The sequence below is a fragment of the Trachinotus anak genome, unplaced genomic scaffold, assembly GCF_046630095.1.
Source record: "Trachinotus anak isolate AG129_WGS33_773 ecotype Australia unplaced genomic scaffold, CSIRO_AGI_Tana_v1 ptg000005l, whole genome shotgun sequence".
In the NCBI taxonomy this organism is placed as follows: domain Eukaryota; kingdom Metazoa; phylum Chordata; class Actinopteri; order Carangiformes; family Carangidae; genus Trachinotus; species Trachinotus anak.
Genome location: NW_027273856.1, coordinates 4207289 through 4346114, shown reverse-complemented (window position 1 = coordinate 4346114; position 138826 = coordinate 4207289). Strand labels below are relative to the sequence as shown.

Below are 138826 nucleotides of genomic sequence, written 5' to 3'. Positions count from 1 at the left end.
GTTTGTAGTAATCGTATTTGACATGCCAGTCTGTTAGTAGTTGATTAGTTCTACCTGTGGATTACCTGGATGCTTGCTAGAAACCGACCATCACTGGGTAGTAATAGGAAATCAACGCAGAGGCTAGCAGCTGCCAACACATACACATTGCTAACTCTTATTACCAAACCAGTAGTGATCATGTTCCTTGAACCACTCCCCGCTGCTGCTAATCCATGGAAACCAGCAGCCATATTCCCTTCAAAGAGGAACTAATGCTAATCTAATGGCTGTTAAGCTGTAATGAGTTTGCTTGCTTCTTTCCAATCGGGTTTAAAGTAGGCCTGTTTAAACTATCGGGACTGCTGTGGTCCCCTTATCATTACATGCTCATCATTACTCCTGCTAATCTGTTCTGCTCAATGCACACACAGATGAATATTAATGCCATGGAGGATGATCGCCGTGTGTGTGTGTGTGTGTGTGCCGCATGAACACACACAGACAGATGCAGATAGGCGCCAAAAGTTGGAACGGCACACGCACAGGCCCACAAAGACGGAACGCGCACACTCTTACGTGCTCTCTGTGTGTTGCCAAGTGAGACGACTGAGCCTCCTCTTTAACTCCGTGGAGGAAGGAAGAGCTTGATACGTCGCACACACAGGAACACACACGCCGCCGCCTTCCCAGATACTTTATCACAGCAGCAGAAGGATGGAAAGAGAAAAGAATCAGTTTTAAGTGAAATCAATAGAGAGATAATCCCTTAAATTAGATTTTGAAAAGCTTCGCCGCTGATGCGCAACTTAAAACCCAAGGATTGGCCCACTTGACTTACCAACGAAACAATCCTCGAGTAAGACGCAGTTACCATGGGAATGAGCGAAGGTCAAGGATAAGAGGAGAGTAAGGGAGAAGTGGGGAGAGAGGGAGACAACGCTCTACATCAAAGAAATATACCCAGGAATCTGCATACTGAATCAGGGTAAAACTGCTGTGATTACAATGTCACTGTGATTAATGTAGTGTAGCACCTTAACACCCCGAGGAGGAGAGAGCCGCACAGGGTGCAGGGGTGGCTCGCACCTGACAGACCTGAAATGTCATGTCATGATTGGAGAGGAGATGAAGGGTTAAAAGGTCAAGCTGTTTGATTGGATGCAAAGGCCTTTCTGTGTGTGGCCAGACCTGCAGGCGGACAGATAGCTCCAGCAGAGAGTAATTAAACCTCAGCAGAGGAGGAATTATCAGTAGAAAATCCATGATTTTACACTTCTGATGCTGGCAGCTCTTTCTCCATGCTTTCTCCAGATTGCTCTCGTTGCCCTCCTCTCTCTGCTAACTCAGTCTCTCTCCTCTTTCACCACCTGACTCACTCATCTTTTGTCTTTCTTTTTTTCTCTCCTGCTTTTTCTCTCCCTACCTCCCCGAATCTTTCACGTTCTCAGAGTGAGAAAAATGTTCAAGTTAATAACAGGCCTGATGACAAGCGCAGCTGCGATCGGCAAATGCGGAGCTGATGGAGAGAGTGAGAGAAAAGAGGGGCAGAGGAAGTGATGGGAAAACGGTTAGAAAATAGCTTCGTTGCACAGTGGGCTGGGTGGCGGGTGTTGTGCTTTATGTGTGTGGCTGGAGGATATAACAATGTTAATTTCAGATGATTAACTGAATGAATATTCCTGAGTGGATAGCTCCACTGCAGCCCTCGTTGTTGGGGAAAAGAAAAAGTTCTGTAATGCCTCTGCTTGTCACAAACAACTCCCCTGACGTCTCTCCGCCACACACATACACACACACCATTCTGCAAAAACGCAACGGAGGCCGCAGGAAACAAAGTGTTCAGTTAAAAAGCTTTGCCTCTAAATTTGAGTTTTTCTCTCTTCGTATAAAGATTTAAAGAGTAAGATGAACACAATATTCTGGCACCAGTGCTGACATCACGTTGAACATTAGCTAAACAGCTACAGATACCGCCATAAAGACAGAAAATTGTCCACATTTGTAAGTCTTAGAAATAACTAAGATTTTTAAACATATATATAACATATATTATCATTGTTTCATAATTTAAGAAAAATAACTTATTGACATTTGTAACCCTCAGAAATAGCTTTACAGATCATTTTCTTAAAAACCAAAAGTGAATTACACATTTTTGAATTTATATTAGCATTGTTCCACAATTTAAACCCAACATTAGAAATAGATCTCCTTTTAATCCCTTTTTGGGATTTATCCCAAAATATCAATACTACCAATACTACATCTTTTTGAAGATCAATTCTAGCATCAATCTGATGAATACCAGTTTCAGTTTATATCTTCTATGTTGGACTCATTTCAGAGGAGAACTGTCTGTGCAAATAATGTTCAATGTTGTTGTGAACACAGATAAGTGCACCCACTCTTTGTTTCTCCGCTGCTGTTGTCATGTTGTGCATCTAAAACATGAACCAACGCAGAGAAAACACACACCTAATAGCGGTAATGGAGCACCTCAGTGGCTTGCCTTAACCATTAATGCTCAGTCCTTACTGTGGCAGCTCGTGTTCAAATCCAGCTCTCCTGTCTGTCTCTCACTGTCCCTGTTGCAAAAAAAGGCAAAAATGCCCAAAAGATAACTTAAAAAAAAACGAATGTAGTGATGCCTCCATGAAAGGAATTAAACCCAGGTCTCACAGGAAACAGGTATAAATTTTGCCCTTCTTTAAATGATTGCTAACCTTTCGTTGAGTGGTCATTAAAGTGTTTTAAGATTTAGTCTATTACATCATCTTGCATCATAAATCAGGACACTGCTCTACCTTACAGCACATAAGCCACTTTTAATAATAAAAAGTATCCGTATTGATATTGATATCAGCGATTCTGGCCCAGAATGACTTGGTATCAGATCAAAAGGAAATTTTGCGGTATGGCCCTCCCCTAGATGCTAATGTATCTGCGTCTATTGTGACGTTAGCAGCTCTGTCCTGCTTTTTATTGGACTTGGGGAACTTTTGACACCAGCAGAACTTCAGCCAAACACATCAGTTAGCCCTTAGACTAAAAGCCTTTTCTCTCATAGAAGGAAAAATACATAAATCTCACTTTCGTTGCAGGTCTTCTACATGGATCATGAACCACACAGTGAACAATCAGTTGCTTAAAGAAAAGCATGAAGGCGTCACATTGCAAAGATTTACTAAATTTACACAACAGTACTATTTTATGTGGTGGTACACAACCCATCTTCAACCTGCACATTTAGATCAATTATCACTCTAATTAAAAGTAAACTGAAAATAATAACACCTAAAACTTATTGATATATCTGTGATTATAGGTTTATCCAGGTAATGTAACAGATTACACTCTGGGGGTACCTTTCCAGATATCACTTCAGTTTACACACACATACACTCGTACACAAGAACAATACAACAATACAGCACAACAAGATACTATACACAGACACATTCCACACACACACAGTCACCCAGAGCCCGTAAACAAAGCCAGGCAGACTTCACATAAACCACACAGAGAAATTCCAGTCTCACCCAGCAAAACAAACCCTGCATACTGGTTTGCGGGTGTGTCGTGATTTAAGTTTATTTCCAAAACACCCTTCAGTTGTTTCATCTGCCAGTTTACCAGGAACCTCATTTATATAAAAAAATCTACTTAGATTTCAAGCTCATTGTGAAACTGAAGGAATGCCCTTACTTCCTGACAAAGATGCTGTGTTGATGGAGACAGGGTGGTCTTGTGGTTAGAAAGGGCCACAGCTGAAGGATTGTGGGTTCTTTATCCGTAAACATCTTCCCTGCGGAAGTGTCTCTGAGCAAGACAACGGAGCCCAGACTCAGTGACAGTTTATGTGAGGAGGAAAAAAACACAACACAACCAAGTTAGAAAGTATAGAAGTATCTACGTCACTTTTAAGACTGGTTTCTTTCACGGTGTTACATGACTATTGCACAAACCTGTGAAAAGTACTGCAGCTCCTAGTTGGTCTAAGAGTTTCACACACTGCTGCTGTTGTAGTCTAAAGGGAGGAAATTCATGTGAAGGGACAAAAAGCCCAAGGCACTGCCAGTCAAGTAATGATGAAACAATCACTGCATATTGAGCACAGTTAAAGATTTAATGTACAAAAATAAACATTTGTATTACTAACTGTACCTCACTGAACTGGAAAATGTTTTATTAAAAAGAAAATTCCTTTGAAGCCAAAACATTTCTAAAACCTTATTCCGTCAGGTAAATACACTGTCAGATAAACGCAGTAGAACATTTCCCTTTTACAGAATGGAAATGTGAAAGGAAAATACCTCAAAACTATAAGTGAGAGTTGTGTTTATTGAAAATGTGTTCAGTGACTTTACATTTGTGAGTGTTTACAAGGTTGCTTACATTTCTCAAACACAGCATTTCCACATATTTCTATATCTCTTCCTCTGATTTTTAATGAAATGGCATAAAAGCCTTTGTGCAAGTTGACCATTCAGAGTGACTCGTCCTTGCAGACCTACATCGGTGACAGCCAGAGACCAGAAAGGGTTTTCCATCTTAGATTCTCAAAGCAGATCAGAAAAGGCTCCAGTTTGGGTTTTAGGGTGAACGGGTGCCAGAAATGCTGGATTTGTCTTAACAGCTAAAGCAAGCAATTTGCTCTTGCAGTTGGTGATGAAGGGGGCTTTTTGGATGAGTAGTGCTCATCTTCTAGGGCTTGTTTGTGCCACATCTTGATTTGCATACATTTCTTAGTCTGAGATGAAAAATCTTTGCTTATAGTTCAAGGAACTGAAGCGCAAAAAATATGCAGATAGCCCTCGCAAAGGCAGTCTTGGTGAGTCTGGACGTGACTTTCTAGCAAATGGGTTCATTGCTCTGATGCAGAAGCTGAATCCTGACCTCCCTGCAGAGGAGGAAGAAAAGAAAAACAGAATTACCTGCTGTATTTGATGTCTTTAATTTTTAGTATCTCTGGAATTTGATAGGAATGTGCTGTAAATGTACTGTAAAGCCAAACTAATTAACTATGAAAGACTTTGACTCTGTTTTGTAAAAGAAAAAATAAATGCACACCATGCAAGATACAAAACAGTTTACATCATACCAAATGGTGCACATCACACCTATTCCAAGTCTTTAATGCATCATCATTGCCGCGAGGAAGTGTGTGCATAACAAGATGAGAGGTTGCATGAAGAGCCGGGAAGTTTTTCATGTTAAGTTCAAAGTTTAGGACTAACCACAGGGAGGCAGATTTCTACCTGCACACATTTCCACGATCAAATTGTGTCATGAGACCTTTCTCTAAATGATGCCCGGGCAGAGTTCAAAGCAATTCCTGTTCAAAGGAAATCTGATTTAATTTTCACTCAGTCAAGTCTAAATGTGATCATGCCAAAGTCATCCAGGTTAGCGCCACACCCTTTGAGATGCTCAAGAAGGCGAGCTTTCGGATCCCTAAAGACACTTTTCAATCCATCAAGAAGGATTTCACACCACTTGTGCTGAGGCAGCCTCCCATTAGCTTTTGCAGGTAGTAGCAGTCAGTGAGAGTCAAATTTTTATTCATAAAGTCTCTCTCTCTCTCTCTCTTCACAGCTCTCCGACTCATTCCCTGATTTTTGGACAGCTACTGTGATCCAGAGCAGGTGTTTTAAAAGATATTAAGTCAAATATATTCTACCTACACTAACATCCCACTGTGTTTCTGATATTAAAGTTATCAGTCATCGTATCAGAGTGGCAGTTCGTAAAAGGTTAATGTGTCATTTTCAAACAACCACAGAGCTGCTATCTGCCCCTGTAGTAATATTACAACGGATTTTAGCAAGTGGGACGCAACATGCATCACAATATTACTGAGAGATTACTTTCCTTTTCCTTTATGCTATTATTTATCACTGTTATAATGAGTCTTTTATTTTGGTGAATTAAAGTGTGTGAAGGAGGAATGTCACACATGGCAGATGGATCCGACTCATAATTGGGAGGAGAGCACTAGTAAGGATGCTGAGTTGAACCACATGAAGGGGATCCTGAGGGGGTGAGTCATTTGATTCGTTGTTCCGGGATGTGTGACAATGTGGGGACCGTGCCATCCACCAGTCTTGTAGAAGGACGCTACGTGACTGTGGGTGATAGACTCCAGGCCTGCAGCTACAGGTGAAACTGAGCCCACTCCAGACATACAAACAGGAACATCCTCATGTCAGATTTGTCTCTCAGGTTATGGGAACATACAGTGGGAGGCAGACCGTGTTTTAAAACAACTGCAGATGTTTCATATTTCACTGCATAATAATAACTGTCAGGGAAATTTGGTCACTTGGCCTCATAAGAGCAGCCATGGTTGGGGTTATGTTTGTTGGAAACCAGCACAAATACCATTATATTATTATGTTTATTATCAGTAGTCATTATCTTAAATCTGGCAGCTTTAACTTAAAATAAACTAGTATTTAGTGTTTAATCTCCAAAACGGTGTCAAGATTGAAAAGGCTCTGAAACTGATATAGACCATAGAATCTAAAGCGCTTTATTTTTCTTAGTACTAAGATTTGTTTTCAGAACATTACAAATGAAACTGAAGCAGCTAAATCAAGTTTATTATAATTAACTTTAACTTTTGCATCTGTGCTTTTCCTACCTGGACACGTCAGAATGTCCATGTCCATCTATTTACTGTTATTCTTAATCTATACACTGAAATCATTATGAATGAAATTCTGGAATGGCTCCGCTCTTGTGTTTAGAAAATTAAGTCACATAAAACATAATTATTTTAGGCTCTGAAGCTTGTTGTAGTCAGATAGAAATCTCCATCATTTAAGAGGTGGATGACAAGAGTGACCACCTTTCTGAAAGTGAATAAAAAGGCCTTATCAGCCCCACTGTCAGCCCCTGCAGTGGAGGATTTTGTCCATTAGCCAACAGCAGATCCAGCATGTTGGTCGTCATAAATACAAAGAAGACACAGCCAAGGATCCTTTTCTGGTAAATAGCTGTAACCAACCGTTTGTGTTTACATCTGCTGCAGCCAAAGAGAGTAAACAGAGTGTGAGAAAGAGGTACAACAACTGCTATTCCAAATGCTGTAAACAAGCCAAAAAACGAGCCAGCCTCCCTCAAACCTCCCACCAGCCCCCCCAAAATGCCCCCCAACCCTGATGCTCTAACTCTTTCTGCCCACTGCAGAAAGGGAGGAAACTGAATGAGTCACCCTCCTCCCTCTCCATCTCTCCCCCTTTCTCCCTCCCCCATCTCTTTATTGAGGCAGCTGCACCCTTTGACCTTTACGCTTGTGGAATGTGTGTGTGCGCCTGTTTGTGTGTGTGTGTGTGTGTGTGTGTGTGTGGACCAGTGGTGGTGAGGGCCTATGGTAAAAGGGGAGAAGGGGAGTAGAGTAGCGAAAGCAGGCAGGGAGGACGGGGGGAGGGGGGTTGGTGAATTTGGGAGATGGAGGCAGAGGGGAGGAGGGGGAGAGGTCACTTTTTCTCCCTACTACAAAAGCTGTCAGGGGGAACAATAAGCATGGAGAATGGTGTGTGTCCAGGGAGGCACTGAGCCGTGTTAGTGTGCGAACCGGGCAGAGAGAGGGCATAAGAAAGAGGGAGAACGAAAGGAAGGAAGAAAGAGAGAGACTCAAATGGTGGTGAATGGGGCTAGATGAGAGGAGTACGGAGGAGAAAGGAAGATGATGAGTTAGAGAAAAACATACAGACGTAAGAATGAGGGGGTGGGGATGAGGGAGAGAGTGATGGGGGAGACAGAGGAGTGCAGAGGGGTATTTGTTTTGTCTAACAGCACCCTCACATACTGAACTTCCGTTGCCAAAGGAAACAGAACACAAGGCCCAGTATATGGACGTGTGTGTGTGTGTGTGTGTGTGGCCAGCATACCAAAGGGGCCCTGCTCCTCACTGTACCAGTGACATCAGTATGGTTAGGGCTTTACACCAAGTCGTCATTACATTTATCTGTACATGCATGCGTGTGTGTGTGTGCGTGTGTGTGTGCGTGCCCTGCGTTCAAACTACACACATTTCAAACTACACACCGTGCAGCTGGCTGCAGACAAAGGTGGTCGCCGTGCTTTGTTTCAAAGATGCGGGTGTGAGGGTGCGTGAGTGTTTGAACAGTTGCAGGAGCGGAAGAGAGCGGGGGTGTTGGTAGTTGAGTGGAGACTTTGAATGTGTGTGTGTGTGTGTGTGTGTGTGTAGAGAGAGGGGGTTCAATGATAGGGTGTTTTGCTTTGAAAGCAAACTGGGGGTGCGACAAGCCCCCACCACTACCACACACAGTTAAAGTATTGATTTTCTAGCTGGTGTGTGAGGTGTGGTAAGTGGTTGGTAATAGCAGGAGAAGAGTGTTGTGAAGTGGTGCAGGTTAAGAAGTTTGGCTGCTGGGTAGACTTTTTATCTCTGGGAAGGGGGCAGCGTTGATGGGATGAGATGGACGAGGGTCAAAAAACACTCCAGTGTCTCTAAATGGGGAGAAGAGATGTGAAAAGCCACTAAAACCACTGAAATAAAGCATTTCCAACAGCAGCTTATTGCACACATACACATGCGCACACATGCACACAAAGTACATGCATGTATGACTGATGCTGGAAATTTCACTCATGTCCTGTAAATACACACATGTACACACAGACACACACACACAGGCAAATGCATACATTCATTCATACAGCACATTATGCACCAACATGCACACAAACTGTAAAGTACACTTATATATGCAGACACCCCTCCACAAAGCACTTGTGCATACTTAAACACTAAACACACATGCAAGTACACTGGAATGTTGGTGAACACACGGACACACACTTAAATATGAATGCACACAAACATTTAAGAATGTACACACACCCTACACAGATGAAGTGAGGGAATATTATGCTGCAGCATTATCAAATACATTATGCAAAAACATGAACACACTACACAGACACTTAAAGACAAAGTACTTACATGATTACATACACACACCTGCTAATGCTGCACATAACACATGCATTTGTGCACATGCTAAACACATGGTGGGGAAGTGAGCACATGTTCATACATGTTACCAGACAAATTATGGACACAAAGTTCCTTGAGCTAATGACATATAAGGCACATACTGACACACATTTTACACATCCAGAATGTCAAGTGACACATATACTTTAAGAAAAGTTCACTCTTCATATTCAGAATAAATGAATAAAGGCAGGAATGCCAAAAATTATAGCTAAAAAAAAACAAAGCATTGATGCATTTAGAGATCTGGATACCCAGTTCCAAGGAGGTGGCCTATTCATTTCATTAAAAGTTGCACACTTGGGGCACAAACCAGTTCATCAGACTTCTGCAATTTTGGGCTCATAGCACATTACAGTCGTTCAGAGCCTGCTGATTGACACACAAAAGAATGGCACGTTGGCAATCTTTGTAAGAGCTTTAATTTGTATTAGATGTAACAGTTGCAACTTTATCTCCCATTGCCAGGTAACCAGTTTAAATACAGTATGTGTTCATGTTACAAACTAATCTGGTATGACTGTGCTCTGTCATGTGTCATGTTGCTGGTGCAATGCAACTTTTTATTTTTTTGTTAGTTTGGTTTTTGAACTGGAGCTCTGTGCATTGGTAGCTACTGCGGTGGCCCTGAGGGCTCAACACACTGCAGCTTCAGAAAATTCAGAAAACATCGTCTTCGATTTGACAACACGTGTGCTACAGATGATGAACCTGGCTGGGACACACTTGTTCAATGATCTGTGACTTTTGAAGTTAAAAGCAATGAACAGCAAGCGCACATGGATGTAATTTAGCCTAATACACGTATTATAATACATCTATGCAAGTGCGTCCCAGTCGGGTTCATCACTTTTTTGTGTCCACTGGAAACACTTCCATTGTGTTGTGAGTATTTGCACCACATGTGTTGTCAAATTGATGAAGATATTTTCTGAATTTGTTTTGTTGCAGTGTGTTGAGCCCTCAGAGCCACCGTAAGCTCCCCCCATGGCTGAGTCAACAAAGTGGCCTCATCCAAATAAATAAAGGGGCTGCATTTTTTCATGCAGGGTTAATGGTGGTTTGAACACTCCTAATAGCAGTACCTGGGTTGTCACATTGAGACCTTCTGATTGATTTTACTGTTATGCAAAATACACAGAAGTTGGATGTGACAAAAACCTGGCGAAATGAAGCTGTTACATTAAACTATCCAGTTGTGTCTGTTAAACTTTAGACACATGTTTTCAAAAATCTCCAGCATCACTACAATGAGAATCACTGTGGAGGAACAGCAGTGTTTCAGGAGCTGGAGATGCCAGCTGAGTGTGTGTGTGTGTGTGTGTGTGTGTGTGTGTGTGTGTGTGTGGTCAGAGCTGCTGCCAGTGGAAGCTAAATGCTGTCTATAGTGTCTCAGCACACAGAGGAGGAACAACATCCCTAAGACCTGTGAAATCCTCTGCTGCTCCTGCCCTTGTTTGCCGACATGCTCAATCTATGTTTTTGTTTTTGCCTCTGATGAAACAGGTGGTCTCTGTATAGATCCGACAGCCCCCCCACCCACCCTTCTACACACACACACACACACACACACACACACACACACACACACACACACACACACGTTCCTACTCCCTTTAGGTTCTTCTCCATAATAGCTAAAGGATGCTTTTCCTCCCTGATGCTTTCATGGCATCCCCGTCTCCCCCATTCTTTCCTCTCCTCTCTTCTCTTTCGCCTGTCGCACCCTTCCTCCCTCCTCCTCACCCCTCACAATTACACACAACAGCTGCCAGTGTCCTTTGGAGGAAAAATGGTGCGTGTCCAAAACAACTGAGTTCTCCCTCTCCGTTTTCCTCCTTGTGTTCCCTCACCTCCTCTCCTCTATCGACCAGTTACTCCCTACCCCCTGCCACCACCACCACCACCACCCCATTCCCCCCTGCTCTCCCCCCCTTCCTGTACAGTTGAAGCATGTACCACATTACATTCAGGCAGGCAGGCAGGCAGAGAACAGTGGTGATGGGAGATTTCCTGTCTGCCAGGCGTGCACATGTGAAGGTCCCCGGTTGCCTTTATCATCTTGCCTGACAGATACACTGATAGCACTATGGTGCACAAAAGCATGGACTCTCATTCTTTCTTTCTCACACACACACACACACACACATATGACTGGGGCTTTCATATAACGCTGATTTGTGAGAAGATTCTTCGACTTTCTGACCTGGTCAAAGTGATTTTTTTGATTTCAAAGAAATTTTTTTTTTTTTTTTTTAGCCACAAAAGATTGTATGTGCTGCTGATTTCATGTGTCTGTCTGGGTTACAACAGAATCACACACACTCACATTACAGCAGCTTTTCAGATATGGCAGAATGGCATTGTTGTTATTGTCACTTAAAGCAAAAGAGAGGCGGACGCACACTCAAACGCACACAACAAGAGCGATGGCACTGGTAGTAACAAACTTCCAAGGCCTCCTGCAAGGCTTGAGGTGCAACTGACGGTGTGAAGGATAAATGAGTGTGTGTATGTGTGTGTACGTTTGTTGTAGTCACCTAGGTGTTTAAAGGGTTTGTTAAGGGTCTTGTTTTATTTTGTCCTCTGTGGCGGTGTGATAGAGGGAATTTCATTATGCAAATCTATGTCTCTCTGCTGATGAGCATGCCCTCAGGCTTCTGTCTTACACACAATGGCACTCACACACTCACACACACACACACACACACACACACACAAGCACTCTGTCTCTGTCACGCACACACACTCACGCATATAAATACTCTCATCCATGCAGTCTGTGTCTCTTTCACCGGCACACACTCTCAGACACACGCACACACTCTCAGACACACACACATGCTCAGACACTCATGAAAACATGCGTGCCACACAGACACAGTCACGCATATCATGTCTGAAACTGGAGGCACAGCAGGGGAGTGTGTGTGTGTGTGTGTGTGCATGTTTGTGTGCATGATCTTGTGTGTGCAGTGAGGCTAAAAGGGGCTGCTTAAGGTTACAAACCATTTCCCCTAATTCTCTTGTACATGGCTGCACCACAGACACACACACACACGCACACACACACAGTTACAGATATGCCACAGATACAGTGACACACACAAATATATGAAGCGACACACTCAGAAAAATATAAAAACCAAACACACATTAAAAAACAGAAAGTAGCATGAAAATCTATGAATTTACACACACACATATAAACATGCACCTTAGCACACACACACACACACATGAATAATAACACACAAATACATGTGTGTATGCAAAAGGTCAAATTACACACACACAAAAGGAGAGCCCTACCCCATGTGGATGTGACCCAATGACCCTGCTGTCACACACAGTGCCCATCTGCTACAGAGAGGCACAGAGGGAGGGGGGCGAGGGTGGGGTGAAGGGTGTCTTGAGGGAGGGGGGAGGTTGGATTTTTTTGCACCATGGGGGTGGGGGCACCGGAGCAACTTAGAGCGGAACAGAGCAAAGAAAGAAACTGTCTTCACGGCAAATTTTGAGTTCACTTTTGCACAGATGTGCTGATTGGTGCCCAAATAAGTTTTAGTGGTTCTAGACCCCCCCAATCTCTCTCTCTCTCTCTTCTATTCTTCCTCTGTGCCCTCCTCCCACTCCTTACCATCACAACACACACACACACACACACACACACACACACACACACACACACACACACACACAACACATGCACCTCAGGAACAAAATGTATTCCTGTTAGCCTGAGGCTGATCTACCCACAGCCTCCTGTCCGCTGTCTCCTTTAAACTGGAGCCTCCTATGGTAAATAAAGCTGACTACTGTCCTGAATGTAGAACAGATGAGGAACAGAGGGGGAACAAAGACATCACAGTCTTGAGAGGGCTGATGGAGGAAGGAGGAACTTGCAGTAAACCTTACATGTAAAACCTATTAATCTACACTTTGGGTCATTCTTTTAACGTGTTACATCAGATAAACTCTGCAGATTTATCAAATTATTTCAAAGGCATTTGATCTTTTTTTTTCCACAATCTGAAAGTTATGCTTGTTTTCTTACTTTTACATGAATTAAGTTTTCCTTGATGTTGAAAATATGAATAGAAAATCAGTTCCAGTCCAAAGGAGATTTGGCTTCGTGGAAGTTTGATGGAAAGTTTTCGGTGAAGCTCCCGAACAGAAACAAAGACTGTGGATGAAGGGGTTGGGTCTGTTGTGCAAATATGGTTATAGTTAGGCAGATATATGATCTGCAGTTACACTGGACAGTTATTGTTTTTTATTACCCATCATATATTGGCATCCACTGCCAATATGACGGCAGTCCCTCTCTGACCACAGCTGTCTGAAAACAGCCAGTAAAATCTGCAGTTAAGTTTTATTTTCAGTGCTGGCTGTGTTTCATTATTTTATTGTTCAGTATATGTTTTTGTGAATTAATTTGTGATTTAAATTTTCATTTAAATGCCTGCTATAACCACTCAAAAATATTGGTCAGTGACATCTTTAGTGTTAAAATATCTGTGCTGGCCTTTGGAACTCGTATATGCAGAATCGGGTGTAGAGATGATGGAAAGTGGGATCAGGACAGATAGTGGAGGAGGAAGAAAGGCAGGAGGGGGTGAAAAGTGGGAAGAAGGCACCCAGGCCTCCTCCCCGGAAGTGAGAGGGAGGGGAGGCTGTGGAGCAGGAGAGCAGGGGGAGCGAAGGATATCCAGAGGGGACCAACTGTAGTGGTGTCAGACGGGTGGGGGGGTGCTGCCAGCACGCATCCTGCCAGCACACACCAGGAGCCAGACATACACACACACACACACAAACTTAGGGCCAGGCCTGAGGGTGTGTGTGTGCATGTGTGCTCCAACCCTGCCAACTGTACCCCCACCACCACCACCACCACCACCACCACCACCACCAGCCATCCACCCGCACCCCTCACAACCCCTGAAGACCCAATCTGGAGTCGGTCTACAGCGACGACTCTGGTGCCAGGCTCGCCCTGCTGCCGGCCCTGCTCGTGTTTATTTCACAGAGTTAGAGACGTGGGCTGACTGAGCTGTTGACACAAAGACTGATCACACATCACAGTGCGTAGAGGCTGAAATGCACTCTGAAGCTGTGAATTGTTGGAGAATATTTTTGTTCTTCTGAAACGCTGGAGCAAAATCAATCTGGATGTTGTGTAATTCTGGGAGCAGGAAGTTGGGAGGAGATTGTTTTCCATAGGCGACCATCAGCCATGGAGAACCTTTGTGCACATACCCGCAATGTGTTTACTTCAGAGGGTGAAGTGGCGGTGCAGCCGACATATGTACTATTCACGACTGATGTTGTTGATTTAAATTCTGCTTGTAACCTTTGTTCCTTGTCTTCCCCTCTCTTATTTTCCTGTTTGTATCAAATGCATGCCACCTAATGAGAAATGCCTCAAATCATTGTTAGAAATCCCATAATGCATCTTTAAACCTCCTCTCAGCTCAACCCCCCCCTGCCTCCAAGCGACACTCACCCTCTAACCCTCTTAATTCCCTAATCATGTTTATGCAAATTCCATTTGTATGGACTGTGTGTACATAATGGATGCTGCTATCACCTATGGGACAGACCAGCCTTATATAAATGCAGGTTTCTCTCTTACAGGCAAGGCTGATAAAGATTATATGTGGAGTGTGCAGATGGCAGAAATGTGTTTTTTTTTTTTATATATATATTTCAGAGAAGCTGGGCTGATTATGTAAAAGCTGCACTGTAACTCGGTCTAGATTCATACTCAGAGAGAGTTCAGCAAACAAAATCATACTTCAAGAGACGTGGGTGGACGTGTAACTGTGATCACTCTTCTCACTCACAACAGCCCTGCTTTGAAATACTTAAAAAATTCTCAAAAGGTGGTCTGGAAAAAGGATTGAGGCCTGGTGAGGGTAAATGAAGACCAGGCCACAATAAATAGAAAGTCAGAAAAATATGGCAAAATGTCAGAAAAAGGGTCAAAACTGTTGTTAAGATTACAGAGTATCATTCAAGGAGCACCCCACCAGTTTTATACATGAAGTCCTTCTCAGCCTGTGCAAGCCCCTGATGACATCAGTATGGGCATCCTGGCTTGCATTACAGTCTGAGGGAGCGTTTAAGATGCAGCAGTGGTCTAAAGAAAGAGTATATTGAAATGCATTATGGAAATCATATGATGCAGTGTTTTTTAGCTTGAGGAAGCAGTTATTTTTTTGATAATGTTTTTTTAAAATCTGTTTCTTGTGAGTCACCCAACTTTCTTTTTTTTTTGATTTGGTGAAGCAAGACAAAGAAAGTGACATAACATAAAATAACATAATATGATGGCATGCACTACTACACTGGGTTTTGGTCAGATTTTGGTTGCAGAGATTTATATTTGGCATTTATGTTTTTTGATTTATTGAGAGGTAGAGAGAAATATAGAAAAGAAAAATAGATGTTAGTTATTATTTTTGGTTTTTTTTTGGGTCTAGGCAGGGGGAGTCGGCAGTCCTGGGGAGGTGGAAGGTGTTTGGTTTGTTAGTTTGTTTTGTTACGGTCCAGTGATACAGGAGGGGAGATGGGACATGTTTTGGTTTGGTTTGGCTTTGAGTTGTTGTTGAACAGAAATACAGGACCCCTTCAGACCCTTGGGAGGTGGCTGTGAGTCACCCAGCATCATGAAAGTGCAATATTGAATTGCACAGATGCTCAGAATATGTATTTCCTACTGAAATGAAAACCTTAAAATGAATTTCCAAATACATGTTACACTGCTTGGAATGCTGCACTGCATTGCTTGCGCTTGTTAGTCCATGTAAAACAAATGGTTATGATTCAATTCAATTCATTTTGCTATGACTGATTTTTTTTTTTTTTTGTATGTTAAAATTACATGGAGACAAACTGCATGTTGTCAACTAAACCTAAATAAGCTCCGGCTTGTCTTTTATTAGCCTGCATATTCCCATCTGGTGATTAAATATACAGGGTTTATTATAATAATAATGTATTTGAGTAACATTGGATTATACAGGAGTTCATGATTATGTAGAAAATACTAACACAAAGCTTGAGATGTATACATTGAGATGACTTTGCAGCAAGACAAACAAAGCTGTAATCGCTTTGACTCTGAGGCTAACGTTGGAGCAGGCATCCTACAATTTACTAAACAAACTCCATCCCTTTTTGCCTGTAAACGATTTCCTATTATAAACACATGTTGGAGATGAATCACTCTTTAGTTCAACTCTCAGAGAGGACATTTTAGACAAGTTCCCCCTCCTGTTTTCCATTTGGCTGTTTAATTGTCTCAGCGCTGTCAACAGACTATCAAGGTAATTAGCCATGACTGCACAACAACACAATCAGACAGACAGGAATGAACTGCAGCCTCTGAACATGATACTTAGAGAGGGAATGGGTGGGAACAACTTAATGTGGGCGCACGTATGCACACACACGGGTATGCATGCACACATCCGGGCACACATGTACACCCACACACACACACACACACATACCCTCATGCACAGTCATTACCGTACCCTGAGTACATAGTTCCATGCCACACATTATATTTCCTCTGCCAACCATAACCCTCCACCCACCTCCTCCTTAATCCCTCTACCTCTTACAACTCTCTCTCCCTGCCTCTCTCTCTCTCACACACACACACAGTTACAAAACCAAAACCTCATTTCCTCTGTGCCTCAAGCTATAGGAGCAGTGTTAATTGCGAGAAGGTGGGGAGTGAGCAAGGGTGTGCTTTTGCGTGTGTGTGTGTGTATGTGTCAGTCAGCAGGAACATGAGCTTTATAGGTGTTGCAACTGTATATGAGAGCATTTCTATATGTGTGAGCGTGTGTGTGTGTGTGTGTGTGTGTGCGCTCATTTCTTTTAAGTGTGTAGGCAGTGTCTCCTGTGCCAGTCTGGGCACAGCTCCAGGGTTTCCTGCACCACCTGGGCATCTGTGAGTCCTACTGCCTGTCACCCGGTACAGTCCCAGCTGGAGTGTGTGTTTCTTTGTGTGTATACGTTTGTGTTTGTGCGTGTCAGTAGAGGAGGGGCCGCCGATGATAAGCCTTTAGTGCCAGCAGCAAACACCATTGTCTTATTCTTTTAGAGCCGTGGGGGCCCGTACACAAACACACACTCAGAGTGTGCATCTGCGATCCCACCTCTGCCTTCTCCTCCACACACTGTGTGGATTCTGGTCTTTGGAAAACATTTCCAATGAAAAAGACACAAGGAATTAAGAGGAGGGGGAAAAGAATTCGATTAAACAGCCCCCATTAAGTAGCCAATGAAGCTCTCTGTGCCTGCTTGCTTTGACTATACATACACCATTAGTTGTTCAGGCCATAGCAGACTTAAAAGTACCCTGACTCAAAGGTCATCTACCTCCATTGAGCAGAGCTAATATTAGATCGGCTCTATAGCACTATGTGAGTAAAAAAGAAAGGGCATTGGAGGGAGATTGTGAAGCAGAGATTATATTGACTCTGGGGAGCTCACTGTCTCTGGTCTCTTCAAACTAAACTGAATTTACAGCTATGATTCATTTTTGAGGTAAGAAAAAAACAACAGTAACTGTTGTTAGGAGCGATAAACACAGCAAAACTTAATTCGGCCGCCATCATATTTAACAGCAGAAGGTGATGGCACATTTTGTGGCTGATATACAGAATATTTTTATTATAGTTATTATACTCGAATTCATAACATACATCAATAGTAAAAGGCTTCAAGCAGTCATTAGTTGAAACTGTATGTTTTTGCCTCATGATGAGCCTTTTTATTTACCTACCTTACATTATTGGGAATAGGTAATAAAGTAAATAGCTGATCGGGATAATTGGTAGTAAAATCAGTGTTTCAAATAAGAGATAGGATAACAAAGTTAAGAGGCAATAAAGCTAATACATCAGAGAGTGGTAATATTGCTGTCAGCGGGCATGAGCATTAGTAACAGAAGCAGAATTAATGACAACAACAACAAAGAGGATAGAGGAGAGGTAAAGGTGTAATAAACAAGCGTCCTTGTTCCTCTCTGTTGGTGAAATTGCCCTCAAAATGATGCATTTGTTTTAGGTGATTATGGGAGAGCGTGCCAAAGCTGTGGTGGTGAAAACAATTTTAAGAGCATGCAGTTTGGGGTCAGCGGATCACTGTGTACAGAAACACTTAGGGGTGGAACAATACACCCAGCACCGGTACAATAATGCTTCTGGCCTCAGGCACCACACACACATAAACACACACAAACATACACTCCTATGTTGCCTGCCCACTGTTGCCCCAAGGTTGAAACTCTAAACCTAATCACTCAGTATTCAGTGGAAGCAGCAGTCCTGCACTCAACCTGATCTCTCCACACAGTTCTTTCTTGAGTGTGTGTGGGTGTTTTTCATGTGCATGTTTGCATGTAAGCAGATGCCCTGAACCATTGCATATACAACAGAGGAGCATGTGTATGCACTTAGAAACATATATATATGTACTGTTGAGCAAAGATATTAGTAATATGATGGAGACCAGCAAAGTAAACTGCTAGAGTGGGTTTAAATACTGTATGTGGTTAGGTGTGTGCCAGGCCAGAGTTAATACTTAATAATAATAACATCATCAAAATAAAGACACAAAAAAATATATTTTAAAATATTTTATTATGGTTTTTGCTGATTATGATGACTGAAAACAGTAAAACTCAAACTGTTGAAAGTGTTTTGAACCTTTATTACATCGTATATTATATAGAATACACCAGCGGTATAATGAGGATAATAAATAAAACAAAAAAATGTGCAAATACCACAGTTAAAAAACATATAACATATATAACATGTTTGACTGTGCTGCCATATTCAGACAGTTTGTGACAAAAGTGTGACATTTTCCCTTTACGTCAACCAGCTGAACAAAGAACATTCTTATTGTCTTCAAAACAGAAAAACAAACAGAAAAGGTCCTCAGTGTTGCGTTTGGCTGTTCCAACTCTCGGGAATGAAGTAGCTCTGGCCATGTTTTCACGGGTTCAGTCTGCCGTCCGTCACAATCCCGCTCTCTGCCAATCAGAGGGTGACGGTGGTCCAGGTGCGCCGGCTCGGACGCCAGCATCATGGCGGACACGGGGAAAGCACGGAATGAAGAAACGACTAAATCAAAAGCATTTCTGTGAAGAGGACTCGCGGGAAAAATACCAAACTTCACCTCAGGTGAGTTTTGACGTCGCTGCTGTAAATATGTGCACCTCCACCTCCTGCGAAAGGTCAGTAAATGATTTTATGAGGTTTATTGGACTCCTGCTGGGTTTCTGGGACGTATTAAGCTTCGTGTTCCGCGATGCTGGGGGCCACTTTAGACTTGTGATAGAAATGTTGTTGTGTTCTGAGGAGTTTGTCACTTTCCCCGGTGGACTCAATATTTTGTTACCTGAGCTTCCACTCTCAGCGCTCTCTCTCTCTCTCTCTCTCTCTCTCTCTCTGAAGACAGTCAGTGAGTCTACTGTTTGTAAGCTTTGACATTGTGTACAGTCTTTACTATTTAATCTTGTGCATTTTTGTGACAGTTAAATTCAGATTTTGAATGTCTTTCTCTACACGCAATCTCACATCCTACAGTGTTCATAGTGTCTGTCCACTTGCTATTTTTTTTTCTGTGGTAGCTATTCATTCATTGTGGCTTCAGAAGTTCAGAAGCATGGACTTTCTGTGATCCTGCTGGCATGGTTTTCTCTGATGGAGCAGTTGTAATGTAGCTTTTCATGGTGTAGGTAGGGCCTGAATAATGACTGGAGGCCAGGGGCCCCAACTATGCCAAAACCACCTCCCCCTCCATGTGTGGGTCTGTTCATTGTGTACAGTATGTTCACTTTAGCCTTGGGAGGACAGTTCAAAATTGCTTTTTGTGTGACACGCATTACCTATATGTTTTACAATGCATGCACACCGCTCATGCATCTATTCTCTGTCTATATGTGTGCACACACTCTTATATACCTGGCAGCATATCCATACATATATGTGTGTGTGTGTGTGTGTGTGTGTGTAATAGGTTTTGGGAGACAGCAGGGGTCCCACAAGGCTGATTAGTGGACCCTACCAAATGCCATTAGGATGTAATGAAAAAGCAGGTCTGCTACTAATGCATAATAAAGTGAATGGGCTGTTACATTACCACAGCGTCCAGACTACGCCTGTTGGCACATCAGCACGTCATTGGTTTCTTACATCAAATATCTGAGGAAAAGATGACGGAAACAGAGTAAGTGCTGTCACAGGGCCAACTGAATGTGTATGTATGAGAGAGAGAGAGAGAGGGAGTCGGACCTTTCCACGCCTGCAGTTGTGTGAGAGCTCTCATATGGGTGCATGTGCAATTGCATGTGTTAAATGTTCATTTTCTTTATGCATGTATGTGCATTCACAGGCCAATGTTTACATGTATGTGTCTGATATGAGTGCTCGTGTGTGTGCACATATGCAAATATCGTGCTAGTCTGTCATGCTAGTAGATGTGCTCTGTGTATCTATGTAGTAAGTCGCCTCTATTTGCCTACTTTTTTGTGTGTGTTTGTGTTTGTGTGTGTGTGTGTGTGTGTGTGTGTCCTTGGCTCTGTGACTCCATCTACATTTTCTAAGAGTAATATCAGTGGCAGGGCCAAAGGAAGTGCTTTCATTCAGTGGTTGATACAGTAATCACAGTGAGGGAGAAGTAATAACTGTCTGCTATGCTGCCATTTAACTACTGTGGCCTTGACTTCACTATTGACTGCATTTGAGATGTCGCGTTCAGCTTTGTTACGCTCTTCTGTGTTGTGTGTGTGTGTGTGTGTGTGTGTGTGTGTGTTATGGCTTTACGAGTAGTGCCACAGAGTGCACTGACTGGTTGCTTATTGTGCCAGCTGTTAAATGTAAGAAGTGCATAAAAAAGGGCCGTCTCTCTGAAACATTAAACGGCTGTCTATCTTCCTTTTCCTCGACAGGGACCACAGTGAAGGGCGAACGGGGATGCGTGTGTAATCCATTCCCTCTCTCTCTCTTTCTCTCTGTGTCTGTCAGCATCATCTCTCATTCATTCCCCCCAGAATGATTGAATATTTACTCTCATTTAATGTTACTGTCCAAAAGACATTGGGCAACAGGGACACACATATACAAAAAACACACATTTAGACACACACACACACACACACACACACACACACACACACACAGTCTAGTCTACCCATTTAATTAAGCACTCTATGAATAATTCAGTTTGAGCCTCTGGGCTGAAGATAATTATAACGATCAGGATAATAATGTTTATTTTGCTTTTTATTGTATTAAGACATCAATATCTCTGCAGTGCAGTGTGGACAGTTTGCAGCTTCACTTCTAATGCCTGAAGCACCACCTCTAATATCCAAGTGGCAGAGTGTCTGTCTTTGTGTGTGTGAAAACTTTGTGTGTGTCTGTTTGTCCCAGAGGGTGGGTGCTTGAGTATATGTGTGTGAGGGTAAAATTATAAAGTCATTAGAATTAGCGCTCCCCATGATGCCAGACAGAAACGGATGCAGCTGTTTTGTGTTTTTAATATTTTTATATCATGGATCAAACTATGGATTGATATCCATAATCCCAAAGGTTGCTGCTTTAGCTCCAGCACGGCGATTTTCCAACTGTGACCTTGAAAACTGTGACTGTTCTCACTCACAAGTAGAAATATCAGAACCCATAATCCTCAGTTTAGCAGATCAATAATATATAATGTGATTACAGTTGAGCTCACTGTGAGCAGCAGCTGTTCTGCACCCTATGTGGCTTCTATCAAGTTCTGATTAGTCAATGATTGTCTATTCTCTGCCGGGCATATGGAATCAGCAGTCTATTCGCTGTCACTGTATAGTCATTGATTAACCCCGTTAACAGATGTCGGAACAGTGATTGTGCTGTATTGTTGGTCTTCAGCCTGGCATATTGCAACACACTGGGTAGTCTTTTCCAAATGGCTGCAATTTGCTATTCTTCCTGAAGATTATTGTGAATCTTTTCTTCTTTATTCTGCAGCCGAGAGGTTTGGAGAAATGGTGTGACACAGAACTGAGTCATGAGCTAAATTTGATCCTGTGACGTATTTGTATGTGAGACGTAGTCTTTTCTTAGCTGGTGTTGTTTATTATTTCCTTTGTCACCACATTCACATATTGCTGTTTTTTTTAAAGTAATAACCATCTTCATCTTCATGTCTCACAGATTTGCTTTCAAAACCAGCGTTGTGTATCTATCCATCCCACCTTTCCATATTTCCATCCATCCATAACCGTCCCCTAAATACACAAAACACAGTTATTGTATTTGGCCTGAGATCCTTGAAGACTACCATTGATCCTCCAGGCTCCAGGGCTTCTGTCCAGACACCCAGCCTCTCTGAGAGGGGAGCTGGCACGGTGACGGCTTCTCCCTCTGGGCTTTAGCGGCAGGGAAAAGTCCATCTGCGGAGCTGGACCCGCTGGAGTTAACCCATCAGTCACTGAGGCTGATGGATGGCCCAGACATGCAGGGAGGTCATTTGGGATACATGTAGACACACATACACATACACACTCATGGAGGCAAACTGAACAACAGATTGACAGACTGTGTATGTGTGTGTGGGGGGGTTGTGTACATGTCCAAGAAACTTGAGAAACTTTCAAGTGCCTCTTGTGTCCCCTCAGCGTCCACCTCATTTGATTAGTGGCTTTAAGGGGCCCTGTGGATCAATAACTGACTTTGGTAGCCCCCTTCAGCTCTGAATACACGCACACACAAACTCACACACGCGCACAAAGCTCAGCAGCAGTTCATTTAGGCCAAGCTGTCAATCAACAGAATGTGGACAGGTCCAGTCTGGACCAACCTATCTAGGATGCTAGAGGGGGGTTTATGCTTGTGTGTGTGTGTGTGTGTGTGTGTGTGTGTGTGTGCGTGTGCGTGTGCGTGTGTGTGCGTGTCATGATATGCGGATGAGATATTATGTGTCTGTTTGGTCCATCTGTCATGTGCCTGTGTGTGTGTGTGTGGGTGAGTACCAATTAGTTCATGTTCCTTGTTATCCCCGCCAATAATAGCACGCCAAAATGAGCAGGTGGGTCGATGTCAATAATCCTGTAGTCAGACTGATATTTTTTTTTCCCCTTTAATCCTCATTTTTACCAGGTATGATAACTTAGGAAACATACTTATTTGACTTGTGGGTCACCTACTTGGAAAACAGTATACACACACACACACACACACACACACACACACACACACACACACACACACACACACACACAAGTCTGGATGATGTCATTACCCAATACAACCACAATCCCCTACTCCTGAATATTAGGTTAACTGCTGTGCTCAAGGGCACTTTGACATTAATTGTGTAGGGAGGTTAGAGTATTTTATCATCCGAATGTCCCATGTGGTCCAGTAATTGGAACGGTTGGAACAAAAGAACCATTAGGCGACCACCTGCAGCTTTATAAAGTGGGTGAAAGAAGGTAAATAATGAAAACAGTAGCTTTGTACATGTTGCATCCTTAAATAAACACAATAAAGGCTTGTGTTCAATCATCACGCAAGTGATATGTCCACTTTTAAAGATCCCATGTTGTGTTAAGTGAGATTTCTGTGTCTTTTTTTTATTATAAAGCAGGTCTAGGTTCTATATTAATACTGTGAAAGTATCAAAGCCTCAGTCCACAGAAAAATGCACACAGCCTGTATTCAGAAACTGAGCCTTAAAACTAGCTGGCAGGACTTCTGTCACTTTGTGATGTCACAACAAAGTAAGCAAGTAAAGTTTATTCATATAGCACCTTTCATAGATTAAAAAAAAAAAAAAAAAAAAAAATCATAAGGGAAGGGTAATTCATAGTTTGGGTGCCACAGCTTGAAGTCACTGCTCTCAGCCATGTTCCATCCAACCTTGCAGGATTTGGTTTCTCTGAGTGTTTACCTCAAATTTGCTGTATTTTTATTGGATCACTCAGAAAACAGTCAGCCAATCAGAAGAGAGGCTCTGTTGCTAAAGCTCCAGAGAGAAGCCTGAAAGAGAAGATGTAAAACTTCATTGTGATGGTTTTTGGCTCTTAAAACCACAATTGTATCTGATTATGGATGTCAAAACTTCACATTAAACACTGGAAAAGTATGAAAGATGGGACTTGTAAGGAAGTTTGAAAGTGCAAAGTAAAATGTTTGAACATCAGCAAATCATCAAGACATAGGTTACATTGTGTGACATCGGGTCAAATTTGCAAGATTGCTTCAAGGCACAAATCAGGAACCCTTTTACAATAATTTCAAATAATACAAAACTTAATCTTGCCTATCTCCAGCTCCACTCTGACTTAACTTGTCAGATCATATATTCCCTGTCAAAAGGTCCAGAGCCATCATTGCCCTCTATACGTTTTTATTTATTTATTTTTTTTACTTTTCATAACAAACTCTGGGTTGAGCATCATTGAGGCAGATGAATAGCAACATCCTGTGTGACAAGAAGTATCAGTGCTGTAGTGGTGCTGATTGAAAGGCTAGGTGCAGCTAAAATCACATGTCTCAATTAGATGAAACCTTTAGTTAATATTTATCACTCTACTAATCTAGGGTGTAAAATTTAAACACTGTTAGCCCCAGTGATGAAATATTCAAGTCTTGCACAAAAGATTCCTCTTTAGAGTCCAAGACGCTCAGTCCGAGTGGTCACTCCGGCGGCCTGCGTGGTCCGCTTGTCGGCGCTAACTGGAAACAGAATGTTTGACAAACAGCTTGTCCACCCACAGGCGTTTTTCACTGTGAACTGTGTAGATGCCACCACAGCTGACAACAGGGCTACACACTCGACTTCAAACAGACACGCACGCTTAAACACACACTTTCACCTTCCCTGGGGTGCCACCGAAACACAGCCCACCGCCCACGCCGCTGTCACTCACTTGTAGCTCCGCCCGTCTGCTCTACCTTCCCACACAGACACACACACACACACACAGACACACACATACATACATACATAAACACATTCATTGGCCGCCCACACGTGCCAGTTAACCTACTAATGAGGCGGCACGGGTCGTGTCGTGTTCTGCTGCCCCCGCGGGGGCCGGCCGACCTGTCTGCGTATTGGTTTTACTCCCGCCCACGCTGACTGCCTGATGGACTGATCGCCTAATTGACTGACTGAATTACCGACTGACCGTCTGGATGACTGACTGGCTAAATGTGTAGCATGCTGGGAAAGCGTGGGCGTGGGAACTTGAAGAGAAGCGCATCGGTGTGGACTGGAGCGCCAAAGCATGGACAGTGGCGACATGGCTGTAAAAGACTTGGCCAGTGCAAGGAAAAGAAAATATTCCTTTGATATTTCTACATTGACTCATGGGATGTTGTTATTACTGTTGAGTGGCGGCCTTTTGCTCCCTATATACCAACTGCAGTCCTTTATGGCAGTTTTCTATCTCCCTTTAAGGTTTCCTCAGGGTTTGCTGTCGGAGGAAATAGCCTTAAACAATCAGACTCATTAGAATATTTCTAAAATGAATTCTGTTCAATCTTAAAAACAATTTTTTTTATAGCTTCAGAAAACAAAAGGTCAGCTTTCAGGAGAATTTTGCACATTCTTTAATAGTTGTGAATGTTAGGACCTTCAAAAGCTGTGTGTTTTACTCTGCTTCCCTGGTTGTTATTCACCTAGAAAATGTTGGCAGAGCAATTTATTTTTTTTGCACGACTCTGCGCTAAGTGTGATAGTGAACACATTGTCAGCAGAATGTTATAGATCTGCACAGGAGAAACTTAATTCAATTTATTCTATTCATTTTCCTCACATTAAACATGCCACACACCTCCTGTTGCCACACTGTCAGGATAAAGGTTTGGAGCTTAGATGTGACAGTTAAACCTAAATGGAAGTTTGTTGTCTCTGAACTGATGGGCAGTTATTTTAGTACCGATTGATATTCAGCACCTGTCCTGCTTTCCTTTTTGAGTGAGTGTATGGTGTCATGTGTTTCTGTATGTGTGTGTGTGTGTGTGTGTGTGTGTGACTCATGCCAGTCCCTCTGTGATGATCATCTTTTGTGAGCGTTGCAGCAGCCCGAACACTTGACTGCACCACTGTTAATTTCTCTCTCAGTGCATAAATTAATAGTTCATAAATAAGCGAATAAATTAAAGAATGGATGGGAGGAGAGAGAGGGAGGAGAGGAATGGGGGCAGGAAAAACTTTCTCATCAGAAAAATTTAATTTCTCACTCCGACACCCACGAGAATGGGGGGAGGAAGGTAGGGAGGGAGGCTCGGGCGGCGCGTAATGGATGTGTGTGTGTGTGTGTGTGTGTGCGCGCGCAAAAGGGATTCATTTTCAGGCTTTCTATCACACCCCTCTGAGCACTGACATGTTGGCATGTTTTTTTTTTTTTTCTTTTCCCGAGATCCACATTCGACAAACATCTGTGCCTATTACTGAACACACACACACACTAGAGGCCTGACAGAGTAGCTTTCTTTTTTCATTATGAGGAGCCATGATGTTGATGCTGCAGAAGGGCACTGGTACAGCTTTAATGCCACGTAGTTTCGTTTACGGATGTGTTGAAAACAATAGGTGAACATGACCTTAAACTATAGACTGTAGATAAAAATGGACGTAAGACTCCAGGTCTGAAAATTGAAGCTGATGCTGAAGTGCTACTTCTCACTTCATTTATTACCTCATTAAAGGTTTTCCTAATGAGTTTATGGTCTTAGTCGCTAGTTTCAAGTCTTCTTCAATACAACATGATGTTCATTTTTTAAATTATGGTTCCATTTAGTGGAAAATAGACCATAAAGCAGGGTATGCATTAGGGCGGGGCTACTGTGTGATTGACAGACTGTACCACACACAGTGACCTGCCTGAAAATCAGGATAGAGTACAGAGCAGATCAGATCCACCCCTTACTCCTCCATGGCTCCACCCTCAAATATTGTTTCTTCTGTTTTAAAAAAAAACAAGATGGCGACGGCCAAATTACAAACTCGAGTCATCAAAACAGCAGTTCACAAACCAGTGGGTTATGTGACGGTGGGTTGCCACTTGCCTTAAACTCAAGTAGCCACTCCACTGTCTCAACCTTACAGACATTTGGTTAGTGAAGGGTGGAGATGAAGGTGGCACTAATGTCCTAGTGGAAACATTGGATTTGGTCCTTGCACGTAAAGCTCATTTCATTTCGTCATAAAAACAACAAATACACAAGAACAATGTCCAAAACATCATTTACGCTTATAGCAAATGCATACCTTGATGTAATGGCTCCACTCATAGCAGTTTCACTGTCAGATCACAAGGCTGTATTTTACAGGAAGTGCAGGAGCAAAAGAAATAAAATAAATAGTTATTCTGTCTTATGCCTTCAGATGTCTGTAATATCAGCAGTTGAATAACATGGCTGGAGGTTTGGGTGGTGGATGGATTTTTTCAGTTTATGAGGAGTGACCAGCCATAGCAGCCCTCTGCTTTGCCCTGATCAAAGCAATAACCTAATGAGCAGCTGATCATCTCCCATGATCACCTTCATCCGCTGCTGAACCCATGTGAGTGGTGCTAATGAACTCCTGAACTGAAGCTCAGAGCTCTCTTTTAGCAGCCAGTCTGATTAGGATGCAAAGTCTGACTACATAAAACTATTCTCTTGTTAAAATCTCCCTTGTGTCCTCCTGTTTCTTTTGTTGGTTTAGACCGTGGAGAGTTAAAACTAAAAGCTTCTCTGCTCCATCTAAAATGTCACGTCATTAAAATGTGATGAACTGAACTTTAACTGCGGTTAATAGTTGGCAAACATGACATTACATCCCAAGTTTATCCAATTTTATCATTAAAGTAACTGTAGCTCTGAATGTCTTGTCATTGCAATTTCTGCAGACCTCAGTGAGCTTGAGTGTGGTTGCCATTTTGAAGAGGGTTGGGGTTAGAATAGATTTTGTGCACAGCTCCAGACTGTGTGCTGTCCCAGCATCTTGTTTCAAGTGGAAGTATGTTAAATTACAGAAACAAAACACCACTGACAAGCTGTTTGTTTTCCACTTTTAGAGGAATATGTCCTAATTTTTGATTAGCTGCAAATCAAAAAATAATATGCCAGTCCACAATGTGCGATAATGTGTGCGGTTCAGTATTTGTAATATGCAAAAGCTGATTTCCCTTGCTAGTCATTAGTGTTTCCAATAAACCATGGATTGGCCCAGTGCTGATACTTGGCCAGCCATTTGGGCTTAAGGATGACTCCTTTGGGTTGGAACGTGGCCACGCTGGTGAACAGCTATGTTGGTTTGTTTGTTTTGATCCACTCCTCAGCACAGCATGCTGTTTGGAAGACTTTCCCCGGGATTACATATACCATGAAAAGTAGATTACTACACTTACTGGATTCTGACCAAAGACCGCTGAGAGACGGGGTCTGCTGAGGTCTGCTAAGTCTACTCTGATTCAATTATTTATTTTGGCGCCCTGCTTTTGGATGTAGGTCCTCGAGACTGAGTGCATTCCTGAGACGCCTCTTTGACATTTCATTGTCCTGAACCAAAGATGACCTTATGCTCAGTGGAAAAGAACATACTGAAATAAAACCTTGAATCAATTACAATGACAAAATAAAGAAGCTGGAGCACCCACTTAGCTAGAAAGCTGCAGAGGAAACGACGAAACTAAAAATTGTTTTTTATGAATGTTTTGCAGCCATGCTGAGTGATGACCTCTCTGTACCACACAGAGCTATCTTTGGGGGTTTTTTGGGGGTTTTTTTTGTGCAGTATTTCCAAACTTTTTCTCTGTGTGATTGTCCTGAATGTGCCCTTCGAAGAGAGCAGCCGACAACAGACACTGCAGAGATCCTCCATGTAAAAGTATTTTTAATTATTAATGCTGGCCCTCCACGTTGGCAGAACTCCAGGCTGCCCGTGGACAGCCACCACATTTCACTCACTCACTGCCATGAATTATTCTCCCAGAACATGCTCACACTCACACACACAAACACACGCCTGTATGCAAACACACACACACGCACACACACACTCATGCAAGAATGCACACGTGGAAGCACGAACCCCACAGTGGACATATGGAAGCGAGCACGCTCACCTACCTAATACAATATGTGCACACACACATGCTGACTGATGACACAATGCATCCGGCAACACACAGGCCATTTGCAGTATTTATCATGTAGCTTGTGCAAGAATGTACACACACAAGCCTACACACAGAGGCAAGTGTGCAACTCCCACACACTTTCCACGTTTCCACTGTATGTTATGTGACACATGGCACACATACACACACACTTCACCAGACACACACAATGGATCCCTGAGCACACACGGGCCATTTGCAGTATTTCTTCTATTCAGCGTGTTCCGTCCAGCTGTCAGCAGGCTGTCAGTGTGTTCAGTTGCCAGGCAAACAGCCCCGCCTCCTCCCAATAATAAAATATGCCTTTAAAATGTCACTTGCTCCCGAAAGAGCAAAAGCAGAGGCAACAAATCGATTCACATTAGTTGTTCAATTGACTTTGGCCTGAACTTAGCTCCCAGTCTCCCTTTGTCTCAGCCTGTGGTCTTTCTTTCTTTCTTTCTTTCTTTCTTGCATCCTCTTTGCTTTCTGTATTTTTTTTTTAACCCTTTGTGCCCCTCTAGCTGGTTCTTGTAATGCCCCCCCCCCTCCTTGTCACCTGCTTTTTCGTTTTTACTTTTACCCGTTTATAGGTTCACAGAGCTCTCCACCTCCTCTCCTCCTTCTCACTTCTTTCTCACCTCCCCTCTATTTTCTCCCCCAGTTAATCTAAGCGAATGAATGCAGTGGCGGCAGCAGCGGCTTCAGCACAACTCCTTTTCACTCTCCCCACCGACCACCGCCGTGGCAGCGCTCATTTCAATTTTCACCTCGTTTTAGACTTATCACATTGACATCATTAAGGCTCCCTCTCAGCAGCGCACTCATTCGTTATCCTCTCCATTTTACACCTTTCTATCTCTCTCTCCCTCTGTTTGTGTGTGTCTCCCTTTCTCTCACTCTCCTCTCTCTCTCTCCTTATCTGTCTCGCTCATTGCCAGAGGATTTAAAAGGCTCTCTATTTGAGAGCGGTGAGTGTCTGGGCTTGGTTTTTCATCCCAGTGACAGCAACCTGTTGGAGTCTCCTTATTCAGAATGAAAGAGTTGGACATTTTTGCCTTTTTAAAGGGGATAGCAGGGAGCAGCGTTGGGCTTGTAAATCTGAAAAAGTGACACATGGCTCATTCTGTTTGCTCATTTCAGAAGTGATAATATTTCTTTTCCTGGTACAACCTTGGAGCAATATTTTTTATTTCAATTTCAAGAGCAGAGGATTTCGACAGGTAATTGCGAAGAAAATGAATGAAGTGATAATTCAGCCTCAATCCATTATAATGAACCCAGTGTGAAAGAGGAAATTGTTGCAATATTGCACAACTATTCCACTGTGCTAATGACAGGAATACGACATCAATAAATGACTTCCTAGTGGTGAAACAACATTTACAAGAAACAGAAAGTAGCATCAATTCACTGACTTCAGCTTCTTAAATGTACAGATTTATTTCCCTCTTCATTATTTCATTGTAAATATAATATTTTTGGACTTTAGACAAAAGAAGCAATTTGCAAATTTTACCTTGAGCACACAATTTTCTGATATTTTATAGATGAAATTATTCACTCATTCATTATCCTTTTAGGATGAAGTCCGGGATACCCCCTGGAGAGGTCGCCAGTCTATCACAGGGCTAACATATAGAGGCAAACAACCTGCATGTCTATGGATTGTGGCGGGAAGCCGGATTAGCCGGAGAAAACCCACATAAGCACGGGCACAGCATGCAAACTACACACAGGCTCGACAGTTTGTTAGTGACAGTGCTAACCACTGCACCACCACCATTATTATTATTCTTATTCTTATTCTTATTCTTATTCTTATTATTATTCTTATTATTATTATTATTATTATTATTATTGTTATTAGACATTAGATTATTATTATTAAATATATTTGTTTGGGCATTTTACGCATTTATTTGATAGTACAGTGTAGAGAGAGAGCGGCCCTGGAATCAAACCAGTGCCTAACCTGCTTAGAGCATATGGGCGCTGGCCAGTGTGGTATGCACCCTAACCACTCTGCTATTGGGTCACGCATTATTATTTTTATGGTTATTATGATTATTATTATTAAAGATAGTCTTTGAGATGGGGACGGAAGGTCCTTGAAATGCTCACAAGAATGGAAATTTTTCATCCACGACTAATTCAAATCACCACAACTGGGCAAACTACATCTCCTGAGGAAGATCATGTGATGCGATCAAAAGCTCTCATGATGAAACCTCGTGGTGAGATTGTTTTGTCAACAGAATAATCCTCAGTTTCAGCACAGTCAAGGAGCCTGTACTGTCATGGCTGGAACTGAAGCTCCAGTAGAAACACAACTCCATCTCAAGTTTAGCAAAAAAATAAAAAATTCTGCTTTGAATGAAAGCGTGACCTGAAATTAAATATGTTAATTAATCCCTGTAATCAAGTGTAGTGTGTCATGTGACTGGCCTACAGCTCCTCCTGCAGCACTCCACTGTACTCTGTGTTTATGCATACAGGCTCGGAGGTATATGTTTGCCCGACTACTTGCACCAGCTTATCTTGCAGCCAGCAGCATCTTGTTATCTGTGACTTGGAAATAAACGCAGTCATCATGTGTGGTATACTTTATTCCCCTTATCTCAGTGCAATGTTTTCCCAACGCTGAATCAGTTTTGCCACAGTGTTGATACTTGATTAGGCGTGTCCCATTGTGCTGTCCACATTATAGGAGGTGCTGCCGGGTCTCTGAGCCCTGCTGCACTTTACCACATCTGAATGTTGTCTCCTGTTCGGCCCAGCTCCCTCTTTAGCTTATCTGAACAGCAGTGTTTTCACAGACGGTGTTTGACATGGAGGACCCTACCGCCGGCTGGGTGTAGCTGGCAGGTCAGGGGTCAAGTGAAGTGAAACTGGCAGAGGGAGAGGTCAGGAGAGAGAAAGGAAGAGAATACAGGGAAGGCAGATAGAGGTGGAGGAAGGTTAAGACCCCACTGAAAAGGAGCCCAGAGTTAATATCCCTCGTCATCCCCTGTGCTTTAACCCGAGGCTAAACTAATATGGCCTCTCCTAATGAACAACAGTGGCCCACATCTGCATTGTTAGTTAGGAATCTGTGCTGCCAGCTTGGATCAATTTGAGGGAAAATAAAATCTGAGTGCCAGGGCCATTTCTGGGTCTCCGGTGTCCTCCTTGCCACACCGCAGGTTTTTACAAGCTGGGAGTCACAATGTAAGACTGTGCCCCGAGGGTGGAAAGTGAAAACTTTCCCCACATACACACACACACACACACACACACACTTTACAGAGCTCACCTCCCATCTATAAACAGTGGCAGAGGGTAGGGTGCGGTCCTGCGGCCAGCGTTGGGGTGGTGTGCCGAGGGGGAAAAGGTACAGGTTAGAGGCTGGTGGCGACAGTGGCAGCGCCGCGGTGAGCCTTACGAGCTTGGCGTCATGCACCCAGCGTGTCGCACCTCCCTGCCATGAGAGCCAATAAAGACGTTTTAAAATCCAGCAGCCCTTCTCAACAGGAAACTGAGGTTAGCTGATGGAATTTTCTTTTTCTTTTTATAAACATCAAAACCAAAAGGTCCTCATTAGCATCCACTGTGCATATGCATATCCGAGTGTGTGCGCACGTGCACAGAAACACGTCCCTGTGACGTGTGTGCGTGTCCAGGGTGCATGTTCACACTTGCATACATACACGCTCAGACTTCTGTATTTTGATTGTGCATCTGTGCATGTGTGGGTGTGGGTGTGATAAAAGTCAAAATAAGGGTGCCACATGGGATCGTTTATCTGGCGACAGACCACTTCAGTCTAATTAGCGTGAAACACAGTAAAGAAATATAGGCAACTGTAATTAAAGCAGGGGATCAAGATGTGTGTTGCACATATGGCGGCATGTGTGTGTTTTGCTTGCAGTGTGTGCGTCTGCATGTCTGAATCCCCGTGGTATTTCAGGTAAAGCTATCACTCCTGTCAGAGTTAGTGTGCATATGTTCAGCAGCTTCGCTCACACCCCTGCGTCTTCTGCGTGGAACAAACTGAAAGATAAAAATTTCCTGTTGGTGAGTGAGCCTCACCCCTGGTTTTCAGATGGGTGAATCAGTGAGGCGCTTCAGGGTGCGTTCACATCAAACATGTTCGCAGCAGCTCACGTGAACCGTTTCATTCGTTTGTCCAGGTGAGAGCGACGCAGATCTACCTTTTTTAAAATGCAGCTCCTTCTGCACTCCTCCTAGATAACTGCAGCGTGTTGTGGTAGGAGTGAGAACATAATCTGAACAGGAAATTGCTCTGGAACACAGGGGTTTATGGGTATATGGAGACAGATTATAACGTCTTAAAGCCAAGTCACTGATGCTTGGAAAGCATAACAGAAAAAAAATAACCGAGGGCAGTTTGCAGTCTGGGCTGATGCTCAGATTCTATTTTTGTGTGTATTTTTTACTGGTTTGTACATCAGAGAAGGTTAATTATAAGAGCACAAACCCATTATGCTAAGATCAACTTTAAGAGACTAGAATTAGATTTGCTTTATGCCCCCCCCCAGGCCAAATATACAACTTAGTGGGGAGTTACCAAAAGTCTAATAAATAAGATATTTTGTCTGTGTTGTTTTAATTGTCTTTAAACTTTGGTTCACCTGTAATTCAGCTGTTTGTTCCAAAATAAAACTATAATCTTCAGCCAGATTTCAGCCGAATAAAACCATAATCAGATCATAGCTGACAGTCCAGTGCAGTGCAGCAGCTTTGAGCAGGATGCTCCTGAGGACACACCTTGATATATTGGTCTTGCAGTCTTACACCATCAGCTCTGACCCTGCTCTCCATTCTCCTCTTCTCCTGATGTGACATTTCTTCTTTACTTCATCTTTACCGTTCTTGTTGTGTTGCACATCGAGAATTTGGGAAAACAATTTGTCTCGGTGTAGAATGTGATAAATGAAAGCCATATGTCTTTGTGAGAAACAGATTGAGCCCTGTGTGTGTTGACAGTACATTTTGTCCCAGTGGGGCTTCCATCTAAGCCTTGACATTTTCAGACAATATTGCGGTGTTGAGCCACAGTTAGGATTTCATAAGTCAAGCTAACACCAGAGACGTATGGGTGTGTGTCTACTAACATTACAATGTCACAACACTTATTACTTTCTGCAGCGTGTGTGTATCTGAAAATGTGTTCCTTTGAATTCCTCTCTGTGTTGCTCTGTGTGTCCTTTGTTTCATAAGGCTGTCTGCTTTTTGTCTGGGATAAGATGACACATTATTTTTTCCATATTTATCTGTCTATCTTTCCCCATTTTTGCCTTTTATCCAGGTGTTTTTTTTCCCTTGTTTTGCCCGGGTATCCATGCCATTAGGGTGCACACTCTCTAAGGCCTTGATGCTATCTGCCACATGATATCTGAACTAATGCTGCACTTTTCTACCATCCCCATGAGCAATTGCTTGGTAAAAACAGACTTGCCTTTCCTTTCAGCTGCCAGAAGTCACAAGAAATGGCCTGATAGGAGGCTTCAGTTTTATGTTTCAATGTACTTATCTGCCTCTGCTGCCTCTTCTATACAACTCTGAAGAAAGAAAAGTCTGCAGTTCTGATGCATTATAGATGCACTGGAGATGTGCGAAAGGGGATTTCTACCACTGTGATTATGACTTTTACTTTTAATGGGCCTGTAGATATATGTGTTAGTGTGCCATGACAAATTAAAGCAAAAGGAAGGATGAGAGGAGAGACAGGATGATAATGCCTCCAGTGGTTTGATGAGTATGAAAATGATGTGAGTCATGTGCTGTGGCCTTCAAAGTCACCATATCTCAATCCAGTCGAAAACCTATGTTACATTTTGGACTGATGTGTTAGACACGCTCTCCATCACCATCATCAAAACACCAAGTGAAGGAAGAGAGGTCCAGTGAAGTCCAACACCTCAGTAACACACTTTATGCTGGGTTTTCCTTCAATTTGTCATCCATCTCAAGTCAAGTCATTGATTTATATAGCACCAAATCATAACAGAAGTTATCTCAAGACCAGGTGTAGACCGTACACTTTATAATATTATTTAATTTAATCATAATTTAATGATAATGATAACTGTAACAACAACGATAATTATTATTATTACTATAATATTATTATTACTACTGCTACTACTACTACTAATCAACATCATCATCATCATCATCTTTATTATTACCATCATACATTTTTAGATTATGCATCTATATATTCATCTGCCAACATTTAGGTATCAAAACACAGGAGAATTTTCTGGGGATGGGCGTGCAATTCTTTTTACAATTTTATTTTATTTTTTCCAGGGTAGGGTTTTAAAGTAAATAAATCAGGTTCAACAAGTTTGGTGATGTCCTGCCTGTGCAGAGAGCAGCTGCACACACCACTTGGTGGTCGGGTTGCCAGGTTGTGGGAACAGATTGGTTGAAATTGTACGTATATATATGTGAATTGTGTGTCTAGCCCGTGTTTCATACACAATCTGGCAACTTGGGTAACGTCAGACAGACATACATAACATATGTATGGCGATTATTTATTTAAAAAAAAAAGGGCCATGCAAATCAGTCTCCCAGAAGAAACGACAAAACGGGAGGTGCCAGGAGATCACCTTGAAATCTGGAAGAAACATGTGTTTCACTGAGTGTTGGCAGGTATGATATACTGTATGTTTTTCTACAGTACATACGAGAGTCTGACTGATTGTGGATGAGGCCAGCACTGATAAATGCATGAAAACAGAACTTTTTTGATAAGATGAAGAATTCTTCATTTCTGATTACGTGGTAAGATTTAGCTTTTTCTTGGGATACATGCAGGGTGGGGCATTTTACTATTGACAGATCTAAATACCTCAAACATGACATTTGACGTCCCTGTGCTGCAGTTTCTTGTTGGCTGACTAGTGTTTCACATCAGCCAGAAGCACATACCTCACCATTTATAGCCTAATCTAGTTTGCTCATCCCACAATGGGTCCTTCTACAAATACACACGGCTCAACAAGAAAACACACATAAAACAGCAACACCAAACACAAATAGCAACGCCAGAAAAAACCCTGTGAAAAGCTCCTCATAACCCTTTACTAGATGTTTTCAAAAATGGCTTTAACTCAAGTTGAAAACTGCTTCATTTATGAGGAATTCCACATGTTGAAAGAGAGAAAAACATCTGTTTTGAGCTTTTATGATAGCACACCTTTTAAGTGACTCTGCCAGAAACCCTGAGAGGTTTCAACATGTCACTGACTTATGAGCCTGGTTACGACGGCACTTATGGTCAAGATTAAGAATAAAACCTATATATACAGTGTAGTTCAAGCTCAGGTATGAATAATAAAATGAATGATGACTGAACTCTGTGTAGCTGTTTCAGGATCCTTGTATAGAACAGGTTTTATTCCAGTTGTGGCCGAGTGGGTTATTTGCACAGATCAGAGCTGTCGTTACTGTTATCAGCAACAACTGCTTTTCCTACAATAACAAGTCAAAATGTCTACTGTGAAAAAGGCCTATCTATGATCCTGAGAGGGTTTATGACTGTAGTAGCTGCTTTTATTGACTAAGTTGCTAGGCACACCTAGCTACTGTAAAGCTAATGTGATCTAATACAACAGTTCTGTAATACTTTTTTTTTTTACCTTGATTAAGTTAAATGTTCTGATTTCATCGTGTATGGTCATTATAGAGGCTGTAGTCTGGCGTTTCGAATACTGAGTCTGCCCTCACTGATATAAATGTAAATATTAAAGTTAAAAACAGCACTACAAACCACACTCACTGTGCACTGTCCACAGACGTTATGTGTTCGATATACTATGTAATCCTCAAATGTTACTGTATGTTGATCATACTGCTAATAAATAACATTAGATAGTAATAAACGGCACATAACGTTTGTGGAAAGGTGTCAGGGATGTGACAGTGTTTGTTCACTGTGGTGGAAACACAGCACAGAGGAAAAGGGAAGAGGCAATTCTGCACTTTATCCCCCTTTCAATACCTAACGCTCACTCGGGGAATTCTTTGAGCCACAGCCACAATCATCGCCACCCTCTGTCCTCTCTCTCTCTCTCTCTCTCTCTCTCTCTCTCTCTCTCTCTCTCTCCTCGCTTTGTCTCTCTGCCTGTCTCGACCCATCATGCTGCACTGCTTGCTTTCTCCCTCCTCTTACAGACTCCTGTGTGTGTCTGCGTGTGCTGCCGCATCTGCTATGTATCTGCACAGCATGTGACCCCTGTGTGAGTCTGTTCCACCGGTTTCATGCATATATATATATATATATATATATATATATATATATATATATATATATATATATATATATATATATTTTAGATGTCAGATTCCACGCTTGTCTTCATAGTTTGGGTTTGTTTGTGTGTACGTGTGTGTGTGTGTGTGTGTGTGTGTGTGTGTGCGCGCGTGTGTGCGCGCGTGTGTGCGCGCATGTGTGTCTACACTTCACGATGTGTCTCTCTCTCTATAAATCTCTTGCATGACTGGTGTTTAATGCATGATGAGTATGTATGTCTGAGTTTTCTGCTTGTCTCACTCGATTTTATCTTCAGAGTATGAGTTTGCATGTTTGTCAGAGTGTATGTGTGTGTGTGTGTTTGCCTGCTTGTGTATTAATATGCTAGAGAAACAGCTGGCACGGCTAATGGCTGTCCCTCCCCACATCCCTCCCAGATCCATCCTCTCTTCCACACCATGCACACTCAACTGAACACCGCTTCTTCTGCTCCTCTGTCCTCCTTGAGGCTTCAAACAGAAGCAGGTGTGTGTGTGTGTGTGTGTGTGTGTGTGTGTGTGTGTGTGTGTGTGTGTTGTAGGAGATGATGCTGAGGTATAAAGAAAAGGGGAACAAATGTTAAAAATGAGAGACGGTTGAAAATAGGTGAATGTGGGATTAGTGTTGAGGAATTATTTACAGTAATGATGAAAGAGCAGAGATTGCATTAGCCTACTATGGAACAGTAATGTAATCACCATGCAAATTTAAATTAAAGCTAACAGCATGGTCTTGAAGTCCAGAGAGAATGAAAGAGGAGTGGAGGAGTAGGAGGAAGAGAGAGGTTCAGCATAAGCGAGGTCAATTAGCAGAATTTAGCCTATTAATTAGTGCTATTAGCAACACCACGCTGGGGTGTTACTCAGCGAGTGTGTACGTGTGTGTCCGTTTGAGATTTGACATGAAAGTGACTTGTTAAGAGCCATAAACAAGAAGCTTTGAAATGCCAGAAGCGAACACACACACATCCACACACACACACACACACACACACACACACACACACACACAAATGCAGGTTATGGAGAAGTGGTTTGCATTAGCATTTTTGAGTGCATTCCTGCTTCTAGTTGCACAGACACACACACTTCCACACACACACACACTTCCACACATGCGCAGAGCAGTTGTAGTGTGTGCAGTGGTGCAGGCCATTTTACCCCGGAGTGTGTGTGTTTGTGTGTGTGTGCCAGGCTGTCGTGAAGTGGGCGCAGTTCGGCGTTCTGGCTTGCGTGCCTTCTCTTCATAAAAATGCCACTCAACTCCTCTGCTGAGGAATCAGGAGCAGCTGGCGGCATTTTCTCTCCTTTTCCTTTTCTTTTCTCTCCTTTTCAGGCCACTCCAGTTCCCTCTTCCCGAGTCTCTTCCTCTATTTTTAGTTTCCTGCATTCATTTCTGTGTTTCTCAGTTTATATCCTTCTCTCTTATTCTTTTTCTTTTTTGTGTTTTTGTTTCTTTTTTTTTGCCCAGTTGGAGAAACTCGCCATCTTCTCTAAGTAGCAAGGCCAGACACTTTTCTTTTGACCAACCCCAGAACACATGAATCATTTTTATTCATGATCGGACAGGCCTCTGAATGATGCTACTGGGGGCTCCAGGGGCCAACTGTGCGTCTTGAGTTGTGTGCAATGATCGATGGTGAGAAACGGGGTTGTGTGTTTTAAAAAAAAAAAAAAAAATTTATAACCAATGTTTTTTCAAGTTCAGATGAAAATAATTTGGGAGGGTGAGGTCATTATCATGCCGTTGCTCTGCCAACACATATACGAGCATATTTCTCCACAACCATGTGGACACTGGAGTTGAAGGAATGGGGGGAATGATGGGGAAGTAACAAAGGAAACCTCAGACCACCCTCCTCTCTCCCTCCACCGGCTGGGAAGCTGAGCAGCGCCCTCTGCTGGCAGGAATCGTCACATCAGCTCGCCACTTGTTGCCTCCCCTCCACTCAATTGGTTTAATTGTGTTCTTATTTATATATTTCACCATTGATTTCTCTGTTGAGGCTGACATGGCTCTAATCCACAGCGACTGGCTGTCATGGTGTGATGGATGGAACAAAGCCAGCAAGCAAACACAATGCAAGACAAGTGTGACATGCTTGTGTGTGTCTGTGCGAGTCATTGCGTGTGTGTCTGTTTGTTTAGACGCACGTCTGTGTTTGCGTGTGTGTGTTTGCACTCGCATCTCTATCAAAGTGTGTCTGAGTACAGATTTGCAACACTGTCTGACCATGTGTGTATGTGTGTATGTGTTTGTGTGTGTGTGTGTACACATGATGAGCATGTGGTAGCCGCTGAAGGAAAGAGGCAAGAGGCAGGACAATGTGTCATAATTATGCTCTGGGTGTCACCGTGAAAACAGCGTTAAAGCCAGATGAGGTGGTGTTTACCAATACGAACAGACAAATAGAACACCATATTGGTGTCAGCTTTCCCCCTCTCTCTTTCATTCTCACACACACAAACACACACACACACACATACAACTCTCCCTCCCCATCCCTTGTGGCTATGGTTCTCCTGCCTGTCACTTCCTGTGTGTATTTATGGGTGTGTGCCAGTACGGTAAATGTATGCTGTGTCTGCCCCATTTTTTCCCCTTGTTTCACATATGATAGGAGGGAGGGGGGGAATAAAAAGTCTGGATCTATTGCAGGATCCAGGCCCAGAAAGAAGGTCAGTGTATTAACTTCTCAAAGAGGGAAGAGAGCATAGAGCCAGAAATAACAGAAGGACTAAAGAGAAAGTTTGGGTGTGGGGACAAGCACGTACAGGCAGCCCTCTCTCTTTTTGTGTTCCCAGTTTTCCCAGCAGCACAGTCACCAGGAGGTGTGTGGGATGGATGATGGGTGTGCAAAGTGTGTGGCGACACCAGACTCCAAAGTTTGGTTAGGTCACAAACACACTTTGGTGAAGGTTAGGGAAAGATTGTGGTGTCGGTTAAATGTAAATAAACGTGTTGTGTCTGAAATCATTGACCACAACCTTTTCCTAACCTGTGCCAGGTGTTGTGAGCTCCTGAACATGACCAGAACAAAGTCTAATCATGTCGTTGTCGCTGTGAGTGGATGCTGTAATAAGATTACTGATATACTTACTTATATATTTAGAATCAAATTTTTGCAACTTGACAAATATGTAATTAACAACACAACCTTGTTACTCATAGTAAATGTATTTGTTGTTCTATATTAGTTGTGTAAAGATAGAGACAGGCTTAGTACAGGATACAAAAGATACACAGGATCTGTGTAAAGAATTTTTGGCTGGTTGGCTTTTCTTTGTGTGTTTGTGTGTGTGTGTGTGTGTGTGTGTGTTGCAAACTGTGGTCCTGGAGACGCCTACTGTAGCTGTAGCAGGAACTACCACAGAGACTCAGGTTTGAGTTGTTTGGCAGGTATTTATATGTGTCTGTCTGTGGACAGATGTTGTCACTGTGACTGTGACAGTCATGAAAATGAACAGGTGTGTGGCTAAGATCAAAATAAAGGCTGAGTTCAAAAATGGGTGTGGTGCAAGCCATGAATACTGAGTACTCCTGGATCCGAACATCAACATGTTGACAGACGTCGTGGCTGTAGTGATCCCATCACAAGATTGTCTCTAGTATTGTATCTGAATTCAGTATCGATTCCAAACTCTTTTGAATCCCATATCACATCCATTTAGGTTCATCTTTCAATGTTTGTAAGAAACTTAGATAGAAAATAACTAAAACTCAGAGTTTCATATGAGATCTGCAGTCAGCTGAGAAAGCAGGGGCAGCAGTCCTCTACCTGTAGCTACAAGCTGAACATTGCTGAGTAGCAAAGGATTATTATTCAATCAAATCCTTTATTTGAACAGGTAGTCCCACTAAGATCGGGACACACTGACAGAGACACACAAAGATGCAATTCAAATGGACACGGGTCATTGACATGACGTGCATATTTTTGTGTCCGAGTGTATTACTTTCCTTTAAAATAATTTTAATTAATTCATGACATGCATCATTTTATTCTATAAAACTGCTGTAGTTTGACCATGTTTTCAGTACATTATAATCATGTATATATTTTATATTTTGGCATCTCAAACCACCAAAATGTCAGGTGCTATGTTAATGAACAGCTATTACGATATACGATATTTTAATGATAATAAATTCAAAATAAATACTGTGGCATGATGTCATGTTTGAGACCTTTCAAATAAACTAAATTCACAAATATTAATAGTTTTAAAGGTGTCGAGATAATTCAAAAACTTTTGTCTGGGAATTTGTGTATTGTCAAATGTCAGGGTGGTGCAACCGTATACATGCATCTTTTATTCTGAAGTGAATAGTTCCAACATCAAAAAGGATATTCCATCAGCCAGAGGTCCCCAAGTGATCTTTATTGATGAGTGAAAAGGTTTGTAGAGCTCTTGATAAAAATAGCTACTTTCAACTCATAGTTGGGCTGGTACACTTTTCATGTCAGGCGGTACAACCAAGGTAAAACTAGGAAAATGTTATTTTATTATAGAACTCTTCATTTTATTAGAAAACTAGTTTATAAGTACTATACTTATAAAGTATAATATAAAATATAAATTTTTACAAAAATTTGGTTGCGCCACCTGACATTTTTCAGGTAGTGAAGTAAAAAAAAAAAACTTTTTTAAAAAACATTTTTAAAAGCTTTGTTTGACAATGACCCACACACAGATAATTCACAGACATTGTACGTTTTCACATAAAAAAAAAGCAAAGATATGAAATGATGATTAAAACTGAACTCCGAACACAGAGCGTCTGGATGTAGAACTATTAACCTGATCAGCTTCAAGTACTGATATATAAGTGAAGACTTTTAGTGAAGAGACATCACTGTTGGGCTTAAATTGCAAAAAACATGCACTCTACTTGTGATCTGACTATTGTTTTATTCTCTAACAAACAATCCTTAATAGCTAACATCTATTATATAACACACATCATATATATATATATATATATATATATATATATATATATATATATATATGGATGATTCTTCACCTCACAACTGAAGTCCAATGCCAACTTGTGCAAACACAGAGATGTGGCAAAGCAGACAGTCAGGTTGTGGATTGGTTTGTGTGACCTCCCTGCAGGAAACCAGAGTTTGTGTGCCGTCACAGACCTGTGATTAATCTTCACCTTCTTTATTATTACCTATATTCTTTATTACCTTCATCATGATCTTTCTCTAACCTCAACCATGAGCTAGTTACAATCTGTAGATAACAAAAAATCTATGACACCAGTGTTTGTTCTTTTAAATTGAGACAGAAAAGCCGGGCGTTGTACCCAAATGGTGCATTTTTCTTTGCAAACAAGAAAGTAGCAAGTAAAGATAAATATTCTCTTGTTAGCCTTTGAGCTTAGTGAAGACAACATGGAACCAGATCCAAAATGGAGCCAGTTATCTGAACTCAAACCTATAGAGAGGCGAATGAAGACACTGCAGAGAGTAAAGATGCATTAGTGGAGGGAAGAGAAGGGAAAGAGAGAGCAGACAAAAAGGAGATAGGAGTCTCCAGAGATAGATGGAGAGCTGAGACAGAGGATGAGAAGACAAACAGAGAGGAGATTCAATTTCAAACATTACAATTCAATCAACATTATTCCTCCCCAGGCAGCGCTAACTGCAGGAATGCATTAAAAACACATAAAAACATCACAAAGATTATATTACGCACCGCAAAGGTCGGGTTTGATTCAAGATACCGTGCTACACCTATTCTGTATCACGTCTACAGAGCAAAATGTATAAGTACATAAACGCTGAGACACGAGTGGACTGACGATGAAAGGAAAGACAAAAAGAGTGTGTGTGGTGACTGTGAATGAGAGTTGGCAAAATGGGAAGATTGACGAAAAGGGGAGAGAGGCGGTGAAAAAAAGACTGTACTTAGCAAAAGGAGACAAGAAAATGCTTGTTAAGAGGATGGAGCGATAAAAAAAGCTGATAAAAGGAGGGAACTATGCTTTAGCTGGAGCCTGTACGGGTGAGAAATTATCTAAAATGATATAAAAGAGCTTTATGCATACTCGCATAAAGGGAAGAACACGCTTAATGTGTGGTTCGCACTTTCCTTCTCTAAATCTCCCTGAAAACACATTTCTTTAAATGTCCTCCTCTTTTGTCATTTACTTTCAAGCTCCAAATATCATAAAAGGCGTGTGTGTGTTATAAATGGATGTTATCATGTGTCGGATTATGTGTGTGTGTGTGTGTGTGTGTGTGTGTGTGTGTGAGAGAGAGAGAGAGAGAGAGAGAGGGTGCATGTTTGAGTGGAGTGTGTGCAGTAAGTGATGTTTGCTATAAGCACTCAGCCGTCCATGACAGTGAAGTGGTGTAATGTGTTACAGTCCATCCAATATCCAATATCACCCTAATTCCACTATTGAGCTACATGGCTGCCAGCTAGTACCAAGTAAAACTTCACACACACACAGACACACACACACACACACGGCCACAGTGAAAGTGTAGTTTCAGTAGTTTTACATTATTGCGTTGAATCCCACATGTTTCTGCTTAACTAAAGCAAACAGGCACATTTTAATTTACTGGTGAAGACTCTCCTCACCTTTAACTTGTACGCTCGCTCCTAAAAACAGACGTTTTTCTAATAAACTGCAGGATGAAGGGCTCACAGGAGACCACTCTTCTCAGGGTTATCTATTCCCACGGGGGCATTTTTGGGCGTCATAGGATAGTAAAGACCCAGTCCACTCGCACTTACACAAACATACACAGACGCAGCACAATAAACCAAATTTATGATGGTTGAATTTATGCTGCAGTTCCATGCGCAGCCACACACAGCTCCATGCAGGGTCAGATCTCTCCTGTATTTCATCCCATTGCGTTCACTTCACAGTTTGTGGAGGAGTAGTGGCATAAAATTGAGCCATAAAGTGAATCTCTCTCTGATGTCATCATACATAGTCATAAACATGGTTGCTTGTAGCTGCACAGGCTGGATTCAGCATAGAAATGCTGGTTGGATATTAGAGAGGGAATTTGAAGGGCAGTTCACTCTGCGGTGATGTCATGGCGACTTCATGAGGTGATGCCACCAGTAGGAGCTAATTATCTCATCTTTCATATCCTAATGAATCAAAGTTCTGTGCCTGTCGAAGCCCACGAGAGGCTTGAGGCATGAGATTGCACAAGATCCTGAATCACTGCAGTGAGCTCACCTTCTCCTGTTTAATAACTGCATAGTTGTACAGTCAGATCAAACTGTTGCTTCAGTGCAAAGCACAGCAGTAAACCAATATTAGCTCTGAACACTTTGCACCGGTCCATCTTCTTCAAAGGTTTCCCTGCAGTGAATAGCTTGAAACAACAACTGTACAAATGAGAAACAATTTTTCTCCGATTATTTACAGGCAGGATACGCCATCTATCATTTTTTGTAGCACTCAGGTAAATATTTTTTGTGGGAATCATCAGCTGGATTGAATTTCATTTCCGAGGAAAGAAATATTGGCTCGTGTAATGTTTGAAAAGCACATTGTATTGTTTACAGACAAACAAACCAACATTAAAGTCGAGTTTTTCTAACACGATTTATACAGTGATGTAGTGGGTAATGGAAAAGTCTGGGCATCGGGAGACTAACAACAACCAATGGGAAAAAAAAATCAATTTCTTCCTCCTCCCCCTTAAAACAGCCTGTCTTCATATAACTTGCATCTGTTTGATGATATTCACTATGATGTAGATGATGAATTTATCTCATAAATATTCATGTCAGCCTCCAAACGCAGGTAAACTCCATTCTGCAAAAAAAAAAAGGAAGGTGTATACTGAGATTAGGTAGGTTTCATTTTGGTGCAAACAACATCAACATCAAATCTGAAATGGCTGCTACGGCACCACTGCCACAGAAAAGCACAAAAACATGCTGTCGGTCAGTGTTTTTACATTGAAAATGATGTAAAAGGAAAAACAAAAAAAAGGCAAAACAGGCTACAGCAAGACCTTTTCTTTCTGTGTGGTCTTTTCTCAGTGTGAATGGTGCCATTACTTGTAGTTTTAGACAGAGAGAAGCCCTGGGTGGCTCAAAAAACACATATTGTATGAGCGGTAAAAGGGCTGAGAGAGGGAGATAGATTTGCTCACATCTAGCTTTGGCCTTTAAGAGGCGGAAGCTGTCTCTGGTTTGTCATTTAGTGATGAGCACGTGAACAGAATAGGGTCGTGACTTGCACAGAATACTGAGAGAGGAGGATGGAAGAAGGGATGGAGAGGAGGCAGGATGGAGATAGAGGAGAGGTCGTTAGAGGGAGGGAAAGAATGGGAGGAGAGAGGGAGGAAGGACGGAGGGATGGAGAGGAGGATAAAAAGAAGGAAAAGGGCAGGACTGACTCATCTTGCGAGGGAGGATGAGGAGGACAAGAGGAAGAATGGGTGGTAAACAAAAGGACGGATGGTGTTGATAGGAGGATGTTGAATGGTGCTTCTGGTCATTATATTTCACCTCATGGAATCTGTTGGGGCAAGCTGGTGTGTGTGTGTGTGTTTGTTTGTTTGTTTGTGTGTGTGTGTTTGTTTGTGTGTGTATGTGTGTTTGTTCGTGTGTGTGTGTGTGTGTGTGTGATGGTGATAGTGTCTGTGAATTAACAGCTCAAAGATTGATCAATAGTATCGTCTAGAGACAGATGTGAGTTCACACACTTTTATTGAAACACCAACACACTGAATCTGTGTGCGACGCACACACATACACACTCACACACACACACATTTGATGAGCTCACACAATTTTGTGCTCGAATCCTTCCAGCCACATACTGTAGCCCTCGCTCAATCACACAGATCTCCCTCTCTCTGACACACACACACACACACACACACACACACACACAATCAAATGAAAGAACACAGCGAGTGTCCCACAGCTGGGCACTGATGAGAGAGAGAGAGGGAGGGCGTCCGACCTGCTGTGTGAACAGGCTGTATTTCCATACAAATCAATGGAGCGTCAGGCTAAGCTCAGGGACGCATCAGGGGACAAGCCTGGTCACACACGCGATGAAGCTGCACACACACACATCACATCGCAACATGCAGGGACAGGAAACCGCAATCACCCTTTACACTGCGTTGCACACACACACTCTCACACATGCAGCCAGCTGGCAGAAGATGGCACATCTAGAGAATGGGTGTGCAGACAAGGTTACTGTCATAATAACATCTGCTGCACTGATTACTCTGAAAACTTCAAATTTGTAAAAGAATCCATTTAGTTACAGCAAACTGGTGACTATTATGTTATTTTGATGAACAATATGAGCCAAACGTATGTGGACACCAGGATCTGAACACTGTGGTGATTTTCATGTTGGTTTTGTTAAGACTGTGTTGTTCCAATTAAAGCAACAGTTTGTCAGCTTTGGGAAATGTACTTGTTTTGTATATGTTTCTGAGGTTTTAGAAGAAGAAGACATACTACAGTCATATCTGTCCCATCAATATGAGGTAACAGTTCACAGCTGGGTAGCTTAGCATGGCAAGTTTGCAAACAGGAAGAAAGAGTGACCCTGGCTAATAAAATCCATCTTCCAGCACCATTAAATTTCTTTAATCTTCAACTTTAACCCTTACAAAAACGTGTTAATCGAAAAATCACGTTGTGACATAGGGTGTTATTTCCAGCACTATTTTTATTTAGCCAGCTGTCTTTATGCTAAACTAAGATAACTAGCTTCTGGGTGTACCTTCATGGTGACAGTGGTATTAATCTTCTCATTCAAGTGTCAGCAAGAAAGCTTGTTTGCCAAAATTTTCTACAGCGTGCAATTATATTTCTTTTAGTTTGCTTTTTTCCAATTTTGTTAACTTTGCCTGTTATCTCGGTTCTTTAGCCCAACATCACTACCTAACCTCATCAGTTCTCTCTCTGTACATTGGTACTTTAAACCTCCAAAAACTGTAATATGCTGTAAATATACAACTGGCTGTCTTAGCTTTTCCTTATGGGCCATGAAAATCCTGTCCATGTTTGCAATAACTATAGTTTATGGTTCAAGTATCGCTGTATCTGTCCTCATCTCTCTGCCTGGTACCCCCTTGCATTGAACAAGCACATCAGCTTGCTGAGAACCAATTCAGGCCTTTGATGAAAAATGAGATATGATTCACAATTTAATTAGTTTCCTCGTGTGTGGATATGTCGTCTTCTTTTTCTTCTTCTTCACCATCATCTTGGAATAGAGGTTAGTGTCACATCATCCTCAAACCACAAATAAAGTTCTTGGAGCAAAAACCAGATACTTTTATCTTTTTTTTTGCCTGAAGATTGTCAAATGTAAAATGAATTTCGTCCCAAATACACTCTAATGGAAATGGAAATGCCAAAAAATACTCATCAGTAAACCCATGATGTTCAAACCTTGCTGCACACCAATTTTATCTGCTATCATCTTTCTTTGTGATGGGGAAGAGGAATTAAATATCGCATTAGTGCAAGCTTATTAAAAGGATAAGAGCATCACTACAAGCCTGACAAAATCACCCAGTGATGAGGAGAGAAAAGGACAGAGGGAGTAGAGAGGATGAAAAAAGGTGAACGCTGTAAAAATGATGAAAGGCGGGGGGGGGGGGCAAAAAGAGAAAAGGATGAGGTACGAGAGCGAAGAAGGCTGAATTACCCCGGCTGCCAGGATGAACAAAGATGAGGAGGAGAGAGCCCAAGTGAGAGCCATTCATGGTCTACTCTTGGAAATAAAACTCAAGGATGGTGAAAGAAAGAGTGAGATGAAGAATTAGGAGGGGTGATCAAACAAGCGGGCAGAGAGGGAAATGAGAAAGACAGCAGAGACAATTTATTATTAAACTGGGCAGGCTGGACAGCCCAGGCTGGAGTCTAGATGGATGAAGGGAAAAGAAAAATAGAGTTGGGGGCAGACAGAGAAAGTGGGAGAGAGAGAGAGACATAGGAAATGAAAACAAACAAGCCATCATCCATCCCATCCCTCTATTGTTGCATTTCCCTTTAAAGGTCGCTGTGCTTTTCTTCTAGTAGTGTCGACAGGAAGGAGGGAAGGACAACGACAGAGCAGTGAAAGGAGGAAAAAAATGGTGAAGATTTATCTATCGTGGAGAAGAGGAGGAGGAGTGGCGGCGGCGGCAGCAGCGGCAGCAGTGCTTCAGAATTCTTGATCATCGCCACAGCGACCAGTCACCTGGCAACCGGGTACACAATGGGTGCGGTAGCCTTGGCAACAGCGTGGTCTCCGTCTGATACACGGGGAGTATGATGAGGCGGGCAGGCAGGGAGACAGGTAGACAGATGGAGTGATAGGGAGAGAAGTGTGAGATGGAGGGCAGGAGGGTGTGATGGAGCGATGGAGGGAGGAAAAGGAGGAGGAGGAGGAGCAGGTGTAAACAGAGAGCTGGTATATCACACCTCAACAGGTGCAGAGGATCGGCCAAACGTGTGTAAAGACATAATGAGAAATGTAATGAGCTACTGACCAGGAGAATAGCCCACCATATGTGACCCTACATGAAGGGAGGATATGTTTGTGTACCTTATGTGTGTGTGTGTGTCTGTATGTGTGTGTGTGTGTGTGGATGTGTTTAAATGAAAGGCAAGTGACGGCTCGCTGGTTTCCTAGCTTTCTCATGCACCCGCGTTGCTTTTTCACAGTAATTTCCTTCTCCATGTTATATATGTGCGTGCATCTGTTCCCCCCTTGACGTCTGCACCAGCCCCTAGTTTGATTCTCAGGTTTGACAGCGTCTGCAGATGAAAACCCTGAACTCTCCTGCACAAATGATCCAAGTGTGCTTTAGTAAGAACGCATATAATTTGATGAGTCATCTCGGCCCCGAAAAACACTGACTAATGCATCAGGCCCAACGTTGTTTTCCTCGATCAGAACTTTACAGTGATTCACATGTCCATCAGATGAAACTATATTGCATATTCATGTGAAACGCCCACACATGTGCGCACACACATGCCGTGATGCAACACCAATGCAAACCATGATGAATAAACATGTGGGACAAAAAGAACAAAACAGCATACCTGCACACACACACAAGTACCGCCATGCATCACACAGACTAAATTGATTAAAACCATAGTGGAGCAATACATCACCGACACACTCAAACTCTAAATTAGTGAGTTTTTAATTTGCCATTCTGCATGGACATGATTTAATAGTTAACATTTCAGATAAGGCTTATTGAGGCCTTGGGGCCCAACATTGCAGAAATTTTGTTATTTTGTGTGTGTGTGTGTGTGTGTGTGTGTGTGTGTGTGTGTGTGTGTGTGTGTGTGTGTGTGTGTGTGTGTGTGTTTGGAAGGGCAACTGAGATTGAGTTTGTGTTTGTATCAGTGTGTGTGTGTGTGTGTGTACTGTAGTACAGCCTATAAGCCCATTAGCCCCAGGTTAAGTGATTTACAGCTTCAGCTTTAAGCCCCTCCTGCAATCTCATCCCCAACGCCCCTGTCTATCTGCTCTCTCTATCTGCCTACCTTATCTGGGAGATTACACACACACACCTGTCAGTCTGCTTGTGCAGACACACTGCCAGACACAACTCCGCACAGATACAAGCCGGCGGTGTTCAGAGAACCAATATGAGACAAGAAATTTACTAATCACACACATGCACACACCTTTTGCATGCAGCGCGGCATTAGGAGGTGTTGTGCTCTTAGAGCCAAACACAAAGGAGGTGTTTCATCTGCTCTGTATGTTTGTTCTCATTGTGGATTCTCTTTGATACGGGTATCCTCATCAATGCATCTAATAGCTCTATACACTCTGTCTCTCTCAGTAATGGTGAGCGTGTGTAGGTTTGTGTTTCAAAAGTAGCCCATGTATGTGTTTTGAGAGTGAAAGAAAGAAAAGGAGTGTGTGTGTGTGTGTGTGTGTGTGTGTGCATGCGCATGATCAACCTAATAAACTTCACAGCTGCTCTGTCACACAGCCACTTTTACAGGAGCGGCGAGCAGCCTCTAACCTCCCAGACAAAAGGAAATGTAGAAAGCTGCTCTAAGGACAGATAAAAGCAAGAGAGGGAAGTGCTAAATGATTGCTGGAGCTCCTGCATCTCCCTACCTCCCCCCAACCTCACCCCCCGCACCTACCTCCCAAACCTCCTCCTCTTCTTCGTCTCTTCCTCCTCTCCCCCGTCTGTCGGCCCCCGTTTTTATTCTCTATTTCAAAGGGACAAAGAGAGAAAAAGGGAGAAACCAACAGCGGCAAAGCAGCAACTCCACTTACAAATGCGCAGGCATTATAATGAGGCGGCCGCGGCGTTGCCACGACAACACACAGGGAGGTGAGGGGGGATATGGCGACACTGAGGCAGAGACGGGAGAAAGGAGGAGGTAGAGTAGGTGGCAATAAAGAAAGAAAGAGAGATGAGGTTGTTATCTTGGATGTATTTACCTGTAGCTCTCGTGGCTGCTTGGCAGAAACGTCTCTTCGTCTCGCCACTGATCTGCCGTGTCAGTCAGCGAGTCGATGTGTTTATCATGCTGTAGTTTATCGTATGGCAAAGACGCCAAGATAGAGTGCAAGCTTTTTGCTTGGATGTTCGGCTCACACCTGAATTCAGGAGGTATAAACACCACCTGAGTTGTTTTATTTTTACTATATTTGCAGTGATATTTTTAGTTTAAACAAAATGATTGAATTTTCATCATGCATGTTACTCTGTCACAGCTACTTGTTGGAGTGTGGTTGACACTGCAGTGTTTCCAAGAGAATGTTTTAATATGGAATAAATACAGATGTGGCAGGCTGCACGAGTGTTGAATGGAAAAACAGGGGTTGGGATTTTGGATGTCATCTGGATTCTTTTGTGGAAATCTTGACCTAAATAACTCACTGATATCATTTTCAACCGTTTTTAAAGCTTGGAGTGTATGATCCTGAAAATATGTTGTGCTTCTGTGAATATGAGGCTGTTCTCAGTGTGAAAAGAGTGATCAGGGACCGCAGATGTAAGCACAACATTTTCTGCATTTTTTGCTTTAAAGTTTGGTGCTGTTTCCAGACCAGTAATTACATTCATATTGGATGATCCTGCAGCACATGATTTACAGCCAATGTTCAGTGCCAATGCAGCAGGCCTTGTGTTGTGTTTAGGGCCTAATGTAGCAGTGTGGAGGTAGGGGTTGGATGAGTATGTAGCACATCCAACTCTCATGGCAGAGAACAGAGAAATGTGTTTCCTTGTCAGTATCAAAACCACATCTTTTCATAATTTAACCCATTAAGATCAGATGCGATGTTCCCGTTTCTCCCTTTAAGACCGCATCAGACGTGCACACATTGTATATGAAAACATTGTTTTTAAGACATGTGACCAATGAAATGCATTCTGATAAGCTGAAATTGGTGTTAGGAAGGTGAAATCCATTATGGGAATGTGGCTTTAGCCCCGAAAATGTTTTTTTTAAGTTGCAGTTAAGACAATGGTGAACGACCTGAGCGAGGGGAGCGCGATATTGAAGCAGATTACAGCGGTTACGTGGATAAAAATAACAAAAGCAATGATGTAGATGATTCAGACACTGACATCAACCTCCTAAGCTGCTAACCAACTAGTCAAGGCTCAGAGTGAGGACAAACAGCGAGCCAGTGTCAATGCTACATCGAGGTAAAGATTCACCTGATGCATCGCTGTCACTAAAACTTTTATTTCTCAGTCTCTGAAGCAGATAGAAACATGAAATACAAACCATTTGACAACCTAAGCCTTTGGCCTTTATTGTTAACCATTCCCTTTACCCTAATCTCCATCACTTAGGAAGTTGTTTTCACACAGTGCTGAGGCTTTAGAACACTTTTTTAGAGGGAGCCTTAGGTCTTAAAACTATTTTATTTTTCCTCATCATAACATTTACTTGTCAGAACAATGATCTTTCCTGAATTCTAAAGGGGCTATTTGTAAATTTTGTTACTGCGACATACCCAGTTTTAGCACAAACAGCTGTTTACTGACCAGTCTTGCCAAGAGCTTCAACCATTGTTGCATTTACAAGACAAGAGGTTTTAATATGCTCTCTGAATGGTGCTATGTCTTCAGGGTAGCCTGGATGCTACAGTGACTCGGTATCGGAAAGTGATGAGATGGACCAACCAGGCTGTGGCTCCCTGGTGAGCATGTTAACTTCAGCAGAAGAAAAGAAGTGATAAAAATAGAGACCGAACAAAAGTGTTGCTTTCCACTGCTGGAGACAGCTGTTTGTGATTAAAGGAGTGAAGTTTGATGCTGAAGTTGCCACGTTTGTTCTGGTCTAGTAAGTAAACAGCTGTTAATGCTAACATTGACTATGTAGCTATAGTAAAACTTGCATGCAGCCCCTTTAACCATCCCCATGTTGCAGGAAAAAAGTAATCTTTAAAGTGTTAGCATTGAGCCCTCCGTCTGGTGATATGGTTTGTCATTCCAGCTGTTATACAGCAATACAAGAAGATTGCATCATCAGACAGTCTACTGTATACATGTACTCCCTGTGCAGTGTACCATGACTAACTGTCTGTCTCAATACTCACACACAACATTTCACACACCAAAAAAAAAAACCAACAAAAAAACACACAGGATTCCTCCTGGATATATTGGCTGAAGGCGAAAGCCAAGTGTGTGCTCCGTGTTGCAACCTGTTACTTTTGCTATTCAACACTGCGGCTGTGGTAATTTAGCTGAGGATGATGCCAATCAATAGTGTAATGTGGAGTCTGTTGTAGGTGGAGGGTCTGAGTCAATGGCGTCTCTCATTTTTCCTCTCGGTGCACAGCTGCAGACAGGCAAGTTGAGAGCGGGAAAGAATCCAGCAAGGCAGAGGAATGCAATGCTTGTAGATCATGTCTACTCCAGTGTGTTAGATTTCAAGGCATATTTTTTATCTCTAAGATGTTAATAAGATATTTGGGATTCATCTGCAAACAGCTATGATAGAGTGACTACAATGAAAGGAATGATTGGACTGCAGTCAAATGGGACATCAGATTTTTTTTTTTTTTTTCAGTCTGTTGACAGTGTAGCATTTGTGACTACATGCTGGAACTGAAGAGTTTGTAAGTGCAATCGTAACTATATACGGTGCACCACACTCTCGAGGAGTGGAAGGCAAAAGGAAAGGAGGGTGGACAGGCCGTGCTGTGTTGCATATTGACAGTCTGTACATGGATCAAATACCCAGGGCTGTGTTGACGGAGACAAACGGGAGATGAGCACGATGTCTGAATGTCAAGTCAAGGCTGTCAGAGGGTCAGGGAGTCAATGATGGAGCCACTGGAGTCAATGAAGGGAGGAGGAGGGATGAAAGGGGGGAGTTGGTGCAGTAAGAGAATGGAAAAGGAGAAAAAGGAGATGTATACAAAGAAGAGGGTAGGAGGGCATAAACATACAGCCTGCACTGACACTCATGTAGGATTGGAGAAATGATTCCAATGGGGAGTTTTAGAGTGAGACGGAGTGGAGTGCAGGAGGAGGCAGATGGAGCTGGTTAAATCCTTGTCCTGAGTATTGTACCAATTGTGGCAGAGAGGCAGACACAATAGCTGAGCGGTCTCCTGTCGCTTCCATAAACAAGATAAATTGATGGGGCTCCCCCGCCCACTAACATCCACAGTTTGTTTTTATTGCCTTCCAAGAGAACGGAATGGAAACCAACTCTGCTAAAACAAAAAGAAACCCTCCGCGACATATTCCTTTTCCACTCTCTCAGTATTTCTCAATAGCATCATGGATGAGTGGCAGCATTTGATGCCATTGTCTCATATGAGTAGCTTTGGCTTGCATTAGAAGGAGTCTCTCTCTCTCTCTCGCTCTCTCTTAAGTCTGGCTTCCATGTTGCTGAGAACAAACTAAAAGGGATGTAATTCAATCAGTTAGGTTTAAAAAGCCGCCTCTTTACAATATGATTTGATTACAGTTTTTTGACTTCAGATAGACAAAACATGATGGAGCATAACTGTATTGATTTTGACTACATTTCCTCATCTTTGAAAACCCCAGGGATGTTTTCTCTGAATAATAGTTTATGATGATGGACAGAAATTTTTAACACAGACATAGCAGGCTTGGAAGAACACAAAGCTAAATATTCAAAATGGGATTTGTCAGACAGAGAGCAGAGAGATTACAGAATCCCACTGCACAGAATGGAATGTAACGGAAGAAACGGGAATGAAAAAGACATTAAAAAGAAACCAGGATTTGTTGAGCGTCTCTGTCACAGACACTGATTCCAAGATATGTTAATTTGACATGAGTAAAACTCATAAGAGAAGTGCAGGAAATGTGAAAATAGTGGAACAATCTCATCCAAGCATTTGGTGACCTTTAGAGACTGACATTTTTGCAGTGAGACATCAAAAAGTAAAAACATGTTTATTAAAGTTGCTCTCTGTCTCCTGTGGTATTTATTCTGGGCTTGTCTACTTGTTGATGCAGTGTTGTTAGTGGTGATCTATGCTGCCTTCAGCGGAGTCTGTGATTTACTATGAGCTCTGACTCTGACACGGGCCGGGGAGGGGAGGGAACGGGGGGGTCACGTTTAATGGCTGTCTGACCACCATCCATCTTCCCACCCAATCAATGATGCCATTCAGGCAGATTTTATCCAATCAAAGCAGGCCTGTGTGTCATGTTGGGATGTGAATGATGCAGAAAGCCTGGTTAGAGTAGACAAATCCAAACCTCTTTGCAAACAGATTATTAGGAAGAGTGGAGACCATCTGGACAACACATACACTGTAATACAGCTAGCAGTGATGTAAAACATAACTCTGAAACACAATAATAAAATACACTTGCAAACATTAACAGTGCACAAACAGGCACATCTTATTCCCAACACAGTTCACAGCACCTACATGCCTGTACAGCAGCAGTTCATACTTATTATTTAAATGTTATATTGTGTCATTTTCTATATTGAATCCCACTCAGAATTAAACCGGGGACTTGATTTGTTGGGTAAAGTGATTGCTTTTTGTTACCAAGGGATTTAAACTCTCTTCTTGTATTTGATCGAGTGCTGCAGCAGCCTTCACATTGATGTGAGGACATTCAAGTCAGGCTTGCACCATGTGTGTCACAGAAATGTCACCATGTCCAACCCAATAAGTTTGTAAGTGTGACTTTGATATGCTTAGTCCAACATGAGACCGGCCAAGTTACCATCACATTTATGTAACAAGGTATTTTATCTGAAAAGGACTTAATGGCACAAGTCTCATATTTACATAATTAATTCATCAGTTTTTCAACAGTAAATTCAGTGGCAACTTCTGATGATCAAATCAGATGATCAAATCATTTTTTAGTTATTTTTCAGGTTGGTTTCAGATTCTCAAATGTGAGGATTTGCAGCTTTGCTTTATCGTACATTTCACTAAACTGAATGTTTTTGGGTTTTGGACTGTTGGTCGGACACTTAAAGACATCATGTTGGCCATGGGGAATTCTAACCAGAATTTTATAGACAAGAGAAACAAGAAAATAATTGGCAGATTAGTGGATAATGAAAATAACCATTAGTTGGAGTCTTACAAGATGCACTTTAGTGATTTTACCAGTTGTACGTGCAAGAGCCTGACCATCAGTTGTATAAAAATCTTTATGTCCACAAGCTAACCCTGAAAGAACAACATGGAGAAAGATTTGAATAGAGATATGAAGTGTCTCGCTGTTTGGCAGCCCACACTCCAGTTTCCAATGTCAGTTTCCCTGAGTGTGCTAAACTAAAAGGGAAGAATAATAATAGCAGACCTGCTCACAATTGCATTGGTAGAGAAGTGGGAAATCAATCTTCAGACTTACAGTGTACATTGGAAAATGGTCAGCACTGATGTGAAATATATGTGATTTGTAGTTAATGGACTAAAATGTGCAAAACTGCCAGTATGGTCTTTTAAGCTAATAACCTCACTGAAAGACGTCCTTGTCAATCTCAAGCCCATAATCCATCTGTGTGCTCTGAATGACTCCTGTATTATTGATGGAAAAGTTTCCCCACTTCCTTTAAGGTACTTTATTTTTGTCATTCACTGTGAGTTTCTGCTTGGGTTTGTTTCAGTGGCCTCAGTGGGGAGCTTTTACTGTGGGAACAGGCATTGTTTTTGGAGGACTTTATTGTGTATTAGATACAATATAAATGGCTGCTTACATAGCCACTGGGTAACAGTATATTGAACCAAATCCTATCCAAAAAAAAGAATAAAGATTTCTCTGAATGCAGCATCTGGGAACGTGAATAATGTTACTTAACTAATATTTAGATATTTCTGAAGCCATGTAGATTGGCTATTTGTCAAAAAAACTTCTAATAATGAAGAAAAGCTTTAAATGGTACCTTTATCATCATCTGTTTACCACAGTGACTTCTAACATTTGCAAAGTCACACCCAGGCTTGTTGCCCGGTGCCCTTGCTTCAGAAAATAATCCCTCCCCTCAAAGTCAAGCGTTTACCAGAGAAGCACAGAATTGTAAATAAATCATCAAGTCGGGCCCTGACGTCCCACCAGGAGGAAGCCTCACACATCCAGCGGTAAATGATTTGTGTGTGTGCGAGCCGGGCTCCTATAGAGGAGGTAAGCAAGCTGCTGATGAATGAGAGTCTGTGGTTTAATGAAGTGTGTTTATTACCGGGTGATCAGTGGTTAACGGACAGACCTCCCCTGGCAGTATACTAAGAGCACATTACCACAGACAGATAGACCGGGGGGAGGGGGGGCAACATGATGAAAGTGATTGGGGGAGAAGATGTAAAGGCAGAAAAGGTGAAACAATTGGTATTGAAAAAGGAAGTGAAAGGAAGGTAAGGAATTTAGCTGATGTAAACACACACGCAGAAACAGGCAGTATCCATCATAAATGTGCACGAGTGCAAGAATATGAGGTATCACCACACACAGAGTACAATATAACCTAATATTACACCTTACCAGACGTTACACACCTTCAAATACACACAGAAACAGTCTGGCAGCTTGTCACTTTCACTTTTCATTGTTAGTATATGTACGAGCAGTTCTGGGAGTTCCTTTCAAGGTCATCTTAATAGGCGTTTGCTTTCTTACACATACTCGCTCACACAACCATATACTACCCCCGAGTGCCATAAATCACGTTCACACACACGCACACGCACACATCCATCACTGTGAGCGAGTCAGAATGACAAATAATACCTCCAACAATAGGTCCTATTCATCAATACGGCCATATGTTTTTCAACAGTGAAAAATGCTGAAATAATGGAGCAAAACGTACTCAAAACAAATACGCGTGACAAATGTTTGAAAAACTTCATCAGCCCAAATTGAGGCCGACTATTTCTGGCAGTGGGAAGCCCTAAACTTTGTGTTTCATGCACTGTAGCTGGGTTATGTTGTGTACAATCAAATAAAAAGGATCTACAGTGGAAGTTGCAGTGTGTTATGCAGAGAGCTGCTTCACATCATTTAAATCAATGCTTTGTATAGAGAATATAATATTTGTGGAGGACATAATCTTAAAAGAATAGTTTATTATAAGATGGGTCTCACTTTTGTAGTTTTTACCATGCTTATTAATGTGAATGACACTTTTATAGTCAGCCAGTTAATTCCTGAAATGTGGGAGAACAGCGACATCAAAAGTTGATCAAAAATATGAGTAAAAACTGTGACAGGAAGTTATAATTAACCCAAATTATCCATAAGGATTTGGAGCAGGCACAAAAATCTGCCATCTGGAGAAAGTCTGTTATGGGATATCAAGAAATTAATGATATCCAAATAAACGTTGATTCATAAAACCTATAAACTAAATATTGTCAGCTCAATACCACTGATGTAGCTTCAAAATAAACCTGTCACTCAGCTGCTATATAATGTTATCACCACCATTTTGCACAAGCCAGGTCAAGTCAATATTATTTTTATACTGTTGCCCAAAATCACAAACTTTTAATTCCCTTTAATGGAAAAAAGAATAGGGCTCAGGAAGAGCAGCAGAGGAAGGATCCCTCTTCCAGGATGGACAGACATATTATTAATAATGTGACGGCCCTCCCACTGCCTTGGAGGTTGTCCTGGCCAACCGCAGCAGGCCATTGGTTGACATGGGAGGGAATATATGTATATATACCTTTGCATGGACTCCCTTCTTGTCACATTGACTGAGCCAGTTTGAGACAATAGTAAAATTACAATATACAGATTCATAAAGTTGACACTGACACTGTCATAGAGCCGGCAATTCAGTTCTGTGTTTTAGCATTGAGATCATACTTACTGATGATGTTGTACTGGCCCACATTGTGTTGAGAGGTGTTCCTAATATTCTGCCCCTCTCATGCGTGTGAATGGTGTGGAGAGAAAAATAGAAACACCTCTCAGTATAATGCAGTCTACAACCAACACCACCTTTAACTGTGGCCCCAGTAATAAACATATAATTCAACTGATACGTTTCTGACACTGTCAATAAAAACTGAGTACTAACCTTTGTAAAGGTGGAAGTTATGGCTGAGCTGTTGTGTTGAAATGCATTAGACTGCAGGTGTAACATGTACAGTATACGCAGAATATGGATCAAAAATACATTAATTAAGCAACTTCCAAATGCAGCCACAATGTTTTTGTTCCTTCCATCTATATATTACCTAATGTTATGTTACGTTTGCACACTACATTTTGTAACTTTTTAAACTTGTGAATTTCCACAACCAGATTCTGATTTGTGTAAACTCAGTGATTTTCAGTGATTCATCCTCGCTGCTGCAGAGTCGCTCATTCAAGTGTAAGGCTAAGTGTCAGCATGGATGACGTGACCTCTAACTGAGACCCATTCAGATGATTTTGGTGTCCGCTGACCAACCATGTGACCTCCGATTAGAATCTCTTTGAATAAACTGGAGCAGAAATTCATGAGGCCAAATAAGAGCTAGACTGGGGCTCTGATGAGGTCCATGGTGTTAAGGCCACCTCGCCATCCAGCCTTGTTAACAATCTGCATTCAGGCACAATACAGGCTGATTACTAATCAGAGACACTAAGAAACAGCCAGCTTATCAGGGCTTACTGCTGACAGACAGACACACACACACACACACACACACACACTCACACACACACACACACACACACACACACACACTCAAAAGAGTGGCGCAGAATACACACAGAGAGTCAAAAAAAAATTGTGATTGCATCGAGGTAAGGAAGCAAGAATAATGCACATGATGTATGCGTTTGTGCACTCACAAAAGACATTCACACACATACTATTTCTTACTTTTTCTACACACACACTTACACAAGCGCACACAGTCACTGACGCAGACCTCTAACAGGCTCCAATCAGCAGCAGTTCCACGCAGAGATGAGAGGACCACACCTCGTTCAGAAAACAACTGAAATCAGTTTAAGGACACGTATTACCACGGCGCTCCTTGTGTGTGCCCCCCCTCCTCCCTCTCTCTCTCTCCCTCTCTCTCTCTCCCTCTCTCTCTCTCCCTCTAACTCCTGCTTTTTATTTTTCATCGTGTACCACCTGAGCTCTTCAAGGTTGCCGCCACAATTTGGGTCATTCGGCTCGGCCCCATTTCATTCGACCCCGCGCAGACACACACGTGCACACACGTGCAATCACACACCTCCCCCTCTGTGTATTACCTGACACCGCCAGGTGGGAGAGACTCCATTACCAAGTTGAACTCTGACCCCGCTTCGACTGCCTGGCCAGAGAAGTGTGTGTGTGTGTGTGTGTGTGTGTGTGTGTGTGTGTGTGTGTGTGTGTGTGTGTGTGTGTGAGTGAGTGAGAGGGACAGATGAAAAAGAGAAAAAGAGGCGACTGAAATGAGGCCAGGCTACATGTTTGTGTGAGAATGAGAGTACACATTTGTTTGTGTGTGTGTGTGTGTATATGTTTGTGTGTGTGGTGGAGGTGCTGTTGGAGAGTTGTGTGTGTCTCAAATGACACCTCAGGCCATTATTAAGTCCACTTTATTCTCAGGTCTCTGGCATATTTCCTACTCTCCATATGGTCACACTTTCCTCCTGAACCCAGTTCCATAACAATGCCTGTTGAGTTCGCACACACACCGACATCTTATTAATATTCAAGAAATCCAAGTAGTGTCTGACTTTAGGAGTTGGCTCACGTAAGCATCAAATCCACAGTCACAGTAACTCGCTAAACCCTTTATTTTGATCATGAAATACCACAGTTTATCAGGCTGGCTGCTGATATTTGTCCAGGAAAGTGGCTCATACTTTCAGCTCATCTTTTCATTTCTGTGTGATAAGTGCTGCATCAAGTTAGAATTCTCCATCATTTGCTCACTTGTGCATACAGACAAGGACACACTTGAAGGGTCAGTTCAACAAAATTACAAAAAAAAAAAAACATCACTTAACTACGAGTCACACAAAGCCAGGTAAATTGTTTTGATTTTAATCCTAATGCAATAGAGGTGAATGGACTTTTCCCTAAGAGATTGTCTCTATGGAAACTAACAAGGAGACAAACTGCTGTTGAACGATTTAAACCAGTGGCTCTTAAACTTTTTCACATCAAGGACCAATAAAACTGACACAAACTAGACCATAGACCTCCGTCTGATTACATTTTTGTTTTTAGATGTTTTATTACACAAACAGTTTGAAACCAATGACCAAAATAGTCACACATTCTGTCATTATGGTACATATGGATGGAAATATATTGAAAATAAATGATTCGCCTTTTTGATGCCACCTTCAGAACCACTGGTTTAAACACGAGTTTTTATTGCTATTCGTGCAACAAGTGAAATTCCATTCACCACTTTGTTCTTTAAGGAATAATTACTTGATTGATATATATAATTCAATATTTTCTGTATCACCTGTTGATTCAACCTAGGTCTGAACATTCAATCAATATATTACTGAATTGGAGGTGCAGTTTTTTATATATGTAAGGTAAGTAAAATATGTGACAGCATATCATAAATGAAGCATTGTGGCGCTACAGAGTTGCCTCCAGCCTACAGATCATATTCTCCAGACATAAGGGAACATGATTGTTTGATACAAGACCCAACAAAAAAAATCACATCATCATTTTTATATATTTTTTTTAGTGAAAATAAAATTAAAAAAGAGCGTACAACTGAAATCGTGATTCATGCTGCAGTCAAAATGGCTGCCAAAAGTAATTGTAATATGATTTTTTTGGTTATCATTCAGGCCTGATTCAACCCACCACCATCTCATGCTTCTTCAGGCTTTTCCACTCGCTGTTTGCAGTGTATAATGTAATGTTTTCAGACATAATGGAAGTAATGTAACAGTGGTTAGTTTTGGGGATAAACAAGACAAACTGTGAAGTAAGCATGAGTGGTGATAAATGCCATGGCTGAACAGCAGACAAGGAAAGAACGTCCCCTACGGAAAGTCAGATTTCATGAACAGAAACTCCAAGGAAAAAGGCAGCAGGCGACTGCCAGTACTGTTTGACAGACGAATAGGAAATGTGATGCCAAAGCAATACAGCATTGTTTATTTTAGTGCCAAAGCTGGAGAACGTGTTGAAAAAACAAAACAAAGATATCATGTATTACCAATCTAATCAGGACAGGAACTGCTCGCCAAAATGTTACGCCTCTGTATGTAACGCAGCACTCCTCGACTCAGTTTACAACAGAAACCCCCTAAGCAGCTCCCTATGATATGGGAAAGAGAAGAAGAGAAGACAAGTGGAATTTTGGCTAATGTGTACTGAAGAGTGTGGGGGAGTTTCTGCTCCTCTTTCATCCTGGCTTTTGCATTGAAGCTGCAGGCGTCTCCTGGTGTGAGCTCTCCATCGAAGCAGAGCAACAGCCCCCTTCTGTTTTCTAAATGTGGCCTCCTGCCTCTCTCTACGGCATGCCAAGGCTGCTGCGGTGGGCGGAAAGAGGGAGAAGGGTTTCCTCTGTGTGTGTGTGTGTGAGTATGTGTATGTGTGTGTGTGTGTTTGTGTGTCTGCCAGGAATAGAGAAAGAAGAAGATATTTGCCGCATATGGGTGTATCTTTGCATGTCTGCATTCTGTATCTCAGGGTGCATATGTGCATTTGTGTGTGTGTGTGTGTGTGCGTGCGGTATGTGTGTGTTTGAAGTTGGGGGAGGTGGCTGTGTGACAGAGCGCATTTGACAGAGGCAGGCAAAATGGTAGTCAGATCAGTCGCTGTGGTAATTGGGCGCTCTTGACGTTGTCATTTGCAGCGCCTAGAGCTGCCATTACAGCGTATATGTTTGTCACTGTGTGTGTGTGTGTGTGTGTGTGTGTGTGTGCGTGTGTGTGCACGTGTGTGCGCGTGTGTGTGTGCTGTATGTCCTGACTGACGTTTCACATTAGGCATACCCCCCATGACATCACACGGCTTCTGTGTGTAGTTTTACCTTAGCATGGATGACTTGTGTGCGTGTGCGTGTGTGTGTGTGTGTGTGTGAACACACATGTTGATGCAGATTTGTTTAATAGTTAACAAGACAAATCCAGCGCATGAATATTTAATGATGATGTGTCCCACAGGGAGCACCCACCCACCCCACCTCTCACACGTGCATGCCCTAATTGTCACAGATATTCCACCTCCCCCAAAAATTCCACGTCACAGACGTCAGTACCTGATACATGCGTGCGTGTGTGTGTGTGTGTGTGTGTCGGGAGTTGTTGTATAAACATACTTTGTAAGTTTGCCCTACTTTGTAAGAGATAGTATTGCTGTGTTTGTGTTTGCTCGTATCCATAAGAATCATATTAAGGCTTTAATCCACTTGGTGACTTTTCCTGCATTGATCCTCACTATCAGATCTCCTCCCTCCCTCCTTCCTTCCTCCCTTGACTCTGTGCGTGACTGCTTCCCTGCTGTTTCACCTATACACAATACACACAGCACAATCACTGCAACCTCTACACTCTGTAACATTTGCATATGCACCCACAGATACAAACACAAGATTCTCCACACTCTCTCGTTCCCCACCTTTCCGTCTCTCTCCTCTCTCCGCCCTGTCTTCACTCCCTCCCTCTTTCCCTCCCTCCCTCCCTCCCTTCCTATATCAGTGTGTTTTATAATGTGTGTGTTGAGTTGACATTTTACCGTTCTCTCAGTGTCGGCCAGCATCTCTCGCTCTGCACCCCTCAGTAATTTCCCCACTGACTGTCTGCTATCTGCCGGTCTGTGCCTTCCCCTGCTCTCTCCCTCTATCTCTGCACTCCTATATGAGATGGTATGCCTGAATCATCTCCATTTTGTCACCATGACCTTAATATAGTGTGTCCAGCGGCCATATTTCTACTGTCTGAATGCATGCTGGTCTTCTTGTTTATACAGCAAGTCTGCCTGTCACTTTGATCAGCTGTCTCACCTCTCTCTCTGTCTCTGCTGGTAATGAGCGCTGATCAATTTATTACTTTTATTGACCTTTACAGACACAGACTGTCTGGCGTCACTGGATGGAAAGGAATCAATAGTTTTCTATTAATGATTGAATATGAAAAAAGTAAAGAGCGGTTCAATCAATTGCTGCCTTTTAATGGCCAATACCTAATATTTTATATATTCACTGCTTTAAATCCAATCATTATTCAGAGATTGACTCAGGGCTGTGCCAGACTGGAAATGCCTCTGAAGCTGCATTAGACATGGTCCAGTGAAACCTACTGCACTAAACCCAATGATCCAGAGAATGATAATCATAATAATAATAATAATTAATTCATCCACACTTAAGGAATATCTGATTAAAATGTTACATTACAGCTCAAATTAATGAACCAGGGCCTTGCTTTAAAATTTCCTCCCCAGAAATTTATTTCAATTTTTTTCCCTCAGAGGTTTTTCCTGGTCTTTTTCTGAACACGTGCTCCATCCAGATCTTTGCTGTTAGTCAGCCTGAATGGGTTTAAATCGGTCAGTAAGGTGATGCTGCTCACACAAAATTATTTAACCACCTCCTTAAATAAAGACATTTAATAGTATTTAGTTCTTATGTAATTCTGGTGGTTTAACAGTGAAGTGTGTTGAACTGCAACTGCATATATAGTATACTTTTATCTGTTGAATCTGTTTATTATTAATACGTATGATGGGACATTTTTAAGAATATGCTTTATTATAACACGTATGTATGTATAATGGATACACTGGATTATATCTAGATTATATCTATATGTCATGGTGTACTATATTTAATCCTTCAATGTACACGATTTGGAAAATCTCACAATTTTATTCAATTTCGTTTCTTGGTTCAAAATCATAGTAGTTGTGTTTGTTTAAGTACCTGAGCACACATGCATGCACGTGCACTATGAGGTTGCAGCTCGTTTTGAAAGTTATGTAACCACTGTTCATTCAGCGGCAGGATTACATGCATCAGACAACGCTGACTGAACATGTTCATCATGTTGAGAATATGACACAGCATCAGACAAACAGCTGTAGTGTTAGACAGTGCCATGAATGTAGTAGTGTTCTAATTAGCTTAGCATTAAGCAGCAGGTGAATGAACCCAATATTTTATGCTTTGAAGTCACATAGGAAACATCCCTTCAGAGGTCAAGCTCAGCTAATAGGCTAGGCTATGTAAACGCAGCTAGCTAGCTTTCATAACCAGCAGCACTGTGGAAGCAGCCCAAGCTGTCCACGTGTAACAAGCTGGGTTTGTCATGTTTCTGTGTGAAAACATCATAATAAAGAAACATCAGAAGAGAGAATGATGAATGACTAATTAACCATTTAATTCACTGTGAAGCTCAAAGGCTACTGGCAGCTACTGGCAACTTTTAAGGTGGAATGTTTTCTTGCGTGTTACTCAATGATTGACATTTAGAAATTATTCAATACACCTTAAACATCTATACGACAACTCAGACCATTTCATTTGTTTTTAACAGCTCTCTTGCATGACATATGCTTTAGTGATGACTGGACCTTCAAACACTTAAACATGTATTTGAAGCCTGAATATAACATGGGTCTTATCAAGCTCCTTCTTCCTCTCGAGGTGATAAAATCTGTTATGTCCTCAAACGTTTGCCTTCAGTGAAGATGTGCCAGATTAGATTACTTTTTCCTTTATGTTTTTCATTGTTCACACATCTTCTTGCTCATACTAAGGTGCCATCTACAGGACTGGCGAGCTAAACTCATGTCAGGAACTAATGTAAACCAGTGCTGTTACAAGACTGATAAATATGAATCCATTTTGAATTGGTATTCAATAGAATCACTATTGTAATCCATTTTTTGCACACCTTTACTAAAAAAAATTATAAAATTTGGAGATACATGATTTTCACTGCACAATGACAATGTTATATGAATGTAACTACGTTGGCGTAGTCATGTCATGTCACTGGGCTCTCACTGATTTTTATCTTGACTTTTGGTGTATTTCTTGGCCAATGTGCAATACACAGTGACCATTACTTTTGTCTGTTCTTTGAAAAGGTGTTTTTTTTATATATATTTACTACTACTCATCTTGTGCAGGAGGAAAAGGACATTAAGAAGCAGTACATAAGAGGAAAATTGAGATACAGCATGTTTCTTGTATTGTTCCTCTGCTTCTTCTATTGAATCATTTTTGAGAAATGATTTAAATGAAAGGTTTAAAAGGACGTTCTTTCTTCTGCAGGCTGCAGTCTGAATGCAAAAGAAAGTCTGAGTTACCTCTGACAGTCTCATAGAAATGGGTCAAACACTCCTGCGTTCTATATAAAACTGCTGCATGAGAGGGCTTTCAAAGGGCTCGGGCTGCGTCTGTAAAGGCCATTAAGACGCTGAATGAGATGTTAGACTACAAAAACAAACCTGACTGACAATGTTGTTCTCATCAATATAAATGTGTGATCAATTATTCAAATCTTTAATCAATCAGACTGCATCAGCTTGAGATAAATATGTCATTAAAGGGACTGACTCGTACATCAGTGAACCAATAATCAGCCTGACCTCAGCAGAGTGATGCTGTTCTTCCTGTCACCGATCAGCTCGTTAGTTTGGTATCAGCTCCTCTCAGTGTCTCTTAAACCCTCAAGGTTTTATCTTTTTTTTTTTTTTCTTTGCTTTCAGTCTAGTTTGGCGTATTTGCTTCTCTGCCTGTTTGTCTCCGTCTGTTTGCATTCTGCCATTCCTACTCTCTGTTTATTGACCTTTGCTTTCTGTCTGTCTGCTCATCTGTCTTCCATGTTGTCGTCTCACCTCTGCGCCTGTCTGTCTGCCTGCCTCCAATTTACTTTCTATATCTGTACACCATGCAATCACACACCTTCACATTCACACATGCCCTCCTTAAACCTACACCTATTCTCCGCTGGGGATGAACCAACACACAGGTCCTCTGTTATGAGTCATTGGTGTGTAGGTGTGCGTATGTGCTGGTGTGTATGTGTGTATCCATTGTTAATTAACCCCCTTCACCCAACCCAAACCCCTGCAGGAGAGGCTGAGCGCGCTCCCTGAGCCCCAGCCTGCTAATCCACACCTGAGTCTTCCACACACAATCACACACACACACGCATAGATCTTGTAGTGAGTGGTTTAAGGTGTGAAAGATTTAACTTGTAGAAATCTGTGCTTGTGCGAGAACACAAAAGCATATCAGCGCTGCAACACCTGTGTAACAGTGGTTGTTGTGTGTATCTGTGTGTGATATCACACAGTCTGTGCTGGAACACATTATACACACCTGGGAGGATTTCAGACTCACATTGCTACACACCCAATCACATAAAAAGTAGACATACACACACCACAACTATGCAGACACACACACACACATGCTCAGTCCCGGCCAAACGCACCTCTCCAGGGCCTGAGCACTAGTTGTCTGGCTGTCACTGTGGCATGTTGTGCCAGAGAAAGAGGAAAGCGAGGCTGAAGCGTGCTGTTACGCAACCCACTAAGGACGACGACTGTGTCTCTTGACGACATACACTATTCACACACACATGCACACTCACAAGAACCCACAAACTCACCAAGGGCTGGGTCTGGATTACAGCTCTCTGCCTCTTTGTGTGGATACCAGACACCGGTGCCATGCTGCCAATGCAAATGCCAACCCAGATGCCAACCAGTGTGTGTCTGTGTGTGCGTGTGTGTGTGTGTGTGCTTTGGGCAGGAGTAGAGTGACGGCTACAATGCACACACAAGTGGCGTGTGTTTGATCGGTGAGCAAACAAGTAGACTGGCATGCATACACACAGCCTGCTGCAAGGCATGCACAGTCTGACATACAAACACACACACACACACACACACACACACACACACAGTTTGGCACATGTATGCTCACTTATACAAACCATCACATACACATGAATGAGCACACGCGCACACACAAATGCACACACTCCATTGTGACTTTATATGCAAGAGCTAATTGTCTCTCTGGTGCTTTTTGTTTTGCCATTATGTGCTTTCTCCCTCTCCTCCCCTGTCTAAATGGAGATACTGTCCAACACTGTGTGTGTGTGTGCATGTGCACCAGTGTAAATGAGTGTGTGCGCGAGTGGGAGCATGTGTGCCATTTCAATCCCTTCACTTGGACGCCCACAAAAACGCTTGTCCTGAAAGAGTCCTGCTGTTGATGTGATTGTTTTATGGCTGTTTCCATATTTGGGCAGATTCAATATTCTACTCTACTGTCTCGCCTGCCAGCAGCTTTGACCACGCTATTTGCCTTTCCCTGTCATTCAGGAATGCTCAGGCCCATTCAAAGCTAAACACAGCTTGTGTTTATACCACCAGCCTCGTGAAACACTGGGCCTGTTAATACACTTGAGAATTATCCTAAAACAAATAACTTTTAATCGTCAAGGTTGGGGGACTATGAAAATATGTGATCCCTGCGTTACTCGGTCCTCCCAGTGGCGATGTTGAACGTTATGAGCTGGGCTGGCAGTGGAGCATTTTATGAAGCCCATATTAGGGTTGGACGATGATCAGGATGTTATTGAATGTGTGTCTGGCCTGCTAAATCCATGGACTGAATGACAGAGCCAACACCGTCAGAGAGGGCTAAACACCGCTCAAAAGTAGATCTTGCTGAGCCGCAGCTCTCTCTACACTCAATTTCACTTCATTTTCGAGCTGCGCCAGCACAAGTGAAAAGTCATTGTCAAGTGGGAATAAAGGAGTATATTTTTGCAGCCAATCATAGTCCAGGGAGGTTTCCAAAACTGCCGTCTTTATGAGCACAGTCTCTGGGAAAACAGCCTCTGTTGAACCTGCACTGACCAGCCACAGGTGGCCAGGATTTAATGAAGGGGCTGTGAAGGTGGCAGCTAGAAAATACAGACAGAGACTGTGCACTGTTTTAAAATCATAAAATAGAATAGGGGAGCTGTCGCGTTTGTCAGGACTGCAAACTCCCAGCATTCAACAGTCCATCAGCTGTTTGCTACTATAATTCCTGACTGTTTGAAACCGCTTTCCTCTACTTACTCAGATTTTTCTTTGTAAACAACCAGCACAAAGGATGAAGTGTATTAGGAAGCACTTAGCCACTTAGCAGTAATAGCTGAGCTGCTCCAGAGTTGCTCTTTAACATAGTTACAGAATATTGGACAATACATTACAGAGAAGTGCTGCTGTTGTACAAGCAGCTGCGACTGTGCTAGTCTGAAATGGGTTTTGTTTAAAGTGGCAGCAGCTTGTCCACCATGCCTGCAAGTGTTTGGGGTTTTTCTGTGGTGATCTTCTAAACACACACACACGCACACACACACACACACACACACACACACACACACACACACACACACACACACACACACACACACTTGTTTATTTACACAGCTAAAATGCCTATTATCAGGAGCACATGTGTTTTCCTCTCGTACTAAATGCATGTATTTTGTTGTAATGACCTCCTCCGTCCACCTATGGAAGTGCTGTTAGCCCTATAGCGTGACCCCTTCATTACATATGTGTGTGTGCAGCCCTGACACTGACACATGGGTTAACATAATAACTGCTATGATAATGAAGCAGCAATTTCCCCCAGACCCCATGCTGCTCTCAGGTAATTGGAGTGTTTACAGACAGAAATGTGAGGGTGGGTGTGTGTGTGGGGATGTGGTTGCATCTGTGTGTGCGTGTATGCAGGGTTTGGGTGTGTATGAATGTGCGTGTGTGGACAGGTGGGCGGCTGTGTTTGGACAGTTGACAGTTGAGTGTGACAGATGACGTCTCTATCCTACCATTATAGAGAGATGAGAGCGAAGGACGAATGTTTGTTTGTCCATGTGATTTGCTGGAGGTGGGAGGGTGGCTTTCAACCATCACACACACATTCACACACACACGCACCATCATGTGTTTGGGGGGGGGGTGCCTGTGCACACGCTGGTGTACACGTGCGTTTTGGTGTTGCTGTTGAGCAGCGCAGGAGCGTAAGCTGACAACCATGACAGATGATGTCTTTATCCAGCTGTTTCAGAAGACTTTGTGCTGTGTGTGTGTGTGTGTGTGTGTGTGTGTGTGTGTGTGTGTGTGTGTGTGTGTGTATGTAAATGTGTGTGTAAGTTTCAGGGTCATATCTGCCCCCAGGCATTTTGGACCTGATTCTACTAGGGTGGGATGAAAGGGAGGGGTTGTAACAATTCACACCCCAGGAATGTCTGTACTCCTGTCTCTTCTGGGAATTTCCTCTTCTCTCATCCCCTTCCCTTCCTCCCTCTCTCTCTCTCACTCTCTCTCTCTCTCTCACTCATTCCTTCATCCCTGAGGTGACAGGTAGAGGGAGGTGGTAATGCCAGATGCACACCTGGTTTCTGAGGAGTGAGAGAGGGAAACAGTGAAAGAAAGATAGACAGTGGAAAGAGTCCTTGAGTTAGTCCTCTGCATCACTGGTTTATTCATTCAGGATCTGCTGCATAAGTTTGTGTGTATATGTGTGTGTGTGTGTGTGTGTGTGTGTGTGCGCGCTATTCAGTGTCCTTGTTGGTTTGTGCATCACTGCACTTACTTATGTGTCCTCTATCTTGCATGCATACACAATATATGCATAATATGCCATTTGGTGAGACACTTTCATCTGAAGTGCACCGCAGGACCGTGAGTGCAACCAGTCTCACAGCGGTTTCAGCATGAGGTGGATACTGGAGCTTTAAACAAAGACAGAACGCACTGAAGTTCAGCTGGGAGATTGGATCGGACTTTGGATCCCTCTGATGGATTTGCTATCAAACGATGGGAACGTTATGGTTGTTTATCCCACAGCGCCACACCAACAATTTCACTATGGCAGTAATAATAGGTTATTATCATTATCTAAAAGGTGTGGGTTGTGGCTGTGATGATCATTCAGCCAACTATATGGAAAGGGTTCATTATTGTGTGAAAAGAGTAGTCACTGTTTGGTGTGTAGGCTCATCACTCTATTAAGCATACTCTCAGGACTGCACTGAGCATGAATGGGGCTTAACAGTATTAAATTTAGTGTTGAAGTGGAGGCGGGGCTGATAAAATGTTAATGGGATTGGAAGACACACCACAACCATGAGCGATATAGTTTGAATTTTACAAAGTGTATCCGCAATTAACTGAAAGATAATCTTAAACTTGACTGTCATCTTAAACTGCAGCTGTTTGGCCAGGTAGGCTCAGCTACTGTTCACGGCTGCTGCTGTTCACGGTGCAGGAAAGACACTGAAGTAATAGAAAAATCATTTCTAAATTGAAATCTGTGAGCATGTTGTCAGTCCCCTGAGGGCCGAGATGTAATTCAAGCTGCTACATATGCAAACCGCAGCAAAGTTGGTGGAGCTTTTGTGGAAGAATGTCAGCTATTGCAAATATTTGGAAGTGTGCCAGCTACAGAGGTACAATGTTATTATTCTATGATTTAGATTTGTCCATGTGGAAGTACAAGCATAGTGTGAAATGTGTTGCTTCCAGCATAATGGCTCTGCTTTTGAATGGCCTTTTTTTTTTTTATTCTGGATAGTCAACCGTGACAAATGTGACCCACCAAACCAGTTAACATTTCTGCAGGACATCTCCACTTAAGGTTAATGTGCTGTTTTTACTCCAGCATACTGATGGATATATTACAATATATTTATGCAGAATAAAAGGGAGGGAGGGACGCAACAAATGTCCCCAGCCGGACTTGACCAGACCCAGTCCCATATTAGATTATATTAATCATGAATACCAGCTTTAAGCTCTTTCCTATGTCCATGACCTCCTTCCCTGTCTCTGTTTTCTATTGGCAGTTAAACAGCCCAACTATCAAACAAAGCAGGAATTTAAACAAACAGAGGAATAGACTCCTACACAGGGTTGTTATGTTGTGGAGGCAACCTAGGTGACTGCAAATGTAGCCAATCTATTTTAAAATATCAAACAAAAATGAGCCAGCTTCCCATTTGAGGTGGCAATCAATCGCTTGCTTCCTTATAATGGCTCGCTGAACGTTTTAACTACCGCAATGTCAACATACCTGCAATGGAAATAGGGAGCAGGCTGATGTAAAACCTGTAGGAATCAGTGTAACCTGTGATCAGACGTTCCAGTCCTTGAGGTGCCGCAGCGCTAACGCAACCCGCTCTCAGCTCTGAGAGAACGCTGTCGAGGTCAGCCGCGTGACGCCTGAAACATGGCAGACAATGGAAATTACCCCGGAACACTGGTTCCCGCTGTTTTGTGATCGCCACCTCTCCTGAGAACACTGACGCCGGGAAAACTCGCCCTGCAAGTGCATCAGCGTTGTATCACTGAGCCGGGATTACAACATACACTTTTTTGTTTGGTAGTGTGACGATCCATGAGATTTTCATTTCATGGCCCTGAGATGCCAGCTAAGACGCTAAATGTGAGTTCCTTGGGTATAAAAAAAGAAAAAAAGACAGAGAGAGACTTGACAGTTCTGTTAACAGATGGGGCTGAGTGTGTGGCATGTGGGAATGGTTTGTATGCTACTGAGGCCCTGTTTGTGTGTCTACAGAGGGAGCTTCTACTGGATTTGCATCAAGAGAAATAGAGCGTTGGGTAAAGGTGCAGGTGTACCTTAGGCTATCCTGCCTGCTCTGTGTATGCTGTCTGCATCAGATATACTCATTTACTAAAAGGTCAGTCTTCTTACTTTCTATCAGCTATATTAGTATAATTTATGCTAAAGTTTTAGCAGGTAGCACCAGAGCTGATGATTCACTGGTGATACAGAAATGTGTTTAGTGTTTATGGATTCATCTCTTGAAAAACACAGACAGAACGTACATTCGATCAGGTTACACAGCGCGTGTACATAGCGAACATATTTGTAGCAGAGCACCTTGCTTTTGAGCACGTCTGGCTGCATTGATGTGGAGTGGCTGAGTAGAGTCCCTGTGTTTTCTTTGTGCCGATAAGTGGCCAGGTCTTGGGCACTTGTATTTTAATTAGCATCAGGTTGTATGAACTCAAAATGCACGAAATGACAGTGTAAGATCTGTCCTTTTGCTGAATGCCTCATAAAGAGGCTTTGTCCGAGACGGCAAAATGGCCTGGGCAACCGAGGGAGGAAGAGCTTTGAGCAAGAGAAAACAGCCTGAAATGGCGGCGGCTGCTGGGTTCACGGCCAGAGCAAGAGTGTGTGTGTTTAGCAAGAGAGATACAGGGAAAGAGTAGTGGGGGCGGTGGGGGGTGACTAAACACAAGGCTGCAGAAAAATACAACCTGACAAACACAAGTATTGATTTGAATGTCCTCCATCTTTCTCTCTTCCTATGTCTCCCTTCCCTCTTTCTCTCCTTTGCCCTCGTCATCCCCTCAGCTTTTATTTCCTTGTCTCTCCGCCTTTTTTTTTCTTCATCTAGAGAGCCACTGGAGGACTTTATTTTCTATCCATCTTGAAGTGCTGTAAGGATGGATGGAGGACAGGATGGAGGGGTGGAAAAGAGGACGAGGCTCAAAGAGGGAGGCAAAAATGGACTGGAGAAGAAAAGTGGAAATGGAGAGACAGTGTGTGTGAGAGAGAGAGAGAGAGAGAGAGGGGGGAAAAATGGGGCCGGTAGTTGTTGAAATGAGCGCAACCGGTGCAGCTGAAATGGAAAGAGATGGTTAAAGCGGAATAGCTGGGGAAAAAAAAGGAGAAGAATAAGAAGCAGGGGGAGCACGAGACAGACGGAGAGGCAAAGAGAGGGAGAAAGGGGAAGGAGGCGAAGCAAAGAAGGATGAGGAGCGGACATGGGAAGTACAGGAGCAAAGGATGCTGGGAGAGGTAAAGTGGTCTTGTCTCCGTCCTCCTGCCTCTGCCCGTGCCCCCCCCAACCCCCCACCCTCAGCACCCCCTCGTTATCTCTATTAGCACCTGCTGGGCTAACGAGGGCCTCGCTCCCCGTTGCCAAGGCAACGCCTCACCAACCTTCGCTCATTCTCTCTTCGCTTCTCTCCTCACTAACCCCCCAACACACACACACACACACACACACACACACACCTCTAACTCTAGCAACCACTAACTACCTTCAATCTCAGCCCCTCCCTCCCTCCTCCCCTCCGCCGCTTCCTCTCCAGGTAATGAAAGGAAGATATGAAGTGGAGGGTGTGTGGGGAAGGAGGGGGTGGGATGCTGAAAGGGAAAGAAAGAAGATTTGAAGTGAACATGCATTATACCCTGTTTCCCTTCCCTCTGCCATATAATCTGCTGCTGTATTCCATTGATTATTCAGTGCATTCAGGTGGTGCACTCTTTGACATAATGCTTGGATGTGGAGTGGACAGTGTTTTTAGTTTCATTGCAGGAAACAGATGAGAGAAGCAAAAAACGTAGACAGTGCTGCGTCGAAGTAGACTTGTTCTGATACTGTCTCTCTATATTTGGCATGATGGTTAGTTCACCTATTGGCCTTTTGTTACATATTTGTCCAGTTGTTATTTTCACCAGTAGCAGACGAGGTATTCAGATCTCTTACTTAAGTAAGTAAAAGTCACCATACCGCTGTGTAAAAATAGTTTTCGTAAGCTATGGCTGCAACTAATGAGCTTCTTCATCCAATTAACAGTCACAGTCAGTCTTTATATAAATATATCTGTAAAATATGCTTCAAGTATCAAAAGTCAAAGTACTTATTAAGCAAGCAGAATGACTCCTGACTCCTGTTTTATATTATTGCAGCAGTTACATTATTATACACAATATTATATCATTTGATTGTATTTCCTGATGCATTAATCTGTAAGCAGTATCAAAATGTTGTAGCTGGTTGGCACAGAGCTAGTTTTAACCATTTGAGAAGTTTAATTTAGTTTGGAGCAATAAATCATGTTTATTATGTTCATGGGTTTTTTAAGGAATAATTTGACATTTTGGGAAATAAACATAATTTTTGTTTGCTTTAAGTTAAATGAGAAGATCAATGCCACTCTAATGCCTCATACTGTTAATATGCAGCTGGAGACAGCAGCTGGTTAGCTTAGCATAGCATAAAGATCAAAATCTGCCTATCAGCACATTTAAAGCTCATTATTTAACATGTTATATATCGTAAGAACTTCTATAAAGCTATTTACCAAAGTGTTGACCTACTCTGTTTAAGGGACGATTTGTAATTTGTTTCCTCTGTCGTCAAACATGGTTTCTCACTGGGAGCAGGTGGCGGTGGCTTTTGGCCATCAGTGTCTTTATAATACAAGAGGTTATGATACGCCCTCTGAGCAGTGCTACGTCTTCAGGGCAGGTTGGAGGCTACACTGAGTCGCGATTGGAAAGTGAAGAGATGGGCCATGGCTAACTTCTCTCTGTCCCATTTCCACCGTCCTAATAATGCCTGTGTCTCTACATACGGATGTTCATGTGCACACAAACCTGGGCCAAGTCATTAAATCTGTATGATGCACACACGTGTCGCTGTGAATTACCTAAAAAATAATTTAAAAAAAACAAAAAACATTGACATCGGAGACCGCTGTTGGCGAGTTCTCCTAGACTGGTGAATATATAGCTGTTCATGCTAATGTTAGCTATGTAGCAGTAGAAGAACTTACAAATGGCCCCTTTGAAGCACAAGTACCTCAGAAAAGAAGTGAAGTACCTACTTAACTAATTAACAAAGGTCTGAAACTGCTCTTATTCAAGTGAATGGGACAGTTACTTTACACTTGTGGTTTTCACTGCTGAAAGAAGCCTCTTATACGGACAGTTAAATCTTAAGATATGGAACAACATATTTAATGTACCAATATTGATATTGGCCTTCAAAAGCTGTACTAATAATGAAATGCTACAAATGCATTGAACAGAGGGAGGCCTCACAGAAGACCATTTTGTTTCCTCGTATTTTTCCTTCCTCCTTTTATTCTCTCACAGTCCTCCTTGATCGCTCAATAGTTTCTCCGGCTCTCAGAGAGATGTCTCAACAGCCGTCCTCATTAATTCATGAATGCACTGCCGGTGAAAGACTCACTGTAACTGCTGTGGAGGAGTGCAGGGATACATCCACGGTGGACACAGGTACAGTGCATAGAATCCTAAGACCACACACAAATAAACAGGGATGGGACAAGAAATATCACTCTAATGGGATTACAGTAATCTGATTACAATAGTATAGCAAATAGCAAACCCAAAATAAGCGGATGGATGGTGTCAACTTGAAAATCTGCACCAGACTATGTTTAGAAAGTAATGTGCTCAATACTGCATAGACACAGTCTCAGGCACACGTCTGCACAGCCACCCACACACAGGAGGAAGTGGTTGTGAATTCACCGTGTGTCCAGTAAGTGCTGATAATGAAGCTGTCTGTGGTGATCAATAGAGATCAGCTCTCGTCACTTCTCGCTGCTCTGACCCTCTCTGCTTCCCTCACCAGTCTTATCTCAGTCTTCCCTCTCCATTCCCCTCTGCGCCTCCTCACTCCTCGCCTGATTTGTGTTTGCTCCACCATCGCTCACTCTCCTCCTCCATCTCCACCAGCACTATTGGCTCAGACGTTCTTTTTTTGGTCCTGCTAGACTGCAAAGGAAAATTCCCGTCTGAAGGGTAGAGCTTTTTGTGCTGCTCACACACGGTAAAAATATTTAAAAAAAAGAGTTAAGGTCATTTTTAACAATGCTTTGGTAATGGGTGGTGTGGTTCCTATTGAAATCACTGCACATATTTGTAGGTCAACACAATAAATACTAGAAATTAAATGTGCTGCTTTGGGAGTCACTACGCATTTTAAAAGAATCAGGGAGTGTATTTTTAAAGCTGGACAATCAATATTTTCAAATCAACAATGGATCAAAAGATTAAGTGTAATGTGAAATGCGGCGTTTGCAGGGATGAACCCTCAGAGAATTATCACCTGTGGCGCCACCTCTACAAAGCTCGACAAACCTAGGGGAGGGCAGCTTTAAACAATAATCCCATCAATTATAATAACAATCTATTAAGGGTTTAAACAGTGCCATTATGTAAATCACTTCTGTAGAAATGAAAACAAGCGTCTTCATTTAAATTATTCCCCAAATTGTCTGTTTTGATTTTGGAAAGCTAGTCCCTGCTTTAGTTTTGACCTGAAGTAGTAAAAACAGACATTTTCAGATGCATTTTCCTTTCTTCTCACTTGCAAAAAGAGCAATTGAGATCAAGTCTGCATGACTCCATTTCTTAGCAATTAAACTGGTACATACACTACAATGCTACCATAACTGCTCAGAGTGAAGAGCATCAGTGATTTAAATTGCAGCTCCTCAGCACAGCATGCTTTCAAATCGAATGAGCACAACTGTTCACTATTTGGTTTGATGAAACCAGTTTCAGCTCCTGTACAAAGTGTTTTGATCATCTAATAGAAAAATTGCCCTGAACTATTGATACTAATATTTTTAAGATGTTGTAGATTATTATGTTAACAGTATTGGCGACCTGTAGATTTAAGGTCAGCCTTAATCAAATCAATGCCGGTGCCATCAGTGCCCAGAAAGTCCAGTCGGTTCTAGGCTTTAATGTCAAGCAGCTGCACTCCGTCTACTTCCTTAATCTTCCTCCCTCTCTCCTCCTCCTCCTCCTCTTCATGCTCTCTGCATCCTCCCTCTCAGCTCTCAGTGAAGATCTCGGTTGATTGCTGTGGTTGATGGCTGTGAGGAGAGAAGGAAAGAGGCGAGATGGAGAGGGAAGATGAGCGGGTGCGGCAGAGAAATGACGGGGTGCTGTTTGCCCCCCTCGCACAAATTTCGGATTTAGGGTTTTCAGACGTTCACACCGCCGCAGCTGCGAAATGGATGAGAGAGAGATGTGGGAGAGAAATGGAGAAGGAGAATGGAAAAGTGAGAAAAAAAAATCACAAACTGACATAAAACCAGAGTGGTAGCAAAAATAATAATAGTTGTAGCAGGCGCTGCAATTCTTGGAGGTGGTGGTGAAGGTTGGGGATGTTTTTCTTGCTACTGGTTGTTGCTATGGTTGTAGTTGTAGCGGTTTGTGCTGTTTATTGTTGGTATTTTCTTGCTAGTATTACTGTTGTGTAGGTGGGTGTTACCACAGATATCTTAGACGGAGAAGTTTTAAAAGACGTTGAAGCAGGTGTGATTCTGGTTCCTGCTTTTATTGTTGAGATTGTCGCCCTTGATGTTGCATGCAGTAGTTGGTGGTCTTTGCCTTTTGTGCAGATGTCTTGATTGTTTGTATTTGTTGTTTTTGTTGGAGCAGCTGTCTTCATAGTTGTCACCACTGCGGTTGTTGTTGTTGTTGTTGTTGCTCCGACTCTACTATTTTTCATCCATGTTGATCCAGCCAGCTGGCTGCTCATTCTGTGGCTCTGTGTCAACAGATAGGCCTGAGATGAATGCCCACTGGTCTTTTGTTGGAGAGAAAGAAAGAGAGACCCCCACTAATGCATCCCCTCCCCTTAACATTTTCACTTTCTCTCGTCTTTACCATTTACCTCTGTCTTTTCAGTCTTTCTGCTGCTGTGATTTGTGGCAGCAGGCGATAGGGAAGTTCACAACTGCAGGGAAGACTTGTAATAAAGAAGGGGAAGAAAAAGAGAGGATGGAGAGAGAGAGGCGTGGAGGGACACAGGGCACATCGGTGGGTAAATAAAGGGATGCGAGGTGGGTAGCAGCAGTTTGTCAGGCCAAACACACTGCGCTTGTGTGTGTGTTTTTGCCCATGTCTCTACACACGGATGTTTATGTGCACACAAACCTGGGCTAAGTCAGTAAATCTGCATGATGCATGTGAGCATGGTGTGCGTGTTTGTGTACATGATGACACACATGCGCCGCTGTGAATCTTCTCACAGATGGACTGCTGCAAACGCACAGCAGACCTCATTCATATTAATGAGCCAAATCTATACAATGAAAATTTAATGCCAACTATTTGTGAGTGGGTGAACACTATATATCAATGTGCACAATTAGTGGTGGAATAGGTATTTCTGGGTGTGTACTGTTTGCACAGATGGATGACAAATAAAGCAACATAAAAACAACACATTTAAGTAAGGTGCTGTTTTATCAGGAGGCTTCAGAGCAGCTTCAGGGCTGCGTGCAGACTTCTACTGGAGGGGCGAGCACCATCCTTCCAAAAGATATTCCCACGGTTGGTGTTTTGATGCTGTCTTACACATTGCACTAAAATCTCCAAGGGATTCAGTCTGGTTAGGATGTGTGAATGTGAGGGCTATAGCATTGTTCCTCTGTGCATCTGCAGAACCCAATGACTCTGAAACAACTGACTAAATACACTGACTTCCTTGTAGAACCTGTAGAATAAAAAGCTTGTAGAATGGAGTTTAATCAGTGACGTTAACTCTGGATTTTCATTCCCTAAGTATTAGAAGGCCGTGCATTTGCAATGGATTCACACAGGACTCAGTCCAAACACAACAACCTGGTGGTCAGATCCATAAGAAATCCATAAAAAGTAATTTGACCACGGCGGCCTGGTAGTCGAGTGGTTGGGGCGCGTACCACGTGAGTACAAGACGCTCTTAGCAGGCAGTTGCCAGTTCGACTCCCGACCGGCTCGAAACACAGAAACTGCTGCAATTAAACAAATGTACATACCTTGACATGCTTTCTCAAGTTGGACAGCAAATTTTTTTACGCAATGATGAAGTTCAGTGATGTAAACACAACAAACATTTAAAACAAAAGTAATCTTTCTTTATTGCTAAAGGCTGCTAGAGGCTGTGGCCTTTGCTGGAGAATCTTCTGCCTCATCTTTATCTAACATAGCATTGTTAGCCACATTAATTAGCCACTGCCAAGTTCATGTTGAGCTGTTCAGAAATGCAGCAGCACAACATGACCGACAGTGTAGGGGTTGGCTGTGATTGGGTTTTCTCCAATGACAAACACAGAGTATAATCAAATAAAATTATCAAAATAAAAGAAAATTCATTCCACCAACTGAAAGCTCCTCTTCAAAGTATGTGCAGTACTCTACCCACAAAGAAGTTAAAAGTACCATCACCTCAACCAGCTACAATAATAAAATACTACTGTATAGTAATAAAACACTCTCAGTCCAACAAGTACTTTTACTTTGATACTTTAGGTATCTTTTGCTATAATAATAATAATACTTTCGTACTTATTTTTAGGTAATATTTTGGATCCAGGACTTCTTCATGTAGCGGAGTATCCTCAGAGTAGCATCGCCATTTACTTCAGTTAAAAGATATGTGGACTTGTTCATACTCATCAAAATATGAACCATTCACTGACATTTTGTGGCCTTCATGGAAGCATCTGCATTTTTTTGCTTCTCCACCAATTTAATCCGTTTTTTTTCCATTTCCCTTCCTTTTTCTTCTTGTGTGTGGGTGTGTGTGTGTGTGTGTGTGAGTGTGTTAGGTCTGAGTGATAATTTGATTACATTGTTGTGATGAGAAAGGCCTTTTTTTTCCTTTTTTTAAATCAAATTAATAATGATAATTTTTCGTTTAATTCTGCCAATAAGTGTTCATTGTGCGCTGAATGTAGGCAATCAACAGACCCACAACAGTGCAAAAAGTCATCACTTTATCTTGTTTAAACCTCCAAAACAAACTCTGCCATCGTTACCTTAAAAAATATGAATTACTTAATAATAAGCTCTAATCAGAGCTGGCAACGCAAGAGTCACTAGATCGTGTAGAAATGAGGAGACACTTTCAAAAAACGCTGTGGATAACAAAAGAAATAGTAATGTCACTTATATGTTATAATGGATGTAGTTTCACCTTGTTAAAGCCTAAAGCTGCAGGTGAATGGCACAGACTGGCGGGCTGAAATTTATATTGCTACTGTTCTGCTCAGCAAGTGGCCACATATATTCTGAGAGAATGAATCCTCCTCATCCTCTCTATGTATCATTATAAGTCCTTCAAAGCCACCTGAGGGTCTAATATATCCTTAATGGTCTTGTATTATTCAGTGTAAATATCTATAACTTAATGGGTTTTATTAATGGGTTTTATTAACCTCAATTAACTGCCAACAGTATCATATATGACAATATTTGGTTATCACGATTTGAAAATGCTGATGCCCCCATGTGTGTGTCTACCTGTGGGTTGTACATCTGTTAGTGTGCATGTGTGTATATAGTCATGTGTGGGATTTTATGATATTTTCCAACTCTTTCCCATAAGGCCTCAGCTATGTGTCACTGAATCACCATCTCTCTCCCCCTCTCTGTGCAACATCACCCAAAATAAACTGTCAGAGAGTTTCTCAGATGAAGAAATATGAACTGAAAATATTGTGCATGTGTGTGTATGTGTGTGTAAGCCTCCCACCTGCGTTTGTTCAAGCTGATGTGTCACACCACAGCACGCTTATGCAGATATTTGGCAGTGATTGTCGCTCCCATGTCAAAACACGCACACGTGCACGCACACACATACATACATGCCTGATACCTGGTCCAACATCAGTGTAAATGAGACAGGAGGACCTCTCTTACACCGGGTTCACACAGCACTCTGTGTCACTGTCACTGCAGGAGGAGAGAGGGCGAGGAGGCAGAGTCAACAAGACTCCCCAAACAGGGAAACAAGGGAGGGACAGAGGCAGAGAGGAAGGGGAGGGCAGAGCAGTGGTGGATACTGCTCATTGCCATTGTTATTCCCCCCCTGCAGAAAATGGCTACCTCCATTAAGCCACTAATGATCCCTGCATTGTGCCATGGCAGAGTCTGAGAGAGGGACCAAAATGTCTGAGGGAGAGGGAGCTGGGGAGCGATGCAGAGGAGAGGTGAAATTATGGAGTGAGTGATGGAGAGGGAAAGAAACAGGGAAAGACAGTAGAAGGGGACGGAGAGGGGGAGAAGACAAAGTAGTGGAAAAGTAAGTGGGAAAAGAGTGAGGGGACGATAAATGAAAGACATGGTGCAGTAGAGTGAAGGATGGCGTTGCAGGGAGACTGAGTGAACACGGATGTGACATGCATTTTCCATATAGTATGACTTTGTAATGTGGCGGCTTCTCCTCGCTACCGTGCCGACACCAGCCTCTGATCCGTCATGCGGCGTACTCACCGCCACTGAAGCATGACATTAATGGACATGCATGGTGCAGACAGGCCCATGAGAGCAGATACAGAGACGTACACTCATTCACACATTCATCCAGTCAGAACCACTGAGGCGTCTGTGAATAGACATGCAAGTACACTTCTTTAGACAGATTCTCCCTCACATGCTCACGCACACGACACACTTGACTACAAACACATGCATCATGGCCGTGCGAGGCCTATAGGACGAGGCAGTAGCGTCACAGAAAATTACTCTCGAAGATGAAGCGGCGTAGACACAAATGTTAAAGCTGACTTGCTTGAACTTTGCATGAAAGTTTTCTGCACACAAACTCACCTGCATGTTTGCAACCCCCCAAAATATCCTCATATTAATCTCCTCCCTCCACGCCTCAATGAACACTGTAGTCACACAGCCCCATCCTCTAGCCAATCACCAGAGAGATCTGCTTATTGAGGAGCGGGCGAATGCCACGGCTAGTTGTTTGATTTGAATTTGAATTTTAAAACATCTCCCTCATTACATTTTCCATTATTTAATCAATTATTTATGAAATCCACAAGCGAGCAAGGGTGCTCGGATGCCGAGCAAACACTTGGACAGCCCTGAACTTGATTCACTGTTTCCCCTTCATAACCTCCAAGTATATGAGCCCCTGCCTCATCTACAAGTGTCTCCTAAGGACACTCAGAGAGAATGAGGGGAGGGGGGGGGTAGAAACATGTCTGACAGGGGCGAGGGCTGCCATAGACAAAGAGACGCAGTTAGAGGGATGGTAGCAGAAGCAGAAGGGGATGCGGAGAGGGGTGGCAGATGGAGGAAGATGAGAAGTGGGGCGCCTGGGAAAGGCAGAAGGATGGAGGAGAGAAGAAACTGAGAGGAAGGGAAAACGCAGACACAAAGAGGAAGAAAGGCAGACGGCAACGCAGAGGGCAAACTGAGATAAAGCAACCAAGGCAACCGGCAGCATCTGTGATCAATAATATGTGTCCAACGTGTGATAGGCAGAGCAGAGCACCAGCCGGGCTCGGGCCTTGGATTTGTTACATCACTGCCACCCACAGCAACATACTACGCCTGCTGGGACAGGATATTGTGCTTAAATAATAAAAGAAATCACTTATTTTCCCTTCTCCTCACATCACTCTCTGTCTTTTTGTCTCCTCATCCTTCTCTCTGTGTCTCTGGGCTGGCAAGATAAATAAAGAGATGTAATGAGAAATCTTACAACCATGTGAGAGGCAGCCATTGTGTTCCTATATTGCAAGTCGTGAATAGTAAAAGGCCCTCGCTGTCTCACTGTAGTCAAGACACATTTTGGGTAAAGACAAATAGGCACTTGGATAAAATAAAAGGTGGGACAGAGGGGGTGGGGGGCTCGTGTATATTGAAAAAGCAACAAATGACCTTCTCTGAGTTTCATCTCTTCTCCCTGTCTTTGTCGCTCTTTGCGTTTCATTCTCTGCCATCTCTGTCTTTTCCCACTCACTCACCCACTAATGGTTATTTACCTTGTTGGAAAGGGCTTCGCTTTCTCACCGGCGAGATCGACAACAGGGCGCGAGCAGAAGCCGAGCAGCCTCAAAAAAAAAAAAAAAAAAAAGAGAGAACGAGCGCGGAGAGGAGAGAGAAGGAGAGGGCAGAAACGGGAGAGAAAAGAACGAAAAAATATATCATTCATGTCGGTCTCCCCGGTGACACCGACTCACCCTCCCACTCTCCCTCACAGCTGTAATGGAAGTGAAGGTTTGGCCACAGACAGAGAGGGGAGAGAAGAAAAAGAATTACATGTCAATATTTGTTCCCACTGGCTGCCCGGATAGAAACAGATACATTACATTCTCTTAGTCTTTTCCCCCCTAAAGCCAATTCAAGAGCTCTACCTTTGTTTGGGATCAGGAGGACTTCAGGGGTCGCCTGGGAGAAAGCAGACAGGGTGAGATAGTGAACGAAGCGGCCAAGGAAAAGGTATGAGCGTGGGGGAAAGAGGGCGAGGGGATGATTAACACCGACAAACAATGATTTTAAGGCCACAGAATGTGAAGCAGCAGAGAGTGGACATTTCCCATAGCAAGTCTTTGGAATACAAACAGTGAGTCAAATCATTGTCCGCGGTGGCTACTTCTCCATCTCATTGACTACAGGCTGTATCATCACTATGAGCAATTATTGCTCTTGAGCCACAAGCCGTCCCTCACTTGGAAATTGCATTGGCTATACAAACAAATATTTCTTTCTTTATATTCAGCGAGGGGAGTGCAGTGAACAGAAATGTTTGCTGTGCTGGATGTTGGGTTTTGTGCTTTTTGTAATAAACAGGAAAAGTAATACCAGTTCGCTGTCTTTGGTCTAAACCACAGAAGGAAAGTCTGGTTTGCTACATGTGTTTTTTTTTTTGTTTTTTTTTTCTAAGGTCAACAATACCTCATTACCAGTAAGCTGTGGCTTGAAAACAGACATTGTACACCTCTTCCTTTTTTCAAATCATTATTCTTTCCCTTCAACCGGTGCGCCCAAGTAAACCCACAGATTGGTGTCCTTTGCTAAGGCACAGCGAGAATCCCTGTCTCTTGCTGGAAACAAGTCACACAGACTAACTGTGTCTTTACAGGACAGTTGTAGGGGTTTCTCATCCCTGAGCTTGTTGCCAAATTGTTCTTATTATAGTTTCCAGTTTGACTTGTTTTATATTGAAACAAGAAGAAACGTCCACAGCGATCTTTTAAGCTAAATGCTAAGATCAACATGCAGCAGTAGCAGTATTAATGTGCTGATATTTAGCAGTTAATGGTCATCATCATCACCATTTTAGTTTAGTTTTGTGTGTTAACATGCTAACATTTGCCAATTAGCCCAAATCACAGCGTTTAGGTGAAGTCAATGGGAAAGCCATTGGACTTGCTGATCATATACGTATTTTGGCATATTAAACAAAGTTTTTACCAGTTGATGGTGTTTGTTGAAAAGTCAAGGGGTCATTTATTATAGTTTACCCTGAGGGGGATGTGAATGACTGTCCCTCTTGACATGAATCTACCCAATCTCATGGCAGTCCGTCCAATATTAGTCAACACATTTCGCTCATAACTACTTATGTCGGCTGCATGGTGAAGCTAGAGGATAAGTCATTAAGATTCATCGTCAGGGAACCATGAACCATGACTGCTGTGCAGATCCATTTCGTAGCTCAAGATACTAAACTTCTTTTCACTTCAAAAATCAACAAATCATGTCATTTGCCTAAACTTTGGCATACACCTATATTCTGCTGGATAAGTACAACTTTGACCTGCTGGTGGGATTAGACTAAATGTCTGCTATTCATTGTGGCACCAGAGGAAAAGTCATAGGTCATTAAAGTCAGTGGAATTGATCCTCTGAGGACCATGAATGTTTGCACCAAGGTTCATGGTAATCCATCCATAGTTGTTGAGATATTTCTGTTGGGACCAAAGTGGTGGACAGATTAAGTGACAGACCAACACGGCCACCCCTAGATCTTTGCTGCTAGTTCGGATAAAAACCAGGGGACACTTTGTGCATTGAGGACCACAAAATGCAACGGAGTCTGCCTGGAACGGTATTTGTATCAAGGCATCTTGGAACAAATGGAACCAAGGCAATGAACTTTACTGCTTTAGCCAAACATACTACAAAGGACACAAGCAGCAAAGGGTAAATCTGGCTGAAGCCCTTCAGTGTGTAACAAACTGACAACCTCACTGTGTCACATTCAGTATTTCATTATGTTAATACTCACATGAGGCCAAACAGCTTGTAGGACAGAGTTTGTAAGTCAGTTTGTATGTCAGGATTGATGATTTGTGTGACACCGACTAATTAATTGGCCAGAGGCAGTCAGCCCTTCCTATCCGGAACCATTTGTAAATGTTTTCTGTGCTTGCAAACAGCGCTTAGAAATCAATGCAGTGCTATCTAACAAAGCTTACAGCCATTGGAATATTGAATGAGACACATGTTGTTAAGGTCATCCAGAGCTGTACAGTGGGAGCAGCCAATGTCTGCTTTAATTGCGTGTCCCTCTTGCGCTGAGCAAACATTTAGAAAGGCAGTTAGAGGTATCTGAAGCAAAAACAACTCGGTAAGAAGTAATAACGCGGGAGTGGAAGACCCCTTAGTGCTTCTGGGTTACTGTGAAGCTTAAACTCATGTCACACTTTGTATAGCTGTCAAATTATTAACCCCATGGCGGTCACCTTTCCGTCACCATTTTCAACATAAGCAGCGACTTCCTCGCAGCTGCCTTCTAACCTTTTCATCATTCACAAGTTTTCTCAAAGTCGAGTCTTTAGATCCAAATCAGGCCACAATAAATGATGTTGATTGTCAGAGGCAACAATTTCCTTGCGCCACCAAAGGCGTTTGATTTTGAGATTAGAGTTGCAGTTATTTGACACAACCTGAATAAAGGTTAATTATGGCCGTAGATAAAAAATTAGCATGGCATTCAAACTAATTTGTTTGGAATAAGTGTCTTATTTAGCATCATAATAACTCACTTTTTGCACAGGAGTGGTATCACCTCGGGCCAACTGGAGATTTCTAATAACTGCACAAGTCTGCGTTCTTAATCCTGTATGAATCTACCGTGTCTGTAATCTGTAAAATTGCGTCGTAAATTACCATATTTTGCCAAACGCGGCGATCATTTGATAATTTCTCTAATGTGAGTCTACATTAATTTGGAGTCATTTTCGTCTTTGTCTTTCGTTTAGTACATTACGACGGCTGCTGTTGAAATTCCTAATGGGAACTTGGTTTGGACAGTGTGGTGGCAAACTCCAGTGGGCTCATCGAGCTACTCAGAATAAGGACCCATTATGTTTCTGTCATCTCCATAGATAAACCCTGGGATTAAATTACAGTGAAACACAGATTTTTGTTTATTCAGTTGAAAGGTAAAGCATGAAACACAGCTGTGGATTAGATTCCTAAATCATACCGGTTCCCCAGGTCCACTAGTGTGAGTAGAGCAAAATGGAACACATGCAACGCAACCAGATTATGCTGCAGAAGCAAAGGAATACAGCAAAGTAGTCCACATGTTACTAAGATCAGAGAAATTGTCTATTGAATACTGATCATCGTTTTTGGCATGAAATCAGTAATCATTGTGGTGGATTACACTGTGAAAGGATCCCTGCAGCTCCAATTACATCCAAGTGGCATGTTACAATCAGACTAGTGGAACACTTACATTATTATACAGCTGACATTTGCATTTCACAAGCGAATTGCTGAAATATATACCCGTATCAGAATTAACACTCAACACCAAAGTGCGCCCGAGAAAGGGCAAATTGAAGAAGCATCCTGAAATGACACCTCCAGGTTGAGGTACCAGTCGTGGTCCTGTACTCGGCTAAATGTAGAACTGCTGTATGTGGCATGCACTTCTGAAAGCCCTTCATTCTGGGACAGGGTGCCCTTTTTAAATAATGTAACCTTCAGAGTGTAAGAGGTGACTGCTTGTGCTATTCACTGTACTCATTTTAAACGCTCACTTCAAAACATGGCCCCAGGGGCCTCATTTGAGTATGGATGGCGCTTCACAGTCAACATTTGACCTTTAAAGCCCCACATGGTTTTTCCTCAGTTATTTCACTCTTGCATATGCACATTTTCCCAGAGGATATGGATTGCAGATGGCAAATAGCTTTTTGGATTGTTTTCATTTAGATTTTCTCTGTGCGCTCTCTCAGTCCAGTTCAAAACTTTATTTGTAACCTACTGATTTCAAAATAAGACAAATTGAAAGCAGACTTTTTTAACTTTTCAAAACAATTCAAACTCCTGTGTCTGTGTTTTCCTTGCTGTCTGTGCTTCTGGCTAGAGGTGTGCAAGTCATTCTGGAAAAGAAACAGCTCCACATGTTGTTTTTTATTTTCTGTGACATGGTCATGCTTTTGCTGCTTCCCACACAGTATGTGCCGCTTGCATTTTGTCTTATCTTGTCTGTTCATGTTATTTTCTGTGTTGTATATTTTTCTCCTGTAATGTCATTGCAACAGTTCATAAACTGATAATCATAGAACAAAAACTGGTGTACCAAGCACGCACTGAGCTGGATACGGCCACATGGAGGCACTTTTTAAAATTGCACTTTTGTAATGGATGGAAACGGTAATCTCTTTCTCAAAAGTCAGATAATCATTTTTTCTGTTAGGGCAGCAGATTGACCTCTTCAACCCTCCCTGGCATTTTGGAGGAAATAACTTTTTTGGCTTATCACCTCTGCCCTAAAGAGATTTGCACGCCACTAGGCCCATGCAACCATATGATTTCAATCTTACCCGATACACTGATAAGTCCCCCCCCCCCAAAAAAAAACACATTACACTTAATATTGCGGCATGGTGTAGCACTGGCATAATACCCTAAGATGTATTTCCCCACACTGGGAAAAAAAGCAATCATCACAAGGGAAAAAGCGAGTTCTCATAAGCAAAGACGGTGTTTATTACAGATCTGCGAGGAGAAAAATGGATTTACAACAGCCACGGCTGAATCTGTATGCTAATTTGTCTCAGAGCGTTAGCATAAGGCATTCCCTCAGATTCTGTGAGACAAACATCCACCTCCTCCCGATGGCCTTGATGTACATTCTCCACCACAAAAATAGCAAACCACTACATACCAGTGAGAGTTCACGGGCCACAGGAGGACATATGAAGACAAATGGTCAAAAAAATAAAATGCAGAGATGAAGACGGTGTCAAAGAGAATCATCAAAGACAGACTGAAGTGCATTTCTTTGATTAAAATGTATTTATGTTTGATAGAAAGTATCACGAAGGCCTTTATGAATACAGTAGAGGTGAATGAAATTTTATTTGTGGTGCTCATAGAAAAGTAAAATACAGAACCAAAAGCAACATCTCTTTCAAAATCTACAGACCTCACTGTTTTCACTGGAGATCATTTCTAATGAGGAAAAAGTCTCCATGAAAACTGTTGACTTATTGGTCTGTGAAGTAACTAAGACACTTTGTCTGGAAAGACACATTGCTGTGAGTTTGTTTTTTTCAGAGCTGTGAGCTGTCACTCACATGGTGCTGGGATGGAAGCAGAAATCTCAGAGACAGAGATCTGAAAACCTAAATAAAACCTAAACTATCTGCACAGTGTGACATCACGAGAGGCGAAATGAGAAAGTGTTTTTCTTTTTGTAATTTGGGTGAATCGACCCTTTAACTACAGGTCAGTTACTCTCTATTGCCTAATGCATTGATTGTCAGCATTATTATAAAGCTCAGGTGCCATATGACAAATGACTGATTATAGCCTCTGATAAATTTGCAACAACAAAGAGTTATTGGAACGTATTGCCTATAGAATAACACTGATTGGCAGACTTATTAAGAAGCTCAGGTGCGTGGCAGTCGTGTTCTTAATGAATGGACCCGAGTGGTGTCAGATGCCCATCAGGGTACAATAGAGGGGGGTGACAGGGCTGGGCTGTCCCATCAGTCACAATGCAGTAGGGGGTCAGAGGTGACCCTGGCACCCCATCTGGTTCAGAATTCACTGATAGGGGAGAGGAGGGGGCTGTGTTGTGATGTTGGTGGATGGGGGGGGGGGGTGTCAGGCACGCCTGTTTCTTCTAAAGATAGATACAGATATATCAAATGCATACATGTTCACAGACAGATGCATGTGAACACATGCTACATCTGTAGTGTGCCATTAAAGCAGTCTACACACACACACACACACACACACACACACAAACACACACACATATATTCTGTCGCAGATGGGTGGGGTCAGGGGTGATCTGTCACACGACGCACCTCGATTGTAACAGATGAACACGTGCACACTGTCACGCACACACACACAGTCTCGTGTCCCAGTGAGGCTGGCAGGGTCCTGACCTGTGTGACCAGGCTTGTGGTCCAGGCAGGCATATGGGCCAGGACCCTGGGGGCAGCGAGATAGACAAAGAGCTGATTGGCACCGTTAGAGGATAAACACACAAAGTTTACCCAGCTTTTAAGTCAGGAAATGAAGTTTACACACCTTTTGTTGTACGGCAAATTGTTGTTGGTTTTTTTTTTTAAGATAAGTTCTTTGCAATTGCTATCAGCTGCGTGTTTGCTACATGCAATTATTGTTCTCTTTTAAAGAAAAAGTCAAGCATAACCTGATGCTGATATGAAAGTGTTTTTGTTTGTTCGGGCAGGAGCTGGAAGGAAGCAGGTGCTGGTGGTAGTTGGCATTGTAAGCCCGGACAGGGAAGGACATACATGGCTAGGCATGGCTGGGTCCAAATTAACATGGGTTGGCTCACCTGCTGCAAACTGTGTAATTTATATCCCACATCACTGAGTCTAATTCCTTTGTACTTATTTTATGTATAGTCATTTTGTTTTTGCCATGGGGTGCTAAAATTGGCAGATGGCAGAAAACGATCCATGCAAGGCGCTTTCCCAGTTTTTTTCCCCAGTCTTTGTGTCTGTCACTTAAAGATGCATATGCACACACATATATACAACAGTACTGGAGCAGTTGTAGCTGTTTAAATTCCTGTTTTGTTGAATAAGTCATACCTTTAAAAATACAAGAAACAGTATAGTAGTTAAATCAGTCCTGGAAAGATTAAATCTTTACTGCAATAACACAACAGTGACATCAGTCTAAGCAGGGTTCTTTGTAGGTCCAAAAAATATATACCCAGACCGAGAAGGACCATGACTGTAATTCTGTTTCCTTTTAAAGGAATAGAGTGACATTTTGGAACATGCTTATTTGTTTTCTAGCTGAGAGTTAGATGAGAATATTGATGCTACCAAGTCTGCACGCTAAATAAAGAAGCTATAGCCAACAACAGATTATCTTAGTTTAGCATAAAGACTGAATACAGGGGGGACCAGCTAGCCTGGCCCTGTTCAAAGGTGCCGGAATCTGCCAAGCAGCACCTCCAAAGCTTAATCAACATTTAAAAGTCCCATATTTTACACATTTTTTGGTGCTTTATTTAAAGTTTTAATATCCATGAGAACATATATTTGTGGTTTTAAGTACCAAAAACCATCTCAGTGTAGTTTTACATCTCCTCTGAGTGATCAAATAGAATATAGCAGGTAAACACTCAGAGAAACCAAATCCTGCAAGGTTGGATGGTGGGTCCAGGTGGGCTGGGCTTGGGGTATGGCTGAGAGTGGTGATGGCTTTGTTGTGACATCACAAAGTTACAGAAGTCCTGACGGCTGGTTTTAAGGCTCAGTTTCTGAATACAGGCTGTGAGCATTTCTCTGTGGACTGAGGCTTTGATACTTTCACAGTATTAATATAGAACCTAGACCTGCTTTATAATCAGAAACACATGGACACCTACCTTTATACAATATGGGACCTTTAATACCTTGTTTGGGTTTTTTGTGCAGATAAAACACAATAAGTGTAAAAACAAGTTGTCATCTCAGTCTAGTATTAGTATTTTGATTTTGGAGAGCTTGGTCTCCAAATGTTTCAGCTCTTGCAAAACATTTAGATCACAGACACATTCAGGCTGTAAGTTGATGACCAAAATGCAGTTTTTATTGCTGGTTATTAGTGTGTTCATGTTCGATGAGTCTTACCAATACAATAAGATCTGAGCTTTGTCAAGTCTGAAAAGTGAAGCCCTGATGATGTCTCCAGAGGTTATATGAGCCTGGTCTTCGAGATTACAAATGTATAACTGAAAGTCCATTATCAAGTTTGAAATACATGGACATGATTTGAAAAGATGCTACTGAGTTGCATTGAGGGAAATGCAGGTTCATGAAACTCAATTTTACAGCAGTTTGCCTCGCTGCAGAGTTCGTTTTATCCCGTTCGATTTGTAAGTTAAATTCCCAAGTGTCTCTTGCTTGGATTGTTTTTAGGAAACCGACCTGGTCTGCATTCTGCTGATTGATTCTAAATCAGCAACCTTCACCTTTGATCTTTCCTCAGTTATCAGTAGAGATTAGCCTTCTCCTCTCGTTTACCATCTATCTCTCCATCTATTCTCTGTCCCTCTCACACAAACGCATGCAAGGGCACACACACTTATCGCTACATGTGACATACACACAGTCGATCAGCTTGAGTTGAAATCTCTTCACTCGCCATTTACTCCTGAGTCCGTGCGTATGCATGCATACAGACACACACACTCTGAATCATGCGCGCACACACACGCACACACACACAGACCTGTGAGATGTGCACAGGAACAAATCACCAGCTGCCAGCGGTAAATGAAGATATAACCACTCCTGGCCGCCATGTACCTTCAGCAGTGCCACTTAATCCTGCCATAGAATCTAATGTGGATGGACACTCAGTGATAGAGGGAGACATGCACTAACAAACACATCCACTCCAGCTAACAGTGATTGACACAAGCCTGCACAAAGCCCCTCTGTCTTTTACACACTGTGACCCACACACGCAAACACACCAACATGCAGAAATATACAAGCAGGAGAAAACACACAAATAATGCACACACACAATCCACACAACTTATTACTACAGCTGCAATCACACTGTCGCTGCCTAAATAGTTTAAAAGATGCATTAAATTTCTTTTACAGCTGCTGCCAAATCTTTGATGTTTATCATTGTGTTATATTTTGCCAATTTGACATGATTCCAAGTTCATGCAACACCATACAAACACACTTTGATGCATTCTCACACATCCTTTTTATATACATTTATATTTATTTATATTTATATACATTTATATTAGACTTTTAGTTATATATAGTTATGTATATATAGTAGATCTGGATTTTTTGGGATATCACAGTGTATAGCATTTCCAGAATGAATATGATGATGTGTATGACTCAGATATGTGAAGCTGCAAATTGAAAGGTAAGGTGAGAATAACTATGATGAGTGAATAGACAGTTAAATGAGAAGAAGTAACAGTTGATAACATTATACCTTGAGAAAACTTAAATTCCCCAAAACAGTGAATCAATTCATAAAAAAAAAAAAAAAAAAAATCAGTTTTACAGTTTTAGAAGAAATCTCAGTCTCACTTTAAATAATAAATAAATAAATAAATAATGGTAGCCTGTAGGGCAATATGCAATATGGCTAAGTGCAATGTCCAAATCACAGGAGCTGCACTTTATTTTTTTTGATAAACTATAAATGAAGCATTGTGGTGCTGCAGAGATGCTCAGGCCTTCAAATGATATTCTCCAGGGAACAGGCTTGTTTGGTACGAGACTCAACAAAATCATCATCATTTTTATACTTTTTTCACAGAAAACGAAATGTAAAATTAACCATTCCAACTGAAATCATGAAATCACTGAAATCACAATAATAATAATAGTCATGATAATAATAATCACAATATGATTTTTTTTTTCTTTGCATGTTGTAGTAGCCAGTCTTTGAACCTGTACTTGGGCACAGCAATGCTTTAATGTAAAAGTCACGTTGTTCACCACCGTAGTTTACTACTTAACATGGTAACATATGCTAATTTCCACCAAACACAAAATACTAGCTGAGGCTGATGGGAATAGTTTTCCTGATATTGGATCATAAATCAAAGAATTGCATAAAATAAAAAAAAGTTGAGAGGTCACCAAAGTGATAACTATTCATCCCGAGGGGCCATGAATGTGTATATCCAGATTTCAAGGCCTCTAGTTGTTAAGACATTTCACTCAAAACCACAAATGTCAATAAGATTCATCTTCTGGGGACCATAAAAAAAAAGATTAGTCAATAAGTCAATTATCATCTATTAATTGTTGTAATTTTTCAGAGTGGACTGACAGTGAGACATCCCTAAAGCCGTGCAGCTAGCATGGCTGAAAAAAACTCACAAGCATCCCTCTACAGTGTCCAGTCTCTCTCTCTCTCTCTCTCTCTCTCTCTCTCTCTCTCTCTCTCTCTCTCTCTCTCTCTCTCTCTCTCTCTCTCTCTCTGTCAGTCTCCTTTGTTCCCGTCCTCCCCCTGTCGGGGTCTGTCACCACTGCCTCCATCTGCTGAGTGCAGTGATCATCGTTAATGACAGGCGGGCTTTAATTAGCCCACAGTAAACAATTAACACAACAGCAAAAAGAAAAAAAAAACATTTCATTGCAAATCACATCCTTCAATGACAAAAGTGCTGCAACAATATCAATGAATACATTTGCCTGTAATTAGAAATGCCTTCCAGGTTATTTCTGTGCGTATGTGTGTGTTCATGCAAATTACTGTATATATGTGCTGTCTTAATAAATTCCTTTAAAACTGCTTTCCTTTCCACGATGCTGGCCTTTTGTGTGAGTCACTCATTAATGCTCATAGAATTGCTGTTTCAGTAATGGAAAGTAAAGCCATAGAAACTACAATCAACTGAGGCTGAATGGGCTGCGGATGAATAGGGAAACAGGATACACTGAAATAGCTCTCTCTGTGTGTCTGTCTCTCTTTACTTGACATGTTTTTAAAAACAGCCTGTTTATTTTATTTTTTTTCAATGTAAAGAAGATCGGTATCTGCATTGAATCCTGTAGACTTGACAGTTCATGACAGAGAGCATGGAAATAAAGCGTGGCAGCTCGCCAAGAATAGCACGTAATGACACCAGTTGCATTGTATGTAAAAATACATCCAGCCCTGAATTGCAATTACATTGTTAAGAACAGGACAAAGAATTACAGGCGGAGGGAATTAAGTTGTATTAGTCCATCTGTCATTTATGGGTTGTCAGACTCTAGAGAACATCTTCTCTCTGTTGGTGATTTGGTATGGAGAGCCTCTCCATATGCATCACACTCCCCAGATCCCTCAGTCACGGATGAAAGACTGAACACCATCATCCCAACAGTGTAAAATGACGTCTGGCTAACAAATTGAAGGCAGACAAATGGCATCGATCCTTGAATGCACTGGCTTTGTGTTAATTGCCACAAAGTAATGGGTCTTGGCTAAATCTCTGCTAAAGGCTGTTTGTACGTAAATGATCAAAGTTCCCACGTGGCCACAGAGGTATTTTTCACTGTCAGTCTTCCTTTTTTTTTTTTTTACAAGGAACTTTAGTAAATGGCATGGAGGGAAAACGGTGCTGTTGATACAACAAATAATTTGTCATCTTCTGGCAGCGATACTGTGCCTCTGTTGGAACAATGCACCAGCTGATAGGCCCGTTACAAACCAGGCAACAGCCAAAATGTCATTTCCAGTAAATGCTGTCGTACTTATCTGGGTCAATCACTAACAAATATGTCACCTTGTTTTGACCTGTAATTGTAGAAGTCTCCCTTCGGGCCAGTCACTGTGATATTAAAAAAAAAAAAAGAAAAAAAAAGCAGGGGCCAGATGTGTGAAAGAAGTATCTGGACAAAAGAAAAAAACACTTTTTCTTTGCTATTTATTGTCAAAAAAAGTGCATACCCTCACACATGCCTGACACCATATGTCACACTTCAGTTGAAACCAGTCTTTTCATGACATCATTGCTTTTGATAACATTTTTGGCTGTGTGAATAAACATCTCTTTCTACAAGCCTGACAGTATTCCAGCATGTGTTAATTATTTTATTTGGTCACCCACCCAATTTTTGTGGTGTTGTGGGAATAAGAACATCATAAATTTGACCTATTTTCATTATCCCTCTGTCATTATTCCTTTTACTGGGCTGTAATTGGACACAACACACAGTATACTAGTGTGTAACACTATCAACGTTGCCAGTGCCAGATCAGGAATGGAATGAGTCTGGGTTATGTTCAAACAAGATTAAACAAGGGAGTGTTGACAAAAATTTATGAATAATTTTGGGAATGGGCGTCAGGCTCACGTACATGCAAACCCTTTCACAGTGACTCAGATGTGTAAATCTGTCGTGAAGATTTCAACTTTTGTGCATGTGCAGATGTTTAGTTATGAATCTATGCAGTGGTTTAAACATCTGGCCCCAGAAAAACAGCAGCGGGGTGTGTCGCTTTGCGAACCTAAAAGCTCAGATGGGATACAGACAAATAAATACATGTTGAAATGTTGAAAAATGATGTCCATTTTTAATATGAGGAGGTGTGTAATATTCCATTTTGAGCCAAACCTGTGTTGTCTGGATCCCTGGGCCTCCAAATGGATTTCACATTGTCAAAATTACCATGATTTTAGCCCATATTGACTCCATCCCTTTAAGGGCTAAAATCACTCTCCCTTTCTGGCTCTCCTCCTTTTTATTCCATGTTTTTCATGGCATCTCCATTTTGGCCCTGTTCTCCCATTTTATCCCCCCACCACCACCCCCACCCCTCTCTCTCTCTTCTCTCTCTCCCCTTCTCTCTTTCTCCATTCTCTGGAGTAATTGCATTGATAGTGAACAGTGCTGCTAATTAATTATGCAACAGCCGAAAATTGAGGTGAGAGCGAGGGATGAGAGGAGGAGAGATGAGGTTTGTGCCAAATGGTCTACAGTAGGGAGAGGAGAGAGAAAGAGACGGAGAGAGTGTATGAAGTACTTTGAGGGGGGAAAAAAGCCAGATGGGAAGCAGAACAAAGGAAAAGCACAAGAAAATGAGGAAAGGAGGAAGATGAGAGGCGAAGAACTTAACAACTGAGAGGTTGTGTTTGTAACGAGGATCTGTCAAAATGTGGAGATCAACAGTGCCGAGGCAAATCGGGGCTCTCCTACAGAGGAAGATCAGAAGGATGGATGCAAACACTAGTGGAAAAGTCAAAGGGAAATATCAGCATTATCCCTGCTATTGTCTGGTGAGAGGCAGAGAAGTGTTTCCCATAATCCTGTGGGACTATTAGATCTGATGGGCTCGGTGGGGTCAGGCTGTAAAGTACTGATACTGTTTTAAAACCCTGAGTAAATATATCCCAAAATGAAGACTGAGATTGTCTTTTGTGAAAATCTTCTTTTTTTATTCCCTGATCAGAGGATTAGCACAGTTGTACAGCGTGTATCTTAGCTACACTTTCCACTAGCATGTGGCGGTTTAACTATTGAAGCTACTCATTAATTTACACAGCCCCAGCAGCAGAAATAGGCTTTTATATTCATTAACTGTTTCACTTAGTACCACTCACACAAGAAAAATGCATTCATAATCTGAAAAATAATCAGCTGGAAACGCAAAGATTAACATAAGAAGTGACATCATTATAGTGTTTTATAAAAAATAGAATAAGAAAGCTTACAACATGCAAAAAAAAAAAAAGTTTATTTCTCTTATTCACACTTATTGAAAGGTTCTCAGAGAATAACATGTTCTTGCAGGCATTGAGTGTGTGTGATTGTGTGTGGGTTTTTTTTTTTTTTTTTTTTACAATGTAGCTTCAGGATATTTGGCAAAACAATCTGAACTTCAGGTCCACTGATGGTGTGATTATTTTGAACTGGGAAGATGGAACGTGTTCCCAGTCGGAAATTTAAACTGGAACACTGCCTGAGGTCGGGTTTCCAGGTCAAAAAGTTGAAAGAACCTCGACCAGTCCCCGGCCTTAAAATCCAAGATGGCATCTCTGTGCATCAACAGATGTGAAAGCTGTAGTAATAGAGTGTTTATCAGCATTTCTGTCTTATTTATCTCTCAGCCGTGCACACAGTACTTCAGTATTTCTGCCAAGAACAACAACAACAATAACAAACGTCCAACTTGTTGTACTGGAACATGGTCGACTCAGGTGTAACATCACTCCCAGCTCTGACATCCAATCTCTGCGATAAATGGAACGCAGGGTAAAGCAGACAGACAGGCAGACACTGTTTGGATTCAGTCCCAAACTAGTTGCCCCTGACTAATTTCTGCCAGATCAGTTGTCATTTGACATGAAGCTTGAGGGGGGGTTATGAAACCTGATGAACTGCGATTGGATTTCTAACATGTCAGAAATTCTGCTCAGCTGTTTTTCAGTTTGAGGAGTTCTGTGGGTTGATTTTTGTCACCACTGAGGAAGCAGTCATTTTTATTGGAATTGTTAATGGACGAAACTGAGTGGAGGTAACATCCTTATGTTCAGTGTGAGCACGCACGGCCATGGCCGGTCAAATGATCTGTGTGAGCATAAAAGTCTCAGGTTCTGGCCGTGCCAGTTAAAATGTGAAGTATGAACATACAGGATTAATAAAAAGCAGTGTCTGCAGTTCAGTCAGACATTTGGATTCATCAGCAGGCGTTTGTACATGTTAAAATCTTTCATTATAATGAGCACTTTTAGGATTTCTAGTACATGTTAGCTCCTTTTATGACAGCTAGGGCTGTGCCTTTTTATTTGAGCGCTACAACCTATGGCCTCTGCTTCAGCAGGTTGCATTCCTAACATGCCAAAATGTGACAGCCTTAAGGACAACTGAGCAAACTTCATCTACTGCTGGAGACTGTGGGATACAGTTAAAGGCTTAGAAACAAGCCACTAAGTGGACCTTGAGATTGTTTTGTCAGCTGCTTCCAAGGTCAAGAATAATTTCTCAAGCCCAGCTTCAACACAGCAATAAAGCTGGCATTGACTTCATTTTTAACTTTGTTGTTTCTAGATTATTTCTACTGTAGTGTAGCTTAGTGGTTAGTGTAGCCTCCACTGCATCCTCCATTAGTTTCCACATGATATCACATTTTGCATTCATTTGGTTTGACGCTGACCTGAGCCGCCTTTTGCACATCCCCGTCCTGTAATAATCATTGTTAACTACTTTAAAATAGAGTGGGAGCTCACAGAAAACCATAACCTGCTGAATCAGTTTTGATGGAGACTGAAATATTGGATGAGATCAGAAGTCGAGTCAACCTCTGGTCCTACCTGTCTCTAATTTAATTTGCTTTTCAATATTGTATTATTCAAAATAATATTCCGTTTTGTCAATATTATATTCATATTCCACTAACTTGATATTTTAAATTCTCTCACTTTCTGCCTTACCTCAGTCCTCGCCTCAGACTCTTCCTCATCTACTTTCCTTCAAATCTTTTAATCCCCTCCCCCTCCTCCCCCCGTCTCTCCCACTGTCTTCTCCATCTCTGCCGCCCTCTCCAGCTGAAGTGCTGGCTCGACTAATTAAAAGCCTTAATCAGGATTCATAATTAGGTCTAATCAGTGCCTTGTACATCATTCCCTTGCATTCTCCCTTCGCTGGTGGTGAAGGCCGAGATGCTTATGAAATAATTTAGGCAACTTAATGCGTCCAAATGTGGAGCTGGGAGCAGGGCTTCAGTGAAAGGGAAAGAGAGAGGAACATGATTAGGACCAGGCGGCTGATTGCTTCCCCTTCCTCGCTCCCTCGCCCTCTGGTTCTCTGCTTCACACATTCAGATTTGTTCTCTCGCTTTTTCTTTCTCCTCTCTATCGCTCTGCTCTTTTTCCTCTCTCTCTCTCTTGTGTGTGTGTGTGTGTGTGTCTGCGTGTGTGGTGCCCTCATGACAAGACAGTGGGGTAATAAAGCAGACAGCCTTCCAGATTACACCTCCCTCCTCTACCTCCACTGCGTCCACCTGCTTCATTACAGCTGAGGCCACAGCACACTAAACCCTGCAGCAGCCTCTCCGCTCTTTACTGCCTTCTGTCCACCTGAGCTCTCATCTGTTAGGATTAACACCCAACACAATACAGTACAGGAACAGAAAATAATTATACTGTTCATTATGCAAAAGGCCGCAGCATAGCTAAGACTACAGCCTCCTGGTTTATTACCATGTCTCTGTGCTGCTCGCATCACTCCTGCAAGGTAGGGATGTGATCCCAAGGAGCTGCTCCTTTTGAATTTCACTGCTCTGTATCATGGTAGCTCATAAGAGTCCTGACGGTGCAGAACGTTTCTCTTGTGCCTCTGTGTCAGCCTCCCTCTGTATGAATAAGAAATTGTTAAGGAAAAAATTTAAATTGCCTTCAAAGAGAAAACAGCAAACAGCAGGAATCTGGAATAAAGAGCTGCATTGAACAATTTCACTATGGCATTTATTCTGCCCTCTTTGTTGGTGTTGTCAGATCCAGACTATAGGAAAAAAAAAAAAAAAAAAAAGACAGGTGCCCAGGTATGCGCTCATGCTGTGATACACACATGTAACAGCAATTATGGTAACAATGACTTTCCAACAAGCCATACAGAAATGTGTCAGATTTATGACATGCATTGTTCTGTGCAAGCAATTAGGCTTATAATGGAGTGGTTACCGTGACAACCATCAAGCCAGGTAGTTCAACAGGATGAGGGTTATTGTGGGCCTAGAAAAACTAGAATTGCCATCATTTTCTGAAAAGGTTGGCTTTTGATCAGAGGGCGTCCTGCGATGTCCTGCAAGGTGGTCTCAGGTTCTGCATTCATGCCTCTCAGAACCAGGTTTAAAGTGATCCACTGTATAGAAATAAAATCTCAGATGGCCCAACACACCTTAGATTATCATGCAGTTTACTTTAACATGAACCATAATTAAAAATCTTTTTTATTTAGTGTGATGGAAAGTCAGCTATAATCCAAGATATTTGAATATTGGTAAGCAGCCTGGTAGCTTTGATTTCCTTTTAAAGGAGCTATTTGTAAGCTGTGCTATTGCGACGTAGCTAACGTTAGAATTAACAGCTGTTTACTTACCAGTGTAGAAGCAAAACCAACACTAACTCTTGTCTCTTTATCACCTCTTTTCTTCTACTGAAGTTAGCATGCTAACCAGCTAGCCCTGATCTGCCTCGTCACTGCAGTTTCCAGTCTGACCTGAAGACGTGGCACTCCTCCGGAGGTATTGTATTCTAAAGATAACAATGGCCAAAGCTCTTGTCAAGAGACAGTCACCACCAACAGCTCCCATCCAGAAACGTTTGGCAGCAGAGAAAACTTACAAATAGCCCCTTCATCTGTTTTTTACATCTGCAGGAGAGCCCTGTTCATCCGCTTTCAGAGCATCTAACAAAAGTAAGAGCTGCCTGCAAAGTCCAAAAGGAGTTGTGGATAACAAAAGTCATAAGAAGCACTACACTGGGGAGACAGCGAGGACCCTGCACCTAATAAACACCAGAAACAGATAACATCAGCTGTCTGCTGAACACTAGTCGAAAACTGGACACAGAATTGACTGGGAGACGGTCAAGGTCATTGACCAGGAGGGTGGACTGCTGTAGAAAGATCAAGGTGGCTGAAACAATCCTTGAACCAAGATAAGGGTTTACCATCAGCCCCCTCTATATACAATCACTTTTTATCATGTGACTGCATGAAAGGACAGGATCTTGCTTTGATCAGTTCTCCCGTCCATACTGGCCCTTAAAAATCCATTGTTTTTTTATTTATTTATTTTTTTTGAGCTTTTTATTCCTTTATTATAGCTTAGTGGAGACTGACAGGAAAGGGGTTAGAGAGAGGGGAATGACATGCAGGAAAGTGTCCGCCCGGTCGGGAGTCGAACCAGTGACTGCCTGCTAAGAGCATCTTGCGCTCAACATGGTACGCGCCCTAACCACTCGACGACCGGGCCACCCTAAAAATCCCTTGATAATGTGCTTCCAATGCAAGAGATGAGGGATGAAATCCACAGTCCTCATTCTTTGCAGAAATGCATTGCAAAGGTTTGGTGAAGCTAATAAAGAGAATGAAGCAGTCTGACGTAGTCTTCTTAGCCTCAGATACATTTTTGCATGGAACAACCATGGATTTTGCCCCCCAGGTCTTACATTAGAAGCATGATCAGAACAGATTAGAACATACTACATGGACGTGTTGTTTTAAGACTGACATCAAGAAATATTTGTCCTTGAAGGTTGTCTTGAATCTTGAGTCAGCTCCATTTGCTTAATGAAAACCATTATTTGCAACTGACACGTCCAAAGTCTAGTAAGCGGACCTTGTTTTTTTTTCTCTTTTCTTCTTTTGGCAACACATCCTCTACAGAGTTGAAAAGTAAGTAGCCTACTTTATTTGAGTGTTTCCAGATTGTGCAGCCTACTTACTTCTACCCTTCTACATTTCACTGGGAAATAACATAAATTTTAATCCACCCCATTTTCTGATGGCGTTAGTTACAAGATGTTTTCATACAAAACATAAAATGAATGTTAGATGGTGAACTATCCTGCAGTGTATAGAGTCAGTTGCCAGTTTATTGGGTGCACCTAGCTAAAACTAAAGCAGTCTAATACAAGAGGCCTGAAGTAAATCCTCCCCTCTAACATTCAGTTTGTGTTAAAAGTGTGTTAAAGAGGTGTTGATTCATCTGTCTCGTCATTTTGGAGGCTGCAGTTTGTGGTGCTTTTGTTATACTAACATTTGTTTCTGTTATTTTTTCCACCCTCCCCTTTACACCTCTGTGTAATGCACATTATAACATTCATGTAGGTAGGATTTATGGCAGGACTCTTGTATTTGACAGCATTTTAGCAAGGTGTATCAACTAAACAGGCAACTGAGTGTAAAGTAGTCACATTTAATTCCACCTTGATCGTCTAACATTAAAATTCTGCTTATACTTTAATTAATTGATAATTTAATAGCCTGAAAAGGGCCGTTCTTCAGAATAAGCACTCCTTATACTGAATTAAACTGCAAATCTTGCAAATCCATCTATCCTTTTATTTAAGTTAAGTATTAAATGCAAGACTTGAACTTGTGGAGGAGTGCTTTTCTGCATTGTCATATAACTTTTTCTTAAAGGGGTCAGATTTTTTCCCCCACCAGTGTTCTCTCCAGTGCTTTTATTAGGAAATGAAAAACAGAACTTTTGAAATTAGTACTGGATGGAGAACAATGTAGGGCCACTTCAGGCAGAAGAAATGAATCAGACCCAATCAGATGGTCCACAGGACATCTGTTATAGCTTGGTTGAACAATGTCCTCCAGAAACTATAAAATATAAGTTCTCTCCCCTAAATGAGATTTAAAAACTATGTCTAGAATTCTTAATCATTAATATATGGTGATCAAATTATGAGTACAGAACCTTGGTGTAAATGCTGTAATCAGCTGAGACAATGGTAGAGATGATACCCTCCATCTTATGCAATTTTTAGTATTTTTAGCACATGTCCACATTTCTCCCTCCTTTTTTGTAGCAATGATGATGTATTATGCAGCAGAGAGGCTTTTTTGTCTATTGTACTTGTTTTTAGGTCTCAAAATTGATGTGAGACTGAATTATTGATGGTTAAATGTTCCAGATGGCTCCAGTAATCCCGCAATATTTGTCTCATCGGTCCGAAGAAGAAAAGAACACATAGGTTAGACCTACAGTGTAATGCATATAAGGTTTACTCTGGAACTTGCCCCAGTGGGAAGCTTCAAAAGTTTGGATGTTGTGGAAAGTGCCCCCTTTTAAAAAACCTGAATGCATTTTAGAGTCTTTTATTGCTCACTGCAGCAGGAGGGGAGACAAATGAAGTGAATCTGCAGATTGGCATCACAACACAATGCAATTCAACAGCTTAAAAATTCAGATGTGCTTTTAATAAATGCATGAGGGCTGCACCTGTGGCCACTTTGGAATTAGAGTGAAGTTATATTTACAAGCCTCTCAGTGTACATCTTCTGACTTCACATTGGCGAAGGCTGAAACTAATGTAATTTTGATGAATGCAAACTGAATTAATACATGCCCTCATTTTCCCCAAACACATGTGCACACTTTGACTAAATGCCATTAAATGCCATTTATTGTTTTTAAAAATTGCTGCGTTTGTAGTGCAAGAGCCAACATGGAACTACAAACTAAAGGTCATAACTGTACACAGGCTGGCTGAAGTGCAAATGAATGGTCAAAAGTGTTTGTGCGTACGAGACCGTGTGTGTGTGTGTGTGTGTGTGTGTGTGTGTGTGTCTGGATGTGGATGAGACCACAAAGGGTATTTCTTTGAGTTTGAGTCCTGCTTACGATTTGAAAGAGCATTAGTCATGTGACACTGTGCAAGGTGGTCTGACAGCCTCATGATGTGGCACACACACACACACACACTATGCAGCTGTCTGAGCAGTCATTTCCAGGGGTATTAGAGGCCCTATAACATGGTGGGCCATTAACAGCAGAATAATATCACAAGTTGACCCTTGACATTCATAGCAGCTTATATCTCCTTGCTGATAGATGCCGGCTATGGGTATAGCACTCTGTACTGGAAATGAACTGACACGGAGGGAGAAGAGGGCAAAATCCCTCCATCTTAAGCCTCACCACGGCGAATAGCAGAGAGGCTTAGAGGAGGTGGGGGCGCGGGTGGAAGGGAGAGAGAGACAGAGAAGCTTTGATACGAACTGGAGAGAGAGGGAGAGATGATGGGATAATGAGAATGGAGGGAGCAGATTTTTTTCCCCCTCTTTTACAAGGTTGCAGTTACACCCCCCTCTCCCATCTCAACCCTGTCGCCCCAAACCCAGCATGACGGCACCGCATTCACATCACCTGTTGATTTGGTAGCAGGGCCATGGTGATATATTACACCATTCATTCTTTTTTGCTCTTTTTATATGCTTTTTTTGGTATATACTCTGCCTGTGCATGCCACTCACCTTGTCTTTCATTCCTGTGGCATTAGTCATCTGCTCCTTCTCACTTCTGCACGTTGCTTACCAGAATTCCCCTATTTTTAGAGGTATCTTTATGCGTGCTCCTGTGATTTCCCCCGTGTCTAACGCACCCTCCACCTTTCTGAGGCAGAGTGATTAATAAAGCAGTGACACTATTCATTTGAATCTCTCAGTCACTCCAATCCCCCCCCCATGCCCCATATTTTGACCTTTTACCCTTTCCCCTTTCTGCTTTGCTTCCTTTTCCCACATTAGTTTGGTTTCCTTTCTCCATCGGTATGCCCTTAAGCGGCAGTGGACCCCGTTTCCCATGAGGCTGAGTGGCAGCCTGACCGCCAGTCTACCTCTACCTAACTTCTTGTCATCCACCCCTCCCTGCCCCCAAATTTTCCACCTATTTCCCCTCCATCCATCCACCTCCCAACACCCGCAGATGACTCAATGCCCACCTGCCCCGCAGCCATAATCTATCAGTCAATCTGAAGAGCACACACACACATGCGCACACGCACACACACCCACACACAACTGATCTTTGTGAGCTCTCCATGGGGCTCACACATACAGTAACTTCTATGAAGGACTAAAATGACAGCTTCAGCCCTCAGGGATAGGCTGAACTTCTGTGTGCATGTGTGTGCATGTGTGTGTGCACATGCTGAAGGGTGTCCATGTACATGTAAATGCAGTTATCTCTATAAATATGTATGGTAATGCATGGGGAGAGGTTGTGAATAAAACATGGGAACAGGTGATGGTAGCTCTACTATACTCTTTACGGATGTTAATCTCTGAGGCCGTTACCTGGCTGTGATTGTGAGGACTTCACGATATCCTGTTCAAATGTCACTGCATTCTGCTGCTATGCTAAAGCGAATATGTGCTATATGACTGTTCCTTGTGTAAGAAATTCCATTACAATAACAATAACCTTTGAAAGTAAGAATATTCTGTTGGTATAAGGGAGACGTGTAAAAGTCCCATGATTTAATTTAAGCAACAACCATGAAAAGTTTTGCAATAAGGTTTTATTATAATTAAAGGGCAGCTGTAAGTTTGAATACAAATTTAAAACTTTGCTGAGGACATTCATATGCAACCCAGCTATTTATGATTCAGGATACATTACTCATCTTGACAGACTTGTGTTCTTTGTTTGACGCCCGTAAACATCACAACCTGCTTCTAATGACCCAGATAAGCTCTTTTCCCAGTTATGACGAACCTGATTAACATATCTGGGTAACATCTAGCATTAAGAGTGAGGTAAATATATTTTTTATATATGTACAGAGATAATGAAAATAAAGTTTTGCCCCTAATAAGACCTGAAATTGACCTTGAAAATTCATCATTGACTTTGACCAAAAAATAGTCCTAACTTTAAGGCTAATAACTATCTTTCTTATGTTATCTCCTACTTACAAGCTAGTTCATTTAAGATTTTTTTTTTTCAAAAGGCCAGGAATATTGACCTATTAATTATGATTTTATGGAGTAAATGCTTAATGCGTAAAGGATAACCAAGAAAATCCCTTTCATAACATAATAGAAAATTATGATACTTTTTCAATGAAATACTTACAGTTTTTATCATTCAAAAGGACCCAGAGATAATGCCAATCATGCATTCAGCATTGTCTGCCTCTGTGGCTTGATCATGTTCACCACTGATCATCTCCACTGGGACATTTGAGGGATGAGTATTTTGCTCAGTGGCACTTGACCTGTTTTTGACAGAGTGAGAATAGTTTTTGACCAAATACCTGCAAAACTGTTGTGCTAATTAGCAAATGTTAGCATGGTAATATACTAAATTAAGATGATGAACATGGTATATCTGCCAAGCATCATCATATTAACATCGTCATTGTGAGCATGTTAGCGTGCTGATGTTCGCTCGAAGCACTGCTGTGCCCCAGGACATCCTCAAAGAGCTGCGAGCATGGTTGTAGACTGCTAGCGTTATTTCTCATACAAACACCTACAGCTTTTATTTCTGGAAAAATAGTGGAAACAAAATTGAATGGAAAAAATTGAGTCCAATTTTATTCAAGAGAAGCAGTTGCATTTTAGTTGTTTACTGTACAGTTTCTGTTTTTAGTAGAACTACATAGGAGTTTTTTAATTTTTTTCTTTCTTTATAAGCAGCAACATAATTTCCCATGACATCTGTCTCCATGAATCAAAGATGTTTCTTTTTGACTTTGTATAGAGAACCAAACTAAGACAATACCTTGCTAGGTACTTATAGCAGTGTTACCTTGTATATATCTCTAAAGACACCACAACCGTGAAATTTGTCCCATAGACACTCTGCATGTCCAAGGTCTTCATGAAATTTACAGAAAAACAAAACACATAGAAGTTTGAAACAGGGCAATTCCACTAGATGCTGAATTTCAGGAACTGATTGTCTTTGGTGGGCAGTTGGTTTTGCATTAAGAAATCCATGACCTTTATCGGCTTTTATCGATGTGGCCATTAATTCTCACAAACAACACGTTTGCATGGGGCGCACTGGTAGCTCAGCGGGTTAAGTGTGAACCATTTGTCAAGGCTGAGTTCTCAGCACAGCGGCCCACGTTCGAATCCGGCTCTTTGCTGCACATCATCCTCTCTCTCCTGTCACTCCCCACTGTCACTGTTAAAAATAAAATGAAGACAGAAGGGACAATTTTCACATTAACAAGTAAAAACTGTCTGGTCTGGAGGCAAAATTAGACTTTGCAAAATACTGGCATAATAATGCTGCTTTGTGCGAAGCTTTTCTGTCTACTTGAAGTCTGAGCTTATTTTTGAAAGCCAGAAATCACATTGCAGAATAATTTCTGAGTGACTTCTCTTGATCAACAACATTTTAATTATGGTTGTTTTGGCTTGAAGGGCAGCAAAAAAATCTTACTTATTTTCCTTTTATTAAAAACAAGATTATTTAACAGTTAGTTGTTGAACTGGTACCAAAAATATTATGTCTTGCTTATGCAAAGTGTCAAAAGTACCATTCATCACTGTCATGATCACGTGGAGTTGACTGAAATATTACATCGTTCTTTAAAATCAAGATCAAAAACACAAATGGGTGGTTACACAAGAAAAGAGGAGAGCTGCAGAGGAATGAAAACGTCCTGTAGTTTAGAGGATGTGAAATGAAGGATGGCGGAAAACTCCCTATGGACCCAAATGAGATAGTCTAATGAGTTGCCAGGGTTTGATACAGTTTTCCCAATCTCTAACACACTCATCCAGACAGACAGACAGGGGTCTTACTAATGCATTCTGCTTTCCCAGCTTGCCTCCCTCCTTCCTTCTTCCCTCTCTCGGCCTCGTCTCTGTCTCTGTCTCTGTTCCAGCCTATCAGACATGACAGTACCAGCTGGCTGCTGGCAAATTCACAGCCAGAGGATATAAGCCGTGTGTGTGTGTGTGTGTGTGTGTGAGGTGGGTGGGTATGGGTGTCAACATATCTGTCTTTTGAAAGTGTGTATCCATATTTCTGACAGTCCTTTGTGTGTCTGTGTGGATGTGGTTGCGTGTTAGTCAGCGTGATGCGTCAAAGAGCGGACATGTTGATTTAACGTCGTGGAGTCTGAGCCTGAGTGATCTGATTCGCAGGTGTGTGTCGGTTACTGGGGGTGGGGTTAAGAGCAATATTTAATTCCTATAAAGATAGTTGTCAACACTTGCTTGAAGCAGCTGTGTGCTCTTGTGGGTGCCTGGCATTTGTTTTTCTGTCTGACTCACTGAGCACATTAAAAGCCACTTATTTGCCTTTCTTGCTGTGTAGATGTGTGCCCATGGATAAGTGTGTCTTTGCTTTTGTACTTCTGTGCATTTCCCTGAAGTTTGGGTAATTTATTGAAACGTCTAATGAAAAAAGAAAAAAAAAAGGTGAGACCACCTATTTCTTCACCACAGACACAAAGAAAATCAAACAGCCCCCCCCCCCCCCCCCCTCCCCTCTGTCTTGGCAGCTCTGTGCACTTTCACAGGGCTGCAGGAAACATTTAAAGCTTATTGGAAACATTCGAGATGAACAGCAGATGTGTCTGTGATTTTGGCACTGTTCAACATGTTCACCCCGACCCTGACTGCCACTGCCCCCTCTCTCTTCCCTCCACCGGTTAAATACACACATTCCCTTCTTTTCCATCTGTCCACCCATACCTCCTGTTGGCTTATAAAGTTTTGCCCTAGATTCAAAGTGGGGAAAAAAACATCCCAGTCGGGGGACACACTCATCTCCCACCCCCAAAATCCCATCCAAAATATGTATTTTTAGATCATTGAAGCAAACCTAAACATCATAGTTGTTGTCCTCTGTTTGCACTGATCAGAACTGATTGCTTTATTGTCATTTTACTTTTGTCTTCATTTGTTTGCCTCTTTCTTTTCCTTTCCTGATTTTCATGCCTTGGGAATAAAATTGTATTTTTTTTAAAAAAGTAAAAAAGCAAAGGTCATAATACTATTAGACTGACATGTCTTTCCTTTGTATTTATGGTCAAGGTTTGGCACAAGATCTCCAGCCTGGATGAAGTTGGGGTTAAGGTAATGCTCCAGTGAAAATCATGGTTGCAGTTTAGCAGCTTTGCCAGACATTAAGAAAGAGCTTTAATTTGAAAGGACCACAATGGAACTTGATAGAAACCAACAGGACCCTGTGGACCCGTCCAAAAGGGGGTCTACACCAGCTCTCTATTGGTTGAAACAGGCCAGAGCTGATGACAGACAGGCAGACCAGAACTGACGAGAACAGGAGCTCACAAGTTACACGCTGTTTGTTCTGTACGCGCTCCAAAATCTGTGAGATGCAGAGGGATGAGGAGAGATTTAAACAGCGTTGGAGAGGGAGAAAAATCAGAGGAGAGATGGGAAACGAGTAGGAGTAGGGGTGAAGGAATGAGAGGAGGTGAGAAGTGGAGAGGAAATGGGTTGACATTGAGTAAGAGGAGGTGGGAGACGTTGTAGAGAAGGTGGAGGTGGGAGAACATTTTCAGGTATTAATGAGAAAAGTGTAATGTTTTGGTTAAGGTATGTTTTATGGTGAAGGGGCTCTGTCTGCTTTATGTCCTGTGTCACTTCTCTTCCAGGAAAGAAAGGAGGAGGAATTAGATATATGGTTGTGCGTGGAGCCCCCAGAGGCAGGAGGAGTATACAGAGAACTACTAAAACCTTAGGCACAGTAACATTTAGGGATGGATGAAAAAAGAAAGGAAAAGAAAATGAAGTCATGGAGTGAAAGGGAGTCTGAGGAAACTGGACTAATGTAGTATGAAGTGAAATATCTCATTCTGAGAAGAGCAAAGGGTAGAATAAGATAAACACTGTAATATGTGTGAAGCAGTGAACGTGAGTAGAAGAGACACCGAGAAAATGGGAGCAGGGGTAGGGCACGGGGTGAGTGGATGTAGGCTAGGTGGCATTGACCGTAACGGCTTTTGTTGTAAGGTGTTGATTCTTTTGCTGAGGCGCTTGAGCCAGGGGCGTTTTACCTCGATAACAGCCGACAACAATGGCTGATGGCGGCATAAATGGATCGCATGTGAGGTGAAATACAACATTTACAGCCTAGGACAATGACATCTGGGGCTGGGAAACTGAATTGGGGCTCAAGACTTGGACAAGGTGCAGAGAGGTGAGGGCAAGTAAGGCAGCGGGCAGGTGAGCCCCTCGGGGGTGGGGTAAAAGGAAAGATGTGGAGGTGCATTGTGGTTAAAGTGCATCCTTTTTTATAAATCCCTAGATGCCCTGTCCACTGACTGAGGAGCTTCTCAGCTTCGCAACCAGTTCCCACGGGGCTCGTTTAACTGCGGCGCAAGCCCAGCTTGTTATGAATCACCTGCACTGTAATGTGTGTCACTGCTCATTACTGACGAGACTGACTGTGATGTGGAGCTGAGAGGGGGTCCCAGGAGGGGTGCTGAGGGTTATGACCTCTGAGGTTGCACACATTGACTCATCACCACTAACGTGTATCCTCAGCCTGTCAATGTGGCTTCAATGCCATTAATGAAAGTGTGCGAGAGTGTGTCGTTTTTTTTTTTAAGCGTCCCTGTGATGTTAATTCATGCTCGCTGTGGTAGGTGTAGTCTGACATGCACTGTTTTTATATTCCTCATTTCAGTGTAGTAATTAGATAATGTGTGTCTGATTTCCTAGGAACTCTGATAACTAAGTATCTGCAAAATAAATGTGTGTATATCGATGTGCGCATTTGCAAAAGAGACAGAGAGCGAGAGTGGCAGCGAGCAGAGTGCTCAGTGTGTGTTTGTGCTTTCTGCTGTGAATGTGTTCCAGATAGTGCTGCTGATGGCTATCTTTCGGAGAGAGCTCTATTGATTTGGCTGGGGTAAATGATTGGTTGGGTCTACAAGCTGTCATGTTCGGCCTGATTGCTGAGCACCGGTGGTCTCGAGCAGTTATCTTCCTCCATATCCCTCTCTGATCCTTCTCTAGCCTCCTTAGTCTATCTCTACATTTATTGATTAGGACCCTATATGACCATTCTCCATCTTTCAATTTGGGCAATAATCCCTGTCCCGAAGCCGCGTGTTACAAGTTATCTGCTCTCAACTCCTTGTTCTGCTTTAGGGAGAGGGCAGGTACAATTTAGGGAGGCGAAAAACAGGAAAATGAGGAGAATTCAGAAATAGGACATTTGGAAGGGTCAGACGTAATACAGGCTTGCAGAGTCTGCCCTACTTTTTCTTGACAGTGGACTACATTATCATAACTGCTGCAAAGTGAGGTGGGGTGGGTGTTACGGTGGACTGGGAATGTGTGGGCGAGTGTGTGGGGGTCCCCCTGCAAATTTAAGTTCATTAAATAGAACTTAAAATACGAAGAATCTAAAAGAGGGACCATTTTGAATATAAATGTTACTGTCCCTGCCCTAATTAATGTTCACAAAATGCAAACAGATTTAAGGCCAAATCATAATGAGGAAGAAAAACTCCTCAGATGGATGGATGCTCCCTGACTAGACCAACCAGCCCGCTGGCTCTGGGCTCCACATCCTTCCCACCGGGAGGCCTGGGTGTCAAGTTTGGGAGGCCCTGGCTCTCAAGCTGCCGTCTCTCACAGGGTCACTAAGCTGAGGCATGAGAAGACCATTAGCGACCCCGCTTGAATGGCTTAGGGAACTACAACCCCCACTGAGCCAAGAACAAGAGGGTTTATTATCCAGGCGAAGCCACAAAGCTTCCTTTTGAATGTATGGAGAAACGCCTCATTTACTGCAACGGGAGGATTTTTGTTCGTTTTAAAAACCTATACCAGGGCCAGTATTACATGCACATAATCCCTGGAACAGCTATAACACAGCCCCACAGGGACTTTGTGATATTTAATTATGGTTTTGTAAAGCATAAAAATATTATGTCTGCGTAAACCAGTTGGATTCAGATACCACAGCTGACTTAGAGGTGACCTCACCCTGCAGTTTTCCCACTGGTAGGCTACTTTAATGGCCTGCACATACATAAATACATTTTTATACATCTAGCTGCACATGTAGCTGGGAAATCTGCAGCAAAACAGGACTACGTTTGAAAACGGAGCACTGCTTTTACTGTTTAAAACAGTTTTAACTACATATCAGTATGTTTGTAGGACATGTTGGTGTCTTTTGTCCCTTCTTCTCGTGTAGCCTGTGTCTGTCGCTGCCTCCCTGTGAAGCCTGGAAGCTTCGAGAAGAGCAGCCCACGGTCCGGCGGCGAAGCTGCAGGGAGACGGGGGAACTTCCTCTGCGCGGTGCCACGTCTGAGCCCAGTCCCGGCCCCACTTCCTCTGGAGCACGGAGCTGAGAGGACAGCCGCGGAGCAGGGGGGACAAGCTTGAATTCATTAACGGTAAATTTGAACAAACACGTCTCTCCTTCTTTCCTTTTCGCAGAGGAAATCAAAACAGCGTCGGCTGAGCTAGACAACAGATGTTTCCAGTCACTCCTGTCACCGGCTCGCTGAAATCAATGAGTCGGGTTTTTTTTTGTTTTTTTTTTTTGGAAGGCAAAGGAGGGAAATGCGTATTTTATTTTCTCCTCTTCATTCACTTGTTCAGTGCTAGACCAGAAATCCTCCTTTGAAACTTCATCAAAGTTAATTGTCACACTCTGCTTTTTGCGCAGCGGGTGAGATAATAACCGTGTTGCCAAGTGGGGAGGAATTTACACATCAAGTTTACTGCTGTGGCACTGTAGGAGAAGGGGCTTGTGTTTGCTGTGTTTATATTGCTCCATCTCAAACATGAACAGTGCAGTAACAGCATGAGGAGCTGTTACACGGTTAAAAATCAGGCAAAGTATCTGTAATGAGTAGTGTTATCATCTGTGCTTTGTAAATGAGAGGAACATTTCTCGCAGTTTGTCTTCTGGATGCTACCCCTCACACTGACTGCCCTTCCTGTGTTCTCCTTCAGATCTGCCATGCTGCCCAGGCTTCCTGTGTATCTCCTCATTTCTTTGCCAGTTCTCCTGGTGCAGGGCAGCACCAACGGTACTTCCAAGAAGAGCTCTGCTGCCCCACCGAGTCCTCCACCTCGCCCGCCTCCTCTTCTGGGTGACCCCACGTGGGCTCTGGGTGTGCGCCTGTACCAGGCCCTGCGCTCTGACTCAGGCTCAGTGAACACCCTGTTTTCACCTCTGCTTGTGGCCTCTTCACTCGGAGCGCTGGGTGGCGCTTCTGCGGGCACCACTGCCAGCCAGCTCCAAGACCTCCTTAAGACTCCCTCCCCTGCAAAGGCCGGAGCTAAGACTGGGGAGGTTCTGTCTGGGGCGTTGAAGAGCTTCACTGAAGCCAACGTGACCACCTTTCACCTGCACACATCCTCAGCTGTATTTTCCAAGCAGACCCCTCCAGTCAGTCAGGCCTTTGTGAAGGACAGCCAGGCCAGGTTCAGGCTGCAGCATCAGCCACTGGGGAAAGGAGACTCCAAGGCCGACCTGAAGCAGCTCCATGGCTGGGCTAAAGCTGGGCTTGGTGGACTGGAAGGAGCTCCTTTGGAGGCAGAAATCCAGGCCAAGGCTGGAGCCTTGATCCTTGCCAATGCCCTGCGTTTTAAAGGTGAGGGGGAAATAGCGCACAGTAGATACACAACTAGTTTGCAAAGTGTGCTTAATTATATTCAGCCTATCACGCTCACGTTGGTTTGTGGTCACAAAATATGACATTAGTTGGGCGAAGGGAAATGATAGTCATAAAATACTATGCAAACATGTCATCAGCTGTCAGCGTGTCCAAAACAGTCAAAATCGTCTGTGACAGTAAATGAAGCGTAGCCAGCTGAATATTTCATTATGGTGTGCACTCAATGTTATAAGTGGTTGGATGTAGACACATAACATAGCAGCTTGGCTGGACTGAGAAGTGCTCAAATAGACTGGTGTGCTTTGTAATTGTGAAGTCATTTGGAAGTATGGGACGTCTCTGTACGTGAGCTGTTTGCTGCGTTGGATGAGAAGTCGTAGAATATTAATATGGCGTGCACGTGTACTATTTTCAGTGTTCAGACTGCACAGAGAGCCTATGAGCCAGTTTGCCTACTGCCTTGTTCGTGCCAGTATGCCCACCTGTGTGCAGTGTGTGTGTGTGTGTGTGTTCATGTGGTGGACTCCAGCTGGTGGACGCAGCAGATAAAGGATGATTCTGGGGTCTATCACTGAGAGCTTATTCATCTTCCATTGGGGGGTGATGTGTCATCTTAAATAATTGAGTAACAAGTGTCCAGACTCTCTCCCTCGGTGTCGTGCCTAACATCTGTGCTTGGAGCGCTCCAAGTCTGCGTCGGCGCAGCTTGGCTCAGCTCTGGTCTTTGTGACGGGCTGCAGGGGTGAACACTAGTCAGTGTCTCGGTACAGATTCGGTTGGTTAGACTCTCCATCTGTGATTTAACAGTTGCATTCATCTAATCTTTATCTGAAGTTCATCGTTCATCATAGTGCTCCTTTAAAAATCACCGTTAAAGCTTATAGTTGGATTCATGTTACTTTTATTTGGCTGGTAAATGGCGCCAGTATTTGTACAACTGGGTTTTAGTTCCTGATTAGTCAGAAATAGCATATTGCTTATTTTAATTTCCATGATAACTTTTCAGGAATGTAATCTATCATCTCTCTCTTTGTCCAAGCAACATTTGTGTCCCTGCTGACGCTGAATCACATTTTTGTTTGCAGCCACCACCAAGGACGATGCTGACGATGATGATAATGTGTTAACTATATCCGTCCGTTCGGCACTTGGTCTTTTTTTTGGCATTTGTCTGTGTTTTTGTGCTTTTGTCGCCATTTATCATGTGTCTAATCTACCCTGTCTTCTCTCTCTCTCCTCTTCCCACATGTCTCCTGCTCACATCCTTATCTGTGTCCATTTGCCTCTTCTCCCTGTGTTTCCTCCTGCAGGTATTCTTTTTATTAGGAGCAAAGAAGGCAGGGCTGCTGAAGTGAAAACAGGTTGCCAACAGATAGACAGCCCTCTGAAAATAGCATTCCCTGACAAACTATACATTGATAAGCAATTTAATTAATTTTCTTTGTTTGATGTTCTGACTTCATTACGAAATTAGTTTTTTCTGTGAACCGACCCTCGTTGGTCGGTTCATTAATTTTGTGGAGGAAATATACAAATTAGATTATACAGCAGATTGCGGCACACAAATTAGATTACGGGAAATTGGATTCCTTTAGTTTTGATTCATAATTTAAAAGTGGTCGATCGTTTGCTTCTTGCTCTTGCTAGCCGCCTCTGGTTTGTTGTAACTTTTTGTTTTCTTTATTTGCCTTTGATTTCAGGGTCCTAAGGCAGTTTGTAGTGTGTGATATTGTAATGGTTTCAGAGATGGTGCCGGAATTTCTTTTGGCACTCAGCAGGCATCTGCCTCCTTGCCTGTTTTTGTTTTTTTTTGTTTTTTTTTTTCCACTTCGGTTCCCTTTAGTTAATTATTCAAGGGGGGGAATTTAAAAAGCTCTTTGCTGTCCCTACTTCCCTGGGCTGAACACAGCATTCAAAGAAAGGGAAGGTCAGGGGCAATTAGCAGTGGAACATGTTTATAGTAGAGAGATGACAAAGAGATGGCAAGAGGACTGCAGAGACAGAGCAGTGTAAGGAGAGATTTCTGGGTGGGAAGGGGACAAAGAGAAGCTGGGTAAAAGAGATGGGAGAAAAGTAAAGAGTGAAAACCAAGAAAAGTAAAGAAAGAGAGGGTGGCCTGCTGAGAGAGTGAAAGAGATTGACAGACGTGGTGGAGGGATGTAAAAGGCCTACCTTGGGAGTTCCAGTCCACACTAGTTAATTAATTCAGGCTTTGTTCCTGTTTTAGACAAATAAACACCGGAGACGGAAGAAGGAAAAATAAGATTGTGAAAAAAGAAAAAAAAAGTCAAGAGAAAGTTATACAGAAGCCAATGCAGCAACATGGAGAAGGAGGAGAGAAAAAACAGGCAAGAGAAAACAAGTCCCCACATATTTAACCTCTAATAATAGCTTCTGAAATACCATAACCACTTGTAATCAAAAGTTGATGAAGGAGGAGAGGGAGCCGGCCGCTCTCATTGATTCTCCTCTGCTTTTTGGCCGAAGTTTATAGTATAAATTGGTAAGTCTGTGAGCGATTGGATTTCTTAGCTGTGCAACTGTGTCATTGTTATCGTCGATTGGATATTAGTAGATTCAGATTTCAAGTGATCTGTCCGCTGCAGTGCTGTCATGTAAAAGAAGACAATGCGTTGCAAACTCAAAGCGAGTCCACTCGTCTAGACGCAGACCCACACATCCGCACACGGAGATCAAACCAGTCTGCTGTGCAGGCTGGTGAGGTCATTAATTTAACCCCCGCTCAGCATGACTTCTCAGTGTGTACACACAAAATGTTCATCGTCATGACATCATTTAAACATCACGGTTGCCACTTGAGGTAACCCTCAGCCAGATGTTTTTGAATTCCAGTGGGATCATATTTCTCCCTCGGATGTTACAGGAAGCGCAGCGAATGTGTGTGACTTGTGCTAGCATGCCTGCAAGGGAGGATCACATGCCACTTTGCTGGGACTTGTAAATGGCTGGGGTTCAAATGAGGCTGGGTGGTTTTTGGGGAAAGCCACCGCTTGTGCTGAAACAATTAGTCGACTAATTGATCCACAGAAAATTATTTGACATCATTTTATGAGGAAACAATTTGAAGCAGCAGAAATTTTCCACATTAGTTCAGTTTAGTTGTGATTAGGAGGAGCCACTTTTTCTCACACCACTGTGAGGTTGGTACAGAATTTGGTTCATGGTGCCCAGAGGTTGAATGATTTTTTTACCACCACCAGAAGGTTAAAGCTTTCATTTATCTAGTGAAATATCTCAAAATCGACCATGTACTGGAGCAACATTTCTACAGACACATGTGGTCTCCAGACACTGTATCTCTTTCACTGTGGTGTCTTTTGCTTTGAGGTTGACATTGAGTGGCATGTTTTGATAACTATTGCTTGTATCAGAAATTTGGTGGCCATATTGATATCGCCCTAATGATAAATTGTAATAATCTCTACTTTTCATCCATTACCAGGTCAAACTTTTAATGTGTCCATTACTTAGGTTTTCGTCTCAACACCTGCAAAACTAATGTCATTCCCATCAGCCTCAGTTGTGTTCAGTGCAAATTAGAAATTGTGATCAGACATGCAGACACACTGAAGTAAAATGGTAAGCACAGTAAACATCACGCAAGCTTAGCATCGACATGTTAGGGTTATCACTGTCAGCATGTTAGCATGCTGATGTTAGCATTTAGCTCCGAGCGCAGCTGTAACTAAGCACAGCCTGACAGAGCTGCCAGCCTGGCTGCAGATTATTAGTCTTGTTTTGTCTCTTGATCCAAACGTTCACTGTCACATTTTGAGACAATCTGCTGCTTTGCTGTGTCTTATATCATTTGACATTGAGTATTTTAATTGTGTTAGACTGTTGCTGGGACAAAAAAAACTTTTTGAAGGTGTCACCTTGGGCTCCGGGAACATGCGATGGGCAATTTTCAGTATTTTCAGAATTTGTATAGACAAATCGATTAACAGTAATCTGGAGAAAAATAGGCCCTGCACGCTGCTCTCCACTGCAAGTATTTATTGATAAAGCCAAGCAATTAGTCTTGACCTCCTTGCACCTTAGCATTGTGCCATGAGTGCAGTGATCTTTTCAAATGATGAATCAATACTGAAAGTCATCATTAGTTAAAGCCCTGGCTGGCCCCAGGTGTCATTCACAAAGAATGACATAAGTACAAGTCATAATCTGTCGACCTTTTCACTCTAGCCAATGTGCTCTGCTCTATTGAGTGGGCCAGCAGCCTTGGCAATGTGTTGTGAGGTTATTACAACAGTAATTCCACCACTCTCTTCCCCTCCTCAATTGACAGCTGTCATGGGGTTAGCAGGGCCAAGTGAAATGTGGTGAACCCTGAATGGGACGCTGTGGCCTTATGGACCTCATAACCGCCTCAGTATGTCACTCCAACTCCACTGCTTTGAGAAGGGTCGACATTTTTTAATAGGCAGTACAAGTCGGTGATTCACCATGTGTGTCGCTGTGTACGAGGTCTATAAGTATTTTATGAACATGGCATTGTTTAACTTCACGGCCACCTTTTCACCCCTTTGAATCATTAAGTTTTTTCTACTTTATCTTATGTGTCTATGTCAAACTGTGTGTTTGTTTGTGTGTATGTTCAGGGCTGTGGGAGAGAGAGTTCAGCGGCGAGAGCAAAGATCTTCGTACCTTCTTGGGAAAAAAATACACCAAAGTGATGATGATGCACAGAGCAGGTAAAAAAAAACAAAAAAAACTGTCGCTGTCTGTCGCTGCTGCATCCCTGCCAGCAAATAAATGCAGCGAGAAGGAATCAAACTCTAAAATGGCTTGAACATCTGTAAGGTCCAATCTGCTTCCCTCCTATTTATCACTGTGTACCTTATAATTTATTTAACACGCTTTTCATATTTTATGTATTGTCTTAAAACAACAACAAGGCAGAGTGAATTTCTGTTATAACAGCAGTAAAAGATGTTGGAGGGATGCATTGCATTCTGTTTAATGTTATATTATCATGTCATTTCCAATTCATGAAAAAGATTATTTCAGTCCTTTGTCATCCTGTCGCAGGCTGAATTCACAGTATATTTAAATGGATTCAGTTTAACTCTATAGTGTTTTCTCCCTCAGTTCAGTTCATTTAAGCAGGTGAGAACTCAGGTGGCACCAGATGTTGGTGGCAGAGGCTCTTTCCTTTTCTCCTTGACTCCTTACCTCAACTCTGCGTCTGCCTCCTCCCCTCCCCTCCTCCAGGTTTGTACCGTCACTATGAAGACGTGGAAAACATGGTGCAGGTTCTGGAGGCGCCTCTGTCGGGAGGCAAGGTCAGCCTGGTGCTCCTGCTGCCCTTCCACGTTGAGAATCTGGCTCGGCTGGACAAGCTGCTGACCCTGGAGCTGCTGTCCAAGTGGCTGGAGAAGACCAGTGTTACCAGTGTGGCCATCTCGCTGCCCAAGGCGAACATCAGCAGCGCGTTAAGTCTGCGGGTTAGTTCAACACACTAGCAGTTAGAGAACATACAGAACGTATAGAAAAATATCTCTATGGTCTAAAAGGAGTACGCTTGCACCCTGACTTTTTCAAGATGAGTTAGTAAATTGCACATATGTTCACTTTATTACCGTGTATTATTTCTGGGCCCATTTTATAGTGATCTTTGCAACAGAAATTGTTTGCAGAAACATTAAAATAACATGCGTGTAAAGTCAGTGTCATAACCTGGGATACACCGCCCCACAAACTACAGACCTATAAACACAGCTGTTGTCAGCAGTATGGGTAATATGCAGTGTGAAAGATTGTGGGCATACAAATCTGCTGGTGTTTTACATATATTATTGTATTATTGTTTATAGCAAATTTACACCTTCATTCATATCTCTATTCTTCCACTGCACTGACTGTGTGTAGGTGGAAGTTGCTCTTTAAATTAGTAGGTGATCACGATTAAGGTAAGTGTTTGTTGTTATACTTTGCTCCATAATACACCCTAATATTACATAAATAGCTTTTTAATATTTTGATTTCCATAAATTGTTGAGTCTCTTTTAGTTATAATGGATTATGTCTGTGTGCAGTGTTGTCTGAAATGTCTGGATGAAAGAGCTGGCTGACGTCTTATTCCTCATCTGATGAACTCGATTAGGAAGATCAGAGGGGCATCATTCGTTTAATTTATGTCACTGACTTAACAATCTAGTCCATCCAGGATACTGTTGCATCATGGGTTCATGTTTTTACACGTAGGATTGTGGTTGGATCCTCCTTTCCCTCTCTACCACCACATAAACTGTGGCTCCCGTCCCAAAGACCTTGGCTGATAATCATGGTTCTCCATTCCCACTAAATCTAGCCCATCTTGGATTGGCCTAATTTCCAGAGTCACCTCAGCTGCCCTGGCAGTGGGGTTTGTAGTCTTTTCTTTCTACGGGGGATTTGTAGGTGTTTCTGTTGGAGCACTGCTGGTTTATTCTTTTTAGTTTATCTTTTGATCCATGTACCCCGCATTTGTGCTCAGCCCAGTCGACTGAGGTGTTGTGCTTGTACAGTACATTAAATGTGCAGTGGAGAGGTGGGTGCTCAAGTTTTTAATACTGCAGTGCAGTTTGCCAGAGCGGGCATCTGCATGCAGCCACAATTGTAGTTTGTTCTTTCAGTTTCCATCTTTCGTTCATTTCCTGTATCCTTACGCCGCATCATTTTTTACTTCACCTGATATATTGTCTCATATCTCCAAGCAATGCGCTCATCATATTCATTGTTTCTTTGTCTGTTTCATACTCTATGGTTTTTCCAAATCTCTTATTCTCTGTTCTTTTGCTCCTGCTTTGGCCCCCTCCTCTTTCTGACATGCATTCTGCTTATCTCAGTTTTCTTTTTCTTCTCCTCCTGGAGTAATTTTTCTCTCCATTCATGTGTCTGTCCTCTTCCTCCTCACTTGGCTCCTTCGCCTCCTCTCTCTCTCTGTCCTTGTGTCTTGCTGCTCTGCCTCTGCATTGTGCTGTTTCTTGCTTGTCATTCCTTCCTTTCTTTTCTTCCCTCATATATTCTTCACCTGTGACCGCCCTCTCTTGCCTACTTTTCTGTCTTCCTCTTCATCAGGCTCTTTAGTGCTTTTAGTAGCTGAAGTAGTGGCCTGTCTTACCCTGGCCACAGCTCAATGCAGACTCTGACTCAGGTGAGTACAAATGTCACCCCTTCCCACTCTTCTACTCGCTACCTTGAGGTGATGGGTGTCCAGCTGTACCAGCCCACAGCAGAGAATTAAACTCTTGCTGCTTGGAGGCTAAGAGGGGCCTGAGGATGACCTTGACCTGTAGCTCCTCAGTGGGCTTCTGATGCCTCCCACAGACCTCCTTTTGCAGGAGCACAAAGGTCACGCCCCAGCCCAGCTGGTAGTCTGGATCTCTGCTCCTGTAACTCTCAGAGCCAGCAGGTAGCTGGTCTGAGTCAGGAGAGGAGAGACTAGAAGGAGCACTGTGCAGACAGCCAGCGGGTTGGTGGCTGCTGATGCTACTGTGAGTACATGGGGGTTGTTAAGGCTCATGCAGGCCAATTCGAAGGCTGTGTCAGGCTGCTGACTGGGAGATGAGAGAGGTGTCGGGCTGGTGGAAGAACACGTATTTGACCAGACCACAGGGTCCTTAGCGGGGGCAAGGACACAGACAAGTTGTTAGAACCAAACATGTCTCCACATCTTTGAGAATATTCTGCTCATGTGGGTCATTGTGAGAAGAAAGTTTCCTTTTCAGGCTTATTTGACTGACATTTCTCCAGGCTCTCTTCTTTCATTTGCAGTTGCCAGAGAATATTTTCACAAGGGATGTCCTGATCAAGTGTTCATATCTGACACACTGCAATAAAAGGTGCAGTCTAGTAAATTTGGCAAGTTATTTTTCAAGGGTTACATGATCCTAATACTGATGGACTGCTAAGGTGATTAATACGTAAGACTTTGCCGTCGTTGTTGGAACTGCAGAAATGCTTATGATTGTACAGTGGTGTCACTGAGTGAAGGTTCTTCCCTCACTAATGATCTTTGTCAGAGCGCACACACCAGCTTGCAGGGAAACACAAACCTGACATCAGTCCAGTTTAAATTTGGTCTATCATTTCGTTGCTTTTATGGCATTCATGTAAAAGAGCAAAGCCTGTTTAAATGGCAGTATTTGCCATTTAAACTAACAAAAGCGATGGTCAGTGCCTGCTCAAGCTGCTACATGAAAGTTTTGTATCCTGCTCTTTGCTAATAAGAGAGAGAGCAGAAAAGAAACAGATTTTTTTTTTTTAGCTCTTTTCATGCTCACACTGAAGAGCATGGCTGTCACAAAGTAAAAGGAGGCTGAAGTGAATAAAACATAATAAAGAAAGGACTGGCATTTAAGGCCACACTGTTAAAATATTCTCGGATCAGCCACGGTACAGCTCGGGACATCTCTAGTGCTCACTGAGCAGTAAGAGACAGACCTGAAGATGCATTCACACTGACTGCACTGCAGATTTGCACCTTGCATTATTTGCACAAATTTGACAGATGGATTGTTTTTGCAGTCTGTGTTCATTCAATACACACTGACTGCACTGCATGTTTGTGTATGTTAAGATACCACTTTGTCCCTGTGATTATTTTTATTAAGTTGCAACATTTTCAGATTGCATGGATGCATCTTCACCTCAATTCCCTCGAATTTGAGTGAAGCCACAGATGTTTGCATCCTCTGGCATCTTTGCATTGACTTTGTATGCTGTGGCTCTGCCTTGTGTGAGAATCAGAGAGATACAGTAGTCAGCTGTACAACAGTTGTGGATGACTGAGAAAGACAATAAGCGAGAGAGAGGGGTTAGTTGAACTTGACAGATAGAGAGGCCAGTAAATCCCATCTCCCCAGGGCAGGGTACACTGACTGGAACCTATTACCATGTCCTCTTTAGATGTACATTGTAACCTCATCATGGACTGATGAAATCCACTTTGCCCTCTTTGTGGTTTAACAAACATCTCTGTAGAGTTGTGCTGCCATGTTTTTCGGCTAGCCATGCCCCGAAGAACAAGCTTTTGACATTAACATTGTCAGGACGCTCTGGGGAGGAGGCTGTAATCTAGAACTAAAGCTTGAAACAACTCCTTTTGACACGGCTATGACTTTGCCAGGGAAAGAGCAGAAAACATACTGTTGCACAAAATCCTCTTTTGTGTCTGCAAGAGGGTTTGCCAGACAGAAGCTAAAAGAAGCTATACATCACTCTTGTTATTTAACCTAAATATGGATAAGCGCTTGAATGTTTCTCTGACTTGTCACGAGCTGTCTCCCTCTGTTTGCTCTCTCAAGAAAAAGAAGTGCAGTTGAGGAATCATTATGAAAAGTCTAAAGCTCTGAACAAACCTTCAACCCACTCCGATCTCATTTCGTCTGTCCGTCCAACCCTCCTGGCCAGCGACTGCCCGCCGTGTCTTCTCTGACGATCATTTTTCCAATTGGCTCAGCCAAATAATTGCTCATCGCAGTGCGTTAATACTGTTTACCACTCTATCTGTCAGTGCTTGGGCCAGCCATGGACTCCTGGGATTAGAGGGCAGCATCTGGACAAATAGAGGATCATAGCAGTGTGTGTACGCGTATGTCAACTGTAGCATTCATGTCCTCTGTGTGAGGCAAATGAGAGCAAACAAAATCACACACCTCTGAGTCATGTTGCATGGATTTGCCACATCCAAATGCACCCGTTCCCTCTGTCACTTCTCTCCTCTCTGTCAGCCAGCCAGGGATATAATTCCTTTGTGGAAGCCTCACATGTGCCTCTAATGCGCCGTCACCTTGGCTCTGCTGACCTAAATAGGAGTGACATTCGGCAGGTGAGTGAGCTGGAGAGGTGGAGGAACACGAGCGGGGTCAATGATAGCTTGGGGACACGGTGGAGAGTGTGGCAGAGAACTATAAATAGCTGCAGGATCCTGCCTTTTTCTTTCTTCCCGTCTCTCTATTTGTGGTATTCTTCTCTGGTGAAGGGCAGACTGTGTCGGAGTCTGCAGCCAGAGACGGAGAAACCTCTTAACAAGCCCGGCCCAGAGGTCACTGACTAAACCACCCTCATCGCTCTCTCCCTCTGCCTCTGATCCAGTGCTGACCTGGCCACACACAGAACACACAGTAATGGCTGAGCTTGAGCTCCATCCTGGCTGTATCTCCAGTCGGTGACTAAGACATATGAGTGTGCACCGGAGAGCTCACTCAATCATGGCTAATGAGGTCAAAAGGCCATCAAATATTTACAAGAGCACACTCCGCAGTATACAGTGTGGAGGGGCAGCCATTTTAGCACAGCTACCACAGCCCTGCATCATATGAATTAATCAGATGTGTTTTCATGGTCATTAGTTAAATATCTCACTAAAAGCTAAGGCTTCTTTTTTCTTTTTCCATTTGTGGTAAAATGGCCTTGGAATAAAAAGTGGCTCATGTGTAAATGTGAGCGAGTGAATGAGACACAGAGTGTATTGACCGTGCAAAGGAGGTAAAAGCCCGTGTAAATAAGATACCAATAGGAGTATTGCTGATGAGACTCAATAAAGAGATAGAGAGGCTTTGAAGCCTCAAGGGAGCTGATGGTGGGAGAAAAAGAGTTTTTTTTGTTGTTGTTTTTTTTTTTTTAAGCCTGCATTGAACGGGTCTGTGAAATGGAGCTGTGATGATGCCACATACTGCATTCTCCAAACCGCCCACGCAGGATGTTAAGGGCAGTATTGAATTAGGCAGAAGACGTCCGTAGTTGTTTAATGTGTCGACAGTGTTTGGAGGGTTTTATTGGTGAGCCACAGGGAACAGGAGGTCAAAACTGAGCAAGAACACTGGAGGTAAGGAGGTTTTTGTCCTTACAACAGTTGGACCTGTTAGAGTCGTGATTTGAGCATCACAGCTAATTGGACCAAGTTTGTTACACACAGGCCAGTTAGTGTTGACAGGAGGTAAAATCATAGTGTGTGGTTCTTAAAGATGGAGGTTTTGGTAACATTCAGTGTTTGAATCTCAAACACACAATAAATTGAAAAGTAAACATCTGCAAAGCCAATTTTTTAAGTAAGCATTTTTAAAGTATTTTAAAACTTTCATTGTTTACATCTGTGTTTTCTAGATCATATTCCTCTTCACATCTGTTCCTGCTGTGTATCTTGGTGTACCACTGCCAGTTGTCGGGCTGTGGAATAGCATTGAAACATTTGGGTCCCCTGTACAAACAAATCTACACATAAAACTGTTGCTCCACAGTGTTACCAGTGACCAAAAACTCAACTACCTTTAAAGAGTGACTTTTCAGAGGGTGTAATGTTCTCACTTTCCTCAAGTGAGGTACAGGCGTACTGTAGGACTTGTGACGTCACCGTTGGGTGTGGCTACGGGTACGACAAAACACCCTTGTTGTCACAGATGAAACAATGTTGAAACTTAAAGTTTCTAATTGTCGTCTGGTCGTGTCTTTAATAGCAGAAAATTCACCTGTAACTGTTTTGATAATCATTTAATCAAGTCATTGTTCAAGGCAAAATATATTTGATCCTTTTCACTGTTTAATGTCATTGTAAACTTTCAATTTGAGACTTGAACTGAGAAAAACCTAATTTCAAGATAAAATCTCAGGCACTTGGAAACTGTGACAGGCATTATTCACATTTTTCTAACATTGTTCACACCAAATGATGGATTAATTGAGAAGGTAATCAATAGTGAAAATAATCTTAAATTGAAATGTGTCATGAGAATTGTTTTATGATCCATTTCATCAGGTTTCTGTTGTGTAGTTGGTCCTCACTCTGGAGCTCAGCCCTCACTCCGCCTGGTTGTGGGATCTGTCGTTGTGTTTCTGGTGTTTTTCCTGTGTTTCTTTTGCTCATCTGTGCAAATTGCAGGAATAATTTGTAAGGTACATTTAACAAGCAAAGTACATTTAGCACAGCACAAAACCAAACAAGGCTTTTCATGGGATTTCAGAAGTTGCCTAGTGATATGACTTCAATCACAATCTGCCTGTTGTCCTCTTTACTCATCTTTTCCAGCATGCACTCCATTATGACTGCCAAGATGAAACATCTCGGTATGTTGGTTGGAAATGGTTGTTATGTGTGGTGTGTAGTCTTTCCTGGGTTTTAATAATCTTCAGGGCAGTTCAGTCGCATAATTTGCAAGCAGCAGCAGCAGCAGACACACAAAGAGCCCTGCTTAACAATAGTGTCCCTTTTTGATCTCTGCTTCTTTCTCTCATCTTTCTTTCTTTGTCATTGTCATTATCAAAGCTGCTCTGTCTCTTAACAGCAGCCACCATGACTCCACACAGATAGAGCTGTGACATGTCCTGGCTGACACAAGCTATCCCCTTAAAACCCCCACAGGTACGCCCGACAAGCTACTTAGTGGGCTCAACCATCAAGCTGAAATAATGTGATGCAGAGTGCTGCACGCCTGAGGGTTGGTGCCATGCTACCTCAGGCCTGCTTAGACTGCACCGCTGTAGGCCAACTAAGCCCTACTCACACACACACACACACACACACACACACACACACACACACACAAAGAGGAAACCACCAGCTGACAATGCCTGTGGCTCTCACTCGCAGACAAATAGCTGGTTGATGCCTTGTGTGAGGCATCAGCAAAGTCAGCCCAGTGCTGTTCCATCTAAGATTCATGCACTGCTTCAGAGAGAAAGGGCAGCCAAAGAGCACCTCCCAGAGGTCTCTCTCCCCATGTAATGCAGTGCCACACCTCTGCGGTGCATGAGGCCTCCATAGGCTCCCAGAACACCCTGGCTTGTATCCCAGCACGCTGCCACGGGCTCCCTTAATTTTTAAAGACTTTACAGCTCCAAAAAAAATTTACCAAGTGCTTTTGCCTTGATAAGCAGAGTAAGAGAGTTGGTTGTTACTTTTTCTGTACTTCATGGTGCAACACTGAAGACCAAATGGGCTGGGTCAAGAGGATGAGGAAGGTTGCCCTTAAGTCACATAGAGAGACATGGAAAAAGCTGCTTTTCCTCACACACACATTTGTCTTCACCATTTGAGTAATCCACCTGTTAAAGTCTCCTTCTGTTTCCTCGTTAGATAAGGAGCAAAAAAAAAAAAACCTTGATTGCCTGAGTAGATGGAGTGGTCGAGAGGGCAATGTATACTGAGGTGTGTTGGCCTGTCAAAGGAAGAGAAGGATGGGACGGGGAGGAAAAAGACAGAGTTAGGAGTGGGGGGTGGGGGGGTGGGGGGGGTGGGGGGGGGGGAAGAGGCACATGGGGCAGATGAGGGATGGGGTTGCCAGGCAAGTGGCCGAGCAGCAGAGAAAGACAGTGATGTAGTGGTAGCGGGTGGAAGAAGAGAGGAAGAGTGGAGGAATAATGGATGAGGACAATAGAAGTGCATTAGAGCAGGAGGTGGCGTGTGTGTGTCTGCGTGAAGGGGGGGCTTTGCATGGAAACACTAGGAGAGGAGTGACAGTTGTCTACAACTGTAACTGTATCTACATCTACTTTATTTCATGGTTAGGATTAAGATGACATGATCAAGTTTAACATGCACATCTCGACTTTTAAGCAGACAGTCCTCATGGATTATTGCAATTGTCCATTAGCATGTGGGTTTAGGAGCTAAGCGGCATCATATTTAGCTATAACAATGTGGTTTTGAAAAGAAAGCCAAAGTCAGGAAGGCTGCACCCACAGAACATTTACATTTACCCAGACAACTCGTCCAAATGATTTAGTGTTCCTGTCCGCCGCTAAAAGATAGTTCCGCTAAAGAGTTTAATCAGCTGAAGTTTAAACAATGCTACAGTAGAAAACAATATCGTCACCCACTCATCTGTTTCTGCAACTTTTCTTCCAGCCATGGCCTCCTGCGCATCCACACACAAGCCCACACTCACACCCACACATGCTCTCATCTGGCCCCTGGAGAAGCCTGTCACTGTGAGTGGCCCTCTGCCATGGGAGGATAAACTACCTGTCATGACGACGACTTTCTGTGGAATTCATATCAGGCAAAACAAAGGGGGTGCTGAGGTCACGGGGCATCACTCTTAAATTATTCATCCTCTGCTTCCTCCTTCCGTCTCCTCTCTGCCTGTCGCCCACTTTGTTCTGCCAGCTCGCAACAAGGGCAACTGTCAGGCTCCCTCCCGTCTCGAATTTTTGGGATAGAAAGTAAATAAACATGGTGGAAAATCTCCCTCAGAAATGTTGATGATTGACTGTTTTTGGAGAGTATGTTTATGTCTACGTTCATCATGTGGCGGGCGAGCTTCTGGAAGGGCAGTGCATGTCTACCACTGAATGTCACAGCATTATGAAATTTTAAAATGTGCTTTCCCTCCCACTCGTTGTTTGGTCTGTTTGCGTGCATAATTGATCAGTGTCCTAGCAGCTGTTTGTTTTCATACAGTCCATGTCGTCTCTATGTAGGATGGCCTCAAGCACCAGGAGATTTAAATTTAAGGCAGTTCATAAATCCTGTCACTTTTGTGTTTTCTGTTTTGCAGAAACAGCTGTCTGCTCTGGGCTTGACCGATGCCTGGGACCAGAAGGTGGCCGATTTCTCTGGGGTGTCGGACAAGAGCAAAGGGAAGCTTCATCTGGGTGGTGTCCTCCACTGGGCGTCCCTGGAGCTGGCTGCTGAAGCTGGGAAAGGAGAGACAGACCTAGAGGAGGAGAACATAGAAAAGCCCAAGCTGTTCTACGCAGATCACCCCTTCATCATCTTTGTTAGAGACAACGCCACCGGAGCCCTGTTGCTGATGGGAGCTCTGGACCACGCAGAGGGAGAGGCCCTGCATGATGAACTGTAGCACCCTCCAACATCTGTCCCTTATTCCTGTCTATTCTTGTCTCTGTCTCTTACACAAAGACTACGCACTGGTATCTAAGTGGAGACGTTGTCATTCACCATGGCACACTCCTATCAGACTATGTCTGGCTGTCACACATTGACACTGCGTAGTCTCACACTGACTGACACTGACACTACTATACCCAACACCTACACAGTCGCACACACAGCGACACCTACATGACATACATAAATGAAAATACTGTATAAGGAAACACTAAAGTTCACGGTTACAGCAAAAGTAACAATTTTTTTCTCTCTCCCACACATGTGCATGCACACGCACACGCACACACACACATTCAAGGCCTCAATGATCAAGTCAACACAAAACAAAATGACAAACAAGAGTGCACTGACAAACACTAACATGCTGACAAGCAGAAGTGGTTACACTGACACAACACTTCACACACAGCAGCATCAACAAAGAACTTTAACGAACAGAGGCTCACAGTGACACTTGAATCCTCCCTGTCAGGCAAACACAGGGCCGGTGTGTGTGTGTGTGTGTGTGCGTGCGTGCGTGCGTGCGTGCGCGTGCGTGCGTGCGTGCGCGTGCGTGTGTGTGTGTGTGTGCTTGTCCACCAAAAGGACCAAAAAAAGCATTTTACTAACAGAGTGATGACATTTTGGGAAAGTGAGGACATTTTGGCTGGTCCTCACTTTTTGAGACACCTTCAAATCACATTTTGAGGCTTAAGACTTGGTTTTAGAGTTATGGTTAGAATAAGGTTTAGGTTAAGGTTAGGGTCAGGGTCAGGGTTAGGGTTAGGCACTCAGTTGTGATGGTTAAAGTTAGGGTAAGGGGCTAGGGAATGCATTATGTCAATGAGTGTCCTCACAAAGATAGAAGTACAAGTTTGTGTTTGTGTTTGTGTTTGTGTGTGTGTGTGTGTTTGTGTTTGTGTTTGTGTGTGTGTGTGTGTGTGTGTCTGTGTGTGTCTGTGTGTCTGTGTCTATCTATACTGTTTGTGTGTGTGGTGACCAAGACATTAAGGTTGCCCATGCGTCCTCTCGGAGCTGGCAGGGACGTATAGCGGAGTCCCCTGGGCTACATCTGAGGAAGACTGATGGATCAGCCAAGTGCTTATTGATGAGCCAGCTTAATGCTAATGGCTGTAATGAGTCACAACGCTTGTCAACAACACAGAGAGGACAGGGAACCTTTTAATCTCTTAATACCATCAGAGATCAATGATAGCATTATGCTGTTGGAAACAAACATGACTGACATCCCTTGACTTCAATGTAACGACTTAATATTTAGGACGATTACAGTAGAGGTATTGATTTTTATTTGTATATCTGGTTTTTCATTTAGCGCTGTGGTGGATGAATGAGATGAGTGAATGAACCACAGTTACTACTTTTTGAATGTTATTTGCTATGTTATTTGAATGCATATTTGAAAATAAATATCTCTGGCCTTGTTTTTACTCTTTTTTTCACTTGAGTTACAGAATATTTATCAATGTCTTCACCTCATCTAGATACAAACCAATCAATCAAACATGTGCTATTAATATATAATACATGTGGACTGCCACAGCTCCATCTTTCTTGACAGCTTTTTTTTTTTTTTTCTTTTTTTTCACCACTACCCTGAACTGAATTGGCTGACATTGAGCCTCAAGGGTATATGGAAGCCGATTTAAAGCCCTGAACTAGCATCAGTTATTGAATTTTATTGGCAACACATGATAAACTTGCAGTGCTTAGAAAGTGCAGCAGCAGCTTTGTCAACACACTCGCCAAATGAATCCAAACAAGCAAAGGTAGAATATGTTTCTTCATATAAAGTATATGAGGGAGTTTATAAAAAATAGACCCTACTTGCCATCTCTCTTGAAACAGTGATAGTGTTTTGGTATCTTCAATGTTTTATTAAAAATACTAGAAGATTTCAGTCCTACTTGGTAGTATGCCGTTGTTTTGTATTGTCTGTCCATGTGTCAACTCAGAAAAAACACTTGTCATATGTGATGGATTTATTCTAGACATGGTGAACATCTGCTCACAAACTGAGAATAAGAAGTGGTGCATTGTATTCTCTTGAAGGTAGAATGTAAATGTGTGCTACATCTGTCCTGTTGTAGTGCTAAATAACAGAGTCTAGACGCACAGCTGCTCTGTCACACTGGTATTACGGCTTTGTTCCTAATTTAGCCCTCTGCACAGGTCTGCTCAGCAACAGTGTGTGTTGTCCATGTGTGTGTGTTCCAGTGTGTTCGTGCACTGCTCGCTTGTGCATTCATGTGTGAATAAAGCTACTACAATGACCTCTCTGCAGTGGCCTCCCGTGCAGTAGAGACTTGTAAAGGGCAGTATACTGCAGGTCTAGCCTACTCTGAATAAACCCGGGAGCTCAATTTAGACAAGCTGATGATGGATCCGAGGCTGTCCGCTGTGAGCACATCAATCCAGCTCATTCCAACATCAGTTCCCTGCTGACTCACCTTCACATTTTATTCAGTTCAGAACACTGACAAACACATGCATGTCCATATCTGTTCACAGGTAGCCAGTAATAATCTGACTCACAAGGAAAATGTAAGAGGAAAGCCACTTCAGTGATGTGCAGCAGCTATATGTACAGTGTTCCCAACAATGGCGGTAAGTAATATGCACAAATGTAATCAATAACCATGATTTAAAAGAGCATTTCACCAATAATTACTGAAGAACTTCTGTCTTTGTACAAATGTTTGTTTTATCAGTTTATTGGTTATGACAGGTTTGTAATTTTGTAAAGAGGCTTCAGTATGTACAGAGAAAATATAAAACATTTACATCATAACAATTACAATAATCTGCAGTTGGTGTCAAATACAGTACAATGTGTAGAGGGAGACCTGCAATCAGTTTTCAGATCAAGGAATTTGGTTTGTTGTTTTGGTGCATAATAATAAACATAGGAAGAAGAAAAAGCAAGCACTGCAGGTCAGATAGCTTAAATATAAATAGAAAAAAAATTACAAAAAAATATTTACAATACAAATGTGAAAAAAAACCAAAAATAGTACAAATATCCACAATGTGGAACAGGAATGCAAGAACGCAATGCGTGTAATCCAAGAAAGGAGTCAGGTGGGGGGGTGCAGTCAGTGACAGTGGGGGTCTTTGGCCTTGGTGATGAGGCCAACTGCAGTCCTCTCATTTCAGTTGTATGAGGCTGAAAACCTGTGAGCTGGAGAAAAAGACAATCATCAGATGTCTGCAAAAAGATGAGCAGTACACAGCCAACAGGGGACTCAGAGTATTGCCACAACAATTTTCTGAGGATGTCCTATACAGGGCACATATATTACTAGACATCACAGTGTTGCAGCACTCTTTTGTACCTTACCCATGTAAGGCTAAACTGTAGTCTTAACTGATATGTGAAGACTCATGTAACATGCTCTTTCCTAATTAATACTATATGTCTTGCCCTTTGCCTCGCTTCACTCATCCTTGACTAGGACTTGTTATGCTTTTCCCTGTGTCCTTATCTATAAGACCTTAGCTACCCTAGCAACAGAGGATAAAGATGGCTCCATTTAGAAACCAAAAGTCATAATAGAAGCTAAGCAGTGAATCTTTGTCCAGTGTGTGGTTGTTATGACCTGAACTGTTGGAGTGTGAGTAAGGCCCACAAAATAAGGAAAGAAGACCAGAAGGGGAAAAATTCCTTCACAGTGACTGCTTGGTTGAATTGCTTTTGAGTGGGTTGCACAGGCTAGAAATTGTTCAGACTCTGAGCAAACTTTGCTGTTGCAGTGTGTGTTGTCAGGAAAAGCACAGGAGGTATTTGCATCTTTATGTGATGATAATCTAACCCATAAATCAGCCAAGGCTGCTGCACGAAAGGCATATGAGTTAGTTCCAGAGTGTGCCCGCATTTTAGGACGCAGGAAAAAAGGGTCAACCTGTCACACATGGAGTTTGTGAGGCAGCTGATGAATCATTTTAATCACTGGTGTATGGCTGGTAAACAATTGTGAGACTTTGGGCAGTTTGGTCATCTTGGAGCGTAAGATTAAAACTGCCACTGAGGCTGCGGGATTGTGACTACATACACTCACTTCCATGAGATGCAGGTTTGCTGGGTTCTTTATTTGTTTATCTCAGAGGAAGATGAGACCATTGATTTGATTTCCTAATTGGCCAGTTAACATACACTTTTGTTACCCTACTTAAATTACATCTCTGAGCTGTACTTTGCACAATAGGGAATATAGAAAGTTTTTAACTAATTAACACGAAATAATCCCTAAACCTAAGTGATTTGTGCAAGACTCTACAGGTTTTTAGAATATAATTATCTACAAAATAATTAATACTAAATTGTTTTCAAAGGAGGTGACACACCCGAAGGAATTAGAGTTGTATCCACAGTGCTTTTTGAGACCACCTTTTTTTTATATTTGTTGACTTTTTGGTGTGTTTGTCTGCAGCAGTGTGTCCAGGAGCACTCTTTGGCAATAGCAACAGCAATATATTGGACTGGTAATTGAGGTGAACTGCATTATATGAGCTCTCTGTAATGACATGACACTATCGCCAACAGAGCTTCCCCTCAGCCTCTCGCCTGGAGGAAAAAAAAAAAGGATTTGAAGTGAATTTAATGTTTAATCTCCATCTTTCAATAAAACATGATGCAGAAGTGGGACCATAAACTTCCTGTCTTCTCTGCTGCTTTGTGCGAAGGGTTCAACTGTTGGACAACCCGAGCGGCAGAAGCGAGGGCGAGAGTGAAAGAGCACTCAGAGCAGAGTCATCCCAGTTACAGTACAGTACTTACCCTTTAGAGGAAATCAAAGAAGTGGCTGCGCTCAACTGGGGGTCAACTTGCTGATAGAAATGCCACAAGGGCCCCTCCATTTTCGCCTTCATCTTGTTAAAAGCTTGAGATAGGTCAAAAGTAAGAGGCAGGCATATGATACATAGAAAACAGCAGTGTTTCATACTTGTGTTTGACCATAGGGAGAGCTTACTGACATTCTGAAAAGCCACACAAATAGCCGACTGCTTCACACCATTTTCATGCAGCTGTGGATTCAAGCCTGCAAGAGGAATGAGAGAACAGGAGATGTGGTGCATTCGACTCGGTTTTAATGAAGATGCAATTTTTCAGCTATTTAAATAACGAAATGGCCTTCAGACATAAATTAACCTAACAAGTGTTTACATGACTGTAGCTAGAGTTCACATTAGGCTATCTCAGAGGCTGGGATATGCTTCCCTGGGACTGCTGATGACTCAGGGAAAATCTAGTTAATGAAAACAAATCTAGTTAATTTTGTATGACTTAGTATAATTTTGTTTTAATGAATTAAGAGCCCTCGGAGATGCAAAAAATATAAGATGAGTGAGACACAAATGCAAAAACAATGCCTGATTAAAAGAGAGTAGTGACAGTTGAAAATATGCCAGGGTACTGCAAACGCTAATATCTAAATAAACGATAAATCTCTTACCAGTGAGCAAACAAACCTATTTAATTTTGTATGACTTAGTTTAATTTTATTAAACGTGTTTTAATGAGCCCTCAGAGATGCAAAAAATAAGATATATCAATTATGAGTGAGATACAAATGCAAAAACAATGTCTGTTGAAAGAGAGTAGTGACAGTGTCAAATATGCCAGGGTACTGCAAAGGCTAATATTTAAATAAATTATAAATCTTTTCCTGGTGGGAACAAATGAGACAGGGATTATTCAGGTCAAATGGTAGCCTACTGGTATACAGTTTCTCTAAAACTATGTTTAGAGCTTTTACTAAGTTTAAAATGTGCAACAGCGGTACACTGTGAACTTTATGTCTGTCAGTTTATGCTACTATTAGACTGAAATTTAAATTTTGGGGGAGTATGCATATGGATCCAGACTTATTACCAAATCTTGAAGATTTTTAATACTATCTATCAAAGAATCCTGATGTTATAGGTTTTTGTTGTCAAATGAAATAACTTCACTGTCATGGTAAATGGTGATGGTCTGCCCTGCCAGCAGATTAAATAAAAACTGAGGTTAATTAAGGAGGTTAGCCAGTCTGCACCAGGGTGAGACTTTTTTTTTTTTCCATCTGCAGCCGGCCAGCATCGTTTATTTTCTTCATCCTGGTGGTTACGAAATTTAAATACATTTACCTCTGGTGAAATTAACTTGTCATCATTAGCATTAACATTAGTGAATGAGCTGCTGAGGGCCTGGAATAGGCGGGTTTACATGGACAGCCAATAGGAATGCTGCCCTCAACGTCACCGGTCTCAGATGGGACCCCTGCTGCGGTCACAGAAAACATGAAACCCATCTTTGCACGTCATTTACCAGCAAAACTAGTGCAGTGGAGTCATTGGAGGTAAGTGTTTGCTAACCTTGGCAAACGTTAACAGCTAGTTAGTGAGTCGTTTTTATTTATTTATTTATTTTTTTTACATTTACCATTTGTAAATGTTGATATTGCTACATAGTCAGTGTCAGCACCAGACTGGGCAAGGGCTTCAGCCACCTGTTGGGTCAGTAAGATGCTAGGTTAGCATGCTAACTTCAGTACAAGACAAGATGAGATTACAAATAGAAGCTAAACAGGAGGGCTATTCTCCCCCGCTGGAGACAGCTGTTGGTGAGTGAAGGACTGAAGTTTGAGTCTGAGCTAACAGCTGTCCACACATTAAGGCTACATGCTGACACAAACTATTGTTGTGTGGAAACAGCGGCTTGTGAGCTTGATATAAACAAAAAGCAACATGCCAGTGTGGAGCACAGTCCAGTTTGCCCGCTGATGGACTCATCTCACTGTAGACATTTTGATTAATGGCAGGAAAAGCACAGGTGCATCTTGTAATGGCGGGAGATTCACAGGTGTAACTAATAATATTAATTATGGCTCTGCATCATTTGTGTCACCATGTCAACCATAAGAGTGGTCAGTATGCACTTCTACACAATCTTCCCTGCATACATTTTCTCATGCCATTCTTGGAAAGGCAGATGTGTAATTAATAACGATGTGTTCATTCCGTTTCGGTGAGTTATTCCCAGGGCCTTGGCGTTTTGCATGCTGGCTCACTGACATGACTTACTGGGACACTTAATGGGACACTTAAATCTTACTTCACCTGTGCTAAAATGTCAGCTGTGCAAAAGCTCTTGGCCCTGGTGCTGACACACCTAAATGAAATGCAGTCATTATTAAGGGGTGGTAGTTAAGTTGCTGGTTTGAAATCCACCCTGACAGAATATCTGCCAGGAAAAAGTTATGCAGCGGGGCTCAAGCAAATTGCTTGAATCATTTTTGGTGCACTTCTTTGGTGTTATTACTGGAGTGAGAAGCTGCTTGAAGACCTTGTGAGCGAGCCCAGTCACTTCACACCCCCAACCCAAGCTGGTCTCAGTGGATAAGTCCTGCAGGCGAAGCTAAACTGGCTTTGGTTTACAGTCACCACATTTTTTTTTTTTTTTTTTTTTTTTTTAAGGGCTTTTAGGCGGAATTTCCACTTGTAAATATCCAGGGTTTCCATGTGGTAAAATATAAACTACTTGGACTATATTGTTATGTATAAATGCATGTAAGTTTAAACCCATAATTGATAAGTGGGATCACTCTTGGCAAACCACAAGCCTATAGAAACTATCGAAGGCTAAATATCACACAATAGCTTTACTCTGTCACTATTGTCTATTGTCTTTTTCAGCGGGAGATACTTAATCTGCCTGAAGCAGACTATCTGCAGCAGCCCATATTAATGTTATTGATCATTGTCAACTTTTTGTACTTCCTCAAACCTTCTTGGCTCTTTTTCTATCAAGTGACGGCTTCTTTTTTCATTAGCCCCTTTCTCTGTTCTCCTTCCCAATAACCTGTCTCCTTTATTGCACACAGTCCTTAGAAAGTGACAACTTGGGAAACTGAATCAAAGTTTCAATAAAGCCTGGACTGCTGTGGGCTTTGACAAGTGAGGTGGCTGAAGTGGAACAGTACAGCAAGAGACTGAAGGAGGACATATCGGTTCCAGAAAGATAAATAGTTCATGAAGCTGTTGACTTCACCATTTTATTACTTTTGTCCCCGAATTTTCCGCCTGCCTGCAGCTCTTTCTGCCCACAAATTATTCATTGTGCTCCCCACAGGCCCCAGCTGTCAATCCTAGGATCAGGAGTTGGGAGGGAAGATGGGAGTTGTATGTTTGTCATGAGCTCAGGTGCTTGCATGGTTGCAAGCTTTTGTGATACTATATACAGCTTTAGAAAAGGCAAAGTTGTGGCTGTGAAGAGTGTGAAGTTAGACAAGACTGCCTCTGACTTTTTTTGTACCTTTGTCTACTTAGATGTGTTTGACCTTTTTGTTTCTGCTGTGTTTTGAAACTGATCCAGGTGGAGTGGGCAGGATGATGTATGCCGTTGCCTTTCTGACAAAGGCCAGTCCCTCATGTTGACAAGAGGAGGCCTAGTCTGAAGGTAAACACTACTGATGGCTCCACACAGGAACATACATACTCCATGTGTGCAAACCAACATGATGCACATCTTGTAGGTGATTATTTGGATGTAAATATTGCACTCCCACAAAGACTGTTAGCCTCAGGGTTCCATGTAAATATTATGTTTCATTTTCAAAAAATGTCTCATGCAGTGGTTTGCATTAAATGATTAAGAGCATTTGAAATGATTTGATATACTGAGGATAATGCATATTAAAAATATATACATATAAGTGAATGCTCTTGATGTATTGAAAATGCATCTCAATACAATTATGATATTTTAGACTGTATTATTAGCAACATATAAGGTGAAATCCATGTCTTTCCTACACTTATGCACAGCTTGAAGCTGTGAATTTTTTTCCTTTTGATGTGGTGTCCAGCAAATCTTTAAAATGACAAGGCATCACGTAATTATCCTGTATCGTTCTCCTCCAAAATGCCAAATTATGTAATTATGTGATTACCTCTGGGAGGAAGAAATTGTGCGAATTTTTTTTTTTCTTTCTTTCTTCTTCCTCCGGAGTTTGGATGTTCATAATTTCATTTATACAATGGTGAGTCTCAGCACAATTACATCAACCCTGAAGTCCAAACTACTGTCAAAAGTAATGACAATCCTCAAAATAACAAAAAAAGAGAGTGCGTATAGTAAGGCTAGATTATTCTGACAATGTGAACCAGATGTAATTATGAAAATTGGTGTCCTTCAATATATTACTACCTTTCAGAGGCCTGTTAAAATGTGTTGTGTGTATGTTACTGCATATACATTACTATGTCTGTATCTGTGCTCACATGCTGTTAGCACAAAGCTGAATGCGGAGAGAAAGCCCTGGTGGAAGAAGAAATGTCAGCTTCTTGCTGTGCACCAGTAAGCTGGTAAAGCCATCAGTTTCTTAATGGAAACCTTGTCAGCAGTCTAGAACTGATGCTCATGGTCCACAGGGTTAGAACTACATTATATACATTACAGGCAAAAATTAAACTGCTATACCTCTCAGTCCAGGACATATGTTATTCTCATGTTCTATGACAGTCCAGTCAATGTTTGTGAACATGAACTGCTCTCATTTGAAGCCAAAAAGCAGACTTTGAGGACTTACCTGTGATGTCATCCAGACTGTCTCAGTCGTGCTTCCTAAATAGTGACTGGAAGTTGGATTTTTTTTTTTTTGAGTCACCAGAGGTTTGTTTAAGCTTTTAGAACCAAATGAGTGTTTTTTGTTTTTTTTTTTCTGTAGTGATACCAGTGATACCAGAACATTTGCTCTTATTCCTTGAAAATCATTCCCGCTTACTACTGGAGAAAGCATTTATATGTATAAACATTCCAGTGTTCAGATTGTTAAATGTTTTAACTCTATACAGATTTACATTCAGTTTCGGTTGGGCTTTAGATTTAATTAAAAACAGTGCTACAAATATGGTTGACCAATAATTTTGCAATATCATTACATTTTCAATAGCATTGGCTTCAATTCTTTAGATGTTTTCACTCAGCAACTAACAAATGACACTTTGGAAAAAGGCCCCAGTGTAGTAGTTTCACTACAAGGAGTTAAGCATTAAACATATACATTGTTAAATAGTTAGGCTACTGTTGCAACTTTGATGACAGCTGAAAGTAAGGACAAATCTTGTCACTGAGGCTTAGTCATTGTCATATAACCATAGCTTACCCATAGTTTTTCTTTTTTCTTTTTTTTTTTTTACTGTTTTCTGTTGTTTTTTCTGTAATCCCATCACTCTTACCTTACTTTACTGGTATTTTTCACTTTGTTTCCAATAAGTCCATAATTTTGTAACTTGGGTGTCAGTTTTTGAAACTAACTTCAGTGCAATAAAAAGCAGAAAAGTGCCAGATTTGGAGACTATGGAGACCAGGTTGAGATTGCTGGTGTGTGCTCAGCGAACCTGCACAGTCACTGTCGTCTCATCAACTGAATTACTAGAATTAATTATCACTC

General features: G+C 42.3%; 1 protein-coding gene and 1 long non-coding RNA gene across 4 annotated transcripts; one reads left to right on the top strand and one right to left on the bottom strand.

Moving 5' to 3' along the window:
• The first annotated feature begins 18708 nt into the window (after positions 1-18708).
• serpinh2 (serine (or cysteine) peptidase inhibitor, clade H, member 2) lies at positions 18709-129819 on the top strand. Of its 3 annotated transcripts, XM_071477874.1 has the most exons (7): positions 18709-19224; positions 108960-109001; positions 112102-112303; positions 112869-113512; positions 118159-118251; positions 118772-119004; positions 128038-129819. In XM_071477874.1, the coding sequence occupies exons 4-7, from the start codon at positions 112876-112878 to the stop codon at positions 128341-128343; spliced, it is 1269 nt and encodes a 422-aa protein (XP_071333975.1). In that variant the 5' UTR covers positions 18709-19224; positions 108960-109001; positions 112102-112303; positions 112869-112875; the 3' UTR covers positions 128344-129819. The 3 variants fall into 3 exon arrangements, with proteins under 3 accessions (XP_071333975.1, XP_071333976.1, XP_071333977.1); XM_071477875.1 differs by lacking the exon at positions 108960-109001; XM_071477876.1 differs by lacking the exons at positions 18709-19224; positions 108960-109001 and adding an exon at positions 111696-111905.
• A 1183-nt stretch (positions 129820-131002) lies between these two features.
• Positions 131003-136701, bottom strand: LOC139621393 (uncharacterized). The gene is made up of 4 exons (XR_011690988.1): positions 135124-136701; positions 133368-133432; positions 133171-133273; positions 131003-131574 (listed from the first exon to the last, which is right to left on the bottom strand). It is a non-coding gene; the product is annotated as an uncharacterized lncRNA (long non-coding RNA).
• Between the last annotated feature and the right edge of the window lie 2125 nt (positions 136702-138826).

Bases quoted from the DNA above. Each gene is read 5' to 3' on its own strand.
- serpinh2 (XM_071477875.1), top strand. From the start codon at position 112,876: ATGCTGCCCAGGCTTCCTGTGTATCTCCTCATTTCTTTGCCAGTTCTC. The intron at 113,513-118,158 runs GTGAGGGGGAAA...GTGTATGTTCAG, and splicing joins CAATGCCCTGCGTTTTAAAG to GGCTGTGGGAGAGAGAGTTC. The intron at 118,252-118,771 runs GTAAAAAAAAAC...CCCCTCCTCCAG, and splicing joins GATGATGATGCACAGAGCAG to GTTTGTACCGTCACTATGAA.